This window comes from Colius striatus, chromosome 9 (assembly GCF_028858725.1).
Source record: "Colius striatus isolate bColStr4 chromosome 9, bColStr4.1.hap1, whole genome shotgun sequence".
Lineage (NCBI taxonomy): Eukaryota > Metazoa > Chordata > Aves > Coliiformes > Coliidae > Colius > Colius striatus.
This window is the reverse complement of record NC_084767.1, coordinates 29,458,257-29,602,435: the sequence shown is the minus strand read 5'-3', so window position 1 is coordinate 29,602,435 and position 144,179 is coordinate 29,458,257. Positions and strand designations below refer to the sequence as shown.

At 37.3% G+C, this 144,179-nt stretch overlaps 1 protein-coding gene across 1 annotated transcript; it reads left to right on the top strand.

Annotated features, from left to right (window-relative positions):
• The first annotated feature begins 29,116 nt into the window (after positions 1-29,116).
• On the top strand, positions 29,117-139,915 carry COL5A2 (collagen type V alpha 2 chain). The gene is made up of 54 exons (XM_062002455.1): positions 29,117-29,614; positions 86,081-86,305; positions 87,820-87,833; positions 89,058-89,090; positions 89,689-89,721; positions 90,034-90,087; positions 93,864-93,974; positions 95,635-95,712; positions 97,463-97,507; positions 98,033-98,086; positions 99,693-99,746; positions 101,194-101,247; positions 103,631-103,684; positions 104,433-104,486; positions 105,619-105,663; positions 106,902-106,955; positions 107,560-107,604; positions 110,317-110,370; positions 111,976-112,074; positions 112,545-112,589; positions 112,698-112,796; positions 113,215-113,268; positions 114,263-114,370; positions 114,962-115,015; positions 115,733-115,831; positions 116,576-116,629; positions 116,999-117,097; positions 117,207-117,260; positions 117,349-117,402; positions 117,924-117,977; positions 118,538-118,591; positions 118,916-118,960; positions 119,406-119,504; positions 120,355-120,462; positions 120,587-120,640; positions 122,354-122,407; positions 122,526-122,579; positions 123,519-123,572; positions 124,368-124,475; positions 124,583-124,636; positions 124,841-124,894; positions 125,947-126,108; positions 126,229-126,336; positions 128,498-128,605; positions 128,758-128,811; positions 129,147-129,254; positions 129,363-129,416; positions 130,795-130,902; positions 131,799-131,852; positions 132,563-132,670; positions 134,539-134,830; positions 135,751-135,938; positions 137,185-137,409; positions 138,272-139,915. The coding sequence occupies exons 1-54, from the start codon at positions 29,512-29,514 to the stop codon at positions 138,416-138,418; spliced, it is 4,491 nt and encodes a 1,496-aa protein (XP_061858439.1). The 5' UTR covers positions 29,117-29,511; the 3' UTR covers positions 138,419-139,915.
• The last annotated feature ends 4,264 nt before the right edge of the window (positions 139,916-144,179 follow it).

Genomic DNA, 144,179 nt, shown 5'->3' with positions numbered 1-144,179 from the left:
TCAGTCAGCTATAGCCTTTCTCCTTTTGTATATATATTGGATTTTAACGTGCGACTTTTGCTATTCCCTTTTCCTGTTCAAATTATGAATTGCATTGCTACCTTGCTGAGAGAATTCCAGATGTCCCAATAAACTGAAGGTGGCTGAAGCAGGCTGGTGTGGGGAAGGGGAGCTGCAGGCAGTGAAAGCTCTCCAGGAACAGGGCAAAGCGCGGATCACTGTAGCAAAGTTTCTTGCACTTCTGGGTAGTCTACTTTGAGGAGGAAATGTTTCTGCATTGATATGTTTGTTTCCTAAGTGATTAGATAGATTATCTTCTCCAACTGAAAAGCAGAAGGCAGAAAAACACTGTATAACAGGGCAAGTCAGAGGGTTTCAGGTTATATGAGTGGGAAAGTGTAAATTCCTGGAGGAATATAGCTTATTTTATAACCTTTGCTTAGTCACTGTCGTGGTTTGGCCCAGCTAGCACAGCAGCACCATGACAGTCTCTCACTCGGTGACCCCATTCACCTCCACCCTCGTTAGGATGGTGGAGGCCCCAGCAAAATTGGAATAAAAAGATAAGCAAGGTTGTTGTGGATTAAGACAAGGGCAGGGAGGGCTCACTGCCAATTACGGTTCTGGGCAAAACAGACTCCAGTACTCAACTTAGAAAGTAGGAAAGTTTATTCTACAAGAAACAGAACGGAATAAAAGCAAAAAGGGAGTAGGATGATGAGAAAATTACAACCAGCACTTTCAGATCTCCCTCTCCCATCCCTCCTTTCTTTCTGGGCCCAGCTCACTGCTCCCGATATCTCTACCTCCTCTCCCCTCAACAGCTCAGGGGGGCAGGGAATGGGGAATGTGGTCAGTCTCTCACAGATGGGCTCTGCTGCTTCTCTCTTAGATGAGGATGACTCCTGGCATTCTTCCCCTGCTCCAACATGGGGTTCCTCCCCCGGGACACAGTCCTTAACGAACTTCGCTGGTGTGGGTTGTTCCCGGCACCTGCGGCTTCTGCAGATACAGGTTCCCTCACATGGGATGCAGTCCTTGGTGAATATCTCAGGATATCTTTGGATATCTCTGGATTCTTTGCTATGGTTGCAGTTTCTGCAGTTACAGGGTCCCTCTCTTGGGACAAGGCCTCTTCTGGGCATAAGTTTGAGCTGCTTTGTCGTGGATTCCTTCCCACAGTTACAGCTGTGGATATTGGGTCCCTTCCTTGGGACACGGCCTGCTCCGGCCATAGTGATAAAGGGTCCCTTCCTTCGGGACACGGCCTCTTCTGGCCATAGTTTTAAAGAAGAAAATCACTGCCCCTGGCTCGGGATCTGCAGTGAAGTGGTTGGGTCCCCTCCACGTGACATGGCCTCCTCTGGCCATAGTCACTGTCCCTGGCTCGGGGCCTTTAATGAAGTGAATCGCTGCCCCTGGTCCGGGGCCAGCTTTAGCAACATGAGTCTCTGCCCCTGATACAGGGTCATTATCAAAATGAGTCTCTACCGCTGATGCAGGGTCATTAAATAAATGAAAATAAATCTCAGCTTCACCATTCCTCTCTGTAGAATGCAGGGGAGTCTCTGCTCCAGCACACCTCCTCCTCTCTTTCATCACTGATCTTGGAGTCCTCATGGTTGTTTCTCTCACTGCTCCTACCCCTTGCACCACCACCAGCCAGAAGGAAAAGAAGGGGCAGAAGAAGGAGGAAGATGGAGGAAGAAACCTCCCCTTCTGGCTTCTTCTCAAAAAGTGATTGTAGAGGCGTCTAATTGGCTCAGTCCCAGAAGTGGGTCTGGCTCAGAGCTGGGGGGAGTTGCAAGCAACTTCTTACAGAAGCCATCTTTGCAGCCCCTTCCCCCTTACCAAAAAAGGGTATCATGTCAAACCATGACAGTGACTAAGGGAGAAAGTGAGCCCTTTCTCCAAAATAAGGCCCATTCATGACATGTTTTTTGTTGCAGTCTGAGGAGCTCATGAAATAACTGCTTATTCTGTAGAAGGTTTTCATGTGATATGAAAGAATAACTCAGCTCTACGATGACAGCTATTACTTTCACCTCATTCAAAGCTGAATTCCAAAAAAGTCTGTGCTTAGTCTCCACTGAGTGAGAAATAAGTTCACTACTCCTACTGCAAACTCTCATCTTTTCCAAATAATTTGTCTGAAGCAAAAGATGTGCCTGAGTGAGGCAGTAGGCAGCAGTGTATGCTACACTTTGGCTATGACTGAAATTTGCAGACAAGTGTTCTGTGCGCAGAAATCAGGCTGAACATCCTTTCACTTGAGTAACATGAAAAGACAGGATAACAGAAGGCATCTCTGGTCCCTGTATCTGTGCCCCCTGCTTAGACACATACACATGTAATCCTACAGAAGCAAAGTCTAAGGACTGAACTTGAAAGTGTTTTCCTTTCATGAAATATTTCCTGTTGCATATATTAACTATTTCTGTTCTCTATTTATATATCACTAAAACACCTTGGTGGATGATTGTTCATTAGAATTTTTTTTAATGTCAATACTAGTCAATCAGTGCAGTGATGGGATTGGCAGTTTTCAGTTAGTGACTTGATGATCTTAAAGGGTTTTTTTTCCAATTGAACAATTCTGTGATTCTGTGTTTACTTTTTTGATGTTGGTTTATTTTAAATTAATTTCTAACTTTAGTTGGAATTAAATTTCTTTAGTATTTTAAAGAAACATTAGTTCTGTGAGATTTTCTTTGTTTAAAAGTAGCAATGAGCTTTCCCCTTTGGTTGTGAAAAGATTTTTAGGTTATTCCAGTTGAAATACTGTGATTGTGACTGTATCATGTCTTTATAGTTCTTAATACTTATATGAAATTGGTATATAAATCAATTATCTTAAAGAGAGGAGTTTTACACACAACTCCTTAAAGTACAAATGTCTTCAAAGAACAAAGCAGAGGAAAAGAAATTTCTAGTTGTTTAATGTCTTTTAATAGCTTTAGTGTGTGAAATGCAAGTTCTCCATCTGTTTTTCAGAAGAGAGGAGCTGCTCGGGGCAGTGCCCTGGCCAGATTCCAGCAGGGAACTCCAGAACTCCATCTGCCCAACTCTCTTCCACAATCACAGATGAGTAACTCTCTTGCTTAAATAAACCTTCCACCCACTACAGACTCTCTTATGTGTGTAAGTAGGTGCAGTATGCACAGATTCAGTGACTTTATGTCTCTATATAAGTAATCTCCTTATTGTGATAGCACAGCAGCTTCTCATTGTTGTGTGTGATATTATGACATGGATGTTTGACCCCATCAAATTTTCTGAAATGCTGATTTTCTTTTTTTCCTTCTCATCTTTGAACAGGTTGGTTTGTTTTTTATAAAGTGAGGAAATAATGTGTGTCATGTAATGGGTCAACAGATATTTTGGCCTTGGAGAAAATTTTTACTATCAATACTGAGAAGGAAACTGTCACAAATTTCTCTTGTAACAGTGTCTAGAAGTATCAACTGAAGTATGAGGTGTTGCAATATACAAGCTTGCAATGTCTGTGAGAGAAAGAGAAGGCCTGGCATCTCTGAGCCTGAGGATACTGGAATGAAGGAAACTTCTCTCTCCATCCAAGAGTAGAATTTAGCTTTTTCAGCAGGCTTTGACTTTTGAAGACATACTTTAAAGAAGTAGTCTTTGTAATTTTAATTACAGGAAATCTTTATATAGTTTCTCATGCAGAAACCAAGGTATGTGTCTTTAGCAGGGTGTTTGGGCATCTTCTCCAGTTCTGAATTTTGTCTTCCTTTGCTTATTCTCGCATAGCTCCTTTGAACAAGAGAAAATAAGATGGAAGCTGTACAATAGCCTCACAGGACAAAACTTTTTGCGGACAAAACTAGGCCCACAGTTGAATGAGGCAGGTGCTCTGGTGACAGAGGATACAGAGAAGGCAGAGTTACTAAATGCCTTCTTTGCCTCTATCTATACTGCTGGACACTCCAGAGGAAGTCAGGTTAAAGGTGAAGTTTTGTTTGGTTGGTGAGGGCTGGATTAAGGATTAGTTGAGCAATCTGGATGTACATAAATCCATGGGTCCTGATGGGATGCACCAGCAGGTGCTGAGGGAGCTAGCAGAAGTCATTGCTAGATCACTCTTGATCTTCTTCAGTACATTGTGGAGAATGGGAGAGGTGCCTGAGGACTGGAGGAAAGCAAATGTCACCCCAATCTTCAAAAGGGTAAGAAGGAGGACCCAGGTAGCTACAGACCGATCAGCCTCACCACCATCCCTGGAAAGGTGACGGAATAAATTATCCTGGGTGTTATCTCCAGGCATTTAAAGGACAAGAGGGTCATTAGGAGCAGTCAACGTGGTTTCACCAAAGGGAAGTCATGTTTGACCAACCTAATAGCCTTTTATGAAGATGGAAACAGGTGGATAGATGGTGGTAGTGCAGTTCATGTGTTTTACCTTGATTTCAGTAAATCATTTGACACCATCTCTCACAGCATCCTTGTAGCAAAACTGAGAAAGTGTGGGCTGGATGATCAGGTAGTGAGGTGGATTGTTAACTGGTTGAAGGGAAGAAGGCAGAGAGCTGTGATCCCTCAGGGGTCGGTGCTGGGACTGATACTGTTCAGTATATAATGACCTTGCTGAGGGAACAAAGGGCACTGTCAGCAAGTTTGCTGATGATACTAAACTGGGGGGAGAGTCTGACACACCAGAAGGCTGTGCAGCCATTCAACGAGACCTGGACAGGCTGGAGGGTTGGATGGGGAGAAATCTAATGAAATTCAACAAGGGCATTCAAAACGCACCTGGATGAGTTCCTGTGTGACCTACCTAGGTGGTCCTGCTCTGGTGGGGGGGGTTGGGGGGGGGTGTTGGACTAGATGATCTTTTGAGGTCCCTTCCTCAAGATTCTTCAGATTCTGTGATTCTGAAATGTTTGTAATTTTCAGGAAGAACCCCAGAGACAATGTTTCGCTCAGTGAAATAAGAAAAAGAGGAATACTTCAATGCAGGCATCTGATTTAAAATATGTTTGCAGATGGCCGTGTGATGCAATGTTAGTCTGACATAAGGAATATCCTGAACCAACAATTCCAACAGTACTTTTTCATTTTTTGCTGATTGCTACATAAACCATAGTATTTAATCCAGTTTATCCTGACCAGTAGTGCTATATTTATGGTATATCCAGGTATTTTTGATACCCAAGTAAGTCACAAAACATCTTTATTTGATGATGAAAGTATATTTAAGCTTTTTGTTTAAATGTATGTTTCTACTCTAACAGGAGTCTAACAGTTACAGAACTATCTCCATGTTGCTGCATCTACAGTCTTTGTTGAGAATTGAATGTGAGGGAAAATTTCCAATTTCTAAAAGATTTTGTCTTCCCATTTTCCCAAGGTTTAAGAAAGCAATTACTCTTTAGAAGTCATGTTTGCAAACAGATTTCTTTGGCAAATATATTTCTCATTCTATTTTGAAATGCAAGAAATAGCTGATAGTGATTTAGTGTTTCCTCAACAATTAAATAGCTATTCAGTATATATTTTTGTAGCTTAATGCCTGATCTTTGTTTGCAAAAATGCTGCTAGACTCTTGCAGAATGCAGTAATTTACAAACTCTTGCTATTTTTCAGGGAAATGGAGACTGATTTGAAATCTGGGCATCTCAGATGTAAGTTAGACTTTTGACTTTCACAGTGATAGGATTTCACCCTTGGATTATGCTGAGAGTTTCCACTCAAGAAGTGCCTGAAAACTTCAGGAATTTCTTTTTTTTTTTTTTTTTTTCTTGCACAGTAATAATTTGGTTCAGGCTTATGTCAGAATCCATTTGAGTGGGTATGGAAGCAAGCAAGTTGCAAAATCACTTTAAATTAAAAATCAGGCCACTGATAGTTTACATTCCCTGTAAGATGCCTGCACTTCTCAGCATCCAAATAGAGCTTTAAAATGCATGGCCACAAGGAAGGATTAGTACCATTTTATGATAAATATGATTAAATAGAATAATCTATTTCAAATTCCTCTGGAATTTGCCACTCCTATATGTGTACACATTTTGCTACTGCTGGAGGAAATTGAATTAAATAATTTTTCTGAGATTTATATTTGTAAGCTTATTTTCTAATAACCAATATCTCAGTAATTTATTTGGAAAAGGCAAAAGAAAATTTATGCCCATTTCTGTCCTTTATCATATGACTGATAAACAAATTTGCAACATGTCATCATCAAACTTGATAAAGCTGTCAGCCTCGTAATACAGTAGAAGATCAATAGGTTAATGATTTCTATTTTGAATGCTCAGTAAAATAAGTGGGAAGAACATATATCTTGAATTTGCATTCTGAAACTTTTGTGGTGAAGGGAAGGAAAGGACATACAAGGGCTATCTTGTAAACAATAGTCACAAGAGAAATAATGATAAAGTACATCAGTTCAATCTTTAGGCTTTATGATAGACTGTGAATTAGAATCTTAGCAGAAAATTAATGCCATTAGGACCTGATGTGAAAATATGGGGATGGGCACCCAGTGAGAGCCTAGGGAGTTATATACTATGGTATTTTGGCAGATGATGGCTCTAAGGGGCTCAGTGGGTCTTCTCTTTCACTCATTTGGATGATTGTTTGATTTTATATCCTCAGTTCTTTTCTTTGAATAGTGACTCTTGTTGTGGAGAAGAGAGAGTGTGCAATTCTGTAAATGTTTACCAGTGATGATCTTTGGTAAAGCAGTGGAATTTTAGTACTCCTAAGTCTGTCATAGTCATGGGTACAATCAGGAGATTGTAACTATTTCCTTGTTAGGGTATACTGTCCTGATACTTTGTTCACTATGTATTATTTATATCTGTGTGCAGAGAGTATGTATATCTGCTCAGAGTGAAATAATTTTGTGAATTGAGAAGTCTACTTTGGCAGTTTATTAGCAAAACAATTGAGGATTAAAGAAATTCTGTCTAGATGGTTAGGCCTCATTTTTTTTTTTTAATCAGATGTAATACTTGTTAAATATGTCATGATGTTAATGCTAAAAAATAAAATTTATTTTTTATGAGAATGGACAGGTGTAGATCAAGCTGCTAATATATTCATTCTAATTCAGAGAGACAACTTCAAAGCATGTTTCAGCCTCCAGGGCATCTTTTGATGGATAGTTATGACAGTTTATATATTATTGTCACTTGTTCATCAGTAAATAATTTAGAAGTCATAAATCAGCTATATAGTCATTCTACAATTTAGCTTTCATTGTTGGAGTGGATTATATTTGAATTGGAAGCCTGTCAGTCTTTCAAAAAATGCTTTAAGTAATTAAACAATCTCACTTTTATTTTAATAAAAATAAAGTAACTAGTATTTGTAATTTAGAAAATCTAATTAAAGTAATTTTGTGCAGGATTATGAGAATTGGATGGTCAAGCTGATGTGTACAAGGTGAGGGGCTTTTATAAACAAAAGAGAGTAAATGCATTTAAAAGCATAACGTGAAAAATAAATGTGACTTTAAAAATTCAGTCGGGCTGCTGTTTTTTTTGCAATGCAGGTAAATAGGCTGGTTTTGACTGTTGGCATTATCAACTGAACTAGGCAGACACCATGTTAGCATGTAGGCCTCATGTTTACTGTAAAATGCTTAAAGTAAACTTGCAGTTCTTAGTTACTTCTGCTGCTTTTAACACTATAATGAGCACATTTATATCTTCCCACCCTCTTGACTAGCTACATTTTATACAGTGGAAAACTTGATGGCTGATGATGAATCATCTGGTCAGTAACAGCTGGCTTTGTCTGGAATGATATAACTGGTAGTCAGGTGTGTGTGAAAGACAGTTAATATCTGAAGGAATGCTGAAATTGCAATATTCCTAAACCAAAAAATTTTAATGTCACAGTAAAAAGGTTACATAGTGAAAAAGAATACTCTTTTTTTTCCAGTATCCCCTCATTTAATTTAGATGGTGTTAATAACTACTCTACATCTGTATAACTACACTGCAGATACGTACCTTGCAACTGAGCTTACTAGATATACACTGTACAAACCACAAGACAAGAGTGGCCCTGTTCGCATAGTGACCAGTGTATGATATAAATTTCAAAATCTGTGGTTTGATGGAAAACAGTTGTTGTATTTCTTTTAATACTTGAAATCCCGAGGGTATTTAATATTTGTGAGAATAAATTTGATATGCTGTTGAGTGTCCTGTCTGGTATCTCTCAGCATCTTGTCCTGCACTTGTAGGCAGTCTTGACTGAGGTGCAGAAAACAGGGAGTCTGCCCTACCAGACCCTCAAATCCATCTTTCTGTGGTGAAGAATCACTTGTAGCCAAAGTGCATCGAAGAAGGCATGGTGATTTCCACTTTTAAGGCTCTTTCATGGAAAGTTACCACAGAACAATGTGCCCTTTGTTATTTGAAGCATATAGGGTTGTTCCTTCACATGCAGGTTATCTTAGGATCTATAGACATGATTTCTCTTGTTTCCCATGTAATTTTACCATCAGGTGCTGTATTACTACATAATTAACTTTGAGTTACAGCTTTGGACATGTTCATGATGTGCTAAGTTTAGCACGATCTATACTTAGAAAGTGAAATGATTGTGAGAATAGCATTGGTCAAACTTTTTTGGCATATTTATCTGTTGAAAAGCAGGGCTTGTAGCCTGACTGGGCCTTGAAACAAGTTTATGCTGAATTCAGCATGTGCTTAACAGAAGTTTCATTCTTAGCACCGTAGAATGGCAACAGGTCTGTCAGTACTGAAGAGGCACAGTTAAGCAATGTTAAGCAATGATGAGGATGTTACTGCCATCGATTATATAGCCAGGGAGGTATTATTAAGACCTATTTTTACTCTGCTTTTCAAATGCTTTAGACTCAAACTAGAAATAGTGTGCTTCAAAGCACTGTTAAATGACTTATGCATTCTGTTGAGTCATATCCTGCCCTTTTCTTAAGGGAAATGAACTTGAGAGACATTAGATTTTATGCCAGCAATTGTATGTTTAATGTGAAACATTTGGCCTTAACAGTCTTCATTTTATTGCTCATGCTGATCTTGCAGATTGATTACTCCACTTATTTTGTTGGCAGTGGTGGTCTTTCATCTTGGACAGCAAAGCAGCGTTCATAGAAGGTGAAATACAATCTTGCAAATAAAATAACAACTTTTTTGGGGACAGAAAAGGTTTTATTGTCTATTATAGAGAAGATGACCATAATTTATGCACTAAGATCTTTATGGTAGCTGAGGAAGGTAGTATAAATTCATTAATGCCTAAATATAGGAGGTTGTTATCAAAAGAGAGCTTGAAACAAATAATCATAGTGTCATTTTATTTTATTGGCTTTGGTGATTAGTTGCAACAGTTACTGTGAGGTTCTGTAGGAGTTTGAGACAAAACTAATTTTTTTTTTATCTGTGCACACTATTCTGCAAAGAGTGGGTTTTTCCTTTTTTTATAATGAGATAGAATGACAATTTTTCTGACATTAACCGCACCAAAATACTGCTTTGTAAGATAGCATTTAGTTAATCTCCTGAATAGTCTAATGGCTGCCTTCAGACTTCAGTTAACTTTATTATTACAGAGTACAATATTATTAATAGCCAAGAAAATAATGAGAGAACATTCTAACACAAATGTCTTGGTCAATTAGAGACTTAAAAACAGGAAATGTTAATGCTGCCATAGACTGTGAAGTCAGTTTTTTAATGGAAGATCCATCCTGATAAAAGTTTACCTACAAAGTAAAAAGATGGGAGTGAGAAGTGTGGTTTTTAGGAAACTTGTGGAGAGATGCCTTGAAGGTGGAGGGGTGCTCCCTTATTTTAGCTAAATTTTTAATTAACTTTGTAAAGTCCAGAAGTAGTGCAGGAGAAAGGTTCAGCAGAGTGCCCAATGTATGGCAGGTAATGAGGCAGTAGGTGACATTGCTTTGTTTCCCTTCTGACTGCTCTCCAGCTTCCCCAGAGAGAGGGGCTGTTCAAAAGGTTCAAAACCTTTTCTTCTAGTCATAGTGTAAAATTTTCTCTGGGGTTCAGGTTTTGATCGTTTGAATGAAATTTTGTATCTATTTCCATAATCATTCTATGAACAGCACTGAGACTTTGGACACAGTTTAGAGATTACACTGGTGGCACAAAGAAATTGTTATTACCAAAGTTTGGAGTGTTCTAAAGGCACAAGAAAGCAATACCTAACAGTATTTTGCTGGAGAGTAGAAAATACAGGCCCACTGTTGAAGTGTGAAATTACTTCCTGCATCTTTCAGCAGGCTAATTTTTTTTATCACACTGATGAAATTTTCTTATAAACAATGTTGAAAGGAGTAAAATGAGGAGAAATAAGTTGATAGATGAAATAATTGTAAACATTTAATAGTAATTACAGAAAAGGCTGAAACGTGCTAAGATTCTAGAGGAGCTTAAGAAAAATAACTTTAAAGGCATTAAAAGACTGAAATGCAGAATAAATAGTCTTCACCCTCCCCCACCCCCCAATTTGTTTTGTTTCCTGGTTAAAAATATTTGCTCTCACGCTACAAGTAAACTTAGAACTGGTGCATAAATGCAGTAATGGAAATCTAAAGTCATCGCAGCAACTAATTTGCTTTCTAAACATTTATGAGATTTGCCTTTTGTCTATGTTTGCTTAACTAAAGTATTTTATTCATTAAGCTATGAAATATGGCTACAATAACCAATTTAAAATTCTACATATGCTTTTTAAGTGGAGAAATATGCAAAAGTATCCATTTGCATTTCTTCTTTTTTTATTACATTAAGTTGTAAATTAGATCAAGAAATCTTAAAACCAGACATTTCTAAAGTGGAAAGCAGGTTTTAAAAAGCACCAGCTGCACAAGTTCTTGAAAACATGAAAAAGATAGGGCAAAATGAATGAGCTTTGCTTTCCCAGGAAATGGGAAAAAAAAACAGGCGAGGGGTAATGTTTTAGAAAGCTGTGTGCTTTTATAATTGAGGCTGCTTTCAAATATTCAAAATACAGTTATTGATCCTCAGCTGTTTTTTCTCCAATTTCTTCAGTTGAACATAGTTGTGGAGAAGCAGAACCACTCAGAAATACCAGACTACTTCAGTAGGAACATAAATGATGACAGATGCAACTATATTGGGGAATGAAAACTGCTAATCCATGTCATTGTAAAAACACATGTAACTCAACAATGAAACTTTTTTCTATACTGAAATGAATATGTCTAGTTGTTAACTTCTGATTGTCTTTGAGCTTAATCTCATGAACTCAGGGCAATCTGACTTCCCAGGAAGTGATTGTGCTCCCAAACTACAGCACTTAAATCTGAACTGTGAATCCATTTTGTCACCTCTCTGAAGTAGGGTTGCAATTACAAAAAACATGTTTCCTGAGGTGGAAAGCAAATCTATATGACCCAGATAAACTAGTGTGGTCTAATTTTCTGAAATGCAAACAAAGAAGTGTTATTACGTGACTGCACTGTGTCTGCACCAGAGGAAGTCTCTTGATTGAGCGGTAAACTTGGACATATCAAGTTGCTGTGCTGGTTACCATTTTGCAGTTGCTATGTAGAAACTGTTTTGTTAAAAAAGCAATATTGAGATGTTGGTGAATTACTGTGAATTTCCAGATGACTTGCCTCAGAACCTGCAGCTGGCGCACAGTTGCTTCTAGCTGCTTTTTTTCCCTCTCAGCTTCGAACCCTTATTTGCTATTATTTTAAGACTGGACTAAATGGAGAAATCTTTGTTATTAGACTGTTAGTCTAATCTAAGTGTATAGTGGAATATTCAAAATTCTTTTTTTGAATTTTATTGTGTTAAATGTGTTAAAGACACAAATGTAGAATCACGTGAAAATTAAATATGTGGAAACTCAGTTTAGTTTCCTCCACTCATATATGCCTTGCAGAACTTGGAGAGATGAGAAAGGAACAGGCTCTAAGACTTGAGGTCTAACATCTAAATAGGCCTATTTTTACGTTGTTGTCTTTGCTATGTAAATGTTACACTTTCAGGCTTTATTTTCAATATTCTTTTTAGTGCTTTACCTTTTCTTCCTTTTTCAAAGCAGGCATATGACACTAGTAATGTGGCTATTGGAAAAATTTTAAAGCAGTAGGAGAAAACTATAGTTCAAGCTGACATTAAGTTAGATATTTATATTTAAAACAATGAAAAAGACCCACTGAAAAACACCCTCTCAAATAGCTTGTTTCATGCAGAAAGCTTGACGGTAGAATTCATCATTCTTGTGTTTTCCTTGGATGCTTTATTTCATGTCTTTAAACACAACTAATAGCTTTGGGAAACATCATAAGATGCTCTGCATCGAACTCTGAGTTTTTTATCCTCCCAGCTCCTTTGCAGTCTGTTTTCATTTGTTTAATTGCTGTTTGGTGGCATCCCCACATAGCAACTGTTAACTTCAAGCCTCTCATTATTTAATTGTAGCAAAGTTTGAAGCTCTGTTTTTGACATACTATCTGTAGTGAAGTGTGGCCCTTTCTCCCCACAGTCTTACTTTTTTTTTGCAAATTGTGACCGCAGTCACTTTGGAGAGAGAAAATTTAATTGGATGCTAAGAGCAGGAAGAGGTAAGAATACATCAACACAACACAGTGTAGAAATATAAAGCATAGATATCAGAAGCCCTGGTTAAGCAAGCTAAAAGCTCTTTTTTGTGAATATGTGCTGTAACAGTGGGTGAAACCATTGGCATAACAAAACCATTGCCATTGATTTCAGATTTAGTCAGGATTTTCCCTCTTCATTATCTGCCTTCATTGTCGAAAACAATGTGAGATTCTGATATCTTTTTGATCACTTTACCCTGCTTATGTCCTAATAAGCTTGTTTAACTGTCGTATTTCAGTGCATGGGTGTGTGGTAAACTGGTATATGAATAACAGTTCACTGCATGGGGTTGAGACTTTTAGGAAAGAAAAAAAAAATAAAGACAAAAATGTTGGGCTTGGAAAAGTAGATTTTTTTAGTATGCATTAGCTTATCATCTGTGGGCAGGAAACAAGAAATCCTTGCCCATTTTCCATGCTGTTCTACTAATTACTGTATGTGTGGTGCAAGAAGCTGAAATGCTTTTATCCTAGACTCAAGGCACAGGTACCAAAGCATGAAAATTAGGGAATAAATACTGCTGCAAGGAATAAATACCATTGCACTGTGTTATAAAGCAAGTTATACAGTTGACTCAGGTATGCAGATATTTTCAGGAGTAATTTTGGGTAAGTAAAAATGTACTGTGCTCCAAACACAGTATTGTTACCCCCACCAACCTGCTGAATTTAAAGGGAAATAGAACCTCTTTTTAAAAAATATACTTAAAGATGTATGATGCTGCACAAGCAGTGTCCACATAAATTGTATTTTGTTTCAACCTCCTTAGCTCTACATAACCTTGTATGCTACATGATCTTTAGGCCAAGTCGCTTTGGTTTACTTTGTTTGCTTGAAATACCCATGCGAACCTCTAGGTTCAGCAATCACAGAATCACAGAATCATAAGGGTTGGAAGGGACTTCAAAAGATCATCTAGTCCAACACCCCTGATGGCTACTGTTGTAGTCTTTGAGGTGTTATGATGCATCTCAGAGTGGCATATTGATCTGAATGCAGTTGAAGAATGTTAAACATAAGATTACTTTTATATTTTAAAGGAAAATGATCAAGACAAGAAGTTTGCGATTACTTCAGTTGCTTTAAAAAGAAGATAATTTTATATCATAATTTGCATATCCTCCAAAGATGAAAAAGCTTTGAAATCTCATACTTAGCCATTATTAATACTTGGTGTTTTAAACCATGTTGTTTAACTCAGGAGCTATCTCTTCACTGCATGTGAATAAAAAACAATTCCAAAAATGGAAATCAGGGTATAGATTTATCTTGTTTGCTTTTTCCCTGTTTTTCCATCCATTTCTCACTTTCTTTTCACATAACATATATCTACAAGGGCAATTACAAATGAGGATTCCTTTTCTGAACAAGTACTAGATCATGCATTAAATTCAGGAAATGTATTGGACATCCTTTCACAAGGCTGTCTTGATTTCTGCAAATTATAAAAGATGCCATTATTTCCTCAGAGCTTTCTTGAAGTCAGAAATACCTAGCCAATGAGTCAGAATGTCTTCACATTTTGCCTTTTAATACTTTTCCAGTTGCAATGGTTATCTGTGTTGTTTTTTCTAAACCCCATAAATGTTAAAAAAATTTCTAATTAAGTGAAAACAGACTGAGACGTGACTCATCCTGCTTGTCAGGGATTGGTTTGCTGATGTAATTTTGCTTTCTGTAGCCAAAAACTGGGAGTAATTATAACTACTCTAAGAAGATATTATATTTCTAGTCAACTAAATAAAATCTCTATACACTTTAAAAGAAATCATAGGGACTACTTTCTTCCAGTCCCCCTATTATTAGGTAAATTTGAGCACTCCCCAAATCAGTCCTGCATTCCTGCATGTCACACAAACCTCTTTTTAGAACTTACAAATCCACTGTGGAATTTTCAAATGAAACAGCAGCTTTTATGCTCCATCAACAGGGTTTCCTAGTAGATGCCTGGGCAGTTGTAGTAACCTTATTGTTCAGGGCAAAGTGAGATTCTGCTTTGCATAATGCTGGATTTTCATCCTCTGTATTTTCTGGAGAACTGGGATAAGAGGCAGAAAAAAATATTTTTCATGTTGCAATGTTTAAGAAAAAGGAAATTAATTTTGGAAAAGTTATTTCTTTGTTTTCAAAATGCCTTCACTCACAATCTCTTTGCTTGCTTTATTTGATTAGGGACTCATTGAGGTAGGAGACTGCAGGCAGCTGAGGGACCATCTGAAGGGGAAAAGAAGGGACAGTGCTTGGCTATCTGATGAAAAGGGAAAACCTCAGGCATGTCTGGTACTTGAAGGGGATAGGATTGTAAAGTGGGGTGATTTATTTCATGTTCCTCACCTCTCCTATCCGGGTCAGAATGGTCTTCCTTGGAAATTTCAGACTTTTAAATGTCCTAAGCTGGGTACTTGCACTCAGACTGCACAGAGGAACTGTCTTTGGAGCTGTAAGCCCTGGCTCTGTGCTGGCCCAGGTGCATTCACAGGAGGCACACGGCTTCATTCTCTTTTCCTTAATCTTTCTCCCGCACATCTCCGAGGTGAAATCTTGCACACGTGTGTTCACTTATACATGCCTTGTTCTCATATCCAGTGCCTTCCTTAGCCAGGACATTAACCTGTGTCCTGCTCTTTCCCTGATCTTTTACTATGCACTCCTATTTGTCACGGAATCCAAATTGAAGTAATTTGTAGAGCATTAGTTATAGAATAAAAAAAACCAGTTTAGGAATCCCCACCTGGCAAAGTTGGGAATTTGTGTTTTGGTGCCACAGCCTCTTTTAGCAACTGCAGTACTCTTTAGTGCCTGACTATCCAGAAATCAGGACACATTTCTGCCTCTCTTTTTAGCTGCCACTATTGCTGTGAGCCAGAATGCTGATACAGCTGGAAAGGAGTGGATGGAATGTGGAGAGTGAAAGTGAGGTAAACGGTGGAAAACAAGGTGTGTGTATGACAAATAAAGACTGCAGGTAATGTGTTCATATACAGTATCTCCTTGCTTCCATCTCGTGTTGCAAATCAAAATGCCTTAGAATTCAATTTATATAGTTTCAGAAATAACAAATCAGTACAAAGTTCTGAAAATTGAATTTTCTAGTTAAATGATGGCTTTCAAAACAAAATTACCTGATACAACATTGCTCACCAGAGAAGAGACAAACTCTAATTGCCATTCATTTGTCCATACACTCTCATAACCCTACAGATCATGTCAGCTGCCCAGTTCATAAAATGGAACATTTCTGTCATTCACATAAATAATTATCTCTGTGAACATATTTCACCATGACAGAAAATTTAGGCATGACTTAATGTGAACCTGGGATTGTATTAAGTAACTTTACTATATTGTTAATAAATGGTATAAAAAAAGCAACACCGCACATTCAGAACCTATTTCCTTTTTAGCTTACTTTTGGAAAATGTTCAAATACTGCAAGATGAGGCAGGTAGTAGAGGAATGTGAACAGAAATATTATGGCTGAATATATAATGTATAGTGAGCAGTCAGGAAAGGCAGCAGAGGGGAGTGGACTGGCCAGAGATGGACTATTGATTCATTGGTAGTTCACTCTTCAGCCTTGTAGGAGTGATGTATGTGAGACCAGCCTGTGACCAGTTTCCAGGGCTCTGCGGAAGGAACTAGTCATTGTTCCCCTGTTCTCTGCTTGACTCTGTCCTAACCCTGACCTGCTATGAAAGTCCTAGTAGTTTTCACAGCAATTTAAAGTGATTCATTTGAAACTCTAACAAGAGATAACAGTGAGTCCTAAGTAACATCTGTCAAACAGTTTTGTCCAGACACTTCTACTGCTGAATGAATCTTTCCTGAATTTAATCACCAGGAGAGCAGCTATGCTTATGCCCAGATCTCTTCTTTCTGAGCAAGCAGAAAATCTCGGAGAGCAAGAGTCTTAACCACTCAGATGCATCCTCCTTTAAATTGCTATATGTTGAACTACCGGCCTGAGTCCTTCTCTGTCCCCTTGGCAGCATGTAGACAAGTGGTGGAGCTGTGATGATGTGAGCCACAGCTGTTTGCAGCTCCATATCTCATACCCCGAGCTAAGCCTCAAGCTAACCTGAGCCGAATTCTAGAAGCTGATTAAGTTGCTGAAACATACTAAATTTTTGTCATTTTAAAGTGTAATCTAGCCTACACTCATTAAAAAAGCCATGAAAATGGGCAGTCATTCAAGAAGAGCTGCAGCTGCAGGAGAGTGTGTTTTGACCTCAACAAATGTGTGTAATGTCTGTGAAGTTTAATGAGACTAACACAGGTGCATTGATGACCTTAGGATTTCAAAATATTTTATGTTTTTTATTTGAATGCTAGTGACTGAATTTTCCAAGCCTGGCACACAGCTGGTTTTCTTACAAAAATATATATTTCCAATTAACTATTTAAACCCTTCCTCATTTCCACAATGGGAAACAGAGGGTTGCATGAATTTTACCCGATTTGCACAAACAAGTTCTGTACTTAGTCCTTAAATTCCTGAATATATACATAATTTTAATACTGACCCATTTCACAGAAGTTCTGCATTCATCAGATTAAATGTGAAAAAGTAATATTTACGTGAATCCTTTGCTAGCTCTCACTTTAAAATTGCATTTGCTTTTAAAAGGATACTGTGACAGCAAGGATCTGAAAATGTATTCACTGAGATTTTTAAGCTAGATTGCTAAATAACAAATTACTGGATTGCCTTAGGCTTAAATGGAGGAAACAGGTTAACTTTGAGAATTCCAGGACCAACAGAGATAACTTGCTGAAGTTTCACAAGCCTGGTGTGGATTATAAAAGCTAAGTAATTGTTTCTGCAGTTTCTTTGAATAATTTCTCACCATCATTAAAAAAACCCATCATTTGTCCTTGGCTTTTCTTGACCTGTGTGTTCAGAAAGAGCATATAGTCCTGGCTTGAATCTGACTGTAAAACATTGCCATTAAATAAACTTGGAAATAACAAATCGTGAACAGTCTTTAGATGGATTGATTGATATTACTGAAACAGCCACTCTTGTAGAAAATAATAGTCCTTTGGGTACATAACATGATATCTAGAGTTTCAAAAACATTGCAGTAAGCACTGACAGTTTTTGCTATTGAAAATGTAGAAAATTATCCAACTTAATGAAAATAAAGGAATAGTTCTAAATTATGTATGTCTTCTTTCCTATGTAGTATAACTTGGGGTAGTGTCTGTCTTTTTTGGAGTTCGAATACTTTAGATCCTGTAAAAAATGCAGCATTCCGCTATATTCTTGTTTATACAGACTTGTTCTTTGCCAAAGAAAATATTTACCTGTTTGCCACTCTAAGTTCTTCCTCTAGTCTATGTGTCTGTTCAGCTTGTCTTCTGGTGGTCTCTTGCAGCCTATAGGTAAGATGGTGGGCTTTTAAAATTCTTTTGGTTAGGTTTAGTAGCAAACATTCAAATAATTATTACAAGACTATCTTAACATCAGTGTATTGTGGTCTCATAACCTCAGTCTTGGTTATGGAAAATATAAAAGGCTCCATCTGTTTTGTTCTTTTGTCCACAGAATCTGTATTTCTTTATCTTACCATTGACACACAGGTTGTTTGCTGTCAACAATGGTGGAAGTCCTTTTCAAGGACATGTTTTAGCAGGTCAGTGGGCTGAATTTCTTCCAGTACTTACACCGAAGCTGCAGTGCAACAGGTCCTCTGTCATCTCTAGATCTTACCCTCACTGGAAATGGCTTTATTGCATAGTTTGAGAGGTGATTTTTAAGGAGCCTAAAACTCTTAACAAGGATATAAATAGTGTTCTTAAAAGTCCAAAGCACTGAGGAGAGGTTAGTAGCAATTTTTTAGCCTCCCCTCTACTTCTCTGTATTTTCTGTGTATTAGAGTACTCTTATGATTATTCAGAAGAGTCTGTGTAGAAGCCTGAATCTAAGATTTTGGGAAGGCCACAAAAAGAATAGAAAATATATTAAGTAAAACTAAGCAAGACTCTAGGAATATTTGACTAAATGCTGGTGACTTTTAAGAACTTTGCCGCATCCTTGAGTCAATATCTTCATGTAACTCCATTGACTTCAGTAGGGCTTGAGACAGTTTATACAACTATTTCTAAGAGAGTGTTGTAAGATAAGGCTGAGATCAATGTTTAATTCATGACAAGATTTTACTTTCTCTTTAGAGAAACATTGTCACAGGCTTCTTGAATGTAAATAAAGGAGGTAAAGATTTTTATATTAAGATTTTTCTTTTATTCTCAGTAGAATAAGGCCAAGTATTCATGCCAATCTCTTGTTTTTGAATATAATTCTAAAAAGAGTTGCAAGAGGCAGAGAAAAAAATCTAGAAAATTCTTCCATTTTCACTAAAAATGTGTATGAATTGCCACATTTTCTGTTGCAAGTTTTATAGATGTAATAATAATAGCAGATAATTAAAGCTTGTATTCCAGTTACAAAAGATAAATTATTAACACTAGGCAAAATCATCTGTTTCAGCCTACTTTCATTCATGAAATTTAACCTTTGCACCTCACAGGAGAATTACTAAAGTGTTGAATGTTGGAAATATATGGAAGAAGTTGAAACAGCATTTTCACCTGTGTTGTCTACCCAGTATAAAAGATGTTTAACTATAAGCTTAAAAATAGTCAGTTGGAATCAAATATTTTCTTCCTAGTGTCCTAAAATCTGTGGAACATCAAGTACTTCCTCTTTAGGTCTCTTTTCTTAATACAGATGTGATTAGGAATGTATTCAAGAGACAATATAAAGTTAGGTCACATTAAGTAAAGAAAACCAAATAATCCCTTTGGAAGTAACCTGAAAGAATGTTAGGAATACCATAATCAAAATAACACAGTACTAACCAAGTCTCTAACCAAGAAGCACCATTACAAGAAACACAAGTTGCAATTTACTCCTATGTATATTTGGGTTTTTTGGATGTCTTAGTCCAATGAAGTTTGAATACATGTGACAATTAGAACTGTAAGGTAATGGACATAGAATAAAGTCAACATAGAAATGACTAAAAACATTTCTGCCGCACACGTGCTGAGCAGCCAGTAGTACCTGGGCTGTGTCACTTGCTGAGCTGTGGGAGGCTCAAGTGGATGGAATCTGCTCACCAGTTTGCTGTGGGACACGGTGCTAATGCATATCTTTCCACATGACTGGAGGTTTGATCAGGGGATCCACAGAAAACATATTAAGTTATGGAAATCGGCACAGTGAAAGAGATCTGTGGGTTGTGCTCGTGTTTTTCCTCGGCCTTTGTTATACATCGATAAATCCATGGGGGCTTTGCTCTGTGTAGTGCTGTTTAGACTTGATTTGTGTGCTGAACTAATAAGGATGTAAATGAATGTCCTGGGAGAATTGAAGGAGAATATATGAGACATGGTATGGCACTTTTAAAGTACTTGAGTACAAATCCTTTATACAAACCGTGGCTTTCTAACAAGAACTCTAAATCTTTCCCAGATATCAATTTTTATCTGAGGGGAAAACGAGAAGTCCAGTCACTCACTGTGTGTACTTATCTCTCTCTATGTTCTAAACCAACTCATTACTGAATCAAGGGTTACAAGGTGAAGTTGTGTTCATTTGCTGAAGTAATACCAAGTTTAAGCATTGTAGCTGCTGTCAGAAATGTCATAACTAACAGAAGATAGCAGACCATTTTAAAGTTTCTACCTACCATGGGAATTTTAGGGTATACAGATCTTTGAGAAACAAGTAAGCTATGCTACTGAGGAATTTAAAACGGTCTTTAAGCATTAATAACTATTTTATCTGAGGCTCATTGAAGCTATCATTATTTAAAAAGGGTAGGAAGCTAGTTTCCTGAAATATAGCATGAAAGCAATCAGTGAATATGGAGGATAGATATTCCCCTACACAATCCGTTTCAACTCATTAATCAGATGAAAATCTACTTGTTAATATGCCATAGCTTTGAAAATAAGTCTACCACATGAGTTCTAGGACAAAAAAAAAGGTTCTGTTAACACATTTTTCACAGCAAAAATTAAACGTAAACTTAATGGATTGTTTCTGAGTAAACTATGTTTTCAATTAGCACTGAATCTTTAAAGGCAGTGGGAAATGTGCTCTACACATATATTCAAATCATAGTGCAATAAAGCTCATAAAAACTGTAAAATGTTGGAAAGAAGACAGCATGGAAAGGAAATGCAAAAGCAGTGGAGGCAGAATGAAACTTTCTCTTCAATAATCTGCTTTGCATTATTTATTTGAATCTAGTGTAAGTAACCAGGCAACTGTACTGACTTTCATTTAACGTCCAGGGTTTATAGTTCTAATAGTTACACCAACACCCACAGTGCCAGAATTATAGCTATATTGGACAATTTTTTTCTTCCTTTAGCTTTATGTGAGTGTGATGGATTAATTCAAGTCTCATATCCTTGACTTACAGAAATGATGATTCCTTACTTGCTCCTTTTTTTCTCTATTACTTTCTCCTCCTATTGTTTTTCTTCCTCTTTTTTCTATTAATTATCCATAATTTAATCAACATTGACACAATTTTTTTCTGTTTGAGAATCTTCCTCATCTATGTCGTGCTGAGAAATAATATGTTCTCTGCTTCCAAGAAAGAGAAATGGATTGTCCATATCTACATGGAAAATACAAATTACTACAAGTTTTCTATTTATCAGATCTTGTTGTCTGATAGAAGTGGATCCTATTTTCCAGAGGACTTTTTTTTAATGGGAAAATATAGTCAGCATATAAATTAATTTTTTTCTACTGGAAGAAAAATTACACTAGAAAGAATCTAAAAAGATCATCTAGACTATTCCCATCTTTTAAAGCAGGAAAAACCCTATCCACGTTATTCCTGACAAGTGTTTTTCTTTTAGATCTCTCATGGTGGGGCAAGTACAGGCTACCCATCACCATTTGTAATTCTGGCCTTGTACATCTATCCTGGTGCATCAAGGGAAGTGCTCCAGATTCTTCATGTGCAGAGGAAGACCATGCTTCATGCAAAAGAAATTGACACGCACATGGAAGAGAAGAGCTTACAAGTAGTTGAAGTAGCTATGACTTGGCTTGCTTGGGCTGCTAATATGCTGATAAGGATGTGTATACTTTATTTGTTGGTCTAGTTTTGTTCCTTATCTCAAAAAAAATATACTATTCTACATTCTCATTAAGTGCTCAAGAGGGAGAGAATGACATAGTAAAACATGACCAGGGACACCAAGGTAGTATGAATGTGTGCTTGTGCTGGTGGTTTGAACTGTAGTTTGTTATTTTTAGAAACAGCAGACTGGATCATACTATTACTTCTGCTGCCATTAGCACTTGTCAGAAGGGTGTTATGCTCCACGCTCTAAGTAGGGATGCCTGTTTTATACATTCACTTTTAGTTAATCAGTGTGGTGAAAAGATTGTTAGAAAGGTATAGAAACATCTGTCCTGAGGGAAAACACTTTTTTGATAGCTGAACTACTGCTGCTAACTTCAACAGGGCAAATGTTTCACCATGGTGTCTGCTGCTTCGATTTGGTGTCAAGGATGCCTGTCCCAAAATTATTAAATCAATTTCTTCTTTCTTCTTCTTACAAAATATTAATTGAAGATATTAAATAATGTATTTTAAGAGGATTGTCTTACAAAAAGCTGATCAGTTCCAGTAAGATGGTCTGAGAAAGGTAAGTTCCTTGTGTCAATGAAGCAGAGATCTTTCCCAGTTTTAAAGGCTAAGTAAAATCAAATGCTCTTTGACTATCCAGGACAAACCCAGTATGATTAAAGATGGAGATTTTCTGGCAAGTGTAAATTTAATGTATGGCATTATATCAAACATTTGCTAAACATCTGCTAAAGGTTTTTTTTACATGGGAAACAATATCCTGTGTAAATGGATCCCTTTCAGTCCTACTTTATAGTGTACGTAAAGTCACAGGCACTTTGTTTCACATGAATATAGCATATGAAAATATGGTTTTGTAGGGGAAAGAATATACTCTTTAGTTCAATGGCCCTTTCCTTTAGTGCTTCCCTCCTGAGAAAGGAAAGTCTCCTTGGACCCGTCTCCAGATTTTGCTTGCAGAGCCTCATCTGCTCAAGATAGTCCCTTCTGCAGACCACCCAGAGTGGTTCCCCTGTAGCTCCCTGGCAGCCAGCAGGCTGAGACTGAGAACAACTACTGAAAATGTCTCCTGTTTAAGCTAACGGGCAAATTCCACTGAGTTTGGTTAACTTGAGATTTATCTTGTATAGAAACTTAGTCTGTAGACCTTGCTTGGAACATTATATTTTTTCCCCAAATATCAATTTTCATGCACATTTACTGTGAGTAGCCTGGTGATTCTAAAGTCCCTCCTGGAGTGCTACCGCTACTTTAGCCATTCTCAATTGAAATCTCTCGGCTAACTTTGTTAATTGGCACCTACTGTGTACAGGTTTTGTCAGCACTTTCATTTTGCTAGAAAAGATGTAACTTAGGAACAGTATTTAAGACTGCATGCTGAACATCTTACTCTTGTTATGGTTGGTAAGAATTTTGCTACCGACTTAAATGCCCTATTCCCCATACCTGTCTCAATTAAATGACATAACCAACTTTTGATATTCCAGAGAATTAAATATAAGGCTAAGATCAATGTGTTTGTGAGGGAATGTGTGTGTTTTTTTTTTAAAGAGTGTAATGATAGGGAAAAGGAAACAATTGGCCAAGGTATTTACAATGCTTTGGTCAAATATTATGTAGTCTTATTTGCAGCTTATATTATGGTCACCTGTGGGACCAAAAATGGAAGCCATGTGCTCTTCTCTTACCCAAAGTGTAACAATTATACAGTCAGGAGAGCTGAATGTAGGTCCAGGCAGCATGTTGTGATAATATGGTTATTTGGCTTCTGGTAGTTGAGGACACATAGTGTTAAGTTCTCAGCTTCCAAATAAATACTGGTGAATATACAGTTCCATCTGCATGCAACTTTTGATAAGGATATGGGCAATAAGGATTTAACTGATCTCCACATCATCTTCCTATGTTTTCAACAGACTCATTAATGCTTCTTACGTTTTTGTGAGACTATTCTGCAAATTCTGTAATATTTTTGAGTATATAAAACCTGCAATAATTGCATTCATTCAAATATCAGCAAAAGATAAACTTTAAAAACAATCAATAAAATAAATTTCTAAGGTTTTAATCATGCCTTTAATTAACACTGGTTTAAACCCTAAATGACAGATACAGTATTTTATTTCTTAAAGATGTAATGTTATATTAGGACATGATGACAAGTTACCAAAAGGCTCATTTTGTGCTTGAGGCTGCACTGAGCATATTAAAGCATACTTTGATGGTCTGATATCTGTGATAATAAGGTGAAATATTTCTATATAGTCTTAGACACAGATTTTTAAATAAAAGAATGCCAGTGAAATGAGTTTAAAACAAATGCTGCAGTATTCTTTCAGAACTGTGGATAAAGCTTTGAGGTGGTGATTAAGTCACCCTGAAGGTCAACAGATTTAATAACAAGCCAATTCCTAAAAGAGAAAAGGTTGGAAATGATCAGCCAAATTCCATGTTTATAGTCCCATTGATTTCACTCATTCTGTAAGTCAGAAAAATGATTTGAGATACAAATCTGCTTGTTGGACAGGAATTCACCTCTACTTTTGCATGGACCTTCAGTTGATAAAAAAGCACAAAGTGAACTATCTGAGGGTCCCAAGGTAAATTAATGCAATATTTAGAAAAAAAGTGGAAGCCTGTCATGAGTTGGGGCCTATATGAACCACAGATGAGCATTTGCCCTTGCCATTTAAGTGGGTAGCTTACTATGTCCCTTGACAATTTGTAATAAACAATGAAATAATGATGCTATTTTTCCTGTTCTAGGCAAAGAATAATTATAATTTATAGAAGGACCTCATGCAAGACTGTCCCTAATTATTCTTGATTTTTCACTTAGACTAATGTTGACTTTTCACTTAGACTAATGTTGACTTTAATTTAATTGAGGCATTCTGAAGGAAAGGCTTCTAGTACTAATAACCTTACTGAGCTTATTGAGTATCATCCTACTTCCCCAAATTAGAACTAGTGGAAAGATTACAACGTTTTAATGTAACAAAGAAAGACTTCTTTCCTCCCTCTAGTGTTAAAAGGTCTTATATTCATTTATTAAACCTTCATACCCAAAAGTTAAAGGGAAAATTCTTCTGCAAACGAGCGGTAATGTTACTGATGCAGTGTTTAACTTTCTAGCTGATGCTAGTTCTTTGGTGGATTTCTCAGCAGGAAGATTAGGATTTTGAGGTAATGAAGACTGGAATCTAGTCTACTTAAAGAACTGATTTAAAAGTATTGTCATGTTCCTCTGTTTATAATCTCACGATTTTCTGTAGTTTTCTATTACACTTTCTTATTTTGAATAATGCAATTTTCTCATTTTACTATGTGAAAGACCTGTATAAAACACGAAAACTGATTCCTTATGCAGTAAAGGGTTTAAAAAGTGCAAGGTGAATACACTCTGAAGGAAAATAACTATTTTTCTCTCATAGATTATTTCAGTTATGTCTATTGTAATAGTTAATGCTAAGAAAGAAAACATTTTATATAGACTAAATTATTGTGAGTTAAAAATGTGATGTCACTTCATTGCCTGTTTTTTTTAATCTATATGATAGAGTAACTTAAACAAGTGGAAATTTCAAACAGCACTTCAAGTGGATTTAACTGCCTACGTAAAATTTCATAGTAACTCTCAGATTGAGTTAAACTCACTTCAGAGAAAGTGCACTGCTTTTGAGAATCTTTCTTGTTTCTGAACAGATAGTTTTTGAATTAAGTACAGCTTCTTATCAGTTTCTATGATTCCACTGATTTCCTGTTGTTGCTAAAGGACTGATACTGATACAGCATCTTGCCTCTAGCAGATAGCTTGGTAATTTATATGAAGGCACTTTTTATCAGTTTTGTACAGATTAATTGAAAACAGGAGTGCTGCACACCATGTGTAACAGTATGAAAGGTCAATAAAGTCCCTTGAAGGGAGACCCTCGTGGATTTTGGAATTTTAGTTATTCGTATGCCTGCTCTGAAGTATCCTAAGCTAATAACTGTTTGGTTTTTTTGGACTAACCTGGAGAAAGATTTAAGTGTGTGAATTATATTTTAATATATTTCAGAGTCCTCACAATTACCTAATAGTATTCCCTAGTTTCATCTGTCACTCAAAATGCTCTTTGAATTGTGTAACTTTGAACTTCACATGTATTTTTTTGTCAGATAACATAATAAGTCCTTACTTATTGACTAAAACACAGAAATAGGTATCAACAAACTGGATTTTAGGGAATGTTTAGTTATACTTTTTTTTCCAATGTACTGTATCTTGACATTTCTAGGATGGTCCTAGCTTTTGGGGACAGCTCTTATTTCATGAAAACTTTTAAGAGCATGTCATAAAGGAGCACTCACTGCTTTGTGCAAAGATTTTGCTCTTGTTTTGTTCCTTCTCTTCATTTCATATAAAGACCCTTCAAATTTGAAAGCTTCTGATTGCTCTACTGAGAAGTTTGAAGCATTAAAAAGTAATCTTTCAATCAAGTGATATTACCTTTTCGTCTCTTGGGAGCTAGAAAACAGATACAAATTGGTAGCTGAGTCTATCCTAGTTTCAAAGAATCTCCTGCTGGTAGAATGAGACTGGTTTTTTGTCCTGCCTTTCCAGATCTATTGGTCTACTGAGATGGACTCAACAAAGGGATTCAGTCCTACCCCTTCTGCAGTGGCTCACCTACTAAATTTGGGGTTGTTACAGACTGTGAGCTTAATGAATAACAATGAGTAGATCAAAGGTGCATTGGAAGGGAATCAGCTCCAGGAGTTGGAGGTCTGGATTCTCCTCCCAAGGAATTTTCATCTTGTAGAAGTTTTCCTTGGCACTGAAAAAAACTGAGTTCCAAAAAGTTGCTATCTGTCTTTATTTCTACTGAATATAAGACCCTAGGCTAGTTTGCTGAATTCCACATTCCTCTGTTTGTAAAGAATCCGAAAATCTATGAAAAAATGGTTGGAGAGCAGTTGCTGCATAAATATACAGTATTATTCTACAAAATGTTGGTTTCTCCCCTATTGAGAGGAGGAGGGAGGAGGTGACACTGAGAATACTTGGAATTACTTATCTGCCCACTCTTCATTTCTTAGTCTGACTCTTTTTACAGTGGTGCTAACTAAAGAATTTGTCTCACTTGTATCCAGTATTATGCTATTGGATAGATTAGGCTTAGGAGTGAATTTGTTTAAATAAAATATGATAGCTTTCATGACTACATATGATGCTTGTAAAAAAAATGAAAATCTATTTAAATGCAGATACATGCTGAAAGGAAATATTCATAAGGAGGCATAACCAGATGGATCCACTAAGCGATTTACATCCTTTGCTATTCTGTTTGTCTATTTTGGTTATGTGGCATAACTTATTGGTGAGATCAAGGCAGAAATAGATTTGAAGGACAACTTCTAGATACTACTGTAGCAATCTATTCAAAGAAGCAATTAGTCTTGAAATAGCAGAAGGTACCTTTGAAAATCTATCTTCCTCTGAGAAGTATTCCATTGAAAATTGTAAAAGGGACCCTTCTGATTTTTCTTCTTAATGAGCTGTTGCAGGGAAATGTCACCATAATTCTATATTGTTCTTGTTTGGTGCTTGTCTCACAGACTATAAGAGATAATGATTGTTAAGCTCATTGTTGCTGTGAAGACACTAGGAATTTACCAACCCATTAGCAGACTTAAGACTTGGAGAAATAAGTGTGAGCACTCACTCTATTTTGAACACATAGCAACTATAAAGGCAAGTTTTACCAGAGGAAGGCCACTTCTATGATTCTGTTGTAGAGTCTGAATTCCTTGTAGTTTCTCATAGCTTTCCCCAGGCTGCACAGAGGACTTGCAGCTTTGAGTTCTCTGAGCAGCTGTCAGTTTTATTATAAGAAATTTCACATAAATTTCCTCCAATTAGTAGCATGTAGTTCAGAAACACCTACATGACAATTACAATGTTTTTTCGAAACACTGTCCATATTCTCATCCTTTCTCCTCTTAAGTTATTAATATTTCTACACAGTACTTTAAGTACCAAAGTGTGGCACTTAAAAGTCTCCAACTGTGAGAAACCTTGAGTAGCGTTGTTTTTAAAATGTGTTATTTTCCTTTTCTAACATGCATAATGATTTTACGTTGTGTAACTTCATGTTCTGAGTTTCTCAACTGATATTTACCAATGATTATGATTGTGTTTCAAAATGAAATTGCACTCAGCTTCCATATTTCTATTCTTTCTCATAGTTATTACTATTGAGCAACAGGGACTATGGGCTACCATGCTCCTGCAATGAAAACCAGTGTGGGTTTAAGACTGCTGTGTCAAGACTGCTTGGGATAAGACAGCAGCGAGTTTTGCTTCTGTTCTTATTCAGCATATTTTCACATTCATGTCTAGTTTTGCTATTAGAATAGGCTTGATATAGCATTGGAAGGCTATGCCATTTTCTTCTGGACATGCTGCTCTTTTGAAGAGAGAGAAGAAAACTTCCCAGGCTTTAGGATGCTGCATCCCTGAGTAGTGCTAAATTATGCTTTGATAATAGTATGCTAGCATTGCAAACCTGCACAAATCCAGGCAAAGAGGTTTATTTCTCAACCCACTGACTTCAAAAGGGATTGTTCTCAAACTGAAATGGCTGAAGACAGAAAATCTGCCAACAGATGAATCTGTGTTTCCCAGCAGCAGGTATAGGCAACCCCATCCATAGCAAATAAGGGGTTTAGTGATGGAGCTCTACAGACCATAAAGACTGTGGAAAGAAAACAAATGTAGTATCTTAGTCCCAGTTGCAAGTGATCCACAAAAGATCACTTAGTGGCCACAGTAGAGTGCTAATTAAAGTGTATTGCTAAGGGCTAAATACTAGGCTGAGGCTTAGGTAGGTTTCCACTTGTCAAGGAACAGAGGTAGAGAGCCTTATAGAAAAATAAGTAATTGGATATTTTGGACTGCCATTCTGGTGTTAGAAGTCTAGACTATCCTCCAGAGATTTGTGATGGTCTTCCCACGTGGTATGACAGTAAATATAGAGTACACTGAGGAAAAAATACTCAGAAAATCATTTGAGAGAGATTACTTCCCTTTGGGGGGAAAAAGTGGTTATTTACTCGTTCCTGAAACATGCTGCCTTGGTGGCTCCGGCGTCCCTCTGAAGTAACTGGAGTTGTGTTTAATAATGCAGCTACAGCAAGGCAGGGAGCAGTTATCAAGGGAGGAGGACTTCCTCCTCTCAGCAAGCTGGAAGGGATCAAATTCCTAATAAGGGAATCGTCTCCAAATGAGGCTATACCCTCCATTCCCAGGAAGTGTGGGCTGGGTGTGTTAGGAGCAGAGCATTCTCTTCCTCACAGCTTCTTACAGAACTATGCTTTTGCTTTCTTAATAAATGGTCCTGACACAACACATGCACTGCACAGCTGCAGGAAAATATCCTTCAAGTGTACTTGTAAAGAGAAAAGTTCAAGGAAGAGTGAAACCAGCTCTGATTCGGTTATTTACCATCAATCAGACTGTTGCTTGGCAGGGAGTGGATGATTAGGAGCCTGAACAAGCTGAAAAGGGGCAGGAAGAGAAGTGGAGGCAGCATTCTTCCTATTTAAAGCTGCATCCCCTGAAAGGAGTGTTTGCAGACTGCACTGGAGTTGGTGCTGAAAAAAAAGGGCTTGCAGACTTTGTCCTGGAACTGATGCTGAACAGCAGAAAGACTCCCCGGCTGGCTTCATGGTGCTAAAATAACCTGCACTTTCTGCTGCCCAGGAGGATACGTGCCTAATATCTAGGCATGATGGCAATCTGGGTACAAACAAGAACTTTTTTCATCCTTGCTGCTTTATTAGGCTGGTTTGTAACTATAAAAGCGCAAGAAGATGAAGAATATGATGGTGGTGAGTATTGCTCTCTCTCTCTAAACAAAAAGGTAATAATCCCTTCTTGTATGCAGTGTGCTTCTTGTGTGATCTGGATAAAAAGTGGAATGGAAAACCTCTCGATACAAGACTAAACGGACTTTTCCTTTCATATACTGCAAAGTGGGTCGTGAGTTTTGGCTTTGGGCTTCTGAGCAGAAGACAGCAGGAGGCTCTGGAAGTCGGGGTTTGGCGGCACTCGCTGCGAGCGCAGAGCAGGGAGGACGATCAAAAGGCGAGCGCCCGGGCTGAGCTGCCCGGCCCGGCAGTTCGCAACAAAAAACGCGCGCTCGGGCCGGGGCTGAAGGAAGGCTGCGGGACTGGGAGCCGCCGGCAAGCCGAGCTGGGAGAAGTAAACACACAAGCCTCGCAGGGCGGAGTCGCTTGCGCCGAAACACATCTGCTTTCTCACGTTCTTTGTTTTAGAGAAATATAGAAATGTGGATTTCCCTTTTTCCTTTTTTGTTTATTTATTTATTGTTCCCCCCTTTTCCTTCTCCTTTCTTCCCATCTCCTTCTGCTGGCTTTTGCTGGAGGGGCCGTTTGCTCCCCCGGAGCAGGCAGCGATGGCACGCTGCCTTCTCGACGCCCCGGGGCTTGCTGCGGCCGTTTGTAGCGAGCTCTCTGAAGGCAGGAGGACTGGCAAGCTGCGTACCTGGCCGGTGCAACCTCAACTTTCTTAGGCTGCTTTATATGCTTTTTAAAAATGCAATCTAATTTCAACGCCTGCAAGAGAGAGATTGATGGTCAGGAGAATGTGTGGTGACTGTACTCTTTCATCAGTCTGGATGGGTGTCGTGCAGTACTTAGTTTCCTGAAATGTGAGCCGACTGGTTGTGGGACAGTCTTGTAGCTATTGTACTCATGAACATACTTCCTAGGCTTCTCATGTGTAACACTGGCTTATTTTCTTTAATGCCCAACAAAGGGATGAGTACAGTACTCTACACTACAGTTTGCAATTATTTTTTCTCATATCTTCAAGAGTTTTATTTTTTTCTGGTAACTGAACCCCAGGGGTAATACGCTGCATTGCACAAATTGAGGAGGAGCCAAAGCCTGATGAATAAAACAGTGCAATAATTCTGAAACTTTAGTTCTATAAAACATAATGGGACTGTTCTGACTATGTTCAGCTGTGTAAGAAGTCCCATAGAGGGGGCACTTTGAATAATCTTGGAAGTATATTTTATACACTAGCCATAAAGGGAGGCATATATTATACATTTTTCAGTTATGTATAAAACCAAAAGAAACATTTGTGAAAATATGACTATGTGTTTTGGTATACATTTAGTAAAAATGATAAAAAATGTTGTTTTTTTAAACAGCAAAAAAGTATGTGAGATTTCCCTGGGGTTTAGTAAATGTGGCATTTAGTAGTTTGTTGCTATTATTATGAGATGAGGCAGTACTGTAGCAACACCTTCTGAAATGTACTTCCCGTATGCTGATAGCTGATGAAATTTAGAGGTATGTGGTAAGTCAGAGAGCAAAATACATTGTAATAAATTAATGACATCTGTTTGCACTTCACGTAATCATTTTCCTGTTGGAGAATGTGACAGCTTTTGTCTACTATACATACGAGGAGGAGGCTGCTTCTCCAATGTTTGTTATATTAAAAATAAAACAACAACAAAAAAAAGCCCCCAAAGTTACTTGAGTGTGTCGTGAAGGGTGGTGCACGGTGAGAAAGAGGGGAATACATCCTACACATTGGTCTAGTCTAATTGCAAAAACAAGAGACTTTCAGGTTTGATTTAGTTCCTGACTGAAGCCCAGAAATGTAGAATGGGAAGGTTTTTAACCTTAGTTTATCTTAGTTTAGTACTTGTGCAGATGTCTGAGGTCAGTGTACATTGTAATACACTGCAGATGATTTTTATCTCTACAGCTGGTTCACTTTTCCCCATTCCATTGGCCAAATGTGTCACCTGAATATAGGTGATGTGGTAAAGAAATATTGGAAGTATCTGGGGAAGTGAGGAAGTCACTTCAGGAAGTTTAGACTAGGAAAAAAAGCTATCAGGCTTTCAGAAAATATGTAAAATATATGTAAAGCTCTTTTACCAGCAATTTTTTCATGCAAATCCTAGAAAAAATGTGAAGAATTAATACTGATTGTCAACCCCAACCACAGTCGAAGAAAGAAATGACATTTACAGAAGTATGAGGTATAACGCAATGTATATCATGAAATAAGAAGTATATCACAATAAGTGTGAGTGATATTAATAGATAAGTTGACTATATTGAAGCAGGTTAAAACGTTTAAAAATTTTTAATAGAAGGACTGTAATGCTTCTTTAAACCAAACATCCTGCTTAACAATTTTTCCTTTTTTGGCACTTACCATTACTGTGCTTTTAAGTAATGCCAGTTTCTATATTCATTTTTTTTTTTTCCTTCTTGGAGGTTGATCTGTTTTGCTCAAGAATAGTTGGCTGGTAGTGCTATGTAGTATGCATGCTTAAAATGCACACAAAAACATGAACAACAACTTTCAAGCTTAGTGTAGCAAAATTGGTCATTTTGAGATTGGATATGAAATATGCCTATTTAAAAGTTATTTAGGAGTAAAGTCAGCAGTGCAAAATCCTAGAAAGACTGAAGAATCCTGGTTTTAATTTCTGCATAGGGGCCCAGACGAGTTCAGAAATGCAGGAAGGCAAAAAAGTGCCCAGAAGATGACTGAAATTATGTGCTGTTTAAGCACTTCCTACTTGGAAACCCCGAACATTTGGTGTAGGGATTTCCATAAACTGTATAATGTTTCCTCTTTCTTTAGTACTAAAGACAGAAGAAGTTACTAGCAGAAGTAGTGCATGCTTTTATGATCCTTTCCCATTCACCTGTGAGTGTAAATGTAGTGTCTTTCTTCAAAAAAGGTATTTAAGAAAAATAGAAACACACCTTCAGTGGAAAGTCTCTTGGTAAACTTGAATTGGAGCTGGAATTAAGGGAATCACCTCCTTCAAGAGGATTTGCCTGTGCAAATTCCACATGGGCATGGCATTGATGGTCAATTGCCACTTTTTCCTGTACTTCTCACTGTAGTCCTATCCTCGCCTTCAAGTTCTCATCAATTTCTGCAACACACTCTTGCCAGTGAATTTTGTGGTAATTTATCCTTCTCTGCCCTGCTCTTGTGGTGTCAGCCACATTTTGGCTGATCAATATGACATCAATATGAGCCCTGGAATTGATTTTAAAAGTATCTAATATGCCATGTTCCACAATGTGAGCAAGCAAAACCAAGCAATGGTTGTGCTATTTGAATTCATGATACTCTTTGACTTTGAATTTTCAAGGTCTTTCACTTTGGAAACCATGCAAAGGAAAAAGGAGAATGGACTGGCTTTAATGGAAATAGAAACAGCCAAACTAGTTGAATAGGGGCTGTTAAATGTATCCTTTATCCCTTCACTGATATTAGAGATATTATCTTTAAGTAGAAAAGAGGTTACTACATTGCACAGTCTTCTCTCTGGGAGAGGCATGGGGAATATGATGGCAAGGGAAAGTCTGTTGTAGCTATGAGGAGATAAGAGAATTATTATCTGTGCCAAATACCACTTTAGTTTTATGGGTCTTTCATCTTTGTAGAGACCTCAAAGTTCCTACAGTGAATGATATGAAAGGCAAGGGGAAAAAAATTGGTAATTCTTGCAATTTTACTTATATATATACCTCTAATTTCTAAATAAGAAAGTGTGCACATCTGTGTCTGTGCATGTAGGTATCTGTGTATGTGGCTATAGTCATAGAAATAACTGAAATGGGAGTGATTGTAGCTCTAAACAAGCAAAAAATAAGAATCCATTATTTATGAAAAAGTCGCAGTTCTTTGGGGACTGTCTCATGACTTCTAGATATTTGTGGTTGGCTCAGTTCTTGCCTGTAAAAGTGTGGGAAGGAGATTATGCACAGAAATTTCCACAAGAGATAGTCCTCAAGAAGATTCCCCTTGTTCAGACTGAGTAAACTTTTACTCAAAATTATGACATATGTAAAATTGAGGGACACGTTAAGCTATCCACATTACTTTGGGTGTTTTTGGGTTTGGGGATTTTTTTGGAAAATACTTTGTGGTTGAAGAACAATTCTGTGTGGTGGTTGTTAGTGCAGGCATTTTTTGACACAGTGTTTACAAATATAGATTATTGCCATAGAAACCAAATGGTCATTTCATGCTTTCATTCTTGTTTTGGCATGCTCATGCTTTGTTTCTTGGTAAAGTTCTTTTATCTCTGCAGTTTTTGTCAATATGACAACATTCTATTGGGTTGACTTGCTCACATAAAATGTCAGGATTGGTCCTATTTAATGATAATGATTTTCATAGCCTATATGTAACTATTTTTCCATACACAGAGAAAGGCAATGAAGTCAGTGCCAAAAACATAAGAAAGTAACAATAAAAAACAGTTGAAATACCAACTAGAGGAGTCTGATCTATCCTTATATGTATAATGATTGTTTCACTGATGTTTGTGAGCCAGCACATTTTTGTGTGTAAGGTTCTAATAATCTTAGAATAAATGAAAGTGCCCCTCCAATGTCTTGACATTGAGTCAGTGAAGAGAGATGAAGCTTGCACTTCAATGTATTTTATAGACAAAAGAACCTATTCTTAATGGAATGCACAGGGCAAAACCAAGTATCCTATAGTATAAAATGAATAAATTAATCACATTAACTTGGAGTTTAAGTTTTTGACAAAGACTTCTTGGAGTTTGAACTTTCAGACCATGAAGAAAGATTGTTGCACTAGCCTGAAATCTCAAACTGCAACAGACCCACCTTCTTAAACTGCCCTTTGAAAGTCCTGGTTGAGACTGTCATGTGCAGGTCAGGTAGAATTTGAACTGGAATGTCTCATGCATCCATGAGACATTCATGACATCCATGTCATTATGCAAAGCATAATGAGAAGAGAATGAGAAAAATGTGTTTCTTTCAGTAGTACAAAGTAAGTGTCCTTCAATTACTTAAGAAATCAAGTTCTTTAAAGCTAGAGAAAAATGGCTTATCAGTCACGTAACACTGAAGATGAGAGGAACCTCAGAGGTGACATTGTGTGCTGTTTATGTCTGTAATGTAATCAATACATTATATGTGTATAACTTATACCATTTCTCCACAGTTCTTATCACAGATTGTTCTATGATTTATGCTTTTCCTGACTTAAATTCTGAGAAATTTGAAGAGTTAGTGCTGTCACTGAACTACTAGAAAGATTAAAACAGTGATAGTGTCTGTAGGAAGTGACACGATAAATTGAGATAAATTCTGGTTTTTAGGTTGATTTATAGTTACGAAAACAGTAGCATGCAGGAAGCTTTGGATTCTGATAAACCCTTGGTGTTGTGGTAATTAAAATATCCAAACCGTTACTTACAATTATCTTTTCTGAGTAAGTAACATACATTTTTCATAGCCTGCTGTGCTGTCTTTTATTCTTGTAGTGAGAAACAATTCCATTATTCCACTGTCCCGCCTGCATTTTCTGCAGAAAGGTCATGTGTTATATAAGCATGAAGACTAAGAATGATTGTCAGAGGGCCAGCGGTGGGATGTTCTCTGTACAGGGAACCTCTATTCATGCAGACCCTTGGGATTCTGTTTTTATTAGCTGCTGAAGATGGGTCTTGTCTTTGGAGAGCTGGTCTAAGGTTGTTTCTTGGCCATGCTCTTGTCAGCTGATGATGGGAGTTTTGGAGAATTTATCTTTTTCTGCAGTTTGTGTAAATAGTACAGTTGGGAAAATGAGATAATGGAGTTGTTTTTATACTGAAAAACTCAACACAGTGTTCTGTGTCTTTGCTAGTTTTCATTTATAGACTCTGGACTATGTAATGGTAGTATGGGAGGACTAAAGAATTAATTTGAATCTCTGTGCCCCTGTTCTTTGGATAATGCAGCTGAATAGAAACACAGGCAGCTACTCTGATACTGCTGGCAGGAATTCAGAGTTTTCAACATGAACTCATTTAGAGTAGGAACAGAAGAGTAAACTGTCTTACTGAGGCCTGTTCCCTGCTATGCAGTAGACATCTGGCTGAGAAGGTCCATACAATATCTTCTCCAAACACTCTTTGGTCGGGAAAGGCTTGCCAGCATCCTTCAGTAATCTGACGATCTGAAGTGAAAGATTAAAGGCACAATGATAGTGTAGTACAGAAAGAGATTGAGGTAGTTAAAGGTATCATCATGAGTCTGTTCTGGGCTAGTTGCTCTAGGTACTGAACCTCACATGCTAGGTAACAGTATCCCATGGCACATTGTTGAGACAAATAATAGAAGTCTCACCAGCAAGAGAAACTTCCTTTAAACTAGGATATATGATTAGGTATACTAGGCATAGGGATAATTTAGCCATTTTTAAGCCATTGGTGCTGTTTCAGGGAAATCAAATTACCCCGATTTATGAACATTCAGTTACCTGAATTATGAAATGTAATTATTATTAACAAATAATGTAAACAATAAACATGTGTTCCTTTTTTAATATAGTATGATCTATCTTTATCTTTCTCATTTACATTAACAATGAGCCTCCTTGAAGGAAGATACCATTGGGTAGCTGGGTCATCTCACTCTTCCTCTAACCTCTTGGAAGTTTCCTGAAATTCCTCTTCCTGTCAGAAAAATGAGAATATATTTTAATGACACTTATCTTCACATATGTCCCAGTCCCACTGGTAGTAGTGCTTTGTACGAGAAGTTAAGGTCAAGAACAGAGAACATTCTCTGTGGTAGCTATGACCTAGCCCATAGAAACCTGCCACCTGAATCAACTAAACTGGAGGTGAACCACTGAAGACTTCAGCTAGCAAGGCATGTTGTGGTACTAAGGTTGTCCTGGCTTAATTTTGTCTAGCACCATGACTGCTGATTCCCATCTGACCGAAGGTGTCTTTAGCTGTCAGATATTATTTCTACAAGGAAAAGCCATTTATTAGAGTTCTGGAAAATGCATCATTTATTTATCAGGAAGATTTAAAATGTGTTGGAGGACCTCGGATCCTTGGAGATCTTAACAAATATTTCAAATGTATTTTAGGAGTTAGACTTGTACATGGTACTGTAGCATCTCTGTATCCTCTAAGGGAGAAGTATAGCCTCATTCATTGTGTGGACTGTTGAATTATAATTATACATGGCTGTTCTAGAGGAAGACATTGCAGAGCTCCTATCTGATAATTTTAAAAGGCTCTTGCCTGATTGCTTTATGCTGCGTTGATGTAAAAGCATTTGACTGCTAATAAAACATCTGTTTCATTGTCTTATGAAATCTTAAATTTAGTATTGGCTTGAATGTTGCTGTTGCGAGTGGTTGGAAAATTAAATAAATGTATGTCATTAAGAGTAACGTATTTTTATTGTGGATGAAATCTTAAGTTTTACAGACGGCCTTCTGTACTCTAGATCAGGAAAGAAACAGGATGTTCATGCAGTTCACAGATGATAAGGAGGAATTAAATACTTACCTTGCCATCTGTAAAAAAGAGAAAAAAATGGGTAAGGTATACAAAGATCTAAATCATCTTAGAACTAGAAATTTAGACTGGAGTGATGATAAGATGCTCTGAGATCAGAGAGGGCTAAAACTAAAGATACTTTTCCTTGTCACATAGTAGGATATTGTAAAGAGAAATATCATTCTCATAATTGATTTTACAGAAAAGCATGAGGAAAAGGACAAGAGGCTTTAGTTTGTCTTTCGGTGATCAGGTCCAATGTCAGCCTAAGTGATATTCATGGGGAAAAAATTATAAAATGGAAATTTAGAGGACCCTGACTTGAATAGGACATATATTTTTGAGGTCTGAATCTCTTTTATTCAGGGTTTTTACTATGTGCACGTCTGGCAGACAGAAAAATCTTCAATGTGTCCAAAGCTCTGATAAAGGAAGATGAAGGGAAGCAAAAAGGCAGGAACTTCCAAAGGCACTGAAGCTTGTACTGCTTGAAGAGCCCTTGGGTTTGTGCAACTGAGGAGGTACTGCCCTATCATGACTTCAAGCCCTGGAAAAGAAGAGAAGCAGCTTGCATTTTCCAATCCTTCAGAGTTACAGACAGAAAGTAGTACGGCTTTTCCTCTGTATTAAATTTCCATTGAAAGAGTAACATCTTTTATTGCAAAACAAACCCCCAAACCACCACTCCAAAACAACACACCCTGGTGCATGTGTTGCAAATCTATTGGCATCTAAAAGAAAAGATATTTGCCTTGGCTTTGTGATGCAGTTAAAGAACTTCCAATGTTAAAGATGTTATCTTTAACTTGTGGAGAACATGGAAGAGCTTTTCACATGCTATCTATCAGCTTTGGCAGTGTTTCTTTAGGCAGTGAGACATTAAACCAATGTTTTTTACAAAGGGCTTACAAAACAGAACTGTTGTATTATGCATACTTTTTTATCTTACAGCAGGCAGCATCTGATTTGTCAGGACTGCTATAGTTTATAAAACAGAACCTTTAAAAACAAATTGAATTGTCTGAATAGTGAAGGGGAATGCACACACCATATATATATGTGTGTGTGTGTGTATGTGTGTGTGATGTCTTAAGACATCAGGCATTGCCACTGTATGGGAACTATATTGCAAGGCAGACACTTCTTGCTCATGGAAAGTCATGGAGGATGATTTCCAGATGTTTAAATGATTGCTTTGGCAAGAGTCAGAAAATAGTGGAACATGCTTTGGCAACAAAGGAAGGGAAGAAACTGATGTAAGATGCATCAAGCCTAGTGACCAGCAAAGCAGAACATGGAAAATGGAGACACGTGGGGAAGGAAGAGCCAACATGACAGAATAGCTGCTGTCACAGCTGAATTGGAATTACACTAATGACTGGCAGAGTGCTGGAAACCTACTTAAACTAGAACTGAGGTCAGACAAATTGTCCGTTACCTATTTTTCTTTATTTTTTTTTTTTTTTTGTGGTTGCAACATTTACTGTAGTGATGGCAAATTTAATCTAAACCTGGATACTGAGACTGAGTAGTTTGTGCATTCTTTGATTTTATGTTGTTACTGTAAAGTGCAGGACCTTCCTATGAATTTGTGCAATGCTAAGCACAAAGCATTCTTGATCTCAAAGGAAGCCTTAGGATACTGTAATATACACACTGAGTCACTGTGGTAATAATATACTTCTTGAATGGAATTTTCACGTTGAATAGCTGAATAATTTCAAAAGTAGAAACTGTGTCCTCAGCAAAGAAATCTCTATATAGGGGATCACAAACTGTTACTTGCAGTAAGGCTTCAGTAAGCATACCTCTTTGGGCTTGGCCTTCCTTTTAATGTGCAGACCAAAAATTTGCAGCTTTACTACATTATAGGAAAATTCCATACTTGGGGCTTTTTTTAGCTTTTCAGAGGTAGGGTAGGATGATGGTGAGAGAAGAGTTCATGGAATCATAGAATGTTAGGCGTTGGAAGGGACTTTCAGAGGTTATCTAGTCCAACCCCCCTGCAGAAGCAGGTCAGTGTGAATTGCACTGCTCTAAGTTTATTACTGATACCTTTCTGATGGTTTTAAAATTGAAAGTATGAAGCATTTGGTTCTTTGGGGTTTGTTTGTGGGCATCTTTTTGGCTTGGGTTTTTCATGTGTGTCTTCCCTGCCCCGCCCCCCCCCAGCTGTTCTCTCCTTCTTTGAGTCTTCTCTGGTTTCCTAGGAAACCTCTGCAGGATGGAAGATAGGCAGTTTATTTTGTTTGTGTTTGAATGTAATGAACACAGAAAATAAATATTTGGTGATTTAAGTCTCCCATTGAGGAGAGTACTTCAGAACCTAACTGAAAGCACATGAATAGCCTTATTTCTTCTAATGAGATGACTGGTACCTAGTTATGTTTGCCTAACTAACTTAATAAATGAAGACTTCAATTATTTAAGTTTTTTATTTGAAAGAGAGCAACAAACATCAGGGTCTATTCATCTGCGATGAGAATTAAGAAAAATGATGTAGCAGTGAAACAGTTGTTACAAAGGAGTAGTTATCTTAGAAATCTTAGAAATCCTATATCACTTATACTGAAAAAAAATATGTGCACATAGAGGTGATTTTTGTATGAGCAGTGTTTTTTAAATCTATTATCACTGGAATATGAGTTATGCAAACTTTTTTTTTATCATCCACCATGCTGAGTATGGCTATCTCCCTGCCCAAATTCATGTGATAGTGACTGAAAATTACTTTCAGTCATGAGTAAACATCAACCTACAGATGCAGCCAGCCCAGTTTCTGGTTTCAAGGGGAACCAGGAGAATCTCAATGTCTTTGGTTTGAGCTTGCTTTGTGCTCAAATTGGATGTAGAAAAAAGGTCATGAAAGGATCTTGATTCCAAAGATCATGCAAATTAAAGCTTTCAGGATTTTAAAGGTGATCTGTGCCCTTATTATGACAGACAAGCTTCTGGTGACTTTTACATAAAGCTACAAAAGGTTCAGTAAGGACTTAACTTTGGGATAAAATTAGACATGCTTAAACTGGATAGTTACTTAACATCCTACTGTGTAGCTCTTCCTGGAAGAATGCTTCGGGAGCCCTCAGCCAGACAGATGATATTAAAATTGAGGAAAAATGACTGCACTTGGAAAGGGAAGGCTCCTACAGTCCTATTTTCTAACAGGGAACAGTTGTGGCTTACTCTGAGTCCTGTAAATGTCAGTGAGTGGTGACTCAATGCCATTAGAAGAAACTTTCTGATGTGATAGTTCCCTGCCCTTCTTTACTGGGACATGAACTGCAATTGAGCAATTCATGACACATAAATTAAAAATGCCACACAGGAGAACACGATCCTGCTACTTTTCTTCATGTCTACATCAAATGTCTGTTTTCAAAGCCCCAATTTCTTCACTGAGGCTACTTGGCGAGTAGAAGTCTCTTGAGAAAATGAGAAAGGCATTCTCCTTTGTGCTTCCTTTTAACTTATTAAGCCTGCTTCTTATTCCATGGATTAAATGTTTAAACTTCAAAAAATGTGAGTCTGAAAATATAGATGAAAATACATCACAAAAATACAAAATACATTCTTTTGAGATGCAGTTGGTCTATGATCTGAAAGACGTTGAGTTGAAATGACAGAATGTGCTGTTGGATAGTATGTTGTCCAGATTTACTAGCCACTGATACTCAAATTAGTCTGGAAAGTCTTAAGATCCAGGAGTGTATAGCTTCCTCAAATAGTTACTTAAGGGCTTTCCTCTTGGAGAGAACTGTAATATGCTGTGCAGCATTTACTGTAACGAATTACAATATAAGTATAGGCTGTCTTGCACCCATGTGTAAACTCCATTTTCCTGTTTGTCCTTTTCTTTCCACCCTCAGAGAAAGAAAAGAGGTATGGTTTTAATGACTCTCTATTATCTCCCAGATAATAGAAAGAAAACTGAATCTGGTCAGGATTAATGAAATTGGTTCACCTTCTGACTTTAAACCACAGGTTTGGAGCTGGCTTAGCCCCAAACATATACTTTTAGTAAAACTATTTTCCAGTGATTTTAGAATTACAAGCTTATACTTCTGGTTAAAGAAAAAAAAATAGAAATCAGATTTTTTTTTTCCTTGAATTGGAATTGATTTCTTTATAAGATGTGCACTTTTAAAAAAATTTCATCTTCTCCCTTGTGGAGGATGAAAGACTGAAATTACTCCTTGGAATCTGCAAGACTTGCAAAATTCTGTCATTTGTTTATACAATGTAATGCAGTTCACAATGAAATATGAATATAAATAACACCAGGACACCGATGCCCATGCATATGCAGTTAGCATTGACTTATAACTGTTTATCAAAACAGCTGAGTGAGCTTCAGGACATTCTGTCATAGGTAAGATGGATAATTATTATGAGCCATTTTGATATTTAACAAAGAAGTTTGAGGCTAGATATTGCTTAGGCCTGGTTCTCTTAGTACTTGTCTCGGTAGAAGGTGAGGTTTTTTTCCAGGAGTGCAGATGATGTAGGTTTTGCTGGAGGGAGTATTTGGTTTTCTTTTTCTTTTCTTCCACCTAGAGTTATCTAGTATATGTAAGATGGGGATTTGGCAAATGATTTCAGACCTAATGCTGGAGAAGCTTCTCTTGCCCCTTTGTGTGTCCTGTAAAAGCAGTGCTTCTGGTACTGCTAGCCTTGGTCTGAGAAGACAATAAATGGTATCATACAATTGTGGTAAGACAGGTTGAATTAAAGGAATTACATATGGTTCTGGCTGACAATAGCCTCTATCATACTGAAAAACTTAGCTAATACCTTCAGTTTTCTTAGGAATAGCAAAGCAGGAATACAGATATTAAAGAGAAGCACTGACTGCTCTGTAACCTCTGTGTTCTTATAGCTGGTATACAGTTGTAGCAATGATATTAATATTTTTTATGCAATGCAACACAATCTCTTCATGCATTTGAAGTGGTTCCTTCAAGTCTTAATGAACTAAACACATCCTCAGTTTCTAAAGGTGATGTAGTTATTCTTCATGTATAGCCCTGCAATATGTTTTTGTAGCCCAGTAGTAGATCTGTGACTGGGGGAACTTGGAGGTTTAGCCATTTACTGATAGATGTACTACTGAAGAACACCAAGTATTTCCTCAGAATTGGTTGGGTTTTTTTAATCTGTTCTAGTTTATGCTAATTTTCATGGGCTATTTCTTTTTTTATTTTTACTTTGCCCGTGGGAAACATGTAAGAGCCTGCTAGCAGACAGCTCTGGTTTTGGAAACAGAATTGTCTTCATGCAAAGTGCCTGCAGGGCAGTGTTTTCCTTTCAGTCCAAATAAATGCATAATGAATTTTCCAGTACCTGTGTTAATACACTCACTGCTGTATTGTAGTGAGTGTGGGTAAGAATATGGCTTAGACCAGTGACTAAAGATGGCAGAGACAAGTTGATGCAGCTGGCAAGCTGCTTACAATTATTAGGAACAAGTGCTGCGTGTTAAGCAGTTGAGCCCTGGGTGATCACATAGGTGGAAGCAGAATATATAAGGAAGTAGGTAGTAAAGAAAGGGTGGCTTTGAGTCAACTTTGCTGGTTGTATCGTGTTGCCTGTGTCCATCTTTTTACATGCATTCCTTGTTTACATCCTTGCATGAGCATCACTTGCATCGTGACATGTCTGACAGGCTTGCAAAGTTCAGGTTTTCATAGGCTTTGAAATTTCTGGTCTCATGTGCAATTAAAGCTTGTGTCATATATCATTAAAGCTCAAGTCACATGTTGCATCAGTGCTGTAGATGATGCTTACTCAGAGAAACTTTCTGCAGAAAGAAATGTAACTAGTATGTATGCTAATATGTACTGTTTGATCTGGGGAAGAACATCCTTTACTGAGTGAAAAGGAGATATTTGATAAGGCCTTGAACAGTTTGGTGTATGTATTATCAAGCTGCATAAGAATATTAAGGACAGAACAGAGAGTGTGAAAAACTTAAGCATATTACAACCCCTGTTGATCCAAACTGACTTTGCTACTTGGATTGAGTATTCTCTCTGAGTCATTGTCCATTTGAATTATCTATTTTAAGAATGTGAATAGTCCAACAATTACTTGAAATTAATCAGTTGTTGTGTAGGAAAGTTTTTCACTCCATTTAAAGTGAATTTCATATGAAATTAAATTAAAAAAGATAATATGAGGACTTAAAGTGCTTGAGATCTGATATCAAGGGATTAAGTTTCTCAAGTTTTGGAGCCGATGTGAAGCATATTCTAGCTCCTGTGCAATACACCTCTGAGTCAGTATCACAAACTTTTCTGATCTTTATGATTTGGCACTAAAATTTCAAGGCAGTAATAACGTTCTTCTTCATCAAGTACTGATAAAGTTTTAGAACTGCAAATAGAAAGTTGATGAGAATTTTTTCTCAAGATCTATTAAATTGCCTCATTAATCACATTTTAATACTCCTGTATTAAATAGACTTGGAAATGGATTTTTTTATTGGATGTTACATCATAATAAAAAGTCATCCCCTTCCAAAACAGTCTACATACTGAAGCATACCAATACCAAACCCTAAATTCTTCATGCATTAAGGATGTTGCACTGCTCATAGGTTGGGAAATAGAAACACTGAGTGATGAAATACCTATTTCCAGCCATCTGCTGATTCTGAAGTTTCTCTTTGGAGGCTGATAGGGTACATGAAGTAGGGAAGGCCCTCCCTACAGATTTATTCACGCAGTGACCACACTCTGGATTAAGGGTGTTTCACAGTGAGCTCCAGACATATTGGGAATGTTTAATTGTATAGCTCATTTGCAAGAGGATGTCTTACTAAAGACTGTTACACAATTTCATAAGCTGTCCTGACTGGAAGAATATGCCTCTGTTACCAGAGAGATGATTTTCATGAACACAATTCTGTTCTTTCATTGTTTATTGCCATCTGGGATTTAATTTATTGCCCTTGAGATATTCTGAAGAGTTCATGTTTTGAATGAAGCAATCACAGGTTCTGTACCTCACTAGCTGGCTTTTCTGCCTCTGTGCCTGATCACTGGACTCCTCAGGGTGTATTCTTTTTTGAGAGAGCTTGCCAGTAATGAATGAGGTCTGTTTTTCATATTGACCTCAAACTATAATTTCATAAATCCAGCCAACCATAACAATGAGGTGTGCATAGAAAATATACTTCATAGAGGGATTTTATAGAGCTTACAGGGCAGTTAAGTTGAAATTACATAGCTATTTATGGGAAATATATGGTTAGCTATGTCCTCTGCTGCGCCTTCCCTCAATTCTGTGCTATGAAGAAAACGCATCTATATCAGTGCTGCTGTGAGGTTGTCTGTTTCCATATTTTGGCTAGAAGGATTATTATTGAACAATAGGAATGTCGTTATGTAACTCTAATAATTTTACAGTAATTATTTCCTAACCATTGGAACTTTAGTGCAAAATGAATTTATACTTTGATATTTTTAGTTCAGTCAATCAAGACATTCATCACTCTGTGTTTATGAACACCTTCTGCCTGCACCAGGCTCAATTCTGAGCCTGTTACTCATCCCTCAGTTAAGGTCAAGGCATTAGGAGACTTCAGAAGGTATAGTTTTTCTCCAAGTATGAGTAGGAAAATGGAGAGAACTTCACTCTGGCAATGTAACATTTACTTAGGACAATTGTTATGGTTTTGCCCAGCCAGCAGTGAAGCACCACAACTGTCTATTGCTCACTGACCGCTGTCAACCCCCACCCTCTTTAGGACATTGGAGGCCCCAGTGAGATGGGAGGAAAAAAGATAACCAAGGATGTTTTGGATTGAGACAAGGGTAGGGAGGGCTTGCTGCCAATTATGGTTTCAGGCAAAACAGACTCCAGTACTTGACTTAGAGAGGAAAGTAAGAAAGTTTATTCTATTACCTACAAGAAATAGAACAGAACAAAAAGCAAAAACAGGACAGGATGATGAGAAAAATACAACCAGCACTTTAAGATCTCCCTCCTCCATCCCTCCTTTCTTCCTCAATGGCATGGGGGGGGGGGGGGGGAGGGAATGGGGAATGTGGTCAGTCTCTCACAGATGGTCTCTGCTGCTTCTCTCTTCTCAGAAGAGGACAACTCCTCACATTATTCCCCTGCTCCGATACGGCGTCCCTCTCACGGGACACAGTCCTTAATGAACTTCTCTGGTGTGGGTTCTTCCCAGCAGCTGTGGTTTCTCTGAATGCAGGGTCAGTCCCATGGGATATGGTCTCCTCTGGGCATAGTCACTACCCCTAGCCTGGGGTCTTTTATGAACTGCAAGCAAATCTCTGCTTTACCAGTCCTCTCCACAGGATGCAGGGGAGCCTCTGCTCCAGCACACCTCCTCCTCTCTTCCCTCACTGACCTTGGGGTCTACATGGCCACTTTTCTCTCTCTTCCAACTCCTTGCGCCACCACCAGCTGGAAAAGAAGGAAGCACAGAACAAGAAGGAACAGGAAGAACCCTCCTCTTCTGGCTGCTTCTTCTTAAAAAGTGATCATGGAGGTGTCTAATTGGCTCAGCCTGATAAATGAGTCTGGCTTAGAGCTGGAGAGAGTTTTGAGCAACTTCTTACAGGAGCCATCTTTGCAGCCCCTTCCCCCTTACCAGAAACAGCTCCACACAAAATAATGACAGCAATGAAGTAGGATTTGGACTTGTGTTTGACTGGACAGCCTCACTGCTGAGCTGCTCCCTTCTTAGGGGAAGAAACACATTTTGGCAGGGAATTTATTTTTATTTTACTGAGACATTGAATGCTTTCATTTCACATGCCAGTTTTCTGTGCTTCAAGCAAGACAAATAGTGGCTATTGTGTCCCTGCCTGGGCTAAGTTCTGTCCCTGGTGATTACCTTCCAGCACTGGTTGTAACTGGGGATTCACAAATTCTTCATTTGTGAGATGATGAAGGCTTTATTTGAATGCAATATTAACAGGTTATTTTCATAAGAAAAGTTTGAGCTGACAAAATGAGGACTGAAACATGCCTCTTTTTTCTTTAATGGAAGTTTTCTTTTCTTGGGAAGTGTACAGGTTTGCAGTATGTAATATAAGTTCAGAGCTTTGAAATGGTCTTAGAAAAATTGCTTGGCTATCAAAATCCCTTTCAGGTGGTGCCTGGAGTAATTGCTGTGACCCTGGAGCAGCTACTGACCCAAGGATGATATCCAGGCTGCCAATGTCTGTAATGAGCCTACACTGTTCTTTTACACTGTTTTTTAGAGAGGCCCTTTAAAATGCTTAGATTTTGTTCTTCAGAAATCAACACGTAACCAGCAAAATATATTTATATACTTCAGCTTGAAGGAGGCTTATCCCAGGCTCTAGGCAACCTGCCATCAATTATCCATGTAATTAATAACAATAAAACTAGAAAAGCAGCAAACCATACTCACATTTGCCAACTGCCTTAGCTTAGGGGAAATGAAATCATCCAGCCCCTTTCATTCCCTTAGGCCCTGCAACTCGGCCCCTATCAAACATTTGTTCAAGAAACAAGCTATGTCTCTGTTGGAGTTAAAAATGTACATGCTAATATATTCCAACAGATCATGAAATTTCCTAGCTTAGAAATCTGACTGTGCCAAGCTCCTCTTCTATAGACTATAATTTCCTTTCTAAAGAGAGAAGAAGCATCTGGACCTACTCAGTCCCCAGCACAGTGTTCTTCGTCCACGTCAGCAAGCTAGAGCTCCAGTGCAACTGGCAAGGGTCAGCTGTGGCCTGCCTGGAATCTTCTTATTAAACAAGCCTGGAGTTTTGGATTTGAACCAAATCCCCACAACTGAACACACTGGGACACTTGAAAAGTTCTGTTTCTAAACCAGAACTCAGTTGCAAAAGGTCATCAATGCCCGCTGCAGACATTTCCTAGTGTCCTCTGTCTCAGACCTCAAGTGCAAAACCTTCACCCAGCATAGCTAAGATGAAAAAGCCAATTAATGAAGAGATTTGCTTTAATTCATCTATATGCAACAGACAAGGGAACAGTCTACCTTTAACTTTTTGACATCAGGACTGACAGATCTTAACTTTGTTTACTTGGAAAATTTATTTTTAAATTATGTTCTCACCCACTGCCCCTTGGTGGAGATTTTCCAGTAAAAAATATCAGTCAAAGGCTATATTTGAGTTTTGATAATAAAAAAAATATGTAATTGGGATGATTGGCAGGTTATTAATTTAAGGGAGAGAAGAGTATGATACCCCATTTTAGTCCCCGTCCTGTCTCCCTCGTTCTTTCTAGGGTATTCTTCTGAATTTGCTACGAGAAAATACAGTAATGTTATTCTTGGCACTAGACTAACCTGAGGATTCTTGACTACTGACATGCCTAGGGTAGATGGAGATACGGAAATGGGACTCTTGGTGCACATTAATCAGGAGATTGGAATAAGATGCTTTCAAGGGAGAGGAGTTGTCTACTGACTTTATTGCCATAAAGAAAACACCAAACTCCCCATTAAAACCCCAACACACTACCCCTCCACCCCCTAAAAAACCCCAACACTGAATTTGTTTTCTGATTTTCTGGATGTTGTATTTGAAGCCAAGTATACATACAGCACTTTTCTGAAAGACTTAGTTGAGCAGTAGTAAAGCTGGTCACATCTGTTGTGAATCATTTGGGGTCATTTTTCAACATGGAATAATTTTGCGGTATATTTTTCCTTAGATTACAATGTCACACTTGGGTAGCTAATGCATGAAAAAATGCACTGTCAAGTCAGATCATTTGATTTACTGTTGTGACATTTGTGTTTGGAAGAGGTAGATCTTGGAAGGGATCTTTATCTGGTGTAAATTACAGTGGTTCCATTACTTCAGTGGAATAACTTCCACAAGCCAAAAGTCTACAATGTTATCCAGAGACCAGGTGTACCACACGTTTTTTTTTTTTTGGTATTTTTTCCCCTGTTGTCTGTAGAATCATAGTTCATATATTAATGATGGGAGGATTTCTAGTGTGATGCTGATCTGAATGTTGTGGGGTGCATAGCTAATGCTAATCATAGTCGTCAATGGTGCAATGAAAAGATTATCCTTATTAATGATTACCTTGCTTATATAGCACATCCATAAATTTGGAACTGTTCCCTAAACTCCAGGCTGTAAGTGGGGAACAGGAGAAACTCCCATAGCATGCACACTTTTACACTGGAAAAACAACAAATAAAAGTGTAACAATTCATAGTTTACTACTTTTTGGGCCCACGTCCAGCATAGCCCGAAATGACTGAATTAAAGCTTGGATTAGGGCCCTGTTCAGTTGTTGGGCTGTTGTTACTGAGCAGTTTCACAGTTCTTTATTTCCTAATTGGAGAATATGAGAGACCTCTTCTCCCCTCCTGGGTAAGACGCTAGGCCCAGTTTTGACCTCATGTGAGTGGTCAGTTGATACGGCTCAGATACCATTTAATGTTGCGCTTGAAAGCGGCTGGGTTTAGAGTCCTACAAAGCTTCTGTCAAGAGATGAAGACTATGGATGACGAAATAGGCAGATTTCAATGTATTAATGCCCAATCTCTAACAGATTACTTATTATTTCCACTGATACCACCATGAACTTTTTGAAAGAGGATCTGATGATTTTGTCTTATCTCTCAGGGGTTGTGTAAGTCCTCACTGAATCTGCAAGTGTCTTATCTTATAGATAGATTCTTATGATTCAAATAAAGTTCCTAATAACACTACATGAAAGTAACCATAAGAGGCTAGTTTGTCTCCTCCAGACATGTTTTATTTTTTAAATAAAGCATTGGGATGTCATCAGGCCTATGGACCATTAAAATAAATAAAATTAAGCAAATTATTTCAGTTCATGGATAACTATGTCCTCCTTTTCCACATTTTAGGTCAGGCAGAAAAGCAGGTGATAAGGTTAAAATCCAGATAAGCTAATTGTATTTACGTGAAATTCTTGATATCATGTAATCTCCCAGAAGTACTGATATTCTCTCATTGTTATATGACACTTCTTAATAGAGTAGTGGAAATTAGAAAGTACATATAAGGGAATCTGGTATGCATATGTGGGACAAAAGTAAAATATATTTATTATGTTAATATTAGGGTGTGTCACTTAAAAAGACAAACAATATTTGTGAATGTTGGCATAGTGAGATGTTATTTCCTTTCCTTCCCAACTTTTATGGGAACACTTAGGAATGATTTATACTTAAAAAAAAATAAGGGAAGTGTACTTTTTTTTCAGCCTTGCTCTAAATTAGAATACATTTGCATTAAAACTCAAGGGGTTTTGTTTTGTTTTTAACATCTTCAATTTCTGTGATGTTTAGTGTTTCCTAAAATTGGCTCAAAGCTAAGTAAGGTGATTGAATAAAAGTTATTGTTTAATATTATGTATTAGTTAATAATACACCTTATGTTCCAGAAGAAAAATAACCAAGGAAATGTACATTAACAAAGTGAATTAATGACATTGATCTACTTTTGCTGTTAATGGATTATCATAACTGGATATGACTTTTTTTTAAAATTAATTATCCTTCCTATTTTTTGTTTGAGTTTTTGGTTGTTTTTGTTTCCTAGTTGATAAGCATAACTCAAAAAGCCTGAAATAGTTTGGGAAAATGTAAGTACAAAGTACGACTCTTCAGCTTTCTAAAGTTCCATTTTGACAAGCATTTTCTTTAGTTGCATTAGATCTGGACACAAGTGATATCAAAATATTTTGTAGCCAGTATGGAGAGACAGGAAATGGTGTTAATCTTTGTGGTTTGTGGTGTTTATTTTAATAGCTGTGAATTAAAGCAGTCTCATATAGTTGGTATGTTGAAGCTAAGAAGACATTTATTTGATAATACTTAATAGCTTGGCATCACATTAGTTTCCATAATTGCCTTTTCATATATTATGCTGCTGCTTTTTCTTTTCCCGTGAATGAGATACCACATTATCAGTTACCCAAGGAAATGGGATTGTTTCACTATGTTAATGAATACCTCTATTGTGGGTGTAGTGGTGGCTAATATCTTTCCAAAAAGAAAATAAAAAATTGACTTCCCATTTCTCTATGTGTATCAATCAAACAACAAAGTTTCTTTTATTTGTTGATTGTTATAGCTAATTAAGACACTCTTGCTCCACTTCTGGAAGTCTGAGAACTTAGAGTTCTAAATCTGTATGTAAAGAGCGTGGCTCTTCATTTAGAATTGTTTCTGAATTTAAGTCTGTTTTTGACTAAGGTGAAATGAAAAAGGAACAGGTTCTGGCTTGAATTGCTGGAGAATCAATAGAAATGCTTAATTAAACAAAGTTGTACTTTTCCATTGTAGGTGATCTTTGGTCATGATCAAGGCAGTCTGAGTAACTGTCTTTGCAGCAGGTAATTTCCTTTTCATGACTATACTAATAATGATTTAATGTGGAGAAACTGTGCTTCTTTTAGAGATATGAAGGGGACTAATGACAATCAGATAAAAATTACAGAGTAGAAGAAATAAGCAAAACTTACTTTTAAATGTTTTAAGTGTTTAAAAGTGAATTCTGTTCAGAAAGTGTGCATAGTAACTGTCCTGGTTTAGGCCCATCTAGGAATAAAGGACCATGATCAGCCATAAGTACTGAGGGCCTTTGGAACACCCTAAGGACAGAGAGGGCTCACTTGCCACTTCTGGTTCCAGGCAGAAAAGACAAGGCTAATCAACTTGGGGATCAGATATTAATTTAATCCACCACCAACCAAAACCATATAACCTCAAAACATAACAGAAAACACCACAGAGGAGTATGATGATAAAGAGCACAACCAGCCCTTTAAGATCACCTTCCCCTCACCCCTCTCCTCTTCCTGGGCTCAGAGTCCTGATCCAGGTGTCTATACCCCCTCCCCTGTGAACGGCTCAGGGGGACAGGGAATAGGGTGGCTCCTGCTGCTTGTCTCTGCTTGAGGCAGGTGGGCTCCTCGTCAATCCTGTGTGTTCCAGCACAGGGTCTCTTATAGGCCAGGTAGTCCTGCAGGGGCTGCTCCGACATGTGCTCATCCCGAGGGCTGCAGCTCCTGTGTGAGTGTCTGTAGCCCGCAGGCTTTCCAGCACGGCCTGCGCCATGGCCACCTCAGTCCTACCATTGCCCTCCATGGGTTGCAGGGGCACAGCCAGCATTCTTGCCACACGTTGCAGAGGGGTCTCCTGTCCAGTGTGCCTCCTTCCTTTCTCCTTGTCTGACTGTGGGGTCTGCATGGTCACCTCCATCCTGTACCATGCCTCCACCTCCCCTTCTGGCTCAGATTTCCCTTCTTAAATAGTGATGACAGAGGCATCAAATTGGCTCGGCCAGGCTGGAGGTGGGTCCACCTCAGAGCCAGGGGATGTTTTGAAAACTGCTTACTGGAACCAGAACTGCAGCCCCCTCCCCGTGTTACCAAGCAAAAAGTGGCTCCTCACAAACCCATGATAACTCTGGTTTACAAACCACTTGTGGAATATGTGTCTATGAAAACAGTGGTTTCCACCTAGATTAAAACTAAGCAGCTTTGAGGCATTAAGAAACCATTTTCTCAACTGAAACAAAACTCTGATAGATGAAATATCATTGCAAAATAACTGTTTTGGGTAAAAGACAAGGTACAAAACACAGGGGAACTGTAACATTTTATTTGGATGTGATAATGACACTACTAGTCCACGACAAGAAATCATACTCGAGTAGTGCATTTGCTTAAGTTGTTGTCTTCTGGCAGTCTCAGCTTTAGTCCATTGAACGTGACAAAATATGACAGAGGCTTGTGGCTGTGAAAAGCGTGGACTGGTTACTTTCCAGTAAAACTGAAAAAAAAAACCAAAACCCTAGATACCTGTGGAGTGTCTCAGAAAAGAAGTGATGGATTTTTTTCTGCTGTATAAAAAGGTAGATGCTTGGATGTATTCTTTCAATACTAGTGTTATTACTGTTGCATGTGATGTAACTGTATTTGTAAGTAACAGATAATTCTCTCAAAAACATCCAAAATTCTTAAAAAATGGTTAGCAAAATTTACTCAGCAAATTTACCTTGCTATCATTCTTACAATTTAATAATTTTTTCCATAGTCCATATAATTCATTTTTTAAAAACTTAGTAGAAGTGAAATGAAATCAGATTTGTGCAAGATATAAACTAGAACTAAACCAAATGGTTACAAAATGACCAGATGATGTAAACCTGAAAAGTGCCCTTTCTTTACTTCCTGTATCTCCAGTGGACTAGGGAAGAATGTTTTGAACTATGTAGGAGTGGGCTTTTTTCAGCCTACTATCTCACATGGAGTTGCCTTATTTCAAAATCAGAGGAAAATAAGTCCAGTTTGCTCAAATGTTTTTAAGACACGGCTAGAGAGGCAGATGAAATACAGTATAACCCTTGGCAAATTCTGGGAACAAATTTATTTTCATGGAACAGAACTGAATGACTTCTCACAATAGATGATTAGGCAAGCAATCTGGAAATAATAATAGAATTATAGAATATCTGGAAGGAATCCATACTAACTGGCAAGTCTAACTCCTATGTTGACATATGAATATTATCACACATTAGTATTACTATAAAGAAATGAGTAAACTGAGCAAAGTAATAGATTTCCGTTTGATATTGAAGATTCTTATGTAATAAAATGTATTAATTTACTTAAATTATGTGTTAAATAGAATCTAGATAAAGAAAATAAAGGCATTTTTATCTTTGCAACTTAGTGTAGACTGAGGTCAAATTTCTGAAAAGTGACCTCTAGTTGGTCAGCTAAAAAAAAAAAAAGAAGGAATGTACTTAGTGAGTAGCTGTCCTCAAAGTATCTCAAGATGAATAGGCCTACTATTTCAGAGAGGTAAAGATTTCAGTGTTCTAAATTGGGAGACTTCTAGGCCTGAATTTGAAAAGACCAATTTATTTGCCCTTTTTACTTCAGGTTGACTGGTAGTTGTACATCGTTTCATTAGAAAACAACAATAAAGAAAATCTTTCCAGCTGAGCAACCAGAAACAAGTGACAACTTTCAAATATCACATATTCCTCAACTGTAAAATAGGAACAAAGTAAACTTATATAACCTAGAATTTTGTTTAAACTTCAAAGCACTACAGATTTACTCCAGTCCTTGGAGTTGATTATATCTTTAAAATGTTTTATGTAAATAAATGCCATCTTAAAATATTGCTGTTTTGTAGTACAAAGGAAAAATATCTCCTTAAATTTTGAATTAAAAAAAATTCTTGCAGAATATTAATAATAATTCTAAAAATATAGCATGCTTAAGCTGTTTTTACACATTTGAAATACTTAATGTATACATAACATATGTATAATATAGAAATTTTGTAATATGAAGGTAAGTATCCTAATCTCTTTAGGAAGCTATTGTATGTCAAACTTAGCAGACCCTGTCTTCTCTGAATACATTCAGTGAACAGGATTAGCAATTTTTAGGCATAGTATCTGTGGTTTCAAGTACTTCAGATTAGCTAATAAACTTTGTTCTTTCTCTGAGAGGCACTGCATATCAGCAAAATAATTCCAACTTCATTAAAATTTGCAGCAAATAGTTTACATTGATTATGTAAACTAAATACTTGGAAAATGATTTTCATGTTCCTAATGCAACAATAGACAAAGCATGGCTTAAGGCTCTATAATTGTACAACTAGAAAACTACCCAATAATTCAGTTTGAATTCAGACATTAGGATTTTGCAAAGCCAGACATGTGCAGGCTGAAACTGGAGTTGAGTCAAACCAAAACACAAACTATTCTACAAATATTAAAAAGACTCCCAGCCCTGTGCGTAGGTTATTCAAAAGTAGCGTGAAGCTTGCAAACTGGTGCCAACTGTGATCCTGATTACAGCAGCGTGACTGAACCTGCTAGTGAAACCATGTGACAGCCTGTTGGATGCAGGCAGGCATTTGCACTCCTTATTCTAAGATATTTTCTGTAAGTCAAGACAAACCCCTAAATATTGTAAATAAATTGAGAGTCGGTAAATACAGCCACAAATGAATTCTCACTACTCTTACCTTAGTCAAAGTGGTTATTTGAACACTATATATTTATCTATCAATAGTGGTTTTATAATGCTTTAATTATTTTCACTTTATAACTGTTCAATATAACTGTGGATATAGAAAATAAATATGAGCTGGCAGGCTGGAGCAATTAAATGAGTATGTGAAATTAAATGGGTCATTACCCACTTAAGACGTGTTGGGACTATGGACACTGAGATAAATTGCTGTATGGACTCTACCACAAGTGCACTGAATTGGTTTTCCTAGTCAGTACAACCTACTTATTTTTATTCTGTCCAGCAAAATATTCAAGTGTATGGTTTAGTTCAGGGTTATACTGCCATGCTAAGCTGGATCTGTGACATAGCAGTAGCCTAAATGTAGGTGTGTAGGGCCACTTGAGGAGTTGTAATATGCTCTGACTTGCCTTCAACTGCTAGCCCAGAAGAGCATGGGTCCTCCTGTATGTTGTGTGTTGTGTCTGCAAGCCTCACTTGGAGAACTTGCACACTTTGACATCACTAGATAAACTATATTTAAACAACTGAATCAAGCCAAATATATTGATTAATTTGTCCGTATGCTGTTTTTTTCCTGCACTGTCTAGGTATGCTTTTGTGGCTGCCTTGCAATCAAAGTAGTAGTCAGACTTTATTTTTGTCATGTGCAACCTTGCCATTGTTGAATTTAGTGCAATGTTTTGTTCCTTATAAAAATACCAAGACATTCCTTGTCTGAAGCATGTATTTTACCTGAAATTTTAATTCAGTGTAAAGATTTAATTAGAAAATTAAACAACTAGTAACAATGGTGCAGCTACAGAAACAGATTAACACTTGCACATGCTAAATCTATATTGAGAGGGCAACAGAAAACCTATAGAAGGTTGTATAATGTGTCATGAGAAATACAGCGTACAGCAAGGCACCAGTTTGTGAGAGTTAGGGTAAGTCATTGAAGGAAGTCAGTCATGTATCACTCCAAAGGACCAAGTAAGACGAGTCCAGGTTATAAGGTAGATGTTTAGAGCAGGAGAGTAAGAAGCCAGAACAGGAGCAGGAGTGAGAGCATAGGAATGTACCAGGGTGTATATCAAGCAGAAAGTAAACTCAGTAATCTCTCCTTATATAAATAGTTCATCTGACATGACAGGATTTCAGTCTGAGGAAAATTGACTGTGAGTAGTGCAGCCCTGCAAGAACTTGACAGTAAACATGCAACCGGCGGCAGGCCAGGACTCATCATTGAGCTGCCTCTCTTCTCATGACCTGGAAAGGATGTTACAGAAAAATACCTGAGCTTCCTTTTATTTATAATTGAGTTGTTTTCTTCAAGGTAGGAAGGTAAACTAAGTTCAAACTGCAATGCAAAAAAAGAATGTCCCTTTGATTTTTTTTTTGGATTAATGAATATGATGAATGCCTGCTACTCCCAAAGTTGAGTAAATGTGAATTTATTAAGCCATGAGATGCTTTTATGTTGTTTTGTGTGAGTATGCAGATATTTTGTGGGAGGAGGATGTGGGAACAAAGATAAGATTTGGGAAATGTTTACATGCTTCTGATACATATAAAGCTGATGTTAGGGTTTTCTTGGAAACTGGAACAACTTATATGCAATTAATTAAAGCTTGGGTACTAGCAAAGCATTGTGAAATTGAAAACTAGAAGTAAACAAAAAGAAGGAACCATCTGATGCTGGTAATGGTAGGTGAGGTTAGTGTCATGAAACAAATACAGCTAATGTTTTGTTGCTCATGAAGATCTCATTTAATTTTATGAAAAGTTAGCTGTTAAATATCTAAAACATAATTGAACAGGAGACTTGTGGCCAAAGATGACTTCTGGCCCATATTTAATATGTAGAGGACTGTAAACTCTCAGAAGTAATAGATTAAATGCAACCCCAAATGTGGGAGGATGTTTTCTGTTTATGTGCAGGGGCTATGAGCAATTGGCTTATAAAAAAACATGTGCACTGACCACTCATTTCTCTGTGTGAAGTCTGCATTTGAGCATACAGTTGAAACCTTCCCTCAGCTCCATGATTTATGTGTATTTGGTCGTGTTTGAACAACTGAGTCTGCATGGCCAAAGGGAATGTTTGTACAGCTTACAGAGGAAAAATGTATAAGCCCATACGAAAAACTGTTCTGCAAGGCCTTGTTTTCACGTGCAGAGTTGATTAGCTGGGATTTCTCAGTATGCTAAATGTCATAGTGCTAAAATCTGTGAAGTTTTGGCTGTACCAATAATGTTTGAAGTAGGAAACTGTAATAGCTTGTGATGTCTCCACTTACTCTTGATTGTTTTTGATTTGAAGATTGAGAGAGCCATTTAAGATTTACCTGCTACTCTGTGCAAAATGCTTGAAGGAAGATTGTGGCAGTTGTCACTTCTGTACAGATTGTGAAAGCATGTCACTGAGGTAGAGTCATCCTGTACTCACTAGACTCACAAATGAAATGGCATTGCAGCAGTTTCATCACACCTCACAGTGAGTGAAACTCACTGGGAGCACACTGGAATCTTAGTGATCTGACTTCTCCACCGCTGAAAGCTATGGAAGGGGCTTGGATCTACTGGCACAGTGTGTGCAGCTCCATCATGCTGTTTTCAAATGTCTCATACTTTGTGTGGCTCAGACCTTGCTTGGAGGTGTGATCCAGCTACTACAGTCTTAAAAACTGCAGGACTTAAAACAAGGCAAGGAAGATTCAAGGTGGGTAGTTTAAGCCTCTCACACAGGGAAGGCACATATGAAGATAAGGAGGTTGAGTGTTAAAACTTTTACCCCATGCTGCATGCCAGTGTATTCCTTATAGCTTGTTAGCACATGCAATCAGCTCACTGCAGTGTTAGTGCCCAAGTTCTGAGTATGGATGTTTTTTACTGCAATAATAAAGTATGGAATACTTTGGTTACAGTTTACCTCATGAATTTTATTTATTGCAAGTAAAGTTTCAATCGGTTGGACTGCAAGGGTGGGGACAAAAGAAAGGTCTCATTTTCAGAAGGTTGAAACAATAAATTAAAGTCTTCCTCAATACTAGGAAATGAGGACATACGGAGTTAAGGACACACTTCTAGCAAGGGATGACATATAATTCAGGAATACCTTGATAAAGTATGTCAGCTATAGCAGAACTTTCCTATAAATTCAACTGAAAGTTTTAAAACTGAGATGATCTTTCAGTTTTGGGTGGAACTCTGTTGGGTTTATGATAAAAGACAAATGTATGCTTGTCTATGAACAGCTGCACTAATGTTTCCTTGATTTATGAATTTTCAGATTCTTTGATTCAGTCTTTGGCATAACATGAATATATGATGTAAATAATAGGAGATTTATTAATGAACCTGTGTATAATGCTAGTGAGGCTATTTATATAGATGTCTGTTGTCTATTTAGTTTCAGCTACTTAAAACTGCTATGGTTTATGTTAATGGTTATCAGGTGTATTTATAGTTAAATAATTTATTAAGCACCAACGAAGTAATAAACACGGAAGGTGCTTTTGGATTACTATCAGCCACCAAAATGAGAGTTTGCGTGTTCTAAATGAATCTGTGAACTGTTTCAATAATAAAAAATTAAATCAATTTAGAAACTGATTTTGTGCCAAAGTACACAAAAAGATAGCTTTGTCCTTAGTGCCAAGGAGATGTGTTTTCACCTCTAGATAATGAATATGCATTTACTCATGCTGTCGTGGTTTGGCTCAGCTAGCACAGAAGCACCATGACAATCTGTTGCTCAGTGCCCCTGTTCACCCCCACCCTCGTTAGGATGGAGGAGGCCCCAGCAAAATGAGTGTGTCATAGTTTAGCAAGGAGACAGTTTTGCTTGACAATAGGGAGAGGGGGCTGCAGTGCAGACCCAGTAAAGAGTTGGCAGACTTTCCCCCAGCTCTTGGGTTCAGACCCACCTCCAGCCTCTGCCATCACTATTTAAGGACGGGTAAGGAAGTGCTTGGGAGGAGATGTAAGAGTGGTAAAAGATGGAGGTGACCATGCAGACCCTGCAGTCAGAGAAGGAGGAAGGAAGGAGTAGCATCAGACCAGAAACACCTCTGAAACCCGTGGTGAGAAAACAGGCTGTACCCCTGCAACCTATGGAGTGCAATGGCAGGACTGAAAGCCACCAGCAGCTCTGGATGAGTGCGCCCGGATGGGCGAGACACTATGTGGGGAGGCGGCCATGGCGCAGGCCGTGCTGGAGAGCCTGTGGGCTGCAGAGCAGACCCACACGAGAGGCAGAGAGGAGCTGCAGCCTTTGGGATGAATGCGTATTGGAGCGCCCGTGCAAGGCTGCTGTGTTGAGGTACCCCATGGAGGAGCAGGGAGGACTGGTGTGGAGCCTGCTTGCCCTGAGGAAAGGCAAAAGGCAGAAGCTATTGAGAATAGACTGACTGAAACCCCCATTCCCAGCCCCCCTCTGAGCTGGGGAGGAAAAGGGGAGTCGTGGGGAGGAGGCGGTCTTAAAGGGCTGCTTGTACTCTTCATCATTGTACCACTCTGTGTTGTTTTGTGTTGGTTATGTTTTGGGGTTTTATGGTTATGCTTTAGTTGGATTAAATTCTTTTCTGTTTTCTTCCCCAAGCCAAGTAGCCTGGTCTGTTTTGTCCTGGACCAGAAGTGGCAATTAAGCCCTCCATGCCCTTTGACAATTCTCAGGTCTCTGGTATTTGAGGGTAGCTGTGGTCTTTGTTCCTGATGGGCCTAAGCCATGATAAGGAGTAAAAAGATAACCAAGTTTGTTTTGGATTGAAGCAAGGGCAGGGAGGGCTCCCTGCCAATTACTGTTCCAGGCAAAACAGACTCCAGCACTCGATTTAGAGAGGAAAGTAGGAAAATTTATTCTACTACCTACAATAAACAAAACAGAAGAAAAAAGGGAATAGAATGATGAGAAATTACAACCAGCACTTTCAGATCTCCCTCCCCCATCCCTCCTTTCTTTCTGGGCCCAGCTCACTGCTCCCGATATCTCTACCTCCTCCCCCCTCAATGGCTCAGGGGGGCAGGGAATGAGGGATGTGGTCAGTCTCTCAAAGATGAGCTCTGAAGCTTCTCTCTTCTCAGAGGAGGATGACTCCTCACATTCTTCCCCTGCTCTGATACAGGGTTCATCCCATGGGACACAGTCCTTAACAAACTTCTCTGGTGTGGGTTCTTCTCCACACTTGCAGTTTCTGCAGATACAGGGTCCCTCCCTCGGGATGTGACCTCTTCTTGGCATAATTTTAATGAGCTTCTTTGGCATGGGTCCCTCCCCACAGTTACAGCTTCTGCAAATATTAGGTCCCTCCCACGAGACATGGCCTCCTCCAGCCATAGTCACTGCTCCTGGCACGGGGTCTTAAAGCAAAATGAGCCTCTGCTCTTGATTTGGGGTTTCTAGCAAAATGAGTCACTGCCCCTGATATGGGGTCATTATCAACACGAGTCTCTGCCCCTGATGTGGGCCTTTAAAGAAATGCAAATAAATCTCTGCTTCACCAGTCCTCTCCGTAGGACACAGGGAAGTCTCTGCTCCAGCACACCTCTTCTCTCACTGACCTTGGAGTCTGCATGATTGCCTCGCTCTCTCTTCCCACTCCTTGCACCACCACAAGCCAGAGAAGAACAAGGGACAGAAGAAGGAAGAAACAGGAAGAAATCTCCTCTTCAGCTTCTTCTTAAAAAGTGATCATGGAGTCATCTAATTGGCTCAGCCCCAGAAGTGAGTCTGAATCTGAGCTGGTGAGAGTTGTGAGCAACTTCTTACAGGAGCCATCTTTACAGCTCCTTCCCCCTTATCAGAAATGGCTGTCATGTCAAACCATGACACATGCCAATGTAGAAAACCAGCCTGGATTTTACTGTAAAGTAACTATGTGAAATAGTGTTACTACAATGATCATTGTTCTTGCCTCTACTGGGATTTTACAGTGATTTTTCTGATACCAGTTTTCCCACTGTTAAAAAAAAAATACAACAACTAAAAACCCACAGCAAAACAACAAAGAAAAAGACTTGTTTTTCTCCTAATCAAACCAAATTTGTATTTATATAGATTATTTCTTTTAATAAGAATTATCTCTTAATTTGTATTTATTAATTTTCAGCCATCCACGATTATATTAAATAAGGAACGTGAACCTGGTAGCCTAGATAGGGATAGAGTGGCAGAGCTTGAGGTGGTCTTTTCCTTTCTGAAAGGAGTTTTAGGGGATGGTGAAGGCATATTTTAGGAGATTAATAGGACTGAAATTCAAGTCCTAAACTTTCTAAAAATTGAAATCTTGATATAGTTGAAATTTAACAGGCAGCAAACCAGGTGACATTGCTTTACTGAAAAGAAAATGCTCTACATTTACCTGCTTCTCATTTTCTACACACACTGTGGTGAGCATGAGGAAACATTGGAGTATACTTCATTAAGGCTCTTTGGAAACTCTTTCTTTCAGAACCAGCTAGTAGGCTGTTTATACTTCCCCATGGATTTCTACAGATATCTGGCATATCTGTGCATTTTCCTGTTATGCACATTTAATTTGCATTATGAATTGGGTGTCAGTTAATGCCCTGTGTGCCTAGGAAAAAAGTGTCCTCACACCACCTGTTTGGTAGTGCTTGGTAGCTGTAAACTCCATAAACTCCACTTTAGTGAGATATTTGGGTTTAAAAAAGAACAGTGCCAAGTAAGGAATCAGCTGAAGTATTGCTGAGCTGAATGACATATCTTTGCTGGATTATATATTTCTCTTGTAACGAATGGCACCATTTCAAGTGCCATAGCCTAGATCAGGACTTTTTCTTTATTTTGAGTAAGTCAGGGTAATAACATGAAATAGAAAGAAAGAAAATGGAGCAGCAGTAATTTGTTGAGTGTAAATGGGAAGAAAAATAAACTCTGGCCAAGAACTGAAATGAGTCTTGTCAAGATTTGTGCTAACCTGGGCCTTCAGACTGATTTTTATTCCGCATTTTTTGGATTTAATCTGCCTTGGGATTTGGGAGATATTTTTAAAGAAATTGAACAGTATTCTGAACTCTGGAAGACTGAAACTATTTCTGTATAAAATAGTCTTTCTGGCCATGTCTCAGTTCCCATAAGTATTAAAATACTGGAAAATGTGCTTTGTTCCTTTGTACTACGGTGGGATGTAATCAGTTATAAAGACATGTGAAATGGACATTTTCTTTTTGTTTTTTTTCCATGCTTGGGTTAGTAACTATCACTGTTGGGAATTTTTCTGTATTAATCTTTCATATTTATCTAGTTCTCTGAGTATAAAATATATGGGAACTTCAGGGAAGCAGGGCAGCAGCGACTGCTGGAAAAGGAACCCAGAGAGGTTTGGTAAGAGCTACTGATCCTTGGGATAATGGTTTTGCATCATTTTTTAATATGTGGACCCTTGAAAATGTTGGGAGGGACAGAGTATGGTAGAGCAATATAAATCTAGCAACAGTATATCTTGCTCTCTTTAAATGGAGAGGCTGAGGTACATACTATACATCCCAGTTCCATGTTGGGAGCAAAAGAGCAATTTCTGCATCCTGGCTTGCTTGTTTCCTTCTCTGCCCTGTTTTTTATCAGGAAGAAATGTTGGGCTTAGAAGAGGCCTCTGATGCTCTCTGGTCAGGGCTAAGGTCTGGAAGAGCAGTACACTAAGTTGCTGGGGCTGGTGCATCTGTACTCTACGCACTTCATGCCTAGCTGTCCTTATCTTCAGGGGCACTTTTAAATTTTTTTAACCCAGAGACCACAGGTTCAAAACTATGTTAGGGATGCTGTTTTGAGAGAATTGACAGCATCTCTGACAAATAAACTGAGAGAAAGCCTATAACCTACTCGTCAGTAAAAGAGATTAATATGCAGAAAATGACAAATATTGGAGAAGAGTAGCTGAAACTATGTTGAACTCTTAAAATCTAGGTTTGAGCAGAGTCCTTAGTCTTCTATGTGCAATACATTTTTGTTTTCTAGTACTTCTTGCAATTTCACAGGCTGTTCATTGCTGAGCAATTATGTAGGTGCCTGGTTAACTACAGATAGCTAAAGGGAACAGCATATTTTGAGAATTAGAGCCTTATACCTCTTGCCTCATTGAGAAAGTAGAACCAAATATTTGCTCATGTTTCAGATAAATATATGGATGCCTTCTTGCATGATGGTGGTAGTAATTCAAGATGTATCTGGTTTTTAGAAGCTACCTGGCTGAGAAAAATTATACTAAAATAGAGTAGAAATGGAGACTTTCATAGTATTTACTGTTACTACTCATATACAGATACTCTGTGATTGCTGTGCAATTTAGTAATTTTACCATGAGCAGCTGTATATTATTTCTTTGCATTAGGATTGATTGGATGCAATACGCATGGAAGTATATTTAAAGAACTACGTGAATAATTTGAGTTTATACTGATTTATATGTAATTGATGGTATATATTTAATATGCACTGTGATTGATCCACATTTCATTTATTTGCCTATAGCTTGCAGTGCTATGTGGATAATTTTATGAATTCAAGTTTGGTAGACACATTTACATTTGCTGCAAAGGTTATCATGGAAAACTAATTGGAAAAAGATTTATGTGATTAAATTAAGAAATGTGTTTGAATTGAATATTACTAGAAATTGGTGACCACAATAGCAACACCATCCAAACATATAGGAAAAAAAAAACTTTTCCAAGATCCTCCTGAGCCTGTCTATTTTTCTCTTTCTTAGAGGGAAGTTTCTGGTCTGCTATACATTAATCACAATATATCACAGATTTTTTGCCTTGTAAAGCAGTCTCAAATATCTTTTATCACTACGGTGTACAAACAGGTGGTTTCACACAGGTAAATGAATTGCTTCTGTCTTTGGTGGCTCTTTGTATGGATACACTTTGATAAATAAAAAATAGATAGGACAGAAGAATGATTAAGACTCTACTCCCAATACAAATGTTTTGATGGCTACTCTCAAATGAGTTTGATTTTTTTTTAAAGAATGTAAAGGTACTAGCCTGCTTTTTTTTTTTTATGTACTTTTTTTTTTTTAACTGGTGAGAACAGATATTAAATGTTGAAACTGGTATGTATCCAGAGTGGACTATTTGAAAGACAGCAATGAATATCATGCATATAAATCCGTAAAAAATTCAGAATGAATGACATTCCAGAGTGATTGTGTCTGTTTTCCATTTATTATATATGCCAGTAAGCACAGAACAGGTTTTTATACATAATGCAATGTATAAATCATAAACTAAAATTTTGGAAGGATTTTAATTAATAAAAAGGAAAAAAAGGAAACTAGTATTTCAGACTGTCTCACTTTCCTTGAAGACGTGGACTCTTGAACATTCAAAGAAACCAAATCCTCACCTGAGGACAATCAGAACAGCAACAGTCCTCCTAATGTAAAGTGCTACTACAAGTGAATTTATTCCTAGAAGAGTTTTACCCTTTCAACGTTTATATCAGTAAACAGTCTAATAGTGTACCATATCAGTAATTTAGATTCATCAGTGTTATTCTTGACAACAGATATTATTATTTTGCGTTATTAAAAAATTCTGTTGTAGGCTCAAAACTGTATTTAAAAATTTCTTTGTAAATGTGAGATGACTGTTGATATAGTTTAACACAGGAAGAGAAGAAGAAATCTCGTGTTACTGTGTTGTTTGCTATTGAAGACAAGTTTCTAAAGCACTAAAATGATCCAGTTAGAGTCTCCCACAGCATCCTCCTGGAGAAGCTGACTGCCCTTGTCTTAGACAAATGTACTCTAAAAAGGATGGAAAATTGATTGAATGTCTGGGCCCGGAGTGATGGGGAATGGAGTTAAATCCCATTTCCAGCTAGTCACCAGTGGTATTCCCTAGGGCTCAGTGTTGGAGCCTGTTGTGTTTAATATCTTTGTCAATGATCTGGATGAGGGGATCAAATGCACCCACAGTAAGTTTGCTGACACCACCAAGCTGGGCAGGTGCATAGATCCGCTTGAGGGCAGGAGGCCCTTCAGAGAGACCTGGACAGGCTGGATTGATGGACTAAGGCCAATTGCATAAGGTTCAACAAAGCCAAGTGCCAGGTCCTGCACTTGGGCCACAACAACCCAGTGGCTGGAAAGCTGTCCTATGGAAAAGGGCCTGGGGGTTTTAATCTACATCTGGCTGAACATGAGCCAGGAGTGTGCCCAGGTGGCCCAGAAGGCCAATGACATCCTGGCTTGTATCAGGCATAGTGTGACCAGCAGAACCAGGGAAGTGGTTATCCCCCTCTATTCAGCACTGGTGCAGCTGCATCTGTGTTCAGTTCTGGGCTCCTCACTCCAAGAAGGACATTAAGGTACTGGAGACTGATGGGCTGGACGTTTCCCAGAGACGGGTAATGAAGCTGGTGAAGGGTCTGGAGCACAGTTCTGATGAAGAATGGCTGAGGGAGCTGGGAGTGTTTAGCCTAGAGAAGAAGAGGCTGAGAGGAGACACGATCACTCTCTACAACTGCCTGAAAGGGAGTGTTAGTGAGGTGGGATTTCAGAGGAAATGGGCTCAAGTTGCACCAAGGGAGGTTTAAATTGGACATTAGGAAGGACTTTTTCATCAGGAGGTTTTTTAAACATTGGAACAGGCTGCCCAGGGAGGTGGTGGAGTCACCATCCCTGGAGATGTTTAAAAGCTGTACAGATGAGGTGCTTAGGGACATAGTTTAGTGGTGGGCTTGGCACTGTGAGGTCAGTGGTTGGACTCAATGATCTTAAAGGTCATTTCCAACTGTTATGATTCTATGACTTTTAAAAAATAGTTGAGACAAAACTTCCTAACAGAAAATAGATCTTGGACAATATGTAAAGTATGGTAAAAACATATAAAATATGTTAAGTAACTGTGTCTCATTCAGATGCTTCATATTTCAAAACCATTTACCACTGGAAAGGAGTGCTATAGGGTCAAGTCTGGTTCCCTGAAGTAGGATGGTCATTGTCCTTTTGGGGTTCACCTGAGTCTTAGGAATGAACTGACTGAATCTGTAGCCTGTCTGTGATTAGCAACTAGTGCCAGAGATAGTAAATGGTATCAGGATATATTTCTACTCATTCCAGGAGAGGTAACACTTAAAAGGTGACACTGCTAGCAAGCATAAAGGTGACACTGTAACAAGAAAAGGCTTGGAAGCTAAATTTCTGGAGCATTGTTTTGATTTTTGCTATGTGTTGAAGAGCTTTGTAGTTGTTCTGGCAAGTGATGATTTGGTTGTTGTTGTTGTTAGGTATCTCAGTATGTATTAATTATGCTGTTCACAGACATGAAGAAATAAACCATTTAAAATATGATATGTGCTGACCTCAGTGGAAATTAGAGAAATCTGTGTAAACCGTAAACACTCACCACCTGTTTGTGGTACAAAAAAGCTGCTACATGATGTTTCCTTTCTGACCCTAAGTCATGTGCTGTTCCTGAGGCAGCATTCCTCTAACGTAGAAATTGCTTATGTATCAGAGTACGTGTTTTTCAAAACTCCTTCATACAGAAAGGGTGTCAGTTGCTATAGTCAACTTTTTAAATTTTACTCTAAAGAGTTTGGTAATGGAGAGTTTTACTGGCTATGTTTATTACATTTTAGTGATATGGTAACTGAAGCAACAAAAGTTATAGGCAAAGGAAGGAAAACAGAGGATAAAATTGATTTTAATGATTTGGTTTCTTGGCCATCACCTCCTGGCAATATGTCATTACAAGGAATTCTTTTTTTTTTAAATAAGATCCAAGGCTGAGCAGTAGCAATGGTCTGCAGAGGCATACTGTCAGGTATGGTGATATGAACAACTGATGTAGAAGCAGAAAATGGATTGCATGCCAGACCTTTAGGTTGGAAAATGTAGATCAGTAGTTTTCTTATGTAGAGAGGTTTGATATTTCGTATAGTAGAATTCGTCCTCTGAGTGTTTTGAAGTGTTTACCATGAGAGGCTGCAGTATGAGTGGGTGAATCTGGCAGGAAACTACCAATTATAAGCCTAGAAAAATGAGCTTCTATGATATAAAAATAGATATAAAATGTGGCATAGAAGCTCTTTTGTCTCTTGAGATTGGCAGTTTTTCTGTAAGGATGGAAATTCATGTGAAAGTGCTTACTGAAGGTATTGATTGAAGGTTTACCAGTCTTTCAGTGAAGGAAAGTACAACAATAACTTCAACAAAAGTGGCATTTGAACCAGTGGGGATTTGGGAGCCAAAAAAATACATCTGCAATAATTGAAGTGTAATCATGCTGTAAATTGAGTTGATCTTACCTTAAACAAACTCAATTGTGCTATTTTTAAACAAGCTTAGTTACTTCTCAGAAATACTCTGTTAGAGGATTCAATTTTAGGTTTAAAGCTTTCAGAACAAATCTTCATGAAGCATGTGAGAATCATTGAAGAATAATTAAGCCAGAATTTAGGGTTTGGTTTGGGTTAGGGTTTCATCTGTTACTTCAGCATGGGCAGCAGTTTAGAGGACAAATACGTGACCATATTTTTTATTGGAAAAGTAATTAGTTATCTTTGTCTCATTCTTCTCAAGTTTCCTTTGGACAGCTTCATGGGATCTGAAGTTTCTGATAGGTCTTAGTAACAAAATGTTTGGGTTTCTGGATTTTTTGCAAATAGATATCTTCATACGCCTGTGCTTCACATTAACTCATGGCTTTGAGATGAAGATATTCTGCAAAGCATGTGATGACAAACAGTCTAATAAATGTAACTTTGAAAAAAAACCAAACCAGCCTTGCATATAAGGAAACTTTTATATACCAAAGTGCCAAAAAGTATCTGTAGTAGGAAAAAAAATGTGATCATTCTAATTTAGTTATTAAAGACTAGTTAGTTCATAAAGCTTAGTAAGCCAACTCTTCAAACTGCTCCATTTGCGCAGGCATCTGGGCATTTCCCAAAGTGGCTGCTGTCTTGCTGTGTAGTGCAGGGTTCATCATCGTGCTGCCTCTGCACCACTCTACTCTTGTTGTAGGATCTGTGCTTGAAATGACCTCAGGCTCAAGAGATAACCCTATAAGCATAGTGCACATTTGCAGATGTCCATAGAGAAACTCCATCTGCCTGGGCAGACAGAGCCTTCGTTTCCAGTCTTCTTTAAAATACCTTCCTTTGTTGCTCTCTTTTGACTCATCAGAAGACAATAATTTGTCATTTAGGACTGCTTTGTAAACTAGGTTCAATTTAGGTATCCTGTTGTATCCTGTGTGCTAACAAATTAATAGAAATCAAGCTATGAAAATGCATAGGAGTAACAGTGGTGTCTTTTTTTCAGCATCCTATGACATCCCCAAATCTTACCTTGACTTCAGATTTTGAAGAATGTATTCTTACATTATGGCGATTTGGTGAAATTTTGCTTCCCTCTGTTATTATTTGAGATGAAATCTCTGTGCTGGGTTAAAATAAATCCCCTGTTGAGGAGACTGGAAAATTCCATTTGTTGAAAGAGGCACTATAACATAGATGTGTTAAGGCTGAATCTCATGCAGTTTGAATGTCTGCATAATATCAAAGACTGTGCTAAATAGATTGAGTCCGGGATGAAGCAGGAGTTTCAGAAGGGAAACGTGGAATAAACCTTGCTCAGTTCTATATATGGTAATAAATATATACACACTGAATGCAAAAAATCCTTGTATATTTTTACTTTTTAAACCTTAATGGTCCAATTGTCTTGGAGAGCATTTCACCACTATGAAGAAGGCAGTATGATATCCAAGCCATGGATTTCACTTGAAAACTTTCCTCTAGTATTTAAATAATAATTATTCTAAAGTATTTCGGTGAACTACTTGTTCTGTAGCACCAATACAGGTCCTTCTAATAATATATATGGAATAAAATAATAGTGTTGCCTAAATGGATATATGTAAAAAATTCTGTAGCAGCTTGTTAAGCTTCTGAATGATGGATCACTGGGTTCTTGTATTTGGAGGTGAAAGTGACTGTTAGACTACCTGTTCTTTGGCGCTGTGTCTATCACACTTCATTCATTCCTACCACGTGACTCTTGAGCCCAGTATTCTGTTTGATCAAACTATGTTTTTATTGATTACATCACTACTAAAATCTTAGTGTGCCTCATTCTTCTAGTTTCTCAAGAATTGATAAGGTACCTTTCATTTTCCTGATGGTTCCTTATCTCTCTTGTCAAAAAATGCAGTCTCTCAGGGACAGAAGAGGTTCTTGTGGACATTCGGTTCTCATCTGCACTTCTTGATAATGTCAGTGAGGTCTAGTATCTCTTGTGGGGTCTAATATCTGTTTGGATGTTGTTGGAAGTTTTGGAACTTCAGCATTTACTGGATCATCTTTATTATCCACTGTTCCATTCCTACTATGATGTAATCTTTTTTTTTTTTTTTTTTTAACTTCAACAAAGCGTTAAAGCTCAGCAGTGATTTCTGTTACCTAGAGTTTGAAAATTCTTATATCAGTATTAATATGTACTAGAAATCTTGCCCTAGTTAGCTTGGTTGAGGTTTTTTTTACTGTATGTATAATGGTGGTCAGATTGAGGGACTTTTAGGTTTGGGTTTTTATTTCATGTTCACAGATAAACTCTACTACAAATATGTTTCTTTGCCTCAGAGTCCTGAAACTACTGAAAAACCAAGTACAATGAGGTACAAATGTAAAGGTCTTGCACAAGAGATCTCCTTCCAGTCATCTGTCTCTGCTCCTGCCTTCTTTCATTTTTTAAACTTGTTTCTTCACTTTAATTGCATGTAATGAAGATAACGTTTGATGAGGCAAACAAGTCCTCAGGCAGATTTGTATAACAGTTGTACATCTCAAGTAAATTACATTAAATTCCATATGTAAAGTGCAAAAGTATTTACTTGAGTTTAATAAGCAAACCGACTAGAAAATTACAGAGGATTGAAATTATTTTTGAGACATACACTTTAATATGTTCAGAATCCAACCGTATGCTTAGTTTTCATTACGTGTTTAATATTGTTTCTTTAAAAATGAACAATGTGTGGCCTACTAACACAGTAATTAGGAACAGATTAGGTTTACACTATTAATTGACATATTGTTTGAATCAGATAATGAAAAGTACTTAGAAAGTGTTGTACAATCATTGTGGAAAGCATGGTTTCTGCAGGTGTTTCTAACAGTGGACAGAACTGATAGATACCAAGCCAAAGCTTTTAATTCATGTGGCAGGTGATATAGTAAAATCATAAATGCGAGTGTCTAAGAATGATTTTACAGTGTAATAATTTCAATTTGATCATGTGTAATCATCTATATAAAAGAATATTTTAAAAATTATATTTAGAGATTGCATATTTTCTTGATGAACAAATAGAAAATAACAAATGAAGGTATTTCTGGGTTTTGTGTTAAAAGTGGAAGAATAATAAGATTTTAAAATAGTTTAAATGGCCAGAAACTCAGCAGCTATGCAAAGTTGGTTTTTTTGAATTGACTTTTCTTATTAATTTACTCCTTTAGAGCTGTAACTATGTTTCACTCAGTGGTCATCTTTCTGATTTGCTGGAAATATTCTATAAAGTACAACAAGCAATCTCTGAGCTATCTGCTTTTAAAAGCTGTATTTGAACTGTAGGCTGTATTGAGTGTAAACTATGCTGCACTGCTTAATATCAACTGTAATGGGTCTCGAAACAACAACACTATTTATATTCAAGAGTTGATATCCAAGGAATGCCTCAAAGTGAGGTTTGCTGTGGAACACAACTTATTTATAACTTTCTGTTTGTTAAAATGGTGCAGTCAAACATGTGAAATCGTGCTATGTGGGTAACCCTTGAAACTGTATAATTTATGTTCTAATTCATTTAAAGGATATTTTGCTTCCCCAAATCATGTTGATACGGGTGTATCAAATCGCTGTCTTCCAAAAGATGACTAGATAATTAAAAAAAAAAAAATGAAGGTATACTTTGTAGTGTCCATGGAACAGTCCCTATTTTGGCATATTGTATTTTTAGCATAAAGTCAGGTTTACTCCTGATGTTGAAGACACATTTTCACCTCATGTATTTGCTTCCAGTAGAACAAGATTAAATTAGAAAAACTGAAAAATATACTCCATAATAGTTTAAAATTATTGGATTTCTAAATTGATGAGTGTTTTATGAAAATAAAACCATAGCAATTTCTAGGTAATATAGCAGTTTATCAACTGTGCACAGCAGGGTGCATCTCACCCTGTGACCCAAAGTAAACACAAATGTATATTTGTTTCCTCTGTTCACCCTTACTAGTACAGAATTGTACAGGAGGCTACAGCTCTGCCAAAATGTCATGGAGCTCAAAGCTCAGCTTGATTACTCATTCACTCAAAACCAAAGCAGTGCTCTTCAAGTTTCTAAAACCTGTCTTTGAAGGATTTCCCAAACACTTAGTTGCTATTAAAAAAACCCAAACACCATAATATAAATTATAGGATTTTTATATTTATAAATAAAAAGCTATTTCCTAGATTTAAGTAGGTGAAACTTTTGTTGCACTTTGTACATTCTCATGCATTACATATGAGAGTAACTGCAGTAGCTCACAGCATCTGACACAATTTAATGTCACATTAGCAGTGTTTAATTTATTATTCATTTTCAATGCCTTCCACAAAAGTAAAGAAACCAAACCACCCCACCAACCACAAATAAACCCTGTCTAAAAGTCCCCTGTCAAAGTGAGCAAATTTCTTTGTCAAGGAAGGATTTGTGGTGCAAACAGAGGAGCAAATTCAAGTACCCCCAAGTTTCTACCAGAAAAATAACAAAGAGTTAGTCCATGTGAGGTGAATTGTATAAGTGTACAAAGGAGAGCCTGATGTAAATTTAATGTTAAAAAGTGTTCTAAAATATAATGTTAAATTCTGGACTGAATCCAAAACTGTGCTGAGAGAAGCATTGTTACTTTTACTTTTTACATAGGTCTTAAAAAAATCTTTCATTTCAATAGACACAGTTAGCATACATGCATTAAGTTGTCTTAGATGATAACTGGTCCTAGATCAAAGCAGTTCAATGCTTTTAGGAAGGACAAAGTTGAACCAATGTTTTCTGAAATGTATCAGAATGTTGTTTGTTTGTTTTGGGTTTGTTTCAGCAGTAATGAAATCTCTTTCAGCTCATCCATATTTTTAGGACCTAACTTTTTCCATCTATCACAAATAGCTACTTTCTCTCTGTTACTTGCAGTTTCTAACAGTTCTTATCCTTGGTTTACAGCTATTCATTATATATATATAGTACATGCATATTTGTACGTATATGACAGTATGTGTCCTCAGAGGTGACGTGTGTTAAGATTCTGCATCAGTGAAGTCCCTGTTGTGCCATAAACACCCTCAGCAGCACAGTGAAGTATGCCCTTACATAGTGGCTTTTTTCTGGTACAAATCAGTGAACTGCTGGGATACTATCACTTTCTTGAGTCTCCTTCTCTGGAGACATTCAAAACCCACCTGGACAAGTTCCTGTGTGACCTACTCTAGGTGGTCTTGCAGGGCAGTTGGACTGGATGATCTTTCGAGATCTTTTCCAGCCCTTGAGATTCCATGATTCTGTGATTTTCTGTCAACCTGCTCCCACAAACACCTCCCTTCTGTCTTTCCCAATCTTAGCTGAAGAATGACTTTTCCCCCAGTTTTTCCAGGTTACTCCTGGGATTGTATCTTGTTAGTAGTAGAAATGTTGCCTGCCAGTTGAAAACTGGTAGGCCTTTTATGGAAATGCCCACACAACTTTATCTATAGCATAGCAGTGTAAACTATCTGTTTCCAATAAGATCGTTATTATCTTTTATTGTCAAACTTCTCACTTTGAAAATATTTTGCTCTCTTCTTCAAAGTCTGGCATATACAGAAATACAGTTATGGATGTGGTAAGAATGAGCTTTCCGAAAGATAATTTTCCCTTCTGATACGGTGCAGTTGATTTATCAGTTTATGCATATTTAATTGCCAGAGGCAAAGAGCTATATTGCTTTTTATACTCTGCCAGTGCAGCTCTTAAAATGGCTACATAGCCACTTGTATAAAAAATAAGGCAGCAGATCACTGTGCTGAAGAGGGATTGTATACAGTGCAAGAGTCTGTCAGTGATGATGGTGATCTATTAACGTCAGTGCAGTTGTACTTGTTCACAAAAATGGAGGGTGAGGTTTTGTATATTTTGTCTATGAAAATTTGTCTGTTCTTCTCTTTTGGTGATTTAATGCAATTCTATCTATTGTCTTTGGCATGTAATAGTCAGATTCATGACAACAGGTAGATAATAGGGGACTGTAAGCTTTGAAGAATTTTGCTTTAAACTTTGAATAAGGCCCTGATGAATAAAAGTAGAGAATTATGGTGTTGCCAACTCAGTGCTGAAGGCCTGCTGAAATTAGGCAAAAAGTCTTGTGAGTAGTCGAGGAGTATAAAATATATTTGTTTTATTACATGTGTCTAGTATACATTGCAACATTACTGAAAGTCCTGGGTCTCACGCGAATTTCTGAAAAGACCCAGGCAACAAAGCACTCTACTGAGGAGATGTGCATTCATGTGTCGTCAGTTCATTTTTAGATAACTGTCTTCTTTAAGGCAGAAGTTATGTTATACTTGAAGATAAAAAGCTGCTCTGGAGTGCTGTCTGTTCATCAAGTATTTGGAAGGTCTGGGTGCAGCACATGTGCATGACAATTCAGTCTGGCATGAGATGCAGAGCTTGGTCTCACTGCACGTATGATACAGTCTGGCTCGTTGGTATGTGCAGATCAGTGATGTGGCTCATGCATTGTAGGTCCACTATCAGACACTGAGCCCTGGGGGCACTCTGTCTGTCTCAAGTGAGCACTGGTGTGCAACTCCTTGATTCCTGTAGTGCATTTTATTTTAGAAAAATCCTTTAAACAACTCCTTAATGTATTTGATTGCAGATATAAGCCTACTAATAGTAGGATTAGTCATATTTTAAAAGAAGATAGGGATGGCCTATTCAGCTTTATTTGCACAGAAGATTGTTGGAAGTAGCTGCAGGACATTAGCACAAACAACTGGTGGAGAAGGAATTAGTGAAGTGGCAATATTATACTTCTTCATTAGTATGAATAAACTTAGCAGTAGAACAGCGTTATGGAAATGATCACAAACTAGTGATAATTATTAGCGATAATGTCGTGGTTTTGCCCAGCCGGAGCAAAGGGGAAGAAAACCGCGACTCCTCCCCCGCCCCCTCCCGGCGGAACGCGGAGGGGATCGGAGAGGGAGGAAAAACAGTAAAAGAGCCGCGCAAGTTGAAATAAGAACAGTTTACTGGGGAAAATTGAAGAGTAACAACTATAACAAAGACAAGGGAATATTACAAAGAAAACTGGTGAGTGATGCAGTTGCTCACCGCCCGGGACCCGACGTGAGCGACCGCTCCGCACCGGCGCCCCCCGGCAGAGCTTGTTCCGGCCAGCCCCCACCTGTACCCTGGGCATGACGTTAGGATGGTATCGAATACCTGCTGGCCAGGCTGGGTCAGCTGTTCAGGCTGTGCCCTTTCCTGGTTCCTCACGGGAATTAACTCTATCCTGGCTCAAACCAGGACAGATAACTATCACTCTAGTGCACTTTGTGGATAGATGCCAGCTCTATCTGGTCCTTTGGGAACTTTTTTAGTGAAGAGAAATAGATATCTCTGTAAAAAATCAGATGCTGATTGAGGGACTGAAAGTCAAAATCTTTGGTTGTCATAAACGGGAGAAGATTTAGTAAAAGATGTGGGGCTTTTTTTCCTAGGGAAAGAGTTTCGGATGAGGAATTTTGGGTTTGGAGGAAGAAGATGAAATGGAAGGGTTTTGCAGTTCAGAAAATGAAATTACATTGGAATATAAAAATATAGGAAATGAAGGTACTCTTTGAAGAACAATAAGACCATGAAAGGCTTAGGTAAGCTTGTGATGAGCTGCAGTTCATCTGAACTAAGCAAAACAGTATCTGAGCTTTTCCAGGGGGTCATTTGGGAAAAAAACCCCAAAGAGAGATGGTGAATGGACTTGACTGTTTGCCAAGCTGCTTCTTCAAACACAGAATATTGTTTAAATACAAAATCTGTGACAATTTCCTATTCAAATAGAGCTCCTAAAGAGGACCTTTAGGTCCTTTATGAATAAAGTCCTGAACTAGCTAGACTGTTCTCAGTGATGTCCAATGATAGGACAAGGGGCAATGGGTATAACCTGGAACACAAGAGATTTCAAAGAAATACAAGGAAGAATTTCTTCACTGTGAGGGTGATGGGGCACTGGCACAGGCTGCCCAGATATGTTGTTCAGTCTCCTCTCTGGAGACATTCAAAACCCACCTGGAAGAGTTTCTGTGTGACCTACTCTAAGTGGTTCTGCTCTGGCAGGGGGATTGGACTACATGATCTTTTGAGATCCCTTCCAGCCCTTGAGATTCTGTGGTTCTATAAGACTGAAAGAAGTAATTGGGCTGCTCTTATTTGTTACTTGTATTGCGATCTTAAATACTATGTGAAAGATGTGGTTGTTGATGCATTTCACGTACCACAAATAGTTACTCACTTCTAACAATCTATGGTTTTTATAAGGACCTGAAGTGACGCAATGCATCATGAAATTTCAGTGTTTCTAAATGTAACACAATAATGCTTAGCATGGGATTAAAGCCCACTGACTTTAATTGGGTGTCTTTTGATTGATGCCAGTGGCTCTGTCCCCAAAGGCTTACACTTTAATAGCACTGAAGTCTAAAGGAAAAAAACCCCAAAACGTTTTTTTTTTGTTTTTTTTGGTTTTTTTTCAGCTGGGTATGTACTACTATCCTGAACTTTTGGAGACAGCTAAACTAGGACATGTTGATTCTATGTTAAACAGTTGAAGGTGATGTGCTAGATTGCTATCTTCCAGCTCCTGATTTCCACTACAAAACCCAAAGCAGATTTGGTCACACAAGGGTCCAATTGTAAGTCGGGGTTCCCTGTGTTTTTTATATAGATTTCTGAATGCAATGGAAGACTGAGGATTTACACCAGCAGTGGAGTATGGTCATACTAGAGTGCCCACATGTCTTGAATTATTCCGTAAAAGTTCTCAAGTAATATCTAAGATGCATTCTTTAGGATGCGTCTCTCAACTTGATGCACATTTTCCTTCTTTCACAAAAGGGAAAATAAAGAGCGTTTCTGCATTTTATGTGTTTACCTGAAAGCAATTGCAACTCCTAACTCTGTTGTGAGAGTTACCTGGTGCAAAAAGATGTCAGTCTTTGTAGAACTTTGCTTTGGAAAAAATATTCTTGTAACTTGGATCCCGCTTTCTTGGGCTTGTAAAGGCTCATATTGAAGAAACAATAGTAGGATAAAATGAAAAAGATCTGAAAAGTGATAAAGGAGTTTTCAAAAGATGAACCTAAGGGAAATAGAAAGATTAAGTTCAAAGCAAACAGTAGCTGGAGGTGATGAAGGATGGTTTGTTTTAAACTACACATCCCTTCTTGAATTTTAATACATTCAGAATATTTTCAGTATGGACTATTTGCCTGAGAAAAGTTCATAATGCTTCATCCCTGAAATATGGAAGAATATCCAATGAAAAAGAGCAGGAGAGCCTGCAGGAAAGCCTTTCATTTCCTCTGTCCCAGAAAACATAATCCTGCAGGAGAGCAAAGTAATGGATGGTATGTATAATTTTAAAGAACATTTATCAATGTTATACATCTAAATGACAGGGTGAATAGGATTTCTTTTTTTGCTGATTTTTTTTTTTTTTAATATTCAGTGAATATTTTTATGCTCTTTTTAAGTATGTATGGACCAAGAATTGGGACAGTACCAAAGCCAAGTTAAAAATGAAATTGAAGTAAAAATATGTAAATTTATTCAAATGCATAACACAGTAACAGAAAGTCTCAAGATAGGCAAAGATACTGCAAATTCTTCTTTCACACTGGATTTTTCTTACAATGCCCTATTAAGACTAATGCCTTATTAACATTAACAAGGTTAATCTTACCATTGCCCATTGTTGCATAAAGGCAAACCAAGAAAATGGGTTTTGTTTAAACTTCCTTCTTTATTTTAATAAAGTTATGCAACACTCTGAATATGGAACTCTGTTCTTTTAGTAGGAATTCAATTAAAGTACTTTGGTCTACAAATGTGAGGGTCTACTTGAAGACATGCTGGAAGTTGCAGGATAAGACCACCAGCCTATGCTAAGGAGGAAGCTGCTTACAAAAATCTGTTTCTTCCCAAGCAAGTCCACATGAATTGAGACAACCTTAAAAAGCTTTCATGACTTAGTAATGATGAAAAAGATAGAATTAGGTGACATCAACTAAAACATTTTTTTCTCAGCTTGATTTGGATTTAACAAGCCTTTTTTTCTGGTATAATGTTCACTTTAGCAAGCCCCAATGTCTTCTTGGCTCAACTAGGTAATTACAAACATCCTGAAAATGAAAAGTTTCAAGTGGATATATGTAATAAGAGCACTTTCCTTGGTGTTTCAGTAATTCAAAGTTTTCAAACCAGAAGAATTATATTCAGTCTCAAGAATTTTCTCATCCTTAAACTTTATTGAAGTGAACTGAGCTCTACTCGTTAGTCATTGACATTGTTGCTTTTCTGCACTGAAAGGAAGGAACTACTTATTGCTCCTATGTCTATACATAATAAATAAGTCTAACTTGTATAAAAGTAAAACTCTCTCTTGGACATGAGATGCACCTAAATCCCCGTCTCTTCCTCATGTACATGTATGGGATTGCCTTCAGATTACACTTAAAGCTAGGCTGCTCCTTTATAACCTTCATCTCTGATGCTGTGCAGAAAGCAGCTAGGATGCCCCGAGGGCTGCAAATGCCTGTTCCATGTCATCTTGAAACCAGAAGTTGCTGACTGAGTTATCTGAAGTGTGGTAAAGGTAATGGTAGCAGAAAAGAAACAGAGGCTTTGTTCCTGGATTTTTTGCACACTTTCTTGCTTACCATTCTTTATTTTTTAATGTCTCAGAGGCCTGGAATTTGAGCAAATGAATAGCTTTGCCTCACAAACAGCATATTATGAGTAGAGCTTTCCAGCAATACCTTCCTACTCCACCCAGACACTGAGCCTGTTTGAATGCAAGGATTTACAATTTTTAATTATGGAACTGAATTTTCTTACTAATTACAAATCTTTATTTTTAGTTGAAAAAGAGGGTGATGTTACCCAGTAAGGACATGTTTAGGGGATTACATGAGTCTATTTTGCAAACCACAATATGGAAAATCTTTCTGGAAAAGGCAATGTGTAATGATAGGTTTGTATTGAACTTTGATGTGTTTAGCTTCAAAGAATGAGGATGTTTGGGCAGTGGTAAATGTGTTTCTCTGAGATGTAACAAGAAAAGACATCTATACACATTTTGTCTGACTTCAAAGGATCTAAATCCCACAAAACAAGGAAGGCAAACCAATTCTTTTTACAGCACATGGTTATTTTATCAATTAGACTTTGAGTATTATAGTATATATGAAACTATGTGGACCTTGTAAGAATTTGGATAAATTCAGAAAAAAGAAGGTCAGACTTCAGTTAGGGACTATAATTTAATGCATTTTTTCTTTGCCATTGAATTGGTTAAATCCAACTGTCTTCTACAATAGGATAATTGGCTTGGTGCACAAAGAAAGAGCAGTGGATGCTGTTTACCTTTAGGTTAGCAAGGCTTTTGATACCATCTCCCATACAGCCATAGGCAAATGGGGAAGTATTCAGTCCCATTTTCAGCATGGGATTGAATAAGTGGACAGTAAGGTGAAGGAAAACCTTGTAAGGCTATCAGGTTCAAAGAATAATGATTGGCAATTCAAAGTCCAGCTGATGGCTAGATAACGGTGACATTCCTCAAAGATCAGTGCTGGGACCATCAAGAAATAGCTATTTCATAACCTGGTTGACACAATGCAATCTTGCCCTACACAGCTTGTGGCATGGGCAATCATTTTCTGACTGTCTGGACAACCAAGATGGTTTCCTGTGAATCACTGACAGATTTCCTACAGAAATCCAAATGTACTGTGAGTGGAAAGCATGTCTCGCTAATACTGCACAGGAAGCAACTGAAAGAATTTTCTTCACAGCCAAAATGCATTATTTTTTTTACTGATGTCCAGCAGTCTAAAACTGGATTTTAGAAAGACCGAACCCAAACATTCATGGATTCCAGAACAGTGAGCCAAAGTAGACAGCAGAAGAATATTAGATTTTCATTGAAATCTTGCTATTTTAGACTTAGGTTCGATTTGCTTTAATTTGCAGTAGCAGCAAGTTGGGCAGAATTCCCAGCATCAGGGCATGTTTGCTTCCAGAATGAAACCTCTTACATATTAGGAAATGTTCTAATTCAATTTTAATTCTGTTTAAATTTTAAATACAATGCCTGTATTGCTAAACTTGTGAACATTCAGCAGTGGTGAGCCATGTCTCTCTTCTGCCTCTGCTGACTGCAATACTCTTGATGCATGTTCTCTTTCTTGACAAAAGAATCTGCTGTTTCTCTGGCACCAGCCTATCTTCATGCAAATGAAAGTCATTCTGCTTAAAAATGGCATCCCACAATCAAGAATGTGCTCCAACACTTTCTTTAGAAAATCAAATGATCTCTGTTGCCTCAAGCCTCTTTCTGAAATGATAAAACATAACATTTGACTATGGTAGGCTCTCTTTTTAGTTTTTTTCTGCTGAGTAAGGAAGAAAAGTGTGGTACAGGTGGCTATAGCTGAACTAACTTCACTGTACTTGCCTGACAAAGCCCAAGCAGGGCATTTATGGCAGTGTGTGCTGCAGCAGAGACCAGTTACCTTGCTACTGACTTCAGGTTTTGACTTATTTGCTCCAGCTGCTGAAATCTGCACCAGTGTTTTCTCAGGCATGCCCTGAATGCCTCCCCTTTCCAATCTTTGCTCAACCTTAGACATTTGGAAATAGTTTTATTTTCCACTGTACACTTGAGGCTTGATTGCTGTGATCTGAGAGTATTTTTATGAGCGCTGATGTCAGATCAGCCTCTTTAAACTCCTTCCTTCACCGTATTTTGTCCTACAGGCACCAAGCAACCTGTCTAGCCATCCTACTTGTGAACTGAAGTAAAACCAGAACAAAACAAGTAAAAACATGCTTACATCTTACCTTATTCATGGGACTACTCTAGAGAGTAAGTTTAACAAATTATTTTTGAAGTATTCAGATCCAAGGCTGTGGAGTAACCAACAGAAAAGGCCCTAACTGACCAGTCTTTCAGCAAAGTGTCCCTGCTGCACAGTTCCCTGCCCTGTCTGTAGCATAACAAGGAGAGTTTAGGATGGCTGAATCTTGTTCAATAACTCAGGAACAGTGAGATCAATGTGCAGATACAATACCATCAGATTGTCTTAGGGAACTGAACAGTATAAGAAACATTGGATAGTGCTGTGGGACCAGTAAGAGAGACCCTTTTTACAGGAAGGGATCTCAGTATATTCTATCTTGGTATCCAGTATGTGTTGAAACTTATAATATAGACATTGTTCGGCATTGTTCTGTGTTGGAAATTAACTTCATCCATAAAAAGGAGAGCAAAACTGTTCACATAAATACATGAGTTGGGGAAATATGGTCTACGAAACTAAATTTAGAGAAGTTATTGTTTCTATACAGATAAGGAAACAGCGGAGAAACAGTTGTATACTTTGGATGTGAATTTAAAAATCATTCAGAGGAATCTAACTGTATCCTAAACATAGTTTTTCTTTTAATTTTCCATATTCAGCCAAATCTAGAATCACAGTGCTGAATGGAAAACACAATTATTAATTTTGGCACAATTTTCTGGAGAAAAATTTTCTTGGGAGATTACAGCACCTGTGAGGCAACAACTTTGAAATCCCTTCTCTTCTTAACTGTGCATGTTTGCAAAATTTTCAAGAGCAAAATATCTTAGTGACCTCATCTTTCACAAGGTGTCTGTAAAACTTGTCTGAAATCAGCCCCTGGAATCAAATGGACTTGGGGACACGTGTCACATGCAACCAGCAGGACCACAGATGCTTAATTTCCTTGGGAAATCATAGGGGAAATGTTGCTACAGACCTTTTGCTGGCATAAAACAATACATAAAAGAGCCACAGACATTGAGAATGTAATCTCATTTTAGACCAGTGCATGTCTGCGTTAGTTATTCTTTCAGACACTTTGTAATGAATAAATTCTCTGATGATAATCTTGATTGATATTATTCATTGCTTATTCTGTTGGCTATGTAGGGAGTTTGCCAAATTTGAATATTCAGCTGAATTTGAAGCCACCAAGAGAGCATTCATCTTCTGTAACCTTTAGTGAATTAACAATGAGTTACAGACCTTGTTAGTAGTGAGTTTTTCCAAGAGAATACTGAGTTACTTGGATTTAAACACATTATTGTACTGTGGCTGCTGTCTAAAGTTCAATGAGATGTATGATGAATCCTGAAAGGAAATGTCTGAATGCAAATTTGATTTCTTTTTGACAATGAAATATTTTTTATTAACTGGATTGTTTCATAATTCAATCTTTTATTGGTAAGAGATTCCAGTTTCATCCCCATGTATGTAACTGTAAGGTACTTATGTGAGCTCTGTGTGTTAATCATTATTAATGAGAATTCTTTCTGTGCAACAAATTAGGTTTTGTATTTATCACTGAAAACTATCTGATTTTTAAAAGTAATTGCTGTTCACATGATTCACATGGAATGGTAATTTAGCTAATACTTTATTTATTACCACTCAAAAAGAAGCATTGAAAGATAAGCAAAACAGGTGATCCTTATTGGAGTAAATGAGAGACTTTTCCCATTGTTTTCATGTAAATGACATCAAGCCCTGCATTATTGTTGCAACAGGCTGACAGTCAATGATTACTAACACCAAGCTCCCCTTGTCCCTCTCTTGGTGTCTGTACACATGCATGACAGTACATCTGCAAAATGGTTGTTAGCATGTTATCTTTCTTCACTTTGATTTACTTCTGCACCTCTGCTTTGTGAGTCAGCATGACTGAATTTTGTCATTTGTAACTTGAAACTTAGCTTTTAATATACTAGGCTTTTTTAAAACTTAGAAAACACTGTATCTATGTAAATTTATATTTCCTCACACTTTTCACAAACTAGCATCAATAGTCATTAAAGAAGAGATGATTAAAAGCTACACAAGCTCTTTTGCTTCCAATCTTTTTTCATTAAATAACCATATATCTTCTAGTCTTTTTATGTTAAGAAATATAAAAGCATTGGGGTTTGGTTACAGTATACATCAAGAAGTCTCTCTTAGCAGAAGAAAGCATAAAACTGTCAGACTATGCTTTCAATACCAGTCATTATCTTTTCTGCCTTTGTTAGACAATGTTCTCTGCTGCTGTAGATTTATGACAGAATTGTTTAGATTGGAAAAGACCTTTAAGATCATTGAGTCTGTTAACCCAGCATTGCCACATCCACCACTGAACCCTGTCCCTAAGCACCACATGTAAATGTCTTTCAAATATAGCCAGGGATGGTGACTCAACCACTTCCCCTCCTTACAGGAAGTTATCAGCCTTTAGGCTCCTTTAATAATCCTATTGGTAGGACTAGTAAAAATACAATAAAATTGAGTTGCTTTGCTGTCCAATCCTTTTCTTTCCCTTACTGTTTCATCTATGAACTAATGTTGTTAATGTCTGCAGAACAGCCGTATATCTGCAGGTTCTGCTAAGACCACTTTTATTTCTCAGAACATTGAGAGATGTATTGCCTCTAATCGTATACTTGTCATCCCATCAGCCAAGGTAGTGGTGGTTGAGAGCTTCCATATTAAATTGACTAGAAAGAGAGACAGAGAACAGGAGAGTATAGTTTGATGTTTTGGGGACATTTCTGCAAGGAAAAAGAAGACCTTAAGATGACAGCTTCAGCAAGCCTCCCTGTTTGTATGTGTGGAGTAGTCTTTCTCACTCTTTTGCCTAAGACACTTTCTGTATTTCTGTCTCCCCGCTTTTCTCTTTTTATAGTGTCATTTTCCTTTTTTCTTTCTTTTTGTTCTGATTCCATGCCCAGGCCTTGATTTCATTGTTCATGTGCAAGGTATGAACCAGAAGTCAAAGAAAAGTAATGAGTACAGTAATGAGTATCTTTAAACAGCAAATCAAGCAACAGTGAATTTCCAGGTGTTGCTTTCAAAAATCATGTGTTGTCTGGTTGTGCAAGATTGAAGTAGTTTCATATGCTGTTTCTAAAATACTTGTCCTGCTGATGGCTTGTGAAGGAGTGGAACTAACCTTGAGGGGAATTTACTTGAAAGGAAAAAGTGCAGAGTATTAAAAGGCCTAGAGTGTGTCTCCCAGGCCTTTCCTGTGCAGAAGGTCCTTTGACTCTTGCTGGTGATGCTTGATGGGTTTTGACAGCCATCTAGTGGTGTCGTCCCCAGTAATTAGCACAATTTCAGTGTCATCACAAAACTGGGCCTGGGCCATGAAGTGATTTTTGCTTCCACAGTGTTGATGCATTGTCTCTGAGTGTAATGATTTAGTATATTAGCTCTAACTGACCGATTTCTGATCAAATAGTTTTTTCAAGCAAAAGTGATGCTTCAAGCAATCAATATAATTGCATTGTACTCACTGTGCTTTTCACTGAAATCCTTTTTCATGAAGATTCTTTGTGCAAGCTCATGAATGAATGAGTCCTTAAATATATCATAAGGTATTTCTTCTACCTTGCCTTTTATGTTTGCAGACTGCTTTGAAATGCATTTTCACCAGCTTTAGTGGATTCATAGCCATGTGGATTCTCTAGTCAGGTCTGATACCAATTAGAGTTGTGCTTTTTGCTGGTAAGAAAGGAAATGGCTAATGGGCAAGCAGATCCTTTTGCCATGTTAAGAATTTCTGAAGCTACTTCTTAAGCCATTTAGCACCATATGTTACAACTGTAAAGGCAGAAAGAATATGCAATATAAAGAGTTTGGTCTCTGTAATTTAAAAACCTTGTGGATTTCCAAACTACGGAGGAAATGATGAAACCATTTCCTTTGCTGCCTTTCCCAGTCTGGGTGTCGATGGATAATGTGCCCGCAGTTCAGACCTGAGAGAAAAATGTAAAAATGTGGTTGTGGGATGACTTGGCTTTGGAATAGTTACTCTTTTCAGATTACTCTGTCTGTGTAAAGCAGCCACAGTAGAAAGGAATACTAGAAGCATCAGAGGTAATCAAAATATTTAAAATTTTAAAAAAAGTGTTTTCTGGCAGTATTGTGAGATGATTTGTTTCTGTTTGGGTGGGCATTTTTATTATCAGCCTATCCACAATGTGATAGGAAAACAGATTCCAGGAGTTTGCATGTGTTTTTTTCTCCTGCCTTTGCCTCTTTCTCAGCTGCTGAGCGAGACCCAGGCAGAAGCTAGTCACCATCTGGCTCATCTCTGATTTGCCAAAGCAAAATTGCAATGTGGTTTATTTGAAGTTATGACAGAATTCTGACTTTGGGCTCAGTAACTCAGAAATTTCATTTATGCAAACTGCTGCTCTTCTCAACAGCACAATGAGTTCTATTGGTGATACATTAGGGAAGACATAGACCATATGCCAGACATCTGGAGAGAAAAGGCTAAATATGTCAGACAGTGCATTATGTCATACACACCAGGGAGAAGAGAGAAGAGTGCTTTCCAAAATACAATCTGCACTTTGGAAAATGATTCTCACAGTGTCATAAATGGACTGTATGGCACACTTGGTTGATGTCTTTACTTCACACTGAAAACATTTCCTCCTGAGCTTCTGCAGCACCTCTTTGAGTCATTTTGTCAGTTGGTGGGATAAACTAGTTGAAGAGAGAGAGTGACCTGATATAAATTTGGATTTCAGTTCCTGTTAGAAAGCTGCAGAAGTTAGTGGCAGCAGGCAACAGTTAATGACACATCTGCTCTATTTCTCTGAGCTTCAACATTGATGGAGTAGCTGGACCTGAGTTAAGGCATGAAGCTGAAATTCCAAATCTGTTCATATTTATTACTTTATTATTTTCTATTTACATCTGGTTTAAATTAGGAGAGAAATGCATAGAACAGTGAATCTGTCCTTGTATTTAGAGCTGTTAATTTTAATGCTAGTTACAGGTTTTCTTAAAGAATAATGGTCATGATCTTTGACTAATGAGATATGTCCAATATATGTGAAATATATATCGAATTGCCCTTAGTCCTAGTCTTGTATCAGTTAGAAGTCAGGGAATTTTCATATAAGGGTTTTAACTGGATTATCCAATTTCAAAGACATTTTTTGATAGGAAGATTTCTGTGGTCAGAGGGGGGAGCTCCTCCCAGGTAAGATTAATTCTCTCCCCAGCATCCTGGGGTGAGGAGAATTATTTTGGACTGTGTGTGACTTGAAGGGCATCTTGACACTGGGATTTGAGGGTTGTAACCCATTGCCTAGGGAAGCCTAGGCATAGTTCATTGCTTTTGCAGGGGCTTATTTTCCTTTATAAGATGAACTATTCATTGAGTCAAAGTGAAAAAAAATAGGGTTTTTTTTTGCTGATAGACCATCTATAAAACATTGGCTACCCAAAGAAAATTTTCCACTTCACTTGATTTTTAAATTCTTTATCAGATGTATTTTATTTTAGGGGAAGATACTGAAATATATTCACCTTATGATTGAAAAAAAAGCCAATCCTGACCAAATGGAGAGTGTTTGCCTACAGAGTAGGAAGAAGACAAAGGCATAGACTTAAGTGTGGGTAGAACAGTACCTAAACAGATGGTTATGTCCCCTTAAGTGCTGCTGTCAGTCAGATGGGAAAATTTCCAAGTTCTAAATTCAATCCACAGAAGCTGGTGTCAGGAGATTAGTTAGAGAGAGGAAAGCAAAAACTATATGGAATAGATTTATATATAATGAGTGAGAAATTACTTTTAATTTCTAGGAAAATTCTAATTTCTAGGAAAAGAAAGAAAAGTGACAGTATTAAAGTAAGAAAGTAAACCTTCTGTAAATGGAGCAGATTAGGATAAAAACATGTACAATTTCAACAAAGTAGAATGACCTCCATACAATATGTGAATATGTAAATAGGATATATGAATATAGTCAGTCGATGCTGTTCCTATATAAACACCAACTAGGACAGTCTTTCATATACTGTTAAAATATTTAAGGGATATTTTGTATGTTGCTAATATATATATATAGCAACAATTTAGCTGTGTACTGGGGCCATGACCAACTTATCATAAAAACAGAGCAATATAAGTAGTCTGAGGAGCCTCTCGTCACATCATCTGAGATAGAGACTCTGTTTGGAAGTACCCTTGCAATGGAGTGCTGTTGCCACTGGACAGGGAATGACCATCTGGGAAGATTCATTTCTGTGTTGGTATTACCTTACACAAAGACCCCAGTAAGTGAGGTTTTTTTTCTTTTCAACAAAAATAGATGTGCCTGTTCATAAGTGCCCTAAGTTTGGCTGTGTAAGATACCTGCAGCAAGGAGCAGGTAATGTATGCTCTTTGTACAGAAGTCTCAAAGGTTCTTCTCCTCAATCATGTATCTCTATGACCTGTGCACAATTGTTACAAGGAGCATGGCATGGCTGAGGTTTCCAATTGCAGAGTTAGTACTCCATGAGGCAATGTTCCTTTGATACTGTGTTCGTTTTGTGATGACCCTGTTTTACTTCTTTCTGATGAAGAAAAAACATAGTAAAGTAAGACAGTAATTTAAGATGATTGATATTGAATAGTCCTTAGTATCAACTTCAGTTATGCTCTTGGACTGTCTTTGTGTATTTGACCCTGCTTCTTATCTCCAGATGTGCTCTTTCCTTATCTAGACCTACTCCTCCTTTGATTTCCCATTTGGAAAATGTGTTGTATATTTTCTCTTTTATCCCAGGAGAAGATGCTGAAGAAGTAGCCTGCACTCAGAATGGCCAGATGTACCTGAACAGGGATATTTGGAAGCCTTCACCATGTCAGATCTGTGTCTGTGACAACGGAGCTATTCTTTGTGATGAAATCCAGTGCCATGATGTGCTGCAGTGTGAGAACCCACAGGTGCCCCCAGGAGAGTGCTGTCCTGTGTGTCCCCATACAACACGTGATTTTGACACCAACATTGGTAAGATTGCTTTCCAGTTTGCTTTTTTGAAAGGATAGACAGCCTAAAGAACTAGGAACCTTATGATAGTGAAATTTCTAATAGTATTTCCATGTTGAAAGTTTAAATCTGAAAATAATGGATTCTTGTCAGTTATCTTCCATCTTGGGTTGCACCTGAGCTGTCTCTGGAAACAGATTTCTTTTGACTATGAATCTGATATAAGCTCAAATGGCTTTATAACGGAAAAGTTGATCTGAATTCCATCTGGATATTTCAAGAAGATTGAATTCTGCCTTTTTTTTGTTTTTAACCTAGAATAGAAAGATAAATGTGTTAAGAAAAATATATATAATCACCATATTCTTAAGAAAATAAATTTATTATATAAATATAGAAAATTTTAAAGTGCCTGCTTTAATAAAATGTTAAATTTGAGGCCATTCCAATGGATGGATAAATGTAAACGTTATAGGTAAACCATATAAAATGTTTTCCCAAAGTGGATACATGGACATGTGATCCTCTTGTGAGACAGAAGAAAAAATTAACACACAATATTACTAACTCCCTGTTTGCATACTTTTTGCTGTGTACCTTAAAGAGCATGTCTTTTCCAGTCTATATTTTCTCCCTGTGGATACTTGGATGAAGCAATCTGCCCTCAATTTTCCTAAAAGACAATCTTTTAATTTTAAATTAATACTTGTTAATACTGTGTATTGAATTATGTGACCTGTGTTCTATCATTAATTATTAAAACAATTTCTTCAGGAGATATAATTGATTAGCTTAATGTAGAACAAAATAGTGACAGAGAGCATGCAATAAGGACTGTGTAATTGAGCAATGGAGCAAAGTCTTAATATGGAAAGTCTTAATAAGTAGATAGTTAGTCCTGCTGTGTTCTGGGAGGCATTAGGCCAGTGCCAACAAGGTACACCTAATAAGTATAAAAGCAATATGGATACATTCCAGAATTCCTTACTGTTATTCAAGCTTTAATAAAGTATTCCTCTGAAGCACTTTTGTGGATATGAGTGTAGCTACATGGCTCTGAATGCAGACACGTGATATTGCAGATGCTTTTCAAACAAGAAAAGGACAAAACTCTCTTAGCCAGCTCTATCTTTTGAAAAATATCATATAATATATTGTAGATCCATCAACATTGCCTGTATCTAAGTCAGTAATAAAGCTTCCTTTGACTTCAATGTGGACCATTAGGCAAACTTCTGACAATCCCCCACGAGATATTCTACTTTCCTAAAGTGCCTTGTCTTATTCTGTGCAATGCTGAAAAAGGCTGGGAACCAAGGGGCATCATGGCAAACCGTTCTGATTCCTTACACCTGACCAAGGGAACATACATGTCCGTGGGAAATCCCCCAGCTCCCTGTAGGTGCTACACCATCTTCTGTGCATCTCAGATAAGGGATGGCTCTAGCTACAACACCTTCACTCAGCTCTTGCCATGTGTGTCTCAGACTAAAAACATTAATTTCCTCTTTTCTTTTTTTATTCTTTTTTAATAGGTAGAGGAAGAAAGGTAAGATTTCCTTTATGTTCTTTTCTAAAAGTGTATTGCAACTGCTGTCAAGTGTTTCACAGAAATTAAATGTAATCTCTGTTAAAAAAAACACTTGATTCTTTCCTCTTGGTCTTCCTCAGTGGCTAGGGAGATTGTAGCCTACTTGGAAAAGATGCTGGGATACAGGCAAAAATCCTGGTCTTCATACTCAGAATCCCTTGCCTGAAAAATCCCTGCTGTCTACATCAAAAGAATTCCAATTTGAGTAGTTTGGTTGTTTCATCTCTAGCAGTGCCACAAAATGAAGGCAGGAACCACTAGGTCATTAGAGGCCAAATTGTATACAACTTGGAGCTTGTTTTTTGCTGAGACTGATGAATGGTGGGCAGCAGGTAGCACAGGGAAGATGTATTCTTGCCCAGAGCCACCATTCTGTGGGAAGTATCTCTCATAGTATGCATTAAACAAAGATAAGATCTATTCTTACAAAAGAAGTTTAAATACATTCCAATAAATGTGCTTGTAAGCAGCTACAAGACATAAATGAAATAATTTTAGGTGATCAAGTACTCACTAAAACTGAGTTGCTCTCAATGCAAAGGTAGTTTATGGAAATAAACCGTAACCACCTTACTGTTACTTGATAAACAAGACAGGATATTTTTTATCTTTAAGAAGTTGTCCTTTTTTCCTTAATGTAACAGTTACCACCAATAGGTCTAAATTACAGTTATTTTATTTAATGTGTAATCACTGTCAACACATTAATCTCAAAGAAAAGTCAAGTGGCAAATGCTGTGTTCTTCACTCTAAAGCTATGTAGTATCATTTTTCATTCTGTCCATACACTGTGGATGGACATGCAGGTTTTTTATATCTGTGGATTGAATGACATTAATTTTAATTTAATTAAGAAATGGAATCTGTGTACTGCTCTGGGCTCTGCATTTCATATAAGTCAAACTGTCCGGTAACTTCTGGACTTCAATATGTGACTCCTCTTTCAGCCAGTATGTTATGCAGTTAGACAAAGTCTGTTAATTTAGAGTCTTCATTTAATCAGTGTCTATGGTCATTAAAAATGGTGTGGATTAGCTATTATAGGTACTTTACTTTCAATTGTATCCTAAGAGAAGTCCTAGCATTTGTCACAGCCACAGCGATGTCGTTGGTGAAACTGACAGTTAATTGTACTCTCTATTGTTTTCTGCCATCTGATGGTTTTGTATCTTTTTCCTACAGGGACAAAAAGGAGAACCTGGAGTAGTGCCACCTGTAAGTCTGGTTTTTTTCTTTGTTTACCAGAACACCGTGGGAAGTGTACATTTTAGTGCTTTAAAAGACAATTATAGTAATTAAGGAAATATAACAGAAATATACAGCCTAGGAATGAAAGGAGTAGAATTAAAATATTGAGTTTAGTCTGTTATAATCTTTATTTTTATGGTTAAAATTTTGTGGAGATATAATGGTAAATTAGTATTTGGAAAGTATAGACACACTTGAGAAAACCAGTGAAGTAGTCATTTGGTGTCTTTATTATCTCTTTCTAGCATTAAGACAAATAAATTGAAAGGATCAATAAATTAGGACTAAATCATTGTAATTCCCTTATTTATTTATGTATTTATTTATTTATTTATTAATAATAACAATGGTACTTCCAAGGTATTGCTGATTTTGCTTACAAAAAGAATGCAAACTGTAAAAAGATAACCATTGAAATTATTTTTCCCCCAAAGCCTTACAAATTACTGGTAATTGAATTTTCTCTCCTGCTACTTTCTTTTCAATAACTAGTTTTCTGTAGGGTAGTCATGCCAAATATAGCCATAATATTGAGTGGTAACTTTAATTTTTATTGCCTTTTTAGGTTTCAGGAATACGAGGCCGTCCAGGACCAGCTGTGAGTAATTTTTGATCTTTTGTGTCAAACCTGTACATCTCTGCATTAAGAGCCTACAGCATTCAGAAAACTTTTGCTAAATTAACCTATGGAGCAGGAGAGATGCAACCATTTTGTAGACTTTTGCATCCAAGTTCTGCTCCCTTCAGGCAACTTACAACTGAGGAAAAATTTTGAATACTTAGTAGCTGTTTTCTTTATGTTGACGTGAAAAAAAACCACCCCCAAATTTTCAAATAAGCATTGCATTTCGTATTTTCAGAGCTTTATTAATCGTTAGCTAGTTTAAAAGATACTTAATCTTTCTTTTAGGGACCTCCAGGCTCACAAGGACCACGAGGAGAACGAGGACCAAAGGGAAGACCTGTAAGTTATTAAATATCTCAGAAATTAAGTACTGGACAAACCTCAAAAAATTAAATGGCTTTTAACTCTCTCCATGTCTTCTAGAGTATTCGGAACTTTCCTCATGTTTTTCAAGAGTCGAATAACAACCAGAAAAACACTTATATCTTGCTATTCCCTGTGTAGATTGAGACCTGAATGTTTTGAGATCATTGACAAAATTTTAGCAGTATATCCACTAAAAGCTATACTTTGTCAACAAACTTTCCCAAAGTGATGTCTAGGAGTATGGCTTTCTTCAGAATTTAAAAAGACAACTGAAAACAAAAGTGGAGCATCACATTTGCCTGTTTAAGAACTGTCTGATTTTTACTGGTTACTACTGTGCATCAGAAGCAGTGTGGGCTGTATGGCTCAGTATTTCAGAAAAGGCATAGCTCAGGAAGTTAGCAGGAGTTAATATGTGACTACGTATGGTGGTATGCTGGCAAATAACATAATGAAGATTGCTCAGTGGAAAAAAATACTTCATAAGGGAATTTCAGTGTCTGCATGTGGAGAACCACAGAAAGGCGAAAAGAGAGTGCTGAAAATACCCAAGACTACACATTCCTGTTAAAAAAGCTAGCTCAAAGAGCAGAAGCTGCTAAACACCAGTTTTAAAGACTTGTATCATTTGTAAATTTTATATGGATATTTTCCTATCCCTCAGGAGAGAGCAAGCCAATACTGAGTTTAGACAGGCCTAAAATGGACTCCTTTGTGCTGCTCCACCAGCGTGTTCCTGTTGTCTGTAAATGGTAATGGCACTTCTGCTTTCTGAGGTAGATGTCAAACCACTGCTGCTCCCTAAATCACCATAAGATATTTATCTGATGAATATCAAAATGCTTAAAGGAACTCTGGGAGTAATTGTGCAATCTTGTGGTGCACAAAAGAGTCTTGACTGTGTTTATACAGACTTCTAAAGTGCTTTCCTAATGTGCTTTGTTATCAATGAGATGCTAATTTCTGATTTCTGATTCTGTGCTGTGTCCCTTGTATGTGTGTCTACAGAGTGGTGGCTAGAAGCAACTAAAATTCTAAAAGACTGTAAATAGTTTTGAGTCCTCTTAACACAGGTTATGATAGTGGTTTCAAGGAATATCAAGGGGCTAGGAACCAGTCAGCTCCTTTGAAAATGTCAGAGATTCTGGTGAGCTCTGTGTGTGTCAGTGTGTAGGTCTGAGACCAAAGAGCAATGCTTTGAGATGCAGAGTGACTGCTAGTGTAGGATTGATTATTTATACTTGTGGGAAAAAAATGTCAGCTCACACCTGCAGTTTATATTGTGAAAATCTCTGCACGTTGTGTCATGGACCAGGTAACCTCCTACTGACAGCCTTTATAAAATACATTTGGGTAAATACACGACTGACTAGTGATATTACAGAATCATCAATCATGTTTCTAAGACATTTGTTTCTTTGATTTTTTAATTCAAATAGATTTTTCTTTAAATGAGCTCCTGCAGACTAGTGAGCAGAAGGAACTTAACCTTGCTATGGATCTCTGCCTTTTACAAAAGCAAGACCCTTGGATGTAAAATTAATTCAGTTGTATTAGTGTATTTTTTTACTTCACATTCTTTGTTAGTGTAATAATGAGAGAGCAAACGCTAGGGAAGAGCATGTTTCCATTTGCAAAATGCATCAAGGGAGAAGGAGTTTTAGAGCATGATAAAATTTTAGTTGTTTGTACCAAAGAGGCTTTTGAAGACAGAAAACAAGCTTGAGCATCCTCAGAACCATTGACATGTTTTATTTCAGTATGAATGTACACTCTATTGGAATTGCAGCAGCGGTTAAAATAGACAGTAGTTTGTGTGTGGTCTACCATTATCTGCATTTCATTTTAGTGCATTGTAGGCAAAACCCGTAGCAGTTTCCGCACAGCAGCAGCAATGGGGCAGATCAGGAAATCGCGTGTTTAAGCGGTGCCACCTCGTGGTTTACGGCAGAAATATTTTAATTTTATTTATTTATTTTTTAAGTCTCACTGACATTAAGCTAGTGAAAGAGAACAAAAGAGATTTTTAAACATACATCCAAACAGATAAATAGTACGAAATAGCTAGGCGTATAATCAAGAATTTATTACAAAATCCTCAAACATCAATTATATACTGCTGGTTATTTGCTGCCTCCAAATATAAACATGCTCTTCAGGGTCTTTTGAGGTGTTGAGGTGGGGGATTGCAGTGTTGCTTGTGAATCAAAGTGGTTTTTTGTGATTAAGAAGTAGGTCTTTTTTGAAAAAAACAAAAAAAATTTCTTTTTTTAGATCAGATTTTGTTAAGGTGTCTTGGTTTGGATGCTGAAAATCATTAGACCTTGTATAGAAGCTTTCCTAATTCTTTATAGGCAATTGTTGGTTTTTTAAATAATGGTTAGCTTTATTTTCTTTTTATTTTGAGAAGAATTGAAAGAAAGTGACTCTTCTTTAGAGTGTATAAACTTTTAAGTTTGTCAGTATGTAACTTCTGTTTATAATAGGAATATTAGATAATAAAGTTTTCTGCTAAAACCTCTTCTCCCACCCAACATGCACACATTTTCTCATTTGTTTCAGAATACTATCTATTCAGAACTTCTTCTGCAAGTAGGGGAGTATGTGTACACATGTCTGATGATGAAAACTTTTCCTTGATTGTTAGGCTTATAGGAATTTCAGACTGTAAAGACAGATTTAGAATTAAGACAATTAGGTCATTTCCCACGACTTTCCAGAAATCCTATTGTCAATGCAATCCCAGGGTAGTCAATTCCTAAGACAATTCTTTTTCTTGAATGTGTGAACCAGACTAGTTCAGATAGAAATTCCACTGAAATGTGTCACAAACTGCAAAGAAACACAGTTTTCATCTCACGGAAGTATAAACAATCTGCCTGATTATAACTTTGTGTGTAAAATGACTCACTAAGACAGATTTTCAAAGTTTTATGTTTTAAGGATCCTTCAAACAGAAGAGCTTATTATAAAGTATACAATTTTTCCTTGCCATAATCAAGTGTTTTATTCCAATAAAGGAAGCAGTAGTGACAAGCACTTTAAAGTCTGTATATATGATTGAAGTATGTCTTTATTGGCCTTGTTGCTATTGATTTTGTTCCACTGATGTTTTATTAGCTGTTTCCGCATTTAATTTTATTTCTGACACAAGTTAAGATGAATGCAGTTTAGGAGTCAAAGACGGGTGATCAAAATGAGAGCAAGGGGATGGCTTCCAATGCTATAGAGCATATCTAACATATGCTAGCTAGAAATAACATCTACACCAAGGGAGTTACTGTACATTTTTGGCAATGTAACTGTATTGAGAATTCAGCAATAATATGAGCTGTCTAAAGCACTTTTGGAGTCAGGAGGCTGTAGAAATCCAGCCTTATGCTAAATATGTGCATGTATGTTCACTAATCTGAGTATATGTGTATTTTAGAAGTAAATCAATTATATTCTATATTGTATGCAAAGCCAAATAGTTTTTCAGGAGTAGTATACTCTCTTATGGGATGATAGAAAACCCAAGTTTCTAAGAGAGCCTGTGAGATCGTTTACTGCAGTTTCTTGTGTGTTGAATTTGTGACTAATTTTAGTCAGTGCTTCTGATCTAAAGGTAGGAACAAGTTATGAGGTATGTGGTTTGAAGATCTTTGTGTAAAAACAGATTTATCACAAACAATGTCATTGTTTGCCAGATGCAATGTTTTTAATTAATACTTTTGCACACTGTTAACACTTTTTTTTTTTTTTTCTAGGGCCCTCGTGGTCCTCAAGGGATTGATGGTGAACCTGGTATCCCTGGCCAACCTGGTGACCCTGGTCCTCCAGGGCATCCTACCCACACAGGACCAGATGGACTAAGCAGAGTAAGTTTTCTGCTTGTTTTAGTAGAAAATGAAGTAAGTGTTGGGCTAGAGACACACAACACAAAGAGTAAATTCTCTTTGCTTCAGTGAATGTGGAAAGTTGTGTTCACAGTTCCCGTCTCCCAGTCATGAAGGACAAATTCTAGCAGCAGTGCAATTTCTACCAAAACATGGAGCAAATTGAATATGAAAAACCTTGGAAAGGACACACCTTTCACAATGGGTTTTAACATCTAGAAAAGTCAGGGTGCCCAAATCTAAAACCCTCAGTAGGGTTTTGTTGCTTCCACTTGGTTTAAATCCAAGCAATCTGGGCAATAGTACAGGGAAACTGATGTACCAGATTAGGAATACAGAAAAGAAAAAGTAAGGTGAATTACAAATAATAGAATTACTATGTGATAAATTAAAATGTGATTAAGTATGCTTAGTACCTCCGTATACTTGATATTGGAATTTTTCAGACCAACATGGAGAAGATTAAGAGTCGTTTCTGAAAATGAGCGTTAACCAGCCATAGACACAGACAAGTTATTTTGCAGTACTTCTCCACCCCCCATTCTCTAATTATGAATGATAACACAATATGTATTTGAATTTCTCAAGTATATTTAGTTCCACATCATTGCTATTTGGAAGATATCTGTTTTGCTTTTTCACTTCATTGTTCTTTCAACATTCCTGAAAACAATAGACTTATGGTGACAATAAGCTTAAATATTCATTTTAGGCCAGCAGTTCGAAAGTTTGGGCAACATTTCTCGACTTAACCACTTTTCCAAGTAGTTGCAAATCCAGCAGATCCTGCCCAAGTAAATATATTCAGCACAGAGGAATCCTTTGGAATCACAGAAGCACCAGGATAGGTGTTACACCACAATCCTTTCATAGGCTTCCACTGAAAATATGGAAGAATAGATTTAAGACATTTTTGGTTTGTATTCCTGTCTCTGAAGTTGGATAATCTCCAGGTAACTGGAGTCATAGAAGACTTAAGTGCACATTTGTATTATTGCTCCTTCTCAGCCCCTGTAAGCTCTGAATTGCCATGAGTTAAGGTCAGGTTCTGAACGAAGGAAAATAAAACTGTTGATTTTAATAACATGCTTGCAGAAGGAGGATGTCACTGAAGGTTGTCCCTGTTCTAACTCATTTGTCCCTGTAAATTGGCATGACCAGCAGTTGCCTTTAACTTTGCTGGATAAGGGCAACATGCATAAAAATTTCAATTTGAAATCACCAAATCAACTATGTTTCCGTTTACCTTAAAATGTTTCTGAACTTGTTGAACAATAAATGAAAATGAAAGAAGACATGAAGGAATAGTGTGGGTGAAGTTAAAGTGTGATTTAAATGTGAAGCAATCTTATTAATTTCACGAGATGCTTCCCTCTTTTTAGGTAATTTCCTCATTTGTTTAATATTCAAGTGGGGGTAGAGTCAGAATAGTAAGCAGACAATATGATGCATTTGACTGTTTTTTGAACATTTAAAGCACCTCAGATTTACAGATTTACATTTTCGTGTAATGATCTAAACAAGGGTTTAGCTCTTAATGCTGCCAAGCTGGCGTAAACAACAAAACTTTGGTGACGTGAGTTCTTCTTTTATGAACCATCAAAATGATTGAAAGATAAAATCACTCATCTTGTTTTTTCAGCCCTTTTCAGCTCAGATGGCAGGACTGGATGAGAAATCTGGACTTGGTAGTCAGATGGGACTGATGCCTGGTGCAGTGGTAAGACCAGAATAGCCCTGTGCTGTAGAATAAAGTGGAAGTGGAGTACATATGCAAAAGCCCAAAGAGGAAGTAATTCTCTTCAACTTTCTATGCTACTAGAACATTTTGTACATTACCTGGAAAAGTAGTTAAAAATAATTATTCTGATATAGTGAAAGCTTTTTTTCCCCCCATCTCTATCCTTCGTGTTGTCTTCCTTCCCTCCTTCTGAATTATAACACCTACTAACAGTAAGGTACAGGAAAATAAAACTGTCCTATTTTTCCCTTACCTTGACTCACTGTAGAGTAATTGAAAAGCTTTGTGTGTAACACAAAACAGAGCAAACAAATATGTAACATTGAAGGCTTCTTTTCCCATTGTGACATCAAAGATAGTTATTTTTTGGTAGCAATTTAAAAAAAAATATTTCTGAAATCAACTATTAACTGAAATCTGAGCTTCATTATTTTAAGACAGGCATTTACAATGAAATTGTAACAGGGTAACGATGAAATTTTTTGTCATCTGTGAGAGCTGTAATATCTTGAAGATACTGTTACCCTTTTTACTGTTATTTTTAACACTCATTCTTAACAGAAATTAATCTTTAGGGATTGTACTGTCCATGAGTTTGCATTAATCTTACCCTTTAAAGTCCCCACTAGGAGCCCTCAAACTTGGTTTCAATAGAATCTGAAAGGGTCTGAAATTTTGCCTTAGCATTAACTTTCGTGGTGATTTCTTCCAAGAACTTCCCCTTTTTTAATGAATTCTGTGTACACATTCAATAATTTGTTCACAAGTCTGTCCTACTTACTTTGTTGCACTCCATCTTTTTTGCCTCTAAGGCCTTACAGAAAGTCTACTAAAGTCAGTTGTCGCTCACTGTCTTTGGATTGATTCATCATACTCTATGATATCCTGTTTTTCTTTTCCTTGTAAACTGACTGTTTCCTTGTAAACAGCCATTCAGCTGAATCATGTTTCTGTTCAGTTTTTAGCGTTGATTAGAGTTTTTAAATGGACTATTACTAAGTCTTCTATATTTGCTTTATGAAAATTAGTAAAGAATAATGAATTATATGTAAAAGACATAAATCTCAAGCCTCTGTCAAACTATGTCTGCTATAAATATTTTTGTATTGCTGTAAGCAAGAATTGCTTTTAGACAAGATTATGGTTTACTTCATGGTAGGAGTTACAATTAAGCCCAAGATTTTTACTAAAAAGCCCATGAAACTTGTTAAGAGGAAATCTGTTTTTTCTGTAACAAACTGCAACCATTTGGAAACTGTTTTGGTAATTCATATGATTCATAAAAAAATACATCCTTCCACTGCTGCTTATTGCTGTTCCCAGCTGAGAACAACAGCATGTATTTATTTTGTCTTTGGTTGCTTTGAGATTAATCAGAGTACTAAGATTCTGTTCAAGGGAAAACTATTGCCCCCAACTCTATTCTGTTGTTATCTATTTTTTTTCAATGGAATAACCAGGTTCTGACTGATTCCAGAGACTGTGAGGTTCCAGAAATCAAGCAAGCCAACCCATGTTTTCAGCTGCTAATGAGTGTACACTTCTGTGGCTTTTAGAATTAAAAATTTCCTTTCTATGTACTTCAGCATTTTGTATTGGTCTCCTGAGTAAAAATCTTTCAGAGGTTTTGACCATAGAAATGTTATCTTGGAGATCACTATCAGGCCATTTTGTAGTCTTTGTAAGATGAATGTTACTGGGGGAGTGTGACAAATTATGTTTTTGATAGGGTCCAGTGGGTCCAAGAGGTCCTCAAGGTCTCCAAGGAAAACAAGTAAGTGCTTAACCTCAGGGAATTTAAGATACTTGGCCAGAGATGAAGGCAAAGCACATAGTAGCTTGTGCTTGTGTGCATCTCTGAGGCAATGTCCATCTTCATGGATGCATGGGTGAATGCATCTTCATTTGGAGGAGCAGGAGCTCTCAGGAGCTCTGTTCCAGATGGTCTCCATACACAGAAATTATCTGAAAAAAATCCCAGTTTCTTAGACCTTTAACAAGGTTTTAACCGAAAATATTTTTTAAATGAAAGAACAGCAACGAAAATGATGACTCTTCTGGTTTGAGTATTGGCATGGTGTTAAGTTTCCAGTCAGATTTGTGTAGGGCATGGGACTTACCTAAAGCCTGAGAGATTTTAGTATCCAACTTTCAATCATTTTACAATGTGAGATGGTTCTGAATTAGAATCCAGACTAACTCATGAGCTGTAATTTTTCATAATCATGAATTTTAATTTATATCCTTATATTTTTGCTTTTTGGAACTTGTAACTATATTAATCTTTGATTAATTTTAGGGTGGTGCTGGCCCCACAGGCCCACCTGGTGAACCTGGGGATCCGGGCCCTATGGTAAGACCAATAAATACAATTCTTTCTACAATAGAATCATAGAATGGGAGGGGTTGGAAGGGACCTTTAGAGATCATCTAGTCCAACCCCCCTGCAGAAGCAGGTTCACCTAGATCAGGTCACATAGGAACATGTCCAGGCGTCTTGAAGACCTCCAAGGAAGAGACTCCACAACCCCCCTGGGCAGCCTGTTCCACTGCTCCATCACCTTCACAGTGAAATAGTTTTTCCTTATATTTATGTGGAACTTCTTGTGTTCCAGTTCATCCCATTACCCCTTGTCCTGTTACTAGATACTAAAGAAAACAGGGATGTCCCAACCTCCTGACACCCACCATTTAGATATTTATGAATGTTAATAAGATCTCCCCTCAATCTCCTCTTCTCCAGACTAAACAGCCCCAGTTCCCGCAGCCTTTCCTCGTATGAAAGATGTTCTATCCCCTGATCATCTTGGTGGCCCTGCACTGGACTCTCTCCAGCACTTCCCTGTCCCTCTTGAGCTGAGGAGCCCAGAACTGGACACAGGGCTCCAGACGAGGCCTCACCAGGGCAGAGTAGATGGGGAGAAGAACCTCCCTTGACCTGCTGGCCACACTCTTCTTGATCATCCCAGGATGCCATTGGCCTTGTTGTCCACGAGGTCACATTGCTGGCTCATATTTAGCTTATTATCAATCAGGATTCCCAGGTCTCTCTCTGCAGAGCTGCTCTTCAGCAGTTCAACCCCCAGCCTGTGTTGGTGCATGGGGTTGTTCCTCCTCAAGTGCAGGACTCTGCACTTGTCTTTGTTGAATCTCATGAGATTCCTCTCTTCCCAATTCTCAAGCCAATTGAGATCCTGCTGAATGGCAGCACAGCCTTCTGGGGAATCAGCCAGTCCTCCCAGTTTGGTGTCATCAGAGAACTTGCTGAGGATACACTCTGTCCCCTCATCCAGGTCATTGAGGAAGATGTTGAACAAGACTGGTCCCAGAACCGATCCCTGTGGAACTCCACTGGCCACAGGTCTCCAACTCGATTCTGTGCCATTTATCACCAATATAATATATCTTCTTACGTCAAAACAGATTTTTGTGTGTGTGTATTATCTCAACTGAAGCTTAAGTAACTTCAGTAAAGAGCTGTGCTGTTCAAAACTCTGGAGGTTTTCAAAACCTGCCTAGATGCTTTCCTGTGTGACCCGATTTAGGTGGACCTGCTCTAGCAGAGAGCTGAACTGGATGATTTTTAAAGATCTCTTTCAACCCCTGCCATTCTGTGAAAACACGTCATTCTGAATCAGTGAATTTTATTTGTTTTGAACATGCAATAATAATGACTGTAGTATAAACAATCATTATTATTTGTCCAGCACAGACTTAAGGATGATTAAACACTGGGAAAACCATACCAGGTAGTGTAAGTTAAGCAAAGGATGATGAGAAGATATATTTTTTGGAGGTGATAAAATGATTGAAAAGTGAAAGCAAGAGCTGGAGATGCTTAGGCATAAAAGAATTATTTTTCTACATTTTTTTTAAATAAAACCATACTTTGAAATAGACTAAAGATAAATTTTAGTAATGACTAAATGGACTTCTCAGCAAATATATTTCTTTTTTAGGGTCCAGTTGGTTCTCGTGGACCAGAGGGACCTCCAGGCAAGCCTGGTGAAGATGTAAGTTTGTTATTCTTTGTATCTTGTTTTATTTTTAATAAAATAAATATTGGCATCTAACGATGCCAGTAATGACTAATGAGCAGATGTGTCTGTCGTAACTACCTTTATCTCTTTTTCTTTGCAATCCTACTCCTTATTAAGTGCAGTGTCATAATTATAGATCTTAGCAACTGTTTTCAAACCGTACCTATCTTTTGCTTATATATCACCATCATATCTAAGTTTTAAGCCCTGACTCTTTACTATTTTATGCCTCAGTCAGTTCTTAAATGACGTATCTGTCTTGAAGTCAAACATCATAATATACCACAGTTAGGAAAGTGCAATTGGAGGCATGATGAGTTAGAAGAACTGTGATGATAACATTCACCTCAGTCTGAACAATATAATTTTAGTATTTATTTTAAAATATCATTTTAATAATTTATTATAACTGATTTTGTGACTCTATTCATGTATGTATATATATAAGGAAGATGTATATAGTATACATGCTGCATAAGTATATGTGTACGATACAGCAATATCCAAAGAATTTACTGGTAGATGTATATTATTTGTTTGTAAAGCACCCTAAATCTGTCTGAATTGTAATTTGCAAATTGGAAATGAGTTGAAAGCTGAAGATGCTGGATATTTTGGTATAAAAATTTTCGTAGCTTGTGTAATGGCTTCTCTCCTATTAAACTGTATGAAGAGTTACAAGAATCTGTGGAAACAGTTAATTCTCAGTGTATTGAAGCCAAATCTTGGTACTACTCTAAGAACTTCATCCATTTTCAATGCGTGTATGGGTTTCTTTAATTGCACTTGTGAAGTATTTCATTTTCTCTCTGTCCAGAAACTATTTTTTTGAAGCCTTTCATATTCTTGCAACCCAGAGTCCTGGTTGTATTTGAAATGAGTGATGCATACAAAATAATGTTTGGTTGTGACTCAGAAGGACTTTGAACAACCTTTGAAATCTGCTTATTTGGTTCTACCATATTTTCTTTCCTATTGCATCAAAATGAAAATAGTCACCAACCTAGACTGAAATTACGTATTTTTTAAAACTTTTAGAGAACTAACAAGCTACCATGTAGGCAGTTTTAGAATGCTTTTTATACAGAAAAGGAAAGTAGTTTTACTCTGTATGAAGATGACAAAAATTTGTCTATTTTTAATTCACAGCAAAAGTGTGTTGCAGTGCCATCTTGTGATGCAGAGATGCATTTTGGACTCTTCACACAATTCATTATTAAAAACCCTATTTAAGTTAATGTATCTAATGCACATTCCTAGTCAGGTGTGCAGTAGATTTATATTACTGTGATTATTACAGTAAAGAGAAGATATCAAATACCACTGTGAATATCTTCATTGGTTTGAATGGAAGAATGACAAGAGAAGTTAATTTTCACATTTGCTTTTTTCATGTGTTCCTTTTTTTTTCTCCCCTTAGGGTGAACCTGGGAGACCAGGACAATCTGGTGAGCCCGGATTTCCAGGATCTCCAGTAAGAGCATGACTATTTACATTTTAGTAAAATCATTATACTGATGTAATCACTTTCTCTTTTAATATCAAGCTCTGCCATTCGATTTCTGAAGGGCTTTTATTAGCTTACTCTAATAATCCAAATCAATGTGATAATTCAGAACCAAACAGGAGACTGAAAAGTCCTTGAGTTAATCCTGAGAGTCGTTTCATGGGTGCATGTTTCAATTATTTCATGGATGAAATATGCAAAAAAAAAGAAGACAGTACGTACAAGTTTTACTCCATTTCTTGGTATTTCACATGGTCATTTGCAATCACATGCAGGAAATTCTCAGACACTGTAAAATGATGTCAGGTTGAGATGACACTATTTACCTTTATAATAGTCTGAGGAAAGGTAAAGAGGAAGTTGTATCATATATTATTTATTTTTGTAAATATTTGCAATATGGAAATTTGATTAAAGAATTTTCAAATGATGTGTGCTTGTTCTGCAGAGAATACTCTAGAAATAAAAGAAAATGTGTATATCTGATGATAAAATTACATAATTTTGTCATTATGTCATTTTGGCCCATATGAAGAGTTCTGCCATCATTAGTCTAGTTTCTGTACCTGGACAGGAGCTGTAGTGTGGCTGAAAAGGCAAGAGATAAATCCCAGAACTGAAGCCACCTGATACACATCAACTCCTAAATGGTCTGCTTTTCTTTTTCAGCATCTAATTCTTGTCTGCAAATTTTGCTAGCTACTGGAGATATGTTCTCCTGGAGAGAGAAATGTTTTTTTAACAGGGTAGAGTTTCCTAAGCCTTGTAAGTTTTATGGATCAAAGATGATGTTTTTTAAGCTGCTAGATGCAAATGCAATCTATGGAGTATTTATTCTGTTCAGATCAAGCTGTTTTGTTCTGTAAAATCATCTTTTAGAAGACTTTCTAATGAAGGAAAGAAGTCTACAACTGCACATATACAAAAAAAGAAATCATTTGGAGTTTGCTGTAATTGCATAGCACTGTAGAGTGCACCACTGAATACTCTGATAGTTTACTAGAGAAGTGAGCCATGTCTTGATCAATGACAAGGCCCATAGACTTCTACAGAGATACCCATTGGCCATGATCTGCCTCCTTGCCATGTGACTTGTGGCATGTGTGTGTTTCATCATTCTGTTTCCCTGGTTGTGTAAGTTGATATACATGTACCACTGAGCACAGGACAAACAAACAAACAAACAAATAGATGTTTTTGAGGAGGCTACATTGGGTCTAAACAAGCAGGATTTATACAATTTCAAATTTACATGAAGGCCTTTTACGACAGGAAAACTCATCTTTCACTGAGAAACTCATGGAGTGTAAATAATTTCAAGCAATCTAATATACTCCTTAATTTCAGAAATCTCGTACCTTTATGAAGTAGTTATGAATGATGAAGTAATTTTCCCTTTAGGAGTGTTCTAGCTCTGGAGTAATTTCCTCTTGAACTTTATGTTCAAACATTATCCATATAATTGACTATGGGAAGATAAAGACCATTTTCATATGCCTTGATGCTAAGCAGGAAACAGCTTGTCTGTATGTGAAGTTCTCTGATGCTGGGATCTCAGATGTTCTTTTTTACTCTTTTTGCTCAGAGTTTCTTCGTAATGCATCATTTCTGTAATGTGTCTTCATTATTTTTTGCAATATTGAAAGGTAGAACTGAAATATTTTTGATAACTTTGGTTCAGAGATACCATAAAGGAAGGAATTACATATTTAAACAGTTTGCTGAATTGTTGTCTGAGTGTGTGAAGGTGTTAGTGTCAATTTCTTATAAATTAATGTGACTGATACTCTAACACGAGGCACCAATTCCATTTACTGCTTGGTCTTTCCTGAAAGAGGAGCTGGGAAACTTGGTGGGAAACTAAGTGCATGGCAACTTTCATTTAATTGTTGTATATGTTTAAATAACAGTAGTTTATCACCTTTTTTTGGCTGACATACTCTCAAAGAACATGTACAGTTTGAAGTTTGGTCTCAGTTTCTATTTTATTTTAAATGATAGCACTGAGGTTTGATTTCTGTTTAAGCTTTCTTCATAATAAGCTTTAAAACTCAATCTACTACTAGTCATTACTTCTCTTTGAGGTTTGATCATACATTGATGTATACCATAAAGCTTTTAATATAGTGAAAATACACGTAATGCTCAGACTATCTAACTTCATAGCATGTTATGCTGTGCCATCTATGACCTGCTCAAATGCCATATCTCACTAAATTATGTCACCAAGGAGAAGGAGTGTTAGGAGTATTGATATTAATGTTCCCACCCTCTTCTATATAAGCAGCATTACTGATAAGTTTATCTGCAGAAATATGGATTAAGATTTTTTTTTATTTGTCCTACTTAGGGGCCTCGAGGCTTTCCTGGTGCTCCTGGTCTGCCAGGTCTCAAGGGTCACAGGGTAAGAAACAGGGTTGCTTTCTATAAGAAAAATTTCTTCCCTCTCCTTATAGATAATTATTCCAGGCAGCTTCAGTATAAGATACTCAACTTCTTTTGTATTGGTCGTAAACTTGACTTCACTTTTAGTCCTAGCAATTGCACCAGCATCACTGGCATTTGAGAGAAAGAGGGCCTTGCAGAAAATCAGTGCTATTCCCCTTTAAGCTGACCTCTGTATTATATTCTCTAGTGCTTTCTTCACTCTATTTTCAAATGATCTGGGAATCTGGAAGGAGCTTGCATGGGTCCTGCCAAGCTTCAGGAGGTACAAACCTGACAGTTTTCTCACTTTGTTGGCAAGTCTTGCATTAGGGTGGGGAACTTGAGAGGTGGATATGTTTGCAACATGGAGTGATTACAAATTACCAAATTTTCTGTCCAGAATATTACTCCAGGGAGGAATAAATAGGTTTCCTATGGCTCAGAGCCTCCTTCTTGTTGTTTAAGGATTTTTAAAATAGATTTTTGTTTTAAAAAGGAAACCAAATCCAAGGAAATGTACCTTGTACAAATGGTTTCCATTTAGGAAATGTTTAAAAACTTTATTCCATCTGATTTTTTTCTTCCATATTTTTTTTCCTTTCTTGCTCTTGCCACCTCAGATCCATTCTTAACACTTCAGTTTTGAGTTATTTTAACAATAGCAGGAATGCTCTGTGTATGTACATGTATAAAATAATTTCTCCATGTTTTTATAACTCTTACAGGGATTGAAAGGACTTGATGGTCCAAAAGGTGAAATTGGAGCAGCTGGAGCAAAGGTATTTTCATAGCCAAAAGAGCTAAATGCTTAAGTGTGTTTTCTGTTATGCCAAAATAATGAAAGACGGTGGATCTTTCCAGTGCTTTGTATCTCCTCCATCTGTTAGTACAACTTGTATGGAGTGGAGAAGCTACTTGGAATTGTCTACATTTACTGTATGTTTGACCCATATAATCTGCTACACAATGACATGTCTTGGCCTTATTCAAGAAGGGAGTTCAATAGTGACAGTTGCAGATTCAAATGTGCCTGTGTGGTATGTCAAAGTGTGTTGACTGCAGTCCATATGTAACACCTGTGTACTACTGAAGACAACAGAGTCTACAATTTTCTGCTTGGCCACTTTGTGGTTCTTTTTGGCTTTATGTGACAAACTGAGAGACAAAAACCTATTTTCTAGTGTTTTTTTTTTTTTTTTGGTATAGTAAAATAAGTCAATGAATGCATAACTAAAACCTAACTCTCCTCTGTTGGATTATGATACCTGAGATAGCCTCAAAAGAGATGGACATTGAAGAGGAAAGAAAACATATTTTATCAAACTGACAATTTTTCACCTAATAATTTTATTATCTTAGTGTATTTGATCTCACTGGTACTGCATCATCCTTTCAATTTCTTCTCAAAGCAGTGGTAACACAGGATAGCCAGCTGGAAACAATTCTTTCAGAATGGTTTAAAAGTTGGTTTAAAACAATGCAGACTACTTCTTTTCAAGCTTTTCCACATTGTTCAGTGTTGATACTAAAACAGTTTTGTCCTAGTGTACGCAATCATCTATAATAAAACTATTCCTTTAGATAAAACTAGGGATAGAGATAAAACTATTCCTTTAGATTAAAAATGTAGTAAATGAAATTCATCTTTTGAAATCTAAATTTAAATGTGAAATTAATAGTTCAAGAGAGTCTGTGTAAGAGGCAACAAGAGCAGCTTGGTAGAACAGGAGCTAAGTCTGCTTTACTGGGGATATATAAATCGGCATTTTCCATCAGCAGTGGGAACAATGCCCTTGGTGTACACAAGTGACTGCAAACCTGCCTCTTAGGTCTAACATAACCAAGGAGAACAAGAATTAAACATTCTCTAACCTATTTCCTCTAATTGTGTCATTTCATTGCCATTTCTAGGGAGAATCCGGACCAACAGGTGCCATGGGTGCAACGGGTCCTCTAGTGAGTGTCATGTGCATTGAATATTACAAAAGTGGCTTTAAGATTCTAAAAGCTATTGTCAATAGGAATGTTAATGTTTTGAATATTTTGTACTTGGTATCATCCAGCTGAACTTTCTTTTAATTAAGGCCTTATTTTCTATTACACTAGCAGTAAGTCTGGCGCATTAAAGGGCGTTACTCTTTAGAATTCCCAGGCATAGATAATAATGATAAATCAGAAGGCTCAACAGAAACTTGAATGTAGGGTTTGTGATTTTTTACTCATGTAAATGTTGGGCAATAAAATTTTTTCTTCATGTCTCAAATAGAGTGACTTCAATATGAGAAAAAAAGTAGATTAGGTTGTTCTGAAAGAATTCTAAATGGAATATTTAGGTCAGAAACACACTAACTAAAAAAACAATGGACAGAAGATTTTGGAGGTTCCATGATGATAAGCACGCGTGACATGGAAATGAAACTGAGAAGCTTTTTCTCAGAGTAGTTTTCATTTCAGATGTGGTGTTGGATAATTGTATACTTGTGAGTAGTGTAACATGCCAAAAAACTACTCTCAGCAGTGCTTCTGGAAATAAAACACCTAATATCAAAAAATGACATTTGTCTGCAAAGCAGTATCTTGTGTCAGGCAGAATGTAATAGCCGTGAAATGGAACCTAGTTTGAGAACCATAGTAAATGATATTGTATTATTTACCTTGGTATGTATATACAAAATTTATTCTAATATATTTAAAACTAGAAATATTGTCGGAACAGGAAAAGAGAAATTGCAGTCTATTAAACTGGCAAGCCTGTGAGGCTGCAGGAATTTAAGTAAAGTTCTGCTACTTTCCTGCTGTAGGACAAGATGAGCTACACCTGCAGAAGGTTAGAAGAATGACTTGGTTCTGTAATTGGTGTTCACATAATCTGCCCTTACCATGTTTTTAGTCTCAGTGAACCTATTCATGTTTTTCTTAAAAGCAAAAAGAGAAGACTGAGCAGAAAAGTGCAGGAGTGATACAGTCCAAAACTTATTTGAAGCAAAGGAAAAGTCAAGAATGATTTAAAAAGCAAAGAAAAAGAAGAAACAAAAATAAGAGAGTTGGCGTGTGTTCTCTACGCTATGGGAGGAAAGTCAAGGATGTGTTTTCTGTCCACTATGGGGAGAAAAGTTAAGGGAACTATGTAACCCTTTTTGTTATTCTGCCATGATGAGCTCCTAAATAATCCACTCTTTTTTTCTGCCTTCAAGGGACCTAGAGGAATGCCAGGAGAAAGAGGTCGAATTGGACCACAGGGTGCCCCTGTAAGTAGGCTTTTCCTTCTCTCTCCTTGTAATTCTTTCCTTGTTTTACCTAAATTTAAATATCTGATCCTTACAAGTGTTTATTCATTTGACTACTAGTCAATTCTGTGGTGAGTTCTGCTGTAGCTTAAGAAAGTTAGGACCTGAGTAGAAAAAATTTTTAAGTTATAAGTTAGACTTTTAATTTTAATTACGTTTTGCAAATTAATTCTAGGTAGTAAAGCTGTGTTCATAAAAATTATTTTGGTTTTCAGGAAAAAAGAGATTATCCTTGACATGAGCTCATATTCAAGCAGAAATTTCTTTCTGTTGCTCTATGTCCAATGTTAAGTGCTGTTTTTTCTGGCATTTCCCCTCATTACTTTTCTGTGCTCCATTTATGTTATGTGCTCTGACAATTACACTGGTCTCTACGGAAATAGAGAAGTTCATTTACTTGAGGGGCAACATAATTTCTTGCAGAAGTTTTCCATGCCAATGTTTGGAAGATTCTGCAGTCCAATGTTACTTTGTTTTAGTGTATAAGGCTGTTATCACAAATACTAACAATAAATAATTAAAAAAATTAGTTCTTATTTTCTGTTCTATCTATTTTTCTATATAGGGTGGACGTGGCCAGCATGGTATGCCTGGGAAGCCAGGACCAATGGTAGGTTTCTTTCTTAATCCCCTATTTTTTTTCACCTTGGCCTTTTGACACTACCAAAAGAAACACAAAACCCTCTTCACAGGTGCTGGTAACAGTAAGTGCACCTGGAATTATCTTAAAGTGATTCCTAGTTCTACTTGTCATAGCTTTAATGCTGTCCTCTAAGAAATAATACCTGTAGTTTGCTTCATGGTTTTAATTTGTAGAAAAGTAGGCTATAGTGTCTTCCCTGGAGGGGTGATGCTTTGCTGCTTTTATAAAGTGGTATCTGTATTGTATGGAGAGAAATGTCTTCAAGATATGCACCGGAAAATAAAGCAATTTATAAATGTATGATATCTTCCTTTACATACAAAGCTGACAAATAAAGTTACACCCATTCTTAGAAGAAGGAAATGCCACTCACTGGCAGCAGAACTTGTTACCTGCCCTTGATCCATTACAAACGTGTAGAAGATAGCCTTTTAATTACGGACAGTCACACACTGAACTGAAGAACCAGAAGGATATGTGTGAATGTCTGCCAAACAGGGGAAGCCCGCTATGCATGACTGTAGTTCTCACACAACTGCAACAGGGCTGAAGATGACCATGGCAACTGTAGATGCTGATTTATCAGAGTGATAGTTTCAATCGTGTGATCCAGTCTCAGAGTGCATTTGCAAAATGCATTTGAGTCAATTTACATGAGCATATATGTTAGGAAGTCAGTGAGATTATTCACATATATACAGTTATTTGTTGTCTTGTAAATGAAAGCTTATGATAATTTTGAACTATTTGTGCAACGCCAGCTTTCACCTTAAGAATGTGAGGGGTTTTTTTTTTTCTTTCTTTGAAAGCATTCATTCTGGGATGACAGGTTCTGCCTGTTGATGCAGCCAATGTGAATCTTTGCCACTTGATGATATGCAACTTAAAAAAACCCCCAGACATAAAAAACCAAGAATTCCAAAACGCACCACACAAAAAACCCTCTTCAAAATCCTAAACCACACCTGTGCCCAATTAAAATTTTATTCTGTGCATGCTCTTTGTTTAATAGTGATATGAGTCCTGAGAGACATTCATTGACCTGTGTCATCTTAATAAACAAACTGTTTTATTACAAAATTCATTAAGAAATAATCAACTATAATAGCTCAAAAAATGAATGTGTCTAAAACCTGCAAACCTCAGTTGTTTAATGTATTGTGAAAGAAGATTAACTTGTTAGAAGAAATTTTGAAACTAAAGATTTTTTTCAGTACAGAAAACAAATGACATTTTAAAAACACTGCATCCTGAGCTCTGAAATTCTACGTGGAGCTTGAAATTTTTATTTGGCATAATACAACTACACTGGTCATGATAATTGGTTTACTAATATTTTTGGCAAAATTCCATCAAGTGTCACAGGGGAGATACTGGTACTTAATGCATATGTTTCTCATTTGTGGAAGCATAAATGAAAGGCATTGTTGTTTGAACTTGTGCAGTGTGTATTGTAATTCTGGAATTCTTCCTGAAACAAGACAGAGGTTTGGCAGACGTGTATTTTTGATCCAATAAACTGGGACACAGGTTTTAAAAAATATACTTAGTGAGCTGTTACATCAGTTCTGTAGAAATCTAGTGCAAGGTCATGGCAGAAATGTCTGTAATTAATTCTCAGTGGGACAGATTGTTCTTATTAAGTTTGTCAGCAGAGCTTTATAAGACAGAACATTTTTTTCATGACATGCATCATATTTTACAAAAAGAGAAAATCAGGAAAAGATAAAGAGGAATCATCTGAGAATTGTGTTGTAGTGAATGTTTATAACCACAGTGTGCCGCCATCCAGAGAGTTTATAATATGGTAGAAAGCTTTTCTTCATGTCATGTTCAGCACAAGAGGCATGATGAAAATGGAAAGAAGTTGCAAATTTACCCTAAACCCCTTAATATTAAGTCTTTCTGTTTATCAAACAAATTGTGCATCACACCATACAGATATGTTCAAGTGTATATACTTGAAGTATGCTTTCTAGTGAGTTTAGCCAGTCTAGTCTGTAATGTAGCCACAGCTGTTTGAATCCTTGCCCAAACTTCATGTCCTCACAGCCACATGAGGTGTGCCTACACTTTGCAGTACAATGCACCAAGGATTTGGCTCTAGAACCAGAAATAGTGGGGCCACATCAATACTGCTGTCTGCTCAAACTGTCAGCCCTTCTTAGATACAGCATCAACTGTTTTAAGTTGTGCTATTTGGGAAAAGTTGTACTAGTTTGAGCTGAAGATGTGCCTCTGCACAGCATTGTTTTTACCAGGACGATTGGACTGGATGATCTCTAAAGGTCCCTTCCAACTCCTACCATTCTATGATTCTATGGTTCTACAGTAGTGTAGATATAAAATGAGGATATAAAATTGTATTAACAACTGAAATTGAAAAACAATTGTTATAATTCTCAGCTGTGTATATTGCAATTTGCACATTAATTGCAGAATAAAAATATGTAACTTTGCTGAAGACAATAAATGCATTATTAAAAAGAATACTGCACTACAATTCCATAAAGTAAATGTATGCCACTTAGAAAAATGACATTTATAATTCCTTTGGTTTTTTATGAACAAATGTTTTATAATTAAAAATTACATTTAATCCCAGAACCTTATTTACCCAGTGATTAGATACTAATCTGTGTTATCTAATTGCAGAATTCATGTGTCTGTCTTTTATAGGGCCCACTTGGCATAACTGGTTCTCCAGGTTTCCCAGGTGCTCCTGGTGTAAAGGTAAAAAATAAAATAAAAATATCTTTGTGTTGTTAGACATGCTAAAGAATTAAAAAATGTATCCTAGACTACTTAGAGTTCAAATTGACATGTATATAGCTCCCTCAGAGTTGCTGTGAAATTAGTCATGACTTTGAACAGAAGATAAAAATCAGAAGCCAAAAGAAGCCATTGTAGTTTGCTGTAGTTGAGATATTTTCTTTGCTTTCACCTCTGTTCAAGATAAAGGATGATGATTATTATGTTGTGCCTCAGGAATCTTTTCCATTACATTCAAAGCAAAACAAGATGCATTATTACAAGTTAAGTTGCAAGAACTAGACTAAGACAGGATGGAATCAGCACCTTCTGGGGATGAAACTTCCAGTTTCATCTGAGAACGCTTTTTGAAATGACCTAGAATGGTAAATCAAAATACTTGAACTCTAACAGAGGTAAACCTCATTTCATCACAAAAGAGCAAGGATGATTACCACCTGTGGTGGCTTTGTGTGACTGGGCTGAAATGGAAAACTTTCACTGGCTGCCGTGCGGTCTTTGAAGGACTTTCCTCTCTCGTTTCTCAAGAAGATACTCAATTATAATTTTTTCCTAGCCTTGACAATATATCTGCAAAAATAGAAGGGACAACTCACAGAGCTTCCTTTATACTTCCTATGCTTGCTCTCTACCTAGTTCCTTTACATTCCTAAAACATGAAATTATACAAGAAGAAACTCTTAATTAGTTAGGTAGCCGAGTTCAACAGATGTTTTGTGTTGCTGTGAAGCTGGCAACGTTCACAAAACTTTTTTTTTGGAAACAAATCTTAATAAGAGTATTATCATAATGTATACAATTAAATGATAGATGTTATAAAATGTTTTGGTATGACTAAACACTACTTAATATCTAAATAAATGTTAAGAGAAGCTGTCACATGATAAATCAATAGAAGCTTTTGAAAACTACTTTCAAGTTTGATCATCAGATGATGTAAAATTGAAACAGATGCTCTGAACTCATAGGCACTAAGCAGACTACGCAGTGAAGATGTGGACTTCAGCTATGAAGACATGGTGTTAAGAACCATTGCTTCCAAAAAGGCATATTTCCTGTATAAAGACAAAATCCAAAGAAGTAACAGGAGATTTTTTTTTTTTATTAGAGCATCCAGTCCAGTCTTACAGGGATTTTATATTTAATGTCAGGGCTGAAACATTGAGTTAATTCGTACTTTGCAAAAAAACTCCAGATGTGATATAATGTCTAAATTGTAAGCCTCAGCTGTTAATGAAGGCTAAAAAGAAGTTGACAAGTTACAGAAAAAAGTCCATCTGAAGTATTTGATGTGATTTGGGCCACTGGATACAGAGCTGCTTCTCTGCAGAATTTCATAGTTCTTGTATACATTGAGGAAAAAATATTTTTGTCCTTTAAAGCTGACATTCACATAGAAGTGGTAAGAATAGAATTAGATAAGAAAAATATATTTTAAATATAATAAACCATTTCAAAACTTCAATTGTTTTTCTCCTAGAAACTCAATATTCCTTCTTAGTTACTTTGAAATTCTAATTTTTAGGGCAAAATTATCTCCAGTTGTTTTCTCATATGAAATCTTAGGGTGAAGCAGGTCCAACAGGTCCTCGTGGTCCTGAAGGTCCTCAAGGACAAAGAGGTGAAACAGGTCCACAGGGCCCGGCTGGATCACAAGGTCTTCCTGTAAGTACATTAAATTGAATTCTTCAGTACTCAGCTTCTGCATGTTGCCTGTTTATAGGGGATTTTAATTACTCACTTGATAGGCACTGAGTTTTGCTGAAAGAACTTTTTTTCCCAGAAAATAGGGGTATCATTAGTTTATTTTGTGCTTATTTTGTTGACAATAACTTTCCATTATTTAATGAAAACAATTTAAAAACTGAAGGTTAACACAGTCTGATACAGTCTCAGTCCTACAGGTACTTTAAAGCTTAAACATAGGATCTTACAGATTAAAATTTACATTAATTTGCACACTCTTTTACACACTCTGTTACTCATATGAGCATTTGCACAAGGAGATCTTAGGTTTCTGTGTTTATTTAATAGCCTTTATTGTCGGATCTTGTAAAGTGGATAATATAACTATCATCTTCTGCTTTTGTTATTGATACCAAAATGCATTTTAATGATTGATATGTTATTTATAGGGTTCTGAAGGAACAGATGGTTCCCCGGGTGCTAAGGGCCCAACTGTAAGTGATGAATCATATAATCTACTGAAGAAATTGTGTATGTGGATTTATTTTATTTCCTGATTTTTATTATTTTTCCTAACTGCTTGCTGATATTTCTATTCATAGGGATCACCAGGCACTGGAGGTCCCCCTGGCTTATCAGGTCCACCTGGTTCCCCAGGACCCCAAGGCAGTACTGGCCCACCTGGTATTCGAGGCCAGCCGGTAATGATGTCTTTGTCTCTAGCAAACGTGTCACACTATGAAACTAAAACAGCGATTAACAGTGAGATTCTTTTAACTAAATTAACAGCATGCTAGTGAATATGCTGAGACTTGCATCTTCTGAATCTTCTTTGTGTCCAAAATACTGTTTTTCCTTTTTTAGAGGCCTAACTACCTATATGACTTTGGACAAACAGAAACAATTATGTCCTGAACTTGTCCCATTTAAATTTTTTGTGTTGATAGCAACATAGTAAACAATCAGGCTCAGGGGAAAGACAATTGTAAGCATCCTCTCACATTAACTACAAGTAGGTACAAAGCTAGGGAATGTTTTTCTGCTTCATAGCATAAGTCAAAATGGTTGCATGATTTACATGGTTTTAACCTTATGGGTGTTATGTATGTTTGTTTTCAGGGAGACCCTGGTGTCCCAGGTTTCAAGGGAGAAGCGGGACCCAAAGGTGAACCTGTAAGTCTCCATCTGCTTTGTAAGATGGAAAGGAGTCACAAAGGCTTGTATGAGTATTTTGAATAGGTCTTATAACTTTTAAGACACTTCAGCTGCTTGTGATCAACAGATGATTACTTTCATTTTTTGAGTAATTATTATGGAAGAAAAACCACAGTGAACCTGGCTAGATGATACTAAGAATGAACGGTGAAACAAGTCTTTTGATGTTATAAATCACCTACTCGTTTCTGATTTCTGCATCTCATGACAGATAGGTCTTTATAATTCTGGACGTTCAATTGCACACAGTTCTATGTGCTAATCATAATAAAAAAGTTATTTTTATTCTAAAGGTACATTTAATACATTTTATAATTAAGCAGTTCTGTACCTATTAATTATCTAGACTATTTCTACATAGTCTAAATATTTATACTATTATGGTATGGATAGCTGCATTTGGCCCAGAGCTAAAGTTTATGAAAGTTTGAGAACATGGCTATTTCTATGCTATAACCATGTCATTCTGCAGAGTTGGAGTCAGTTTGGCTTAGAATCATAGAATCGTTCTTATCTTTAGGTTTTCTTACTCCCTAGTTAAATGATCATGTAATAACTGACAAAACTGTACAGATAAAGTAATAGTGTGATTATCACTGTTGTCTTCTTTCTTTGAGAATTTATATGAGTCTTACTGAATTTTCAATCCTTTGCAGCTTGTCCAGTTGATAATAATAAATAGAAATTGTTGAAGCTGAGAAAATAGGTGATTATAAGAAGTGTCCTATAGACAATTTGGAGAATTACTGAAATAATAATAATTGTAATAACCACTGTAAAATAGAAAAGATGATGCTGAAAAGTGGCATTTTTTTAACTGACTCAAAATGTAACTATATTTTTTTCTCCTTTATTTGATAACATTTTTATAATGCTTAGAAGACAGTCTATTTCAGTATACCTGAAAAGAAGTGAGTTTAACAATTTTTTTTAAAAAAAAATATTTTACAAGGGTCCACAAGGTCCCCAGGGTCCCATTGGCCCTGTAGGTGAAGAAGGGAAGAGAGGTCCTCGAGGTGATCCAGGGTCAGTAGGTCCACCAGGTCCTGTTGGAGAGAGGGTAAGCAATCCAAAGGAATATGTCTTGAGAGATTCACTGCTAAACAAAAAACTGTCTTGAACTAACCATGAATTTTTATACAGCTTTGTTATGGGTGTGGCCAAACTTCATTTTCCAAACAGTAGCTAATTTATATCTACAACTCGGTTCTATATCAGTTGTGGTATATTCTTTTTGACAATGATACTCCAAGGATCAGGATATAAAAATATGGGATGATGTTTTTTTGCATCCTGAACAGATCTTACTTCTAATTATTATTTTATTCAAAAAAAAAAAAAAATCTGCCAAACTGTGCATTATTTTAATCTGGATATTTTGAAGAGCTAATCTGCAGATTTTTTGCTTAAGCCCTGTACAATGGTCATATTCTTTTCAATTAAGCTGTTCATGTAGTTCAGTATGTTTGAATGAAACGTTGGTATTTTTATCACTCCAAGTGGTTAAAAACCCCTCAAGTTTAAAGTATTGTACTAAGAAAGTTGTAAGGAAATAAACTGACTCCCTCCCCAAACTGTAAATCTAGTACATTATTTGCAAGAAGTTCTGTGAAAATGAAGATGATAATCCAATATCTATGGATTTTCTTAGGGTGCTCCTGGTAATCGTGGTTTTCCAGGTTCTGATGGCTTGCCTGGACCAAAGGTAAATAGACTTAAAACATCTGTCTTTTATTTGGGTAATTTTAAAAATTGAGGTACATACAGATATACAGAAATAAAGTGTTCCATTAAAAGTATATGTTTCTTGGCAAACTAACAATTCCTCAAACCCATTGAAAGTAGTTTAAAAAGGAATTGATATATACCAAAAAGGGGTCTGAATGCCTTGAGACTAAAATTTTTTTGGGTGAGAAACTGCTTTCATTTCCTGTGATATTCAGCTTTCCTTGCCTGTACCTGACTTAACATGCTCAAATGTGAATACATAAGAGACATTGACCTGTTTCTTCTACTATATTGCTTTATGCATTACTCTATAGCAGGCGACTATTTGAAGAATTGCCTTTTCTTTGCATGTGGTATAGTTTTTCTAGATTTATCCCTTTATCAGACAGTCCTACCTGTCTGGATTTTCTAAGTGCTGTAATACTTTCAGGGAAGTGACCCATGTATGTATTTATCTAGTATTTCTGTAAATTCCTAGCTTTTTGGTGAAAATACAGAGACTCTAAAATACTTGTATACATGGAATAGACAACTTTAATAACTTTGGGGAAAAAGAATAACAATAAAAGTATTAATTATTTGAAGCTTAATGGGTCCTTAATACAAGATACCTGTTTTATTTAACCTTCTCTTACTGTCATTGATCTCTTGCTGTCACAACCTTTTAACTAGTAGCCCACTGATATCTTTCTAGGGTGCCCAAGGGGAGCGTGGTCCAGCAGGTTCTTCTGGTCCTAAAGGAGGTCAGGGAGATCCTGGGCGTCCTGGTGAGCCTGGCCTCCCAGGTGCAAGGGTAAGGAACCTAGTAGCAGTGTACTGTAAGCCTTGACATTTTTAATTTTCAAATGGCACCTATGAACTTTGCCAAATTATGAAGTCATTACACAAGGACAGGCTTGTTTCACTGAGGCTACTGAAAGGGTAAAAGCTAAAATACCTGTCATCTTTCCTGATGATAATAGGAAGCATGGATTTCATTTGTCTTTGAAAAAGCAGAAATAGCCATGCCTGAGATGGGCAACTGAAGGAAATGAGCTTGTAAGCCACATAGTTGTCACAGGTAACATGAAATGAAGATGATACCTTAATTAAATTGGTGATACCTTTATTAAATTGATGATTGATAGCTTACATAGTTACATGGCATGTGTCACTGAGAGATGTGTTTCAGAAAAAACATTTGGGGAGAATTTGAAATATCACTAAAGGAGAGAAAGGGAGAACAGCAAGTATATGACGTGATATAGAACACTGAGTAATGTTTGCAGAAATAAAGATGAGCCCATGAGTGGCTCAAGAGCTGTAAACGCAGGAAAAGAAAGAATAGGAAAAGGGAACATCAAAGGCAATGGGAAATGAAGCTGTACAGTGCAGATGAAAATGAGGACCTTTGATATAGAGAAGGTATTCTGTGTGTTTGTACTATTTAGTGTTTGTACTATGGTAGTAACTGATTTTATTTTTGATTTATTTATATATCTCCGTTGTTCTAGATTTATATTGCACAACTTAATATGAGTACTATTGCTGATTTTAGGGTTTGACTGGCAATCCAGGTGTTCAAGGCCCTGAAGGAAAACTTGGCCCCTTGGTAAGCAACACAAAAATTAGTCCTTTTGGTAAGGAGACAGTAATTCAAAGATCCTAACTCATTGAAATTACTTCTGTTAAGTGGAATATTCTTGATTCCTGAAGCTTCATTTTAAAGTGTTCACTTTAGATTCAAAACTCCAAAATTAGTGCAGATAAAGTTCCTGTAGTTTTGTCTATGTAGCAGACATGCTTTTTGAAATGTCTCTTTAAGGAAACAGTAAAGTGCTTATACATGGCTTAATTATGACTGTGTAGTATTTTGTTAAATCTAGCAGGGTGGCTAAAGCTATGTCTGCTTTAAAGACATTTTGACTTATAACCATGGCACTAAACCAAATCCAATGTGGAAAATGCTTTTTCCATGTAGGGTGCTCCTGGAGAAGATGGACGTCCAGGTCCAGCAGGTTCAATAGGAATCAGAGGTCAGCCAGGCAGCATGGGCCTTCCTGGGCCGAAGGGTAGTAGTGTGAGTATGGCACTTGTTATCCAAGATCTATTTAGCTTTAAACATCAGCATATATTTTAATGAATGAAAACAGTATCTAAACCTAGTCATTTTTATTTCTGCAAATTAGGGTGATCCTGGAAAAGCTGGAGAAGCAGGCAATGCAGGTGTCCCAGGACAGAGAGTGAGTATGACTGTCACATGCAATGATTACAGAAAATAAAGACTTTCTGTTATATATGTTCACTATACAAGACTTCTTCCTCATTTAGGGAGCTCCTGGTAAAGATGGTGAAGTTGGTCCTTCTGGTCCTGTTGGCCCATCAGTAAGTCAACTTCTGCCACTCTTCCTGCTTGCCCATCACTCTATTGCTTCATTAATTTTCCTGCTTCTATTTTTCTCTGCTTTCATGCCATATATTTATATAGTAATATATTAGTAAACATAGTATATATTATAAAAATAGTATAAAATTTGTACTAGTAAATTTCTTTACCAACTATTTCAAATAAGAGCAGAAGGAGCAAAATTTTCTCATAGTTCATTTTCCTAACTTCATTTCAATGGAACTGAATCATAGAATCATAGAATCATGAATGTTAATCCTATCAGCACAGAATTTTCAACAGGAGGAATTTTTGAGAAATAAGATTCATATTGTTATACCTTTTAGATAGGGTATATCTAGGTCTGAGGTAAGTAAAAACGTATAATAAACAAATACATTATAAATATTATTAATAAATGTATAATAAACAAATATTTGAAAATATACATATTTAGAGAGAAGAAAAATTATGGAGCCTGTCTATATTTCTCTGCTGTATACTTCTTTCTTTTGTGTAGGGTCTGGCAGGAGAAAGAGGAGAACAAGGCCCTCCAGGTCCTACAGGATTTCAGGCATGTGCATTCTTTTTTTTTCAAAGAAATTGTAAGCAACAGCCATATCTTATAAACCTAAATTGAAGAAATTCAATGACGTGATATTTAACAAAAGACAGCTTCAGAACTAAGGCAATGATGCTCATAATTAGGGATACTTGTCTTTCACGTCAGCTTTGCACTAAACTGAACTATCAAAGGCTAATGTACCAGTTCTGTATCCCTCAAGAAAACCTTTGCTGGTTTTCAGTTTTCATTTGGAGATTTTCCAAAGATCTTCCAAATGTAGAGCAAAATAATTGTCTTGATAATGAAGTATTAATTAAGTCAAGTCAGTCTCTGTTTATAGAGAAATTATTTTTAGGGCTGAGATACATATGGCGTGTGAATGTTGAAGAAGGGCTACTATCTCATTTAGAGGCAGGGGAAGTATCATGTAACAAATTTGCTTGGGGATCTCTGAGGGCATCCTCTTGTACTGAGTGTAACACTGCTTTCATTTTCTTAATGTCTTAATTAAATATGTATTTACATAACTTTCTATCATGTTAGTGGCCATTTTATTTACTTTTTTACAGGGCTTGCCTGGGCCACCAGGTCCTCCAGGTGAGGGAGGAAAGCCAGGTGATCAGGTAATTTCTGTGTAATTTCACAAGAGATCGCTTTATAAAGTAGTTTTACATTCTCTTTGTACTTGAATTTCCTGCGCTGTTTCAAAATATATACTGATGTAATTTGCAAGTTATCTAAGAACAGCTTTTGGATAAAATAATTACTAGAATCTGACCATATTCTTGGACTGAGTGGACTATTTCCTCTTGACCTGGACAGATAATATTCAGAACTAGCCATCTACATTCACAGCACTTTGAAAACAAAAATGTTTATGTCTAATTTCTGTAACTATAAGGCTATGAATAATGTTTTCATTCTAATGGTGGGTTCTCTTCTGAAAGGGTGTTCCTGGAGATCCTGGAGCTGTTGGTCCTTTGGGCCCTAGGGTAAGTATTTCTTTCAGAGTTTAAACCTCCATACAGTTCTCTCAGGTTGAAAGTTGACACATAATGTGAACTTAGTGGACAGCTAAAGTGAATATTTGTTCTTTTTTCCTAACAACAATATGGCTGTAAACATGGATGTGTTTTAAGATGATTTCTGTAAAACCTGTCACCTTTAATAGAGTGAAGTTCTCTTGACTACTAGCTGCCAAATGATTTGGTTTACAGGTGTGAAAGGACATCTTTTAGTTTGCTGAGCAATAAAGCTATTTTTCATTTGATTAGTTCTCTTAGAATTTGTTCAGAGGCTCTTTGTTCGCAGGCTCTTTGTTCAAATAGTGGTGCTGCTCTTAATGGTGTATTTAGGATTACTTATGGTGTATTTAGGATTTTGTCTACTAGAATTGTGCCCTGACTTATAAATAAGTCATAATTTTGCATTCTGTAGGGAGAACGTGGCAATCCAGGGGAAAGGGGAGAACCAGGTGCATCAGGACTCCCAGGTGAAAAGGGTATGGCTGGAGGTCATGGTCCTGATGGTCCAAAGGTAAGCTGCATAGAGATTTGTGTTGCTGCAGTGACCTAATGTATAATTCTGCTCGTTTTCATGAACATGAAAGAGAAAGAGTTTTATTGTAAAGAAGATATCTTTTAGTGAAAGGTATCCTGTTTATAGGGTTCAAGTAGGATATCCAAGTTATTCTAGTTGTAGATGCTAAAATGTTGATAAATCATGTTTTATATTGTTTTATATAGGCCTGAAGTTTAAAATGTTTTATGTGTTTTTTGCTAGAACAGGAGACAAGCATTTCTAAACTGCAGAAAACCCTCTGGGGTGCTCTGAACCATGTCAGCTTACACAAAAAAGAATTGTCAAAGTTGAGTGTTTAAACGAAAATATTGAAGACTGTATGCCTTTTTTGTCACCTGCATTTGATATAATTTGGCCTAGGAAGGTCACCATAGTAATGAAAGACTGTACTGGACTGTACTGGGCTCATGTAATGGACATGAGCTGTCAGAAATAAAGCATAAATAAAACTTCTCTAACCCTGTCAACTTCTGCCTGTAGCTAGTTTGTATAATAGACCCATATGGCATCAAGGTCAATCTAGAAAGATGCTCAAGCTTCTTTTTTTGCCTGTTCTCGTCCCCAGTATGTACTGAGTAAATAGTAATGTATTTGGAAGGACTATGGTATTGCAATTGAACTTCCTGAATAACACAATGGGGAAAAAAAAAGTATTTGGACATGAATAAAGTCCAAACTTAACAGAAAATTACTACTTAAAACTATACTCCAGAGCTTTTAACAGAGGTACAGTATGTTCTGCAGCCTAGAGACAAAGATCCTCCTCAGATTGAATAGACAAGAGCTTGTTCGTTATTTGTTTCAGGGAAGCCCAGGACCTAGTGGAACACCTGGTGATCCAGGCCCACCAGGCCTTCAAGGAATGCCAGGAGAAAGAGGGATTGCCGGAACACCTGGCCCTAAGGGTGATAGAGTAAGTCTGGTTACTTCTGTCGCCCTGAGTAGAATCACCTGTCTCTTAATACTGTAGTTGTTCCAGAATATGAACTACTCACAGTTCAGTGCCATAACTGAGACTTTCTGGGTGTTTTCCATAGGGCGGCATAGGTGAGAAAGGTGCAGAAGGTACAGCTGGTAATGATGGGGCAAGAGTAAGTAAATCTATCATTCTTTTTATACACACTCTCCACACACCAGATGATTTATTATGTTGGAAGTACTTAGGTCACAGAGTTAAACACCGCTCAGCTTGGTGATATCATGGGTTGACATTCATTCGTGTTCCACTTACCCTCCAATTTGGTTGTCAGTTTTTTCAAGACTGCTGTACTAAAAGTTTTGAGATGTCTGTGTTCCAGGCCTGTGATTTTTATAATCAATAATGGAGTTAAGATGTCAAAGGAAATGGTTCTCAGAAGTAGCATATTCATTTGGGATTCAGCTAGGCTGACTATAGTAAAAAGATGAAAAATGAAGAGATCAATAGAGAAAAAGGAAGGCCACCACCTGAGTTTCACAGGTGACAATTCCTGTAAATATACTGAGCCCCATACAGGCAGTAAGTCGTTGACACTTGTGGAAAGCTTGGAACCTTCTGTGCATAAATAACGTCTGGTATGCTCACGTGCAATAAATCCAGTATATTCAAGACCTGTTGCATGCACACTTCTGCATAAACCGAGTGTCCAATAATCCCAAATCAATTGTGTTTGCTCTATATGCAGTGACTATATTTTCTTCCCAGAAGCTGTTGGAGTTAGTTTTTACATAATTGCATGTACCCAAGACTCTTGGGTTTTGCAAACCGGTTGGAGTACTAACTGCTAGGCAATTGGAAATCTGAACTATGTAGGAAATGAGGATGAGGATTCTGACTGGACTAAATTGATACTTAAAGAAGAGACTGGTTTTGAGAAACTCCAGCATATAGAAGTACAGTTAGCTCACAGTTAACATCTTTTAACTGTAATTTAGTTGTAAATCAGATAGTATCCAAAGAAACAGAACAGTTCTTAGTCATTTTAAGACAACATGGCTTATGGTAACTGATGAGCAGATAAAGTAATTGTGAACTAAATGTATATCCCTCTTCCAAAGCTAGGTATCTGCAGATATCTCTGCTACTTATCACTAGAGCACTGATGATGATTCAGTATCCTTTGTTAATGCTGTATTTTTTTTTTTTTGGTTTCTCTTCACTTTGAACCAAGTTACAGTGCAGATTTTTGGGAGAAAGGGAATTTTGTTCAAGATAAACTTGGTTTTAAGTTTGTGGTACTCTCCTTCTAGTGAAGGAGAATCATAATTGGGATATCTAAAGGTTGAAGAAGGTAGTATGAACAGTGCTGCAGAACCATTATATGCACTTGATGGGTTTTGGTGGAGAGATGGGAAAGTATTTGCCGAACTACCATATGAAAATAAGAAAGGAAACTTTAAAATTAATCTTTAAAAGTAATGATGGACACATTAAAATTAATTAAAGCAATGAAATACTAGCGTAAAAGAAATAGAGAGGTTCTGTGCAAGTAGGAGGAAAAGAGACATAATTTCCACCTGAGAGCACAAAATAAAGCCAGGGCTTTTTTCATCATTGAACTTACTCATAAACACCTCATAAAGTAGAACAAGAAGTTAGTGAAGAAAGAGAGGATGAATGAAAGAAGGGCTTTTGAGATGCGAAGTTTTGGTCACTGAGAGAGGAAATTAAAATAATTTTTTAAAATTCTTAACAGTATTTCAGAGATAATGGAGAAGAATTTAAAAGAACGAAAAAACATTAAAAAAACAACATGAGTGGTTTTAAACTAACAGCTTCAAAACATGACTTTTAAAATTTCTTTTTATCTTAATTTGTTTAAAAGGGTCTCCCTGGTCCAATAGGTCCAATGGGCCCAGCAGGTCCCACTGGTGAAAAGGTAAACAATTTTTTATGTAATTTCATACCAAAGTTTGCTAATATCAGCATACTTCATTGCCACTTTTGCTACTTGTCTAAGAAGTTGCTTGGGAAATAACCTTTAATTTTATTTCAAGGGTGAACCAGGTCCTCGAGGTCTAATTGGTCCTCCTGGCTCCCGTGGAAATCCTGTGAGTAAACATGTTTGGGTTTTTGCCTGGCATAAGTTAACAATATCTAACACTGATCCAAACTCCAAGTTTTGTCTCATTTGCCGATATATATTGTTCTCTTTATATTCTGCTTTTCTCTGTAGCCAAAATCTGTGATTCTGTCTTGATGCTGTACACTTGCAATACTATTGGCAGATTTTTTTTTCTCAGTTTTTTCTCATACTTGTGTTAGGATAATCTTTACATAGAGTTACCCTCGTTTACCTCAGTCCTGAAAGTATGCCACCACTTCTAATTCTATAAATATTTTAAAATCCTGCCTATACCAGATACTACTGTACACATAGGGATTAGAGGGTTAGAGGCTCAACACTTCTAGAGCCTTCATACTACTTGGATTTGATTTTATCTCTGTCATAAAACATAACAGCCTTATTTTCAGCACAAATTGAAATAGCTTCCACTCCTCTAGGGAGGACTGGAGCTTGGAAACCTCTAACTCCTTCTTTTCCAAACAACCGCGGTGTGGAAAGCTCAGATGAAGCAGCTCATAGCCCGTTCTGACCCTGCAGAAGAATACATCTCTGAACTCCTTTTTTCTTCCCCCAAACTATCTGATTAGAATAGTGGGTTGCATAAAGTGTGCACTTCAGCTAATCCTGTTGTCACTGGAAGCAGCTATGAGCAGAATTTCTCTTGTGGTTTTAGTGCTTGCACAAACCTTCCATTTCTAAATTCTGAAAGTTTACGTATAGTCTTGAACACGTGGCACGTCTTAACATCATAGTTAACATAATTTGTTTTGTGATTAGAAGATTGGTTCTGATTAATAGAGAAAAAAACCAATCACACCGGACAGTAAATAGTTAAGTCCTTTTTTGTATATTTAACTGCAAATTACACCTTAAATAGAAAGAATTTTGTGTTCAATATAGTTATTCTAAATTTTTTAACCAGGGCTCCCGAGGAGAAAATGGCCCAACTGGTGCGGTTGGTTTTGCTGGTCCTCCGGTATGTGTTTTGTAATGAGTTTGCTTTAGTCATGCTTTGACATGCTTAGCTTCCTTCATTATGAATAATACTGCAATGTTCTGAACATGAGTCACACACATTTTTGTTACAAAAAGAGCTGTTTATTTTTCCCATTGGTGTATCAAGTAAAGAAAAGGGCTAGTAAATACCCTAGACACTTGAAAAGTGGTTTTGTTAATAAGATTATGTAATTGGTAATCACATTTCATATTTTCATGAATATGCTATATTGCTCCATTGAGATTAAAATGAGATAAGTTGTGAAATGTCATCCACAAAAGGTAGCAAGGATTTGCTCTTTAAGTACTGAAGGCTGGAATAGATTGATGGACCAAATGGAAGTGTTGTGAGTTTTCTGAGGAAGGTCTCAAACTTTCCCATGGCCAAAATATTGTGTTTCAGACAGAGTCATGCACCTACATCCTTTGGTGGGAAAAAAAGTCTAGAAAATGATTCTTCAATCCCATTTGCTTTTAGATATGTGATGACTGCTGAGAAAAACACAAAATCTAAAGAAAAGATAAATGAGTTATAAAATATTTGAAGTGGAGATTCTGATGTCAGAAAATCCCATTTGTGACCTTCTGAAAACTGTATTGAACTGTTATAGTTGTCTTGTACTGAACCGTGGAGCAAATGCACTCTTTTCTAGGCTGATTTGTTCCCCTGGTTTTTCTTTTGCCTTCTAGAAATTCCCTACAAAATTACTTTGTTAGATTGGAAAGATTTTATATTCTCTGACATGATGTCTCTTCTAAATATTATTTCTTATAGGGCCCTGATGGTCAGCCAGGGGTGAAAGGTGAACCTGGAGAACCTGGGCAGAAAGGAGATGCTGGATCTCCAGGACCACAGGGTCTTGCTGGGTCTCCTGGTCCACCAGTAAGTATAAATAACATTGTTAGAGAAACAGTGGCATAGACTGATCTTGCCCATTTAAAATGTGCTGGATATTCACTGTCACCTCTCTCTTTCTTCACTCCTCTTAGGGCCCTCAAGGTGTTCCTGGTCTGAAAGGTGGTAGAGGAACACAGGGTCCACCTGTAAGTAGATTTTATTGATTTTATTTTTTATGACCTGACTGCAAAAAATCTTATGAATTTTTTAAAATTTGTATATCATTCTCCATCTTAACTTGTTTGTAACAATCTGTAATTATAACATTTGCTCACTACTTCATCTGAGAACAATAGAGGTAACCAGTGATGTATTTCTTTTCATAAAGCCAGCATTAAAATATTTTTTAGGGTGCTACTGGATTCCCAGGATCTGCTGGAAGAGTTGGGCCCCCAGGACCTACTGTAAGTCAATTGTGATATTCTTAATAGATACCTTTTATAAACTGGTTGTTGAAAACTGAAAGACTAAGTAAAGCAGGGAAAGTGAAGCAGTGATCATGATCTGTTGCTATAGAAGAGAACAGCTGGTTTGCACTGACTGTGTGCTTACATCTGACTCGATTAAATAAAACTCCTTAGTCTTGGTCAATGTGTCCAAATTAATGCAAGACTTTTCACTAAGTAGTCTTTGAGCTCTTAAAGCTACGTTAATTATTTAATTGCATACAGGAATAAAACAACAACCTATATCTTACTGTACTTTTTACTTTTTTGTCTCTTGGTGGTGACTGCAGTTAGGAGAGTTTTGGAAAAGGCCTCTGCTGGATTATCTCATTGGTAGAGTTACTCATAAGATCCATTAAAATATATTAAAAGACAAAACTAATCCACAAAATTCCTCACATTTAAACACTTTCAGAAACCCTAAAAAAAGGTAAGTAGCTGTGGATCAACCAGTGAAAATTCAACTCCAGACAGAGAAGTGTGACACACTCTTCATATGCCTTTTAATGTTTTAATGAGAAAAATAACTTGCAGTCTTTGTGCATTTATAAAAAAATGAAGCTTAGGGAAAGCATAATGTAAAATGAGAAGTCTTTTCAAGTATTTGAGAAATGAACAAAGGTCTGTTAAAACACTAGTTTGTAACATGTGAATGTTGAATATGGACTTTAGCTTGATGATACTGGAAAGAATGGACAAGGGTGAGTTTTCTAGCAGTAGTTGTACACCTGAAGTAAAAAAAACCAAAAAATAGAGTGCCTTTTAAAGGATGGAATTTAGAAAATCAAATTGGAGGGGTGGGGAGGATGGAACTTGCACATAATTTGATGATATGTTTATTTCATCTAATTTATTTGATCATAAATGAAATGATAATAGCTCTTCAGCTCATTTACACTTTGAGCCTTCCTTAGAGTCTGAATATTTATAGTTAATAAAAAACACAGTCCTTAGAATTTAGTGGTCCTAATCAGAAACAGGTTGAATGTAACGAGGCATTTTAATCTTAGGGAGCTCCAGGTCCTGCTGGGCCTATTGGGGAGCCAGGAAAAGAAGGTCCACCAGGTCTTCGTGGTGATCCTGGTTCTCATGGCCGTGTGGGAGACCGAGGGCCGGCTGGGCCTCCTGGTGGTCCTGGAGACAAGGGTGATGCTGGGGAAGATGGGCAGCCGGTATGTACTGACTGATGTTATTCATTCTGCCTAGACCAACTCTAGGCTTGGTCTCATATTTACTTACATGTAATGCTACCAAAACAGTAGTAACATTATTTTATCCTTTTTGGATTTCAGGGCCCAGATGGCCCCCCTGGTCCAGCAGGAACTACTGGTCAAAGAGGTATTGTTGGTATGCCAGGGCAGCGAGGGGAAAGAGGCATGCCAGGGCTGCCAGGTCCTGCAGTAAGTAATGATGAAGTCAACTTACCACCAGCCTTGGGCATTCTCATTATCTTTTTGGGACTGAGAGCATAGTGCCCCCATTGCACAATGAGAAAGCTGGAAAACTCCAATTGCAGGAGTGAATATAGAGAGAATAGTAAATAACTAAATATCATGCAAAGGTACGAGGTAGAAGATCTGAACCTTAATTAAGAGTGATAGCACTAAGACTTTTGGCTAAAATGTTCCTGTTTAACTTAAAATTAGATCCTCGAAAGAAACAACCTGAGACCTAAATGATTTAGGTGCCCAAAGGTCACTTGAATGTGAATAAATACACTGTAACTGCTGTTTCATAAGTTGTGAACTACTGTTTTCAGAACTGCCATTTCTGCTCTCTTTGCTTTCATGTAAGATTTGTAGTTGTTTATTGTAATGCCTAATAATCCAGAAGATCATGTAGAGTAAAAGGGATTGTATGGAGGATCTGCCATTACCACTGGATCCATAAAGTCAATCTATAGTTAAAGTTGGCCAGAAATTATTCCAGGTTAACAAGACTTGTTGGTGTTGAGACAGAAAAAAAATATTTAAAAAGTCATGTGTCCCGGTTACCATGGTTAGCCTCAAGTACCAAAGACCTGAGAATTGCCAAAGGGCAGGGAAAGCTTAATTGCTGCTTATGATCCAGGACAAAACAGATCAGGCTACTCAGCTTGAGGAAGAAAACAGAAAATAATTTAATCCAACACCAACTAAAGCATAACCATAAAACTCCATAACCAACACAAAACAACACAAGAGTGGTACAATGATGAAGAGTACAACCAGCCCTTTAAGACCACCTTCTCCCCACCTGTCCCCTCTTCCCAGGCTTAGAGCCCCAATCCCGGTGTCTTTATCTGCTCCCTCTCCCCCGCTGAATGGCTCAGGGGGGCAGGGAATGGGGGTTTCAGACTGCAGCTCCTCTCCCCTTCTCATGTGGGTCTGCTCTGCGGCCCGCAGGCTCTCCAGCACAGCCTGTGCCATGGCTACCTCCTCACAGTCTCTTGGCTGTCTGGGTGCACTCACCCGGAGCTGCTGGTGGCTCTCAGTCCTGCCATTGGCTCCATGGGTTGCAGGGGGACAGCTGCGTTCTCATCGTGGGTTGCAGAGGGGTCTCTGATCTGGCACTTCTCCTTCCTTCCTCCTTCTGACTGTAGGGTCCGCGGGGTTGCCTTCAATTTGTACCACTCTTATACTTCCGACCTAGCACTTCAAATTCCTGTCCTTAAATAGTGATGACAGAGGTGCCAGATTGGCCCAGCTGGGCCAGAGGTGGGTCTGAACCCAAGAGCTGGGAGAGAGTCCAGATACTCTTTACCGGGTCTTCATTGCAACCTGCTCCCCCTGTTACCAAGCAAAAGTGGCTCCTCACTAAACCATAACATCATGTTACTTTCTTCAAACTGCATTATGTTTTTTCCAGAGTCAGAATGACCTTACCTATTGCAGATAATACCATCAGGCATACTGATATGTTTTGATAGAGAAGACTGAGGGGAGATCTCATTAATACTTACAAGTATTTAAAAGCTGCATGTCAAGAGGATGGAGTGACAGATTTTTCTGTTGTATCAAGTGGCAGAACAAGGGGTAATGGACAAATGCTGGAATGCAAAAAGTTCTACTTAAACATAAGGAAAAGCTATTTTACTATAGGGGTGAGGGAGCCCTGCCACAGGCTGCCCAGGGAGGGTGTAGAGTCTCCTTCTCTGGGGATTTTCAAACCCACCTGGATGCATTTCTATGTGACTTGATCAAAGTGGACCTACTTTAGCAGGAGGTTGGACTAGATGATCTTTAGAGGTCCCTACCAACCATTCCGTGATTCTATGATACATCAGGGGAGTGTGAGCTTAGAGTTGCAACTAGATAGACTACCTTCAAGTGCAACTTCTAGTTGATAAAAGCCTATGCAAAAGCAACTAACACAATTAAACTGCTTAAAAATACACAATATATTAAAAATATATTCAAAATCTACCAGACCACTTTCATTAGTTTTCAGTTTTTCGAAGTAACAAATGTTTATGGTATTTCACATTGGATTAATGAGTAGTGTTTTGAAGGCAGCAGGTTTTTTATGCCTTCTTTGTTTTGTGAGTAAAATTTTGATACAATATTTCTCATCTTTTTTTAGGGTACACCAGGAAAACAAGGTCCCACCGGGCCACCTGGTGATAAAGGTCCCCCAGGACCTATTGGCCAATCAGGTGCCACTGGACCTGTAGGTGAAGCTGGTCCAGAAGTAAGTATTACTTACAGCCCTTTCTCTCCTCTGTCTAGCGGTTATTCTCTTCAACTTGAAGTTAAAGGTGAAGAACAACTTTCTAGTTCTTCTTGTAGAAATGAAAGATTACAGAGCTAATCAATAGTCCTATTTTTATTCCATAACTCTAGGGACCTGCTGGTAATGATGGTACTCCTGGACGAGATGGAGCTGTTGGAGAACGTGTAAGAATATGTTGTTTTCTTGAGCCACTTGTGGAAATCTCCATTTTATTATTGACTTACTGTAGACTTTCTTCATTCAGTTAACTTGAATGGAGAACTTCTTCTGAAAATGTATCACAGCTTTGAATAAATAGTACTTCCCAAAGTTGAGGTCAAGGAAACCTGACCAAAGGCTAAAGAACACTTGCCTCTCCAAACTCAGACTTGTGTTCTTACAGAAGGAATGTCTTTGTAGACTGTAATAGTTAGAAAATAGCTTAACACTGCTACAGTACTCTTTCTTTGGTCTAGTCCAGACCTCTTTCAATAAATAATGTTGAGATTATGTGTTTCAGGGTGATCGTGGTGAACCTGGCCCTGCAGGCTTACCAGGTTCTCCAGGGGGTCCAGGAACTCCAGGTCCTGTTGGCCCTCCAGGAGATGCAGGTCAAAGAGGTGAAACAGTAAGTAAGAGTTTTATTTCTTTTTTAATACTTTGTTATAAAAAAAAAATCTGATTGTGTGTGATTTTGTGCATTGTTCCATATATCTTCTGTGTGCAATCTCTGTAGGGTTCTCGAGGTCCAATGGGTCCCCCAGGTCGTGCAGGAAAAAGAGGCTTGCCTGTAAGTTCTCCATGATTACTGTGATTTTATCAGAGATTTTTTTTTTTTTTTATAGGAAAGTATATGAGAAACTGAGCTGAAATTAGAATGTTGAACAGGGCTTCAGCTTCTAATTGCAAGTGTATATAAGCGGTCTCTGAGCTGCAAAGCTGTACAAATCTGTTTCAATACACTAGGATTTCTACATAAAAAAAAAAAATCTTTGCAAAGAAATAACAAATGCTTTGGAAACCTATTTATTTGAAATGTAATGCTGTACAGATGATGGTAAGACCTGGGTTAGCAAATGGCTGGAGTTTGTGTTTGACAATTCAAATCAGGGTAAAGAAATGAATATTGAGCAAAAAGGCAGATTTTTAGATTAAAATGGCAGAAATAGAACAAAATCACCTGTTCCCATGAAACTGCCTTAGTTCAACTCATGAGATTCTGACTTCAGTCCAAATGGAAAAACAAACAAACCCCATCCCTTTTTTGTTACATAACTATTTTATAATCCACATTTGGAACAAAAAAATAATTGCAAACTTGGGAAATTCAAAAGAATGTTGTTGTGTCCCTAAGCAGATGTCTTATACGAAAAGTTTTTTGAGTGATAATGATGCCATTGATAAACTATTTGGAATCTGGCATTGAGAAATTTAGCATGCAGTTTGGGCTGAGAAATATAGAATTGAAAGCAGAAGAAATTTGTTTTCCAATTATTTTTCTAATGCTTGAATTAGTATAAAAAGTTTGAAACTATCAAAACTACCAAGAATGAAGTTGTGATGGAAATAGACCTAATCTATTTGTACTGGGGAGCCCAAACATTGTCTGTAGTTTGGGAATGTAGCTTCAGTTTTATTATTAATCATGATGAAGGTGAAAGGAGCTGCGAGAAGTAAAAATAGGATGTGGAGGATTTAATTCTTAAAATGCATTTTATCACTGGGAGTCTGTGAGAGATCCACAATCATAGAATCATAGAATGGTAGGGGTTGGAAGGGACCTTTAGAGATCATCTAGTCCAACCCTCCTGCAGAAGCTTGCCTATGAAAATAATTTGCCATATTCAGTGTGGCAAATAAATTTGTCAATCTTAAAAATTTAGTATCATTCTTACAGGAGGGTTTTGACTGTATTATGAAGCTACATAGACTAAATTTATCACAACTATAATTAAGCACAACATAGTTTTCTGTAGTTAGTGTAAATTAATGTTTCTGTTTCTGCAACTTAAATTACTTATTCTTTGGTAAAAAGATTAAGATTCTTGGACCTGCCTGAACATCACCTTCTTTCTGGTGAAGAAAGTCTGAATGCAGTGTTTGAAAGCTAATGAGGTTAGGTTGTTTATCCAGTTGAGAATTTTACATTTCATCACTGATATTTACAGGGTCCCCAAGGACCTCGTGGTGACAAAGGTGACAATGGAGATCGAGGTGACAGGGGCCAGAAAGGACACAGAGGTTTCACTGGGCTTCAAGGTCTTCCAGGTCCTCCAGTAAGTTGTTCTGATTTTACTATGATTTTATTTCCTTGATAGTTAAATAGTGTATCAGGAAATAGTTATGTCAAATGGAAAAAAAAGTAAACATGAGGATCTTTTTTTTTCCCCACAAAGTGTTTGTGAATGGCTCTCTGTATTTGCTAAAACTTTTAATGAAATTTTACAATACTATTCCATGATGAAGTGTACTTGTGCTTTGCAAGTTGTCCTCTTGTTCTATTTGTGCCAGTCCTGCAGTGACCAAACACTGACTGTCTGTGACCTATTGGCATAAGTCAAAACCAGGAGTTGATAGTTTTAGATAAGCACATTAGTGTGAAGTCCTTTTTGCCAGCATTTGAACCCTTTACACTCAAGGAATCAAACAAAATCACATGAGGACAGTGGTAGTGTCTTTCACTGATATTTGCAAGAACTTCATGATTTCAATAGCAATTGAATGGAAATAGTATGGAATCTTTCTTTTCTTAACATTTGCTCATTAATCTTGTGCAAGAGCTGGAAGTTTCAACATGAAGGAAAGAAATTGACAAAAAAATTCCCAACACGCAAAGCATCTTTCCACTTCATAATAATACTCTCAGTTAATCTTTTGTAAGCCAGTCTGACTCTAAATGTCATGATAGCAAGAATTTTCTGCAGAAATGGCTATTTTCTATGTAGACAAGCACCAGTAAATACTATTAATCTAAATCGTGCTTACGGTATTTACTCTGTGACAAGAGAGAGCAATAGAATGAAAAAGAATGATAAGAGCAAAAGATGCTGCCCCTTATTTAAGTGTGTTATAATTCTATTAATACAGAATTGTGTGGGTCATACACTGATCCTTTAAAACTAAAGAAATATAATTTATGTGTCAAAATGATGCAATAATTTCTTCTGTTTAGGGTTCTGTTGGTGAACAGGGCAGTCCTGGTATTCCAGGCCCATTTGGTCCTCGGGTGAGTATAATGTTTCAGGTTTAGGGTTTTTCATGCCTGTTTTTTTTCCACAATCAGATTTTTTTCTGTTTCATGTTTATTTTCACTGTCTCTTATTGACTTCAGTATCATGTGTCATTATCCTACTATCTTTTGCCAAGAGGTATTACCTGGTTTAATATAGTAAAGCTTTGACATAATTGTAGTTTATAGCTAATTAAAAAGTCATTTCAGAGTAACAACAGGGCTACAGTCTCTTCATACAGACACTTCTGCTGCAGCTGATGCAAAACTGTATATAGGCCAGCTGTGCTCATTGCTACTCTATCTTTCATACCCCATGTATGTCATTCATCTAAAGGTAAAGCAGAAATATGACTTCCTCAGATGTTATCAAGTGACAGTGTATCTTTCAGTGTCTATATATATGTGGGTGTACAGAAGCCACTCCAGTCTGTGTAGAAACTTGAAATGAATCAAGTTAAATGGATTAGAGAAAAAAAGTATACTGTTTATCCAAGGTGTGTTGGCTGAGATGCCTGACCTCAGAAGAACAGCATTGAAATTGCCTTCTTACTTTTAGAGGAGAAGAAAAAGTGTGACTTTTAAAAGTTTGATAAAAGACACAAATAATTGAACTTCTTCCTGAAAGGATATTGCTTGCAAAGGGCTGTTTTATATAACTTTGTTATTAAATACTAAAATACAGTCATTTCCTTTATGTTTTCTAGGGTCCTCCAGGTCCAGTTGGTCCTTCTGGCAAAGATGGAAGCCCTGGTCCACTTGGGCCAATTGGGCCTCCTGGTGTTAGAGGGAGTGTAGGAGAAGCTGGACCTGAGGTAAGTTGATAAGAATATGGAGGGAAAAGGTTACCTTCAACTAATGAGGTGTTTTTACAGTCCATTGCATCACTTTCTGAAACATTCATGAGCTTAAGACAAATGATGAGATTTGAAACAGTTTGTCCAACAAATATCCAGGGTAACTGTATGAAAAGGGCTAATTTCTTACTTTGTTTTCATCTTCTGGATCTGTGACAATCCCAGTTTCATCCACCTGTGTTCTCCATAGGCCAACCTGAGACTAATTTTGCAGTTAGCTCACTGGATCCTGTTGAATTAACCATAGGTCAGCTAATGTAGCTGGAACCATCAGTACTTTAAAGTCGTTAGTCCCATAAAGACAGCACTCAATTAGAACAGCCATGTGACTGGCTGCCAGCAGCATACTCCATCGTGCCTTGTGTTAAGGAAAACCTTCAGTCCAAATGAACAGCGCAAACTCTGACATTGAGCTCAGCTGACCTTCAGCCTGATCTGAGGTTTACAGACGTCAACCATGACCTGATTTGCCACTAATGAAAAGTAATTTGACTATGTTGGAAGAAGTCTTAAAACTTTGCTAAAGGTTCCAGGTATATTTTGCATTTACCTGTTCATGATACCCTGAGTCATAAAGCCTAAGTTACACTGTCCCAAGGAAGATGGTTTGAAAATGAGAGGGATTTGAGAACAGGATGATCTGGATTATCACATGAAGAATTAAAAGACTGGCATTGCTTATTTTGGAGAAGAAGGGAAAAAAGTGTAATAAAATAATAAGGAAGACAGAGAAGGCAGATTCTGATGTTGTTCTGTCTTGTAAGATGTGGTGTTTCCTGTATCTGTCATGGGCTGCTGGAGTGCATGATGTGTATCCAGATCCTTCATTTGTGTAATGAGACAGTACAAGAAATACCACATACCAGTAACTTCAGTTTTGCTTTCTGTGGTGGCTTGCTGCAACTATAAATTGGAATCACCAAGCAAGAAGTAAAAGTTAAGAATTAATTTGTCAGATACAGCATGTACTTGTTTGGATGTGTGTGGTCTTGTACACATTTGAAGGGCTAGGGATGAATTCTGAAGTAATTACTGTCAAAGGAAATGCCACGTTCTGATATACCATCTGATGGCCCACAGCATCATACTTACAATGAAGGTATATTACAGGCTTTCTGCTGCCAAAAAATAGCTGACAGAGCTTGTGAATGGAGATATGTTTATTAACAGATGTATTCTGTTTCAAGACTCAGTTACCTCCCCAAGTGTCACGGTTCAGGTTGAGAGAAAGACATCACAGCTTGTCTTTCAGGAAGACATAATTGGTCAGGAAAAGACCTGCTCTGCCAAGTAAGGATGTTGGAGGGTCTGTCTTGCATACAGCTCACCACTGTGCAGGATAAATGTAAAGGTATTTCCAGTGACAAATTTTCTGTCCAGGCTTTACTAATTAGAAACGTTCCTGAAGAGACTCAGTTGAAGCTGATTTTAGATTACAAACCACAGCGGTTGGGAATGTTAAGAAATAGTTAGAAGGTAGGGATTAGAACAAGGACAGATGGCTTAAAAAAATGGAATGAGGAAGCCATTCCTTGATGACATTTTCCAGCTGTTAAGTCTGAAATCAGGAGGAAGAAAAAGTTGAGCAAGGTGTTAAGACAGGCAGAGAAGGTTTGAAGGAGAGAAAATACTTCACAATCAGTTCTAATTGCTTAGCACTGCTCCTGGAAATGTGACTTGTTCATTTATATCTGAGTTTTCCTTGTGTATTAGGGTGACTGGCTGTGAAGTTTTCACTTTTTAGTGGCTGGCTTTGCTGTAATTTTGCATAGTATTCACTCTGCTATGCCTCTATTGCCTTTTTTTTTTTTTTTTTTAAACCTTAGGGTCCACCAGGTGATCCTGGCCCTCCTGGCCCTCCAGGACCTCCAGGCCATCTCAGTGCTGCCATTGGTGACATCATGGGACACTATGATGATGCTATGGCAGATCCCTTACCAGAGTTTACTGAAGACGAAGCAGCCCCAGATGACCATAATAAAACAGACCCAGGAGTCCATGCCACACTGAAGTCACTGAGCAGCCAGATTGAGACTATGCGCAGCCCAGATGGGTCAAAGAAACACCCAGCACGGACTTGTGATGACCTGAAGCTGTGCCACCCATCCAAGAGGAGTGGTGCGTATAAACACCATCTCCTGTATGTGCTATATGATTCTGTCTTATTTTTCAGTCGATACTTGGTCATTGGGAAAAATATGTTAATGCAGATTTTGATGATCTAAAATGAGATTCTCGCTAGGAGCTTGAAAACTTCCTCTTACCAATGAAGTATATACTCTCATGTACCCTATGTTTATTTATTCAGCATTAATTCAGATGTATTTTAAAATCTGAAATATTTTATACTTCTACGGAACACTGCTAATGAAAGTATTTTCACCATGCAGTGCCACTAGACAGAGCTAGTTTGATGCTCCAGTTGTGAATATTTGCTTAATTGCTGTTAGCTCAAAACATTACCAGTGGGCTGATAATCCATGTCTTTCTGTCCAGAACAGTCTGCTGCTGCTCCAGAGCAGCAATGCACTAACATGCTGTTGGGACTTCCCTTGATTTATATGGATTAGCAGTGATAAATCAAAACAGGCTGGAAAGTAGAGGTAATTTCTGTCAGGCCTTACCAGCTTTTTCTTGTTTCCTGAAACTTTGTCTCCAACATCAACATGAGGAAAGGCTGGCATCAGTTTCTCATATGTATGGAAAACTGTTTTCCAGCCATTTGCTCTTTCCAGCCAGTGTGCTCTTTATGCACTTGGAGTGTCCAGGAGCTTTGCAATGGATTTAAACCACCTTAACCTTAAACAATTTTCAAGTCTACATTCCCCAGTTTTGAAACATTTGAAATGCTGATCAGCTTGTATCTTGAATTAACCTGATAGTGTATACCCGACGCACACATCGAAACGTACTTTGGGTTATGTGAAACAAATACCTGTTTTCTTTGTATTTTATGCTATCATGACATACTTTTTCTTATATCTCATCAGTTATGAATCTTAGTAGTGTTATAGACTCCCATTTTATGTTCTTTGTAGGAGAATACTGGATTGATCCTAACCAGGGATGTGTTGAAGACGCTATAAAAGTGTATTGCAACATGGAAACTGGAGAGACCTGTGTTTCTGCAAACCCATCTACGATACCACGTAAAACATGGTGGGCCAGCAGGTCATCTGACATGAAGCCTATTTGGTATGGCCTTGATATGAACAGAGGATCACAGGTAATGAAATATATTTCATGTCAAGAATCAGCTTCTCTGAAACTTGTTTCCTTCTGGTTTTGAACTTCATCTGCTCTTCTGAGCAGATTCTGCTTTCTGTCGGGTTTTCCGTCTGTGGTACCTTCGAAAGGTAGACTTAATGATGCTGTCAAATAACAGGTTGATGTTAAACAAAGTATATAATTAATTAAAAAGCTTTTCCTATTTTTATTCCTAATTAGTCAAATCAAAAGCACAGAAAAGATTTTCAATTATGATTGCATAAGAATTAATGAAATATCTTTAAAAAATAAGTATTTAGTATGTAAAAATAATATTGTTGTAATCAGTTGGATTGCTGATGGTAGTTTGGAACTTCAATGATTGAGAACAGCTGTGACTGATTGGACTTATTGAGATGCTTTCGTTTATTATTGAATTGAACTTTCCATGACACAAGATGTCACAGTTGATGTTTAGCTGCTTGCAGAGCTACACACGGGGTTTTTGTAAGATGTTCTTTGGAGGAAGAAACTATCTTCAGGAATAATATAAAAGAATATTTTATTTTTGAAAACACTGCCAGATTTCATAATGAACACTATGATCTCCTTATAGATTAAAAATAATAAATATGTCCAGGATTGCTAAACAAAGATAACAAATTTTTAGTTGGTGGAAGAATTGCTTGTGTTTTATAGAAACAGTAGCACATTGTAATATTTTTTTTTTAATTCTGTGTTAGTTGGTAATGTCCAAATACAAATTTATAGGTTTTTTTATGTAGTCAAACTTTGACAATGATGCTTCCAGATACAATCCAAAGCCTATAAACCACAAGCTGCTAAAGTTGCAAGGTAGTAGGTACACTTTCAAAGGATTTCCCTTGGTTGATGTTTATTATCTACTTTGAGATTGCTCTAAAGCACTACTTGATATGTAAGGTGTAGCTCCTACTACATTGCTTTTTGAAACAAGGCAGAATTCATTCTCAAACTTTGCACGTCTGCCTAACCGGCTTTGAGTTGTTTACCTGTAGAGCTTTATGGTCCAAATTTTCCAAAATTATCTCTGTTACAGGTTTTCTACATTTTTGTCTTCAACTGGAAGCAAAATACAAAACAAAACCATTCTTAGATTTCATATAATAAGAGTCCTACTAGTCTTGTCTGGAAAGGGTTATGGTAATGATGGATATTTCTAAAGTTCAAAAACTCTTAATGAAATTTCATGTCATCTGTCTTGACCTATTTCTTTATCTTCACAGTTCGTGTATGGGGACACAGCTGTCACTCAGATGACATTCCTGCGACTCCTGTCAAAGGAAGCTTCCCAAAATATCACTTACCTTTGTAAAAACAGTGTTGGGTACATGGATGACCAGACAAAGAACCTGAAAAAAGCTGTAATTCTGAAAGGGGCCAATGACTTGGAGATCAAAGCAGAGGGAAACAGCCGATTCAGATACACTGTTCTTCATGACAGCTGTTCTGTAAGTTTGGAGGATTTGTCATTTGTAACAGAGAAAAAGGACTTTTGTCTTGTTTTTCAGTTCTTCCTTGATGTAGAAAAAATCCATAGAATGGAATAATAAAAATGCTGCAGAATTCTATCTTGAATTGTAAAAGTAACTGATGAAATAGGTATTTTCCTGTAGTTCCAACTTCATGTAGGAGAAGTCAGAGGCTATTGACAAGCTACTGCTTATTAGTGAGAATACTGAGATACCTATCTGGGCATTTTGTATTCCCCAGTATTTGTTTACCTCTGTGTGGAATCACACAAACTCTTCAAATACCCATCTGGCAGACAAATAAATTTTGAGGTTAAGATCATTGCAGCAATACACTGGAGGAAACTCATCATTACTATGACTGAGTTGGAAACCAGGAAAATGTTCTTCCCCAAAATTCTTAATAGTATAAGAACCAGAAAATAGTAATTTTTTTTTCATGTTCAATAGCATTCTCAAGCCAAGTCCAAGATAGTGGCAAAATATTTCTAAAATTGGTTTTGTCCTTGAAATAAAGTAGAGCACTCTTTGTGCTTTGAAGTAATACCGCCCAAGTTTGTGTGCAGGCTCTAGAGAACAATTTCATAACACAAAGGAAAATCAGTCCAACTTGGGATAACTCCTGCTGTGTTAATCTGATTGGTCTGTCCATTACTAGAAAGAAGTAAGATGTATATATTTAAAAATAAACAAGATGCAGTGCAGGCAGAGGTGTGTTGCTCAGTGAAGATTCTGCTGAACTATTCAGTGACTGACTCACCAGCTGGAATGCAGGCTGTTTCTGATATGAGCTCTGACCTAAATTCTCCTTTTTCTCTTTTTTTTTTTTCTTCCCCTCCAGAAACGTAATGGGAACGTGGGCAAGACTGTTTTTGAGTACAGAACCCAGAACGTGGCACGTTTACCTATCATAGATATTGCACCAGTGGACATTGGCAGTACTGACCAGGAATTTGGAATTGAAATTGGGCCAGTTTGCTTTGTGTAAGAGGAAGGGGGCAAAGTAACACACTACGCAGCAACAGCAGTAATTAAACACATGAACTTAAACTGATTGAAGTTAATCCTGAGACTCTTGAAGTAATGGCTGATACTGATCAGCATTGTACATACGGTTCTTTTTAAGTGCCCAGCCTCCTTTTGAATATTTATTTTACTTACAAATCTTCTGTTTTAGGTGATTGAAAACAACATTTTAGTACAACAGTACAATTTTAAGAGGATTGATGACCACCTTTTAAAAGTGATATTCATCTCTATCCTTGCTTTTGTTTCAAATTATTTTGAAATTTACAAGTATTTAAAATAGATAGTTTTAATGTGGGACTATGTAAAGCTCTAAGGATTATTTCTTTTGCTTGGATGCGTACTGTTTAACAGAAAAGTAGAGCACTTTTATGAACCGTTGGCCATATTTCACTCATACCCAATCCCTCTACCCCAGTTTATCTTCCTGTGGTTGCCCTTCGCAGAAATCTGTATTTTGTGGAAGAAAACCTCTTCAGACAAGATCGTCTTAATTTGGCATTGTCTTTGCTGCATTTTCCTATGTAATACTCTGCCCAGAAGAATATTCTGGAGCCATAATTAATTTATGAAGTAAAAATACTACTGGGGTAAATATGAATTTTCCATTGGGATGTCCCATACCTTAAATTTTAAGGCTAGACTTTACCTCTCACAGTGCATCTGTGAAATTCCATTGAATTATCCTTAATATCCAAAACACATCTCAAACCCAATACTTGTTGATTTTCCAATTCTTGCCCATCTAAGAAGCCATTACTTATGAAATTATACTGACGCCTTATATATGGTGTCAATTTATGTGTGTTGCAAATCATTCACGTGTATACCAGACCAATTGCTAATAAAGAGAGAGAAAGTTTAGAAATCCATTATCATTAGCTGACATCCCAACATGCATCACCAGTTGTTTGACTTACTGTCCTTGATCTGTCAAGGCAAGAAAGTTCCATCATTTCTTAGCATGAGCTACCTCATCTCTGGAAGCTGGGATGCATTTGGTATTCCTGTTTTTATTTTAGATATTAAAAGGTGCTATGCTTCTGGTGTTATTTCAAGAAAGGAGATAGGCAGGGCAAAAACAACACAAAAGTGATGGTGCTAAATGACTCTGTAGAAGGCTGATGAAATAAAGATGCCTACTGTCTATGTCATTTTCAGAGCTTAGCTGTTAGGCTTATGGTGTTTGAGAGAACAATGTTACAGTGCATTTATTTGTTGGTCATACAATATATAGAATGTTTTGTACCACTAACATGCTTTATTTTGTAAAGTATGTGGGTATAAACTTAGATTTTTTTCTGTTTCTTTCTTGCATCTGTGTTCTCCACATTTTTTGTTTGCTCCTTCAAAAAGAAAAATAAACAGCTGGGGCCATCCCTAAAGAAAGTCATGCACATAGTTTTATTCATGTATCTTTGCAAAGCATTTAATTAAATACATGCTTCTCGCTATGTAAGTGGTTTCCTTTTTGTAGAATTCCTTCCAGTGTGTCCCGTATCAGTTAATTTACAGGAAATTAAAACCAGTAGTATTTTTACTTGTTTTGTTGCTATTTGAATAACTCCTTTGCAATGCATTTCCTGAAGTACTTTACACAGAGGAATACGAAGGTCTTGTAAAAACTAGCACACAGGGCTTTTTTCATAAGATAGGCATCAACTTGTATGAAGTAATCACCAGCAATCTTATTACCGCTACCTAACCAGTACTGTTTGAGACTCCAGAGAAAGAATTATTACACAAGAAAGAATAAAATAGTACTTAGCCCCTTCCAAGTGTCAATGTAGGTTATCCCTGATAGAAAACAGTTTCTGGCCAAGCCATGAAGTTACATTATAGCAAGGCAGGCAAAAATTTACATTCCTTTTCTTCTGAAAGCGAATCTTTTCAGATTGTCTATGTGCACGTCCATACAGGCTGGACAGGGACTGGAAACAGGGAAGTTGACAAGTTCACAGAGATGTTATGTTTGCTTATTTTCTATCATAAAATAACTTCTATGAAAGTGAATCAGCAGTTAGCTTATCATATGGAATCCTTGAGAAGTTTTAGAGAAGTTTCACTGAATAATACAAGGTGTAACGTCTTGCTCCAAGATATTCCTGCAAAAGTAGACATCCAGTGGCTGTGATCATACATCTACAGGACACTTACCCAGATGCACAAAATAACACTTGCAGTATAGGTGCATGTTTTAAAGTTTTTGTTAATCCTGATCTTTATCAGCAGAGTTTTATAATTTACATTTAGTAAAATGTTTTCCAAAGTTTTTGAAGAAGAGTATTTCATTCTGAAGGATACTTTTTTTGTTTTTTTCTTTTTTGAATCTCTTTGCATCTCTGTCTCTGGGTGAAGTGTGCACTGTGTCCTCAATCAAGTGCCTTAGCACTGAAAAAAAGAGCTTTAGTTAGAGAGGTGTCTAAGATAATATTCTGTAAAACCATCGCTGGAGATTCACTGATGCCTCAGGATCTCTCAATAATTAACTGAGGAGTCTTTGTAATGCAAGTGGTTGGGCGTGCTTTTTTACTTTTATTGACTATGTTTATAGCATACATGCATATTACATCTCTTTCCCTGTTGAACCATTCCTCAAAGTATTGTAGAATCTTTTTAGGCAGACAAAAAGTGGGGAGGGAAGGAGGAACTTTTTGGCTTTAAACTTCTTTGCCTCTTATCCAGGCAATATAAAATAGCCTCATGTAAATACAACTGATATGAATGAGCTGATAATTTGCAAAATGTCAATTAAAGTAGCATTAAGCAAATATTAACTACAACAGTGCAGTTCTGTTGCAAACGGCATCAGAAATGATAGAAAAGCCATTTTAGAGTAGTTGTAATAATGTAATATCAGAGACTGCACTCAAATGGAAGTCGTAAGAGTTGGCCATTGCTATTGTTTTCCATAACTGACGTGTCCTCTCAGTGAGGAACAAACCCCAGGGCTGCCAATTGCTGACACCTTCTCTCTTGATTTCTCAAGAACAGTAGTACAACAGTTGTGTGGCAACTATTCACTGAAACATCATCTAAAAGGTAAAATTCTGTTAGTCATTGCTCATAATTTGGCACTTACTCTAACTTTACATCAGTAGAGTTGATGCAGTAGTTTACCTTGAACATTTGTAGAGACTTTTGGATTGTTTTAGAATTTGATTTTAACCAGCTCATCTGGATTTGCAACATTTGTTCTGAAGGTATCTGTGTCATCACTGTCATGCTTTTATCTCTGTGCCACGGAACTCTAGATATAAAATACCAGACTTTGTATGTAATTACATAGCTGATGACAGACTTGAGACCAAGCAGAGCTCACCAAATGCAAGGGACGCTATCAGTGGAATGGGAGACTATCCTTTCTAATGTCTCACTGATAACAAAAAAGCAGCCACGTATGAAAAGTGACAGCTTCAGTCTATAGGGCTGTGATGTTTTTCAAAACTAATTTTTCAGCTTCATGTCTTAGATTTTATACAACTCAAACAGTGTCTAACACTGACCACTTTTTATGCTGTATTTTACTTTTAGATTCCTTTTAAGTTTCACGTTTGAAAGAATACACTCTTACTGTGGGAGGAAAAAGTGAAACATCTTTCAGATTTGTTCAGTGGACCTTGGGGTTATCATAAACAAACTTTTCTTTCTGGGAATATTTATCTGCAAAAACGACAAACAAGGAACTGAGATTCAAATGTTGCTGAGAATATTCTTATTTTGCTAGTTCAATAGTTTTAGTGATCTTTGAACTTTATGTTAAAGATTGTGGTGGTTTAAACCCAGGTGACAATAAGCAAACCACACAGTTACTCACTCCTCCTCACCTCAGCAGGATGGGGAAAAGAATCAAGAGGAAAATGTAGAGATTTGTGGGTTGAGGTAAGGACAATTTAATAGAATAACATGAAGAATAAACAGCTATAATGACAGGCAAGGGATACAGAAAATGAACAATGCCTGCTGTCACTTCTCACTGCCTACAGCCTGACACTCAATCCCCATGCTCAGTCCCCTCTCTGGCTTCTGCCCTGACATCCTGAACGTGACCTCAGCACAGTAAGAAAGAGCCTGGCCATGGCCAGGACAAATACATATTTTGTAAGGAAATTAGTAATGGCTTTTCCTCTTATTCCTGTTTGACATTTTATCTTATTTTGATCAGAAAGAGATAAAGAGGACAGAACTGATCAGAGTGCTATGTTTTTTTGATATATTGGCTGGGTTTAACTTTATATACTATATAACTAAGTAATACTAATATCATCAAGAAAAGGTGCTCATACTCCCTCTGTGTTTCATAGAGGAGCCCAACTCTGAATGCACACATTTGAATGTGCACATTTGATCATGGCCTCCCCACTCCATTATAGCCTTCTTGCAGAGAGCCCTTTATATTGAGCAATCCTAGATGCTTAAAGTGTAAGACAAAGAACCGACATTTTAAGTTCTCCTAGAACAGGAATCAGTTTTGGATTTCTGCACCTCGATATTAGAATGACTATGAAGAAGAGTTTACATTTTATCTGGAGGTTTGCTCTTCTAAAAGGCTGGTGAAGCAGCTTGAGGTGCATCTCATGCACCCTCCTTCCACACAGCAGATCTTTTCCCTCCTCTTCTGCTTAGCTACTAACCTGTAGCTCAGTGGTGATTCGGTTGTCTCTGTATGCATGAGAGCAGATCTATTAGCTGCCTTGTAGCTCTCCAATACTCAGCTCTAAGTTTTTAATATTTAAAAGACTCTGTAGAGTGCCAGGAGTACTACATACAGTAGAAGACTGCATAAAGCAACAGAGAAATGTAAGAAAATGCCACAGCATTATAACCAGAAACAGTGCAATCAAAGTCTACAAAACAGTGCAAGCAAATGGAGAACTGGGAAGATTTGTTTCTCTATGAAGGCACGTAGAGAGTCTAAAGATGGGTCAAGATCAAAAAGTATTATTTTTTCCGTTATGGTAATGTAAAAGCCCCTAGGTTACTTTTCTCTCCTGTACCTGTCTGAGATGAGCAAAGTAGTTATTGGGCTTGTAAACACTCTCATAATCTGTGGAATTTTGTGGGTTTTTTTCAGGAAATTAAGACGGCAGTGAAGGTTTAATGCTCGCTAGGCAGTTGGTCTCACTGAGAGAGGATATTTATAAAAAAGATAGGGTTCCAGGAAGACAGAGTAAAACAATTACAAAAGGAGAAGCAGAACTCAGTGGAAGTGTAGAAATGACAAGGGGGGAAAAAAAAGTTTCCTCTACATAGGCAAATATCTGAGAAAACAGGGTAAAAATGTTAGAATTAGACAATGATTGCATTATCATTAAAAAAATCCTGACATAGTGTACAACAAAATTAGCAGTTCAATAGTTGAAAGAGAAATAAAAAAAACCCTGTAGAGCCATAGACACAATTGTCCAAACTGTATGTTTATGTTAGAAAAAATACATCATTTTGATTTGAGATTATTGTGTCCAATGGATCACAGTTTGCTTCCTTGGAGTGTAAAGATTTTGTTGAAGTGTGTGATTTCATGTACATTTTGCAGAGTTCAGAATATCCAGGAAGGTGCCTTCTTAAGCAAGATTAATAGATGGGTACAGAGATTAAGATTCCTTTTCTTAAAGAGTAGAATGTGTTTAGACAGCCTATTTTACCTGCTATCATGCTATTCAGAAATCTAGCTTGTGTTAAAATCAGAGGTAATGCTTACTAGTCAATTAAATAGAGACTGT

What these genes read in the sequence shown, in the direction of transcription:
- COL5A2 (XM_062002455.1), top strand. Translation starts at nt 29,512, where the DNA reads ATGATGGCAATCTGGGTACAAACAAGAACTTTTTTCATCCTTGCTGCT. An exon ending in CTGGCCCTAAGGGTGATAGA is followed by an intron (nt 120,463 to 120,586) that starts GTAAGTCTGGTT and finishes TGTTTTCCATAG; the next exon opens with GGCGGCATAGGTGAGAAAGG. An exon ending in TTCTTCATGACAGCTGTTCT is followed by an intron (nt 137,410 to 138,271) that starts GTAAGTTTGGAG and finishes CTTCCCCTCCAG; the next exon opens with AAACGTAATGGGAACGTGGG.